Genomic DNA, 144,179 nt, shown 5'->3' with positions numbered 1-144,179 from the left:
AAAGGCTTCAATGGATGATTGTGGATTTTTGGTGTGGATAGATGGCTTTAGTATGGATTTGGCTCTCAAAATAGCATTATAACTTTACTTCATGGATTGTGTTATTTTGCAAAGGGGAAGGATCCAATTTATAGGCAAGAGGCTTGAGGGATTGAGGGCTAAGATGCAAGGATGGGAAAAAGCTTATGGAGGGCTTAGATTGCATGAGAGGAGAGCACATGGATTGTGCTTCCTTACAACCAATCAAGGAGTGACACATGTCACATGGTGAGAGGATGGAGAAAAGGGGAAGGATGAGTCAACAAAGGAGGCTCAAGGGATAAAATCTTCATAAAGACCCTCATAATGACTTGTAAGAGCAATAAAAGGGCTTGTAAGAGTCATTTATGACCTAGTGGACTTCATAAAGTTTTATGGTTGAGATATTTTGAGGGTGATGAGAGCAAATTCGACTTGGACTTGATTAAGAATTTTTTAAGCTTTCTTAGGCTTGTGCAAATGATTAGAGGATGGATTAGTATGGTTTAGGATTAGCTTAGGGATAGGCAAGTGGATGGCATTTAATGAGGGTGGGTGAAGGAGGAGATATTTGTTAACTTTGGCTTGGGTTAGAAAGTTTTAACTCATGTTTAGGGAAGGTGACAAGGTTAGGAGGGGATTAGGATTAGGTTTAAAGACATCTTCTAGAAGAGTCTAGACTTTGGATGAGGATAAAGACTTTCTAGAATAGTCTAGAATTTCCTAGGATGAGGATGAAGACTTTCTAGAAGAGTCTAGAACTTCTTAGGATGAGGATAAATTAGATTTTTAGGAAATAAATAAAGTTTTATTTATTTCAAGGGTTTGGGTTGAGGAGATATTTATTAAAACTTTTTAAATAAACATGAGGATTAATATTTAATCTTAATTAAATATTTTGAGTTGGGATTAGGGGTAGGAAATGATGGGATTAGCCTTTAATCGAAATTAAAGAAGGATTAGAAGATTTTGGAAGAGGTTATTGGTCATAAGAAAATTGGCCAACTTTTGGAAAAAAAATAAAAATTTTATTTATTTTAGGATTTTTGGTCAATTTATTAATTAAATAATTAATAAATAAGGAAATAATGTTTAAATAAGATTTAAACATTTTTGGGAGGGATTCCTTAATTAAATATTTTTAATTAAGATAAAAGGATTTAATGGCATAAAAATTAATTAATTAATTAATTAAATAATTAATTAATTAATTAATGATGATGTCATCAGGAATTTTTCAGAAAATAAAAATACTTTATTTTCTAAAGGTTTTTAGGTGTCTACAGTCCTCACTAAAAAGGGTGAACTGAATAGGAGGCCTCTTAATGTACTTATTGACCAAGATGTCTCTCCATTCCCCAGTGCTATTGAAGATACGCCATAATTGCTTTGCCAAAAGAGCCTTATTAAGATGAGTAAGCTTCCTTATGCCAAGACCTCCATAATTCTTTCGGAGACAGACTTTGTCCTAGGCAACTAGTGGGTATCTTTTTTTCCCTTCAACTCCTATCCATAAGAAATCCCTCTAAATTTTCTCCATCCTCTCTGCAAATTTAATTGGAATTACAAAGAGGCTTATAGTATACAGTGGCAAATTCTGAAGGGTGGATTTAGCTAGCTGACATTTGCCAGCTTGACTAAGAATAGCTCCTTTCTAGCTAACAAGCTTTTTGCTGAACCTGTCCATAATACCGTTCCAGAAGGAGTCAGGAGGAATCAGACCCAAAGGAAGCCCAAGGTAGGTAGAGGGAAACTTTCCAACATTACAACCTAGAATCCTAGAAATGTTCCTCTATCTGTCCTCTAGGGTGTTATGTTTGCTAGTTAGAAATTGTATTAGACATTTTTTTTTGTCTAGATTGAACTTGAATTTACTAAATAAGCTAAGAAAGTGGAGACGTATACATCGAGTTTAACATGCATGATAAACAAGGATGCATCTTCCACTACCTTAGTAAGGTCCTTGATTATCATCTCTAGCTAACCTTCATATCATTTTCACTAATTTTATTACAACTAACAAAAAAATATCAAAATATTTAAAGCATTATAAATTACTTTTATAAATAAAAACATGGATGAAATACTGTTTGGAGCATAAGTTTGTAAAAGAAAAGAAACACAAATCGTAACAACATTTTTTAAAAATGATTAAACAACATGGAAATACAAATATAAAGTTTAAAATAAAGAACAAATTCTATACAAAAATTCTAGGCATGTTAGATATGTTTGTCCATAAACATATATAAGAAAAACAATCTCTTAAAGAGTAATTTAGGTTTATAATTTACATTATAAATAAACATTCAAGTCACCCAAATAATCAAGTTGGATAAATAAAAGAAAGAGTAAAACAATATTTTAAATTAACTTTAAAATAATATTGCACTTTGTAATGGGAATTATGATGAAGAGTGATTATTGATAGGGTTGAAAATTCAATTGTAAAATTGACATTTTTTATTATGTTTGTTATTAGTAGTTGCTCTAGACTAAGTACTGTTGTATTATTTTTTGAATTCCTTCACTTAACTAGTGATTAAAATCATAGCTCTAAACCAATTAGAAATTATCTTTTTAATTATTTATTACACACATTTTTATAATATAATGAAAATGACATTTTTTTAATTTTATAATATTTCAAAATTATTTATTAACAATTTGATTCACTCAACTATTTGAAACCTTATACATGATAATTGCAGATATCAACATAATTATTGCATGTATAAACAAATATTTGGTGCACTATAACCATTTTGTATTAATAAACAAATGATGGATTAATATTGTATAGTTTTTTGCAAAGCCTTGATTAATTATTATTTATTTATTATTTTGTATTGAGATTAACTATTATTTGGCCATCATCTCCTAATGGGATTCATTAAGAATGATCCCACCAACAATTGTTAATTTCTTCTAACCAAGCACAAGCCTTGACACCTCTTTGGGAATCTCCCGTGTGTTACATTCATGAACTTTGTTGGGAGTGTTTTTGTGTTTGCACTTCCTCTCCTTTGTCATCCTCCACTGCTTAGCTTCCTAGTGATTCACAAAGATCAACAACTCCATTTGTGTCGTGTGAAAAACACCAACATGCTACACAATTGGAGTCAAAGTGTTGAAAACCATGAAAGGATGAAAGCCTTCTCAAGATCCTTCCACACATTGCCACCACCCTTTTGCAGTGTGAAACCTAATGCAACGCCAAGGTATCTCAAGGAGAAAACCTCAAGCTACCCTTGCTAAGAGTTACACACAGAAGCTTAATCAAATACATAACATGGAGCAAGAGGCCATAAGAAACAATTCACTAGGTGTAATTATTTAACTTCACAAATAACAACAACAACATACCTCACTATAAGGCATTTTGGGTTGCGGCCCTATACACAATAAGAATTACAATTCAGAGTCCAATCTCACATCTTTTATCATCCACTCCTACTATTCTTTCATTCCTACATCTAACCAAGCTTTGTTATATAGCCAGTCAAGCCATAAGTTGGCTAGTCAAACATTTAATTACATTATAGGTCCAAACTTGGAAGAGTAAACCAAAAGAAAAACAAATGACAATATAAGACCATGTGCTCTTAAGGATAGGTCGACATAGTAGTCAGGAGTCAGCTCCCAATTACACAAGAGACCATGTAATCATTGGAAACTGCATGAATAGAAACAACATGTCTCACAGGATGAATATTATAGGAAATAGAGACTGTAAAGAATGACATAGAACTTGATGAATATGAAACATCAAAAAGTGTGCACTTAGGACAAGGGTCTAGGATGGGTCATCAACAAGATGTAACTTGTGCTCAACCTGAAACTAAATGCATCAATGACTACTTTGTGAACAACACATTGGTATAGAAAATAATAAATATTTTTTGTTAATGCAATATTGTTTGATAACCCAAGATGCTCCTACATTAGACACTTGGGGTAAGAAGAGAAGGGGTGTCCACATGTAGGTGCACTTTCAGTACACCATTTTTAAACTTAAAAATTTGCTTCCCATGAAAAGACATTCCGTCAAGTTGTTCTCTAGTTTTACTAATGTGTTCTCAAGAAGTTGAATTGACTTGATGATCACAAAATAATGACTGGGGATATGCATTCAAATTTCACTTATAACAGAGAAAGCAAAAAATGAACTCTGAAGGTAAAATTCTGCCAGCGGAGAAGTAAAAGTCCAAATTCCCACTGGGGTCTTTCATTGAAAAATAATATAGACTTCAAAACATAATCTCAATTCAAATTCAGGTTTGGTTCTTTTCAAGATATAATTATCATTGGAGTTCACAATTCAAGTTGTGCAAATCCAAGAGTATAGTTTCCAAAACAAGTATGGATATATAGTTAAAGAGGGAATGATGTTTCTGAAGTGAAAAGTATCTCTTAATGAGTTGTTCTCCAGAATTAAATGGTCTCTCTTCTCAATATCAAAGATTTAGATAAGCCATGTTATACTCATTGGTGAAAGTGTCCATGTTTATTTTAATCAAAGGCATCAGACACATTATGAAGATGTCGAGCACATTTTTTGGAATATTTTGACAAAATTACTATTTGTGCAAAATATATAATTAGATTTTCGCAAGTGGCATTCCATCATGGAGATGATGCTTGGCCTCTACATAAGTATAATTAGTATTGGCAAGTCCCAATTCAATAATGTGTCCTTGAAAATTATATCAAAGGCAATTGATATAAGCATTGTGTTCCTCAGCCAAAGAGGAGTACATGCTTGAGCCTATATGAGAAGAATGCTTATGAAGTCCTCAATTGGAGGCAAATAAATGGAGAGATTAAAGAGAGTTCTTACATAATAAAGGTTTCAACCTTGTGCATAAATGACCCGAACACAAAGAAGTTGCTCTGGTGGAAAAAGCCCTCCTTAATTCATTTTCCATTGGAGAAGCCAAATTCTCATTTTTTGAAAAAGAGAAGACCCTATGGAAATGTCCAGAGGATACGAGAATAAAATGTCAGGTGCATCAATAGTTGATATGGGTAACATCTATCTTCACTTCAAGGGTGATGAGTTGCAGAATGAAGACATAGATGAATCGAAAAAGAAAAAATCTCATCGAATCTCGTTTGGAGGTGAAACTCGATGGATTCCATGGCATGAGTTGTAGGTGTGAAATTTCAATATTAAAGCCCGAAGTATAGTTGTCTCGAAGCCTTTTTTACATATGGACAAAAGTTAATATCTGCTTTTAGTATTACAGCCGACCAGAGCACGAAGAGTTCACTTTGGCAGAAAATGCCCTCACATGTTCGTTTTCCGCAACAAGAAGCTATTTGTATGTTTTTTGCAACAAGAAGTTGTTTGGTCATTTTCTGCTAAAGAGAAGGCCGAGAAATTTTAAAATATATATATTAGTTGAAGTTACTATGGCATCAGCTAATGAGGTAGCACAAGGAACACTATCATTAGCAAGAATTGTTCGAACATTTGGCACATAAAAGCAGGAATGAGAGAGATATTCAAAGTGGTTTTTTTTTTTTAAAGTTGGTTGATATAAATTTGCACCAGAGTTTCGCTTATGAATTATGCACATGGAGCCACATTTTTTCAGTATGGACATTTCTTTTAATCATAGTGAGATTAGATGGGTAGCCAAAAAAGCTCACGCACAAGAGTTTATACTTTCCTTACCAGAAGGTTACAAAACTCTCATTAACAATGCTCATCTTAGTGGGAGACAAAAACAATGTATATCTATTGCTAGAGCTATTCTAAGAAAACTAGCAGTTTTAGTACTCAACAAAGCAACGAATGCTTTAGATGTTGAAAGTGAGAATTATATGAAGAAAGCAATTGAAAGAATTATGCATAATGATGGAGCAAGTCCTATAGTTAGTAATGTTAGGTGTAAAGATTTGGAAATAATGTTGCATTCCTTTGAAGCTCGATGTCATAATAAATTTCTTGCATAAGTGGGGTTCTCTGATAACACATCTCATCATTTTATAGCAGCAACAAACATTCTACTGACGTCATCAAGATTTGAAGCTTGTGGACTAAACCAATTGTATGTGATGCAATTTGGTGCCATTCTTGTTGTTCATGCTGCTAGTGGGCTGAGAGATATTGTTAAACCTTATGATCCATTTGCGAATTCTAGCACTAGATGGAGATTTTTATTATTACAGGCTCATTCCAGAATAAAACTATTAAGATATGGAAATAGGCATATCTGTATGGAAAATTTCTTTAGAATCTATTTTGTTGGACATGAAGATTGGGTATATTCTATAAGTTGGCAACCTCCTTCGAAGAGTTGTATTTATAACAATAATGCTTGCTAGATACAACCTCAGAGTATTTTATCAGCACCAATGGACAGGATAATGATGATATGGTGAACTCAGAGGAAGATAGGAATCTGGATCAATGATGTTACAGTTAGATCTATGGGGGTCTATGGAATACAATTAGAGATATTGTTTTGGCTCACGGATATGGTGGATCTTTTCATCTTTAGAAAAATATTAGTCTTTCAATTGAAGATTGGCAACCTTAGCTAGTTCATCAGGGTATTCTACAATAGTAATAGATCTAGGATGGGATAGATCTAGTCAATTTATATTGTCAGTCAGTCATGATCAGACAATTTGAATTTTAACTCCTTGAGAAAGGCATAAGGATGATAAACTAGAAATATCCTGGCATGAAATTGCCCATCCACAAGCCCATGGTCATGATATAAACTATATGGAAATTTTAAAAAGAGAAGGAAATTGTCATTATGTTTTAAAAAGAAATCTCATTTAAATGATATTTCTTTTAGAATTTGAAAGGTTCCAATTGGTGCTAAATAAAATGTAAAGTTTTGGAAATATTTGAAATAGATTTAAATATGAAAGAGAAAATCGAAAGATGTGAAGACATAAATATGAAAAGTCACAAGTTAGAAGCTCAAAGGATAGTTTTGGTTACTAATAAGTCACCAACAAAGAAACTGAACAGTTGCTACAAGGACAATATTTATGGAAAATTTTGAGATGGATTGGGGGTTCTTCTTTTTTGACATATAGTTAGAGAGCTGGAGTAGAGGGGAGAGCATTTAATTTCTGCATTTTTATTCATGCATTAGAGATGGATATTTTGGTTCTTTGTAATAGATTTGGTTGTAGATTGTAAGCAAATGTAATTAGAGTATTATGTTTGTTGTGTTTAAAACAAGAAAGGTTTTGTTATTAATCAGAGCATTTAGGCATCACTTTTCTAATTACTTTCAATCAGAGTATTGTTATGGTCAGTTTTCAGTGCTTTCTTGCATTCTTAGTCAAATGGTGAATGGGTGATAGATTAGAGTACTTTCATCTATTCCAGTTGCAAATATCCAAATGTTTAATCTTCATTTTAATTTCATGTCACTGCATTTACATAACTTACAACATTCTTGCATTATCAATCTTAGGGAATCATAGGATGTGTGAGTTCCTGAAGTTAGCTAGGCTTAACATCTAAATCCTACCTGAGTTAGTCCTACCTAGGGTTAACTTGGTTTCTCCTCTTCCATTCTCAAGTTAAGAACGCACCCAGTTAGTTTAGGAAATAAAAAAATTCATTCCATACCATTCTATAAGGGAGCTATACCTTTCAATTCAAAGGAAATCTATCAACCCTGTTATAGATTATCCAACAATTGGCATCTAATTGTTCTTTCAGATTTGGGCATTTTAGGGGTTTATTCAAAAGAACAATCTGTTTACCAACACCACATTAGGAATTAAGAGTATTTTGACTTGAATCATAAAGATCTAGTTTAGTCTTTGATATCCATGAACTATCTTCAACCGGTTTTCCTTTCCACTGAACAAGGTATTATATGTAATCCTATCCTTTGGGGCTTCTAGTTATTCCAGTGTTCTAGATTTGTTCAATACCCTCCTCTTTCTTCTTTGGATAATTTGGATTATCAACAAACTCACTATCAGGCTCATGGTACTCAAAGATATCAGAAATGTTGAATATGGCAAAAATGTCCATATCTTTTAGCAACTCAACTTCAAAAGCATTTCCACTGTCAAACTTTCTCAAAATTTTACAAGGCATAAACTACTCCATCTTCAATTTTTTGTATGTTCCAAATAGGAATCTATTTTTCTTCAAATGAACCATTACTTGATCACCTTCATTGAAAGATTTATGTCTTCTCTTATGATTAGCTCATTGTTTATATTCCTTAGTATTGTTCTACAAAGTATCTCTTACATCATCATGCAAATCCTTTACGAAACTCACAAAATCTTCAACATCAACACTACTATTTTCTTCCTCACTCAAGTTTCTCATCTTTGTAGTTCCTCTAGGGTGTGATCCATTTATGATCTCGAAAGTTGTCTTCTTAGTACTTCTATCCACATAGTTGTTGTATGTGAATTCAACTTGTGTCAAGACCAAGTCCCAATTTGTAGGCTACTTCCAACCAAGCATCTCAATAAATTACCTAAACATCTATTCAAAACATTAGTTTGTCCATTAGCTTGAGGGTGAAATGTACAACTAAACTTACTCTTAGTATTCAATTTCCTCTAAAGTGTCTTCCAGAAGTATCAAGTGAACTTAGTATCTCTATCTGAAATAATTGTCTTTGGCAATCCATGCAACCTCACTATCTCTTTGAAAAATGGTTTTTCTATATGCATTGCATTAGATGTTTTCTTGTAAGGTATGAAATGTGTCATTCTAGAAAAATTTTCACTATGGCAAAGATAGAATCAAAACCTCTCTAAGTTCTAAGAAATCCAACTACAAAATCCATGCTTATATCTTCCCAAGGTCTACTAGGAATAGGCAAAGGTGAATACAATCCCAAATTTTGACTAGTTTCTTTTGCTACTTGACAAACTCCACAACTTCTCACACATTTCTAAACATCCTTATAAATTTGTAGCTAATGGTATCTTAAAGCAATCAACTTCAATGACTTATCAATTCCAAAATGTCCAACAATTCCACCACTGCACTTCTTTTTAATGATGTTACTTCTCATAGATCCTATTGGTATGCAAAGTTGAACAAAATTTCATCATGGATGATATAGTCAATCCACTTATCTTGTTCAACTATCAAATTATACTTGCAATCTTTCCAAGGTTCTTCAAAATCAAGGTCAATTCATACAGAGTCTTCAAATCATCAAAACCAAACATTTCAACCTTCATTTCTGATAGCAAACTCCTTCTTCTACTCAAAGAATCAATGACTCATTTGATTGTCCACTTCTATGTTTCAACACAAAGGTAAAATTCTATAAATATTCTACCCACTTCATATGTCTTTGATTCATTTTGTTACAACTTTCAATATAATGCAAGGCTTTACAATCTGTAAACAAGACAAATTCCTTAGGCATCAAATAATATCTCTATTTTTTCAAAGCTTGAATAATAGCATAAAATTCCTAATCATAAGTTGAGTATCTTCTTCGAGCATCATTCAATTTCTTACTAAAGAAAGCTACAGGTCTTCCTTCTTGACTCAAAACAACTCTAATTGCATTCCCACTGGCATCAGAATCTACTTGAAAAACCCTAGTGAAAGTAGGCAAAGCAAGTGTAGGTAACGTTGCAACCTTTTATTTTAATATTGTTTCAAAAATATTATTGCTTCTTATGTCCACTTGAAATCCCTTTTATCTCCTCTCATAGTCTCTCTCATAGCACTACATACTAAACTAAAATTTCTAATCAACTTTCTGTAAAAACTTACCAACCCATGAAATGATCTAACTTCTCCAACAGTCATAGGTGTAGGCCATTCCAATAAAGATTTTACCTTCTCAGTATCCATCTTCAAACCTTTAGCTGAAATCATGAAACCTAGATAAAATAGCCCCTCTTTCATAAAAGAACATTTCTTCAAGTTAATCAATAACTTATCTTCTTTCAACCTTTGTAACACTTGTATGATATGCTCAAGATGTTCTTCTTTGGTCATACTAAAAATCAATATGTCATCAAGGTATACAATTACAAATTTTCCCAAAATTTTCTTCAAAACTTCATTCATCAATCTCATGAAATGATGTAGAAGCATCCTAGGTTGCATTGCTATCCTGCATATTTTCATGTTTCTTTGTTGCTGTTGAGTTTGTTGTGTTGACAAAGTTGTAGTGCCAAGCATTTTTCGAGTTCCTAGTATGTGTCGAGTTCCTGTTGGTACCGAGTTCTTGTTGGTGCCAAGTCCTAGTATATGTCGAGCATTGCCAAGTGACAGTATTTTGTCTTGGTCCTTCTTTGATCGAGTTGTCCATGTTTGGTTTTAGTTTGGGCCTACTTTGCACGTATTTAATTTTGGTTTTTGTATTTAATAATTGTTGCTAGCCAACTTGTGGCTATACATGCATTTAATGTAGGACTTAATTTATGTGATAGGGTGACCTATGGCCGCACAAGTATTTAAGGAGGTTTAGGATAGAGTTTTAGGGAGTCAATGAGTTAGAGGGATGAAATAGATAGTCTTTTTCTAGAAGAGTTAGAATGTGAAGATCATCATTGAAGATCAAAGTTTGAATTGTATTGTTGGCCGTAAACTTGAAGGCCTAATAGTTAGGCATGTATGTTGATATTTTGATAAATCAATAAGTATTTTTCTCTTCTATTTCCTTTGGTTGTTGTTCTTTGTGTTGTGTTTCCGTTGTGTTGACTCTTGCAGGTGGCTTTGGTAAGTGGGTAGGCCTTTGGCCCTAGTTTCCATTAGCCTCCCTATGTCAGGTGGTATCAGAGCTTGAGGTTCATCCTTGTGGAGATTGGATCATGTAGAACCCTAAGTTGACTTGGTTGTAAGGTAGCAAATCTAAGGATTTGACCTATAACTTGTAGAGGGTTACAACCTTGCAAGGACCTAATTATAAAAATGGTTCGAGGTAGAGGAAATGCTGACAATGTCATATTGGATACATTGAGACAAATTGTAGGTAGATTGATATTGTGGACACAACCTAGATGAGAGGATCACATCTTGATGATGTGAGTGATGATGAAGCAATAGCACCAAACCCTAACCCAGAACCTCAATAAGATCAAGATGAGGAAAGACTATTTAGAGTATTGTCTAGGGTACATTCAAAGCATGTTGTAGAAGTTGTTCCTTATGATGGAAAATTTGACACCAATGTTGTGTTGGATTAGATCTTTGATATGGAGAAGTTATTTGAGTTTGAAAACACTTCTAATAATAGGAAGGTGAAAATTTTAGTTACTAGGTTAAAGGGTCATGCCTCACTGTGGTGGGGACATTTGCAAACTGTAGATAAAGGAGAGGAAAGGAGAAGATTAGGAATTGGATGAAAATGGTGAACAAGGTAAAGACAAAGTTCATTCTCATTGATTACCAAGTTATCTTGTTGAGGAAAATGCAAAATTTGAAACAAAGGGACATGACTATGAAGGATTATACTGAGGAATTCTATAGATTGGACATCAAATTTGAACATGTGGATGATGATGTTGAGAAAGTTGCAAGGTACCTAAATGGATTGAGGTTTGGGATTCAAGATGAAATAAGTTTTGTGAAATTGTAAAGTGTGGAGGAAGCATATCAATATGCCTTGAAAGCTAAGGAGATCTTGACAAAGAAGCATGAACAAAGACAAAGAGGTAGAGGTGGTAGATTCTAAAGAGGTGGAGGTAGATCTTATGGAGAACATGGCATAGATGACAACACTATGCAAGATATGGGAAAATATGAATGAAATAATGATGACAAAGGCAAGACTGAATGGAAAGGTGGTAATTCTTATCAAGGATGTACTAATTCTTACTGAGGAAGAGGAAATTCTTATTATAGAGGTGATTTTCATCGTAATTGTTTTAGATGTGGAAAAGAAGGGCATAGATCCTTTAAGTGTAGATCCTCTGAGAATGAACAAGATAACATAAATGAAATGGTTCAAGGAGACATTGAGGGTTCACCGAGTGGACCTAAGGCTAGAGAAAATATGATGGTGAGAAGAAATTTGTGCAATAAAGGAATTGACAAGGAACTTGTTTTAAGAAGAAGTCATTTCAAGACTAGATGTAAGATGGCTAGAAAATTCTATAAGGTGATCATTGATAGTGGAAGTTCAACAATTTTGGTGGTAGAAGAGTTGGCTACAAAGTTGTAGTTGTAGAGGCTGAAGCAACCTAATTCATATCATGTTTCATGGATCAAAGATGAGCATAAGATATTGGTAAGTGAACAATGTGTCATGAAGTTCAAGATTGCACATTATTTTGATGAAGTTATGTGCAATATTATGCCTATAAAATGTTGTCATATTTTGTTGAGTAGACCTTGGCAATATGACAGATATAAGTATTGTTGCCTTTGATTGAAAGTTCAGATGAGGTTGATTGTACTATTGTGAGAAATTTCATGGTCAATGGGAAATAATTTGAAAAATAAATGAAAAGGAACCAAGTTTATTTTTCTATAATTCCTACAGGATCGAGTTTTGGTAGTAACAACTGAGTGACAGTAGAAACTGGTAGAAGTCTAGTACCAACAACAATTGAAAACTTGTTGAATGAGTACCAGTAAGAAGTGTAAGTCATTGTATGGACCTCATTCCTGGAGCTAGTTTTTAGAATAAAGCACCATATAGATTGACACCTACAAAGAATGAAGAACTTAATAGGTAAGTGCATCGGTCATTGTAGAAAGGTTTGATCAGAGAAAGCTTGATTCCATGTGATGTAATTATTGTATTAGCACCTAAGAAGAATGGGGAATGGGGAATGTATACTAATTCCTATGCTGAGGATGGATCACATAATGGGTTGTTTGAGTGGAGCAAAGTATTTTACCAAGATTGATTTGAAGAGTGGTTATCATTAGATTAGAATCAAAGAAGGTGATTAATGGAAGACTACTTTCAAATCAAAAGATGGTTTGTATGAATGGTTGGTAATGCCTTTTGGTTTGACTAATGCACCTAGTACTTTCATGAGATTCACGAATGAAGTTCTCAAGAGATCTTTGGGTAAGTTTGTGATTGTTTATTTGGATGATATTTTGATATTCAGTAAGACTAAGGAAGAACATATTGAGCATGTTAGACAAGTATTGCAGCGATTGAAAGAGGAAAAGTTGACGATTAATTTGAAAAAATGTTCCTTTATGCAAGAGGAGATTGTGTATTTGAGATTTTTAATTTCAGTTGATGGTTTGAGAGTGGATCATGAGAAGGTTAAAGCAATTTTGGAATGGCCTACATCTAAGATTGAGGCTGAGGTAAGATCATTTCGTGGTTTGACTAGTTTCTACGGGAAGTTTATAAAGAATATCAGTTTTGTTTGCAATGTTATGAATGAGACAATGAGATGAGATAAAATGGAATTCAAGTGGACACGTGGAGTTGATAAGAGTTTTGAGACTTTGAAACAAAAGGTTGTTGAATTACCTATATTGGCTTTGCCTGATTTCAATAAGGTATTTCAAGTTGAATGTGATGCAAGTGGTAGTGAAATAGGAGTTGTGTTGAGTCAAGAAGGTAAACATGTTTCTTTTTTTAGTGAGAAGTTGAATGATGCTAAAAGGGAGTATTTTGTGTATGATCAAGAGTTTTATGCTATTGTTCAAGCCTTGAAGAAATGGAGAAATTATTTGATTCCTAAGGAGTTTGTGTTGTATACTGATCATAAAGCTTTACAATATTTGGGAAGTCAACATAAATTGAATCTGAGATATATGAAGTGGGTTGAATACTTGTAGAGCTTCACATTAGTGATTAAGCATAAAAGTGGAGTCACTGATCGAGTTGCAGATGCATTGAGCAGAAGATGTTCTATGTTGACCGAGATGAAGGTTGAAGTTCTTAGTTTTGATGAAATGAAGGAATTATATGATACTGACCCTAATTTTTCTTAGGTGTGGAGAGAGTGTAGAGTACCAAATCTATTAGATCACATGAGTAAGTATGATGATTATTTCATTGAAGAAGGTATATTGTTCAAAGGAATTCAGTTGTGTATACCAAGAAGTTTTATGAGAGTTAATTTGATTAAGGAAAAATATTGTGGTGGATTGGCTAGACATTTTGGAATTGATAAGACATTGAGTTTGCTAAAGGACAAATATTATTGGCCACAAATGTATAAGGATATTCAAAAATTTATAAGGAGTTGTGGAGTTTGTCAAGTTGTAAAAGGAGTAAGTCATAATACTGGTTTGTATACACCTATTTTTGTTCCTGAGAAACCTTGGAGTGACATCAGTATGGATTTTGTTCTTGGATTACCTAAGACAATAAAAGGGCATGATTCCATATTTATTGTTGTGGATAGATTTTGTAAGATCGCTCATTTCATAGCATGTAAGAAGACATCAGATGTTGAGAATATTGCTAAAATTTTCTTCAAAGAGATGGTTAGATTGTATGGATTACCGATAAGTATTATTTCTAATAGAGGCAATAAGTTTGTTGGTTACTTTTGAAGGACTTTGTAGAAGAAGATAGGTACTAAGTTAAAGTTTAGTTCTACATTCCACCCATAGATAGATGGACATATAGAGATTGTGAATAGAAGCTTGGGTAATTTGATGAGATGTTTAGTTGGAGATAAACCATATAATTGGGAGCTAATGTTGGCACAAAGTGAATTTTCATATAATAATTCTATAAATAGGAGTATAGGGACAACACCTTTTGAGATTGTTATTGGAATGTAGCCTAGAGGAATATTAGATTTGAGGGATGTTGTTGGTGAAGAAAAGAGAGTTGCTATAGGGGAAGAATTTGTTGATTTTATGGATTCTTTGCATAAGGAAGTGAAGTTGAGGTTGGATCAAAGTAATTAGAAGTATAAGTGTTAGGATTAAACCATGGACATAAATAACAATTACATGCAAATATAACCACTATCAGAAAATAATAGATCACATAGAAAAGAACACAAGACACCAAGATTTAACGTGGTTCACCCAATCCCTGGGCTACATCCACCAAACAACAAGTCTAATATTATTAAGATGATTACAACCTGATTACAATCTGTAATCCCTTACAACTCAATACCATTGCAAGAATCAATTTTTGCATCACCACTATGAAACAATCCCTAACCTTAGCTCTTTTATATAAGTATTTTTACCACTTTAGGGTTATAATTAATAATTACATGTCGGCCCAAAATCTCAATAAAATTGGGCCCAAATTATTATTTTTCGGGGTGATGCCTCAAGCCCCAAAGAATTTATGAAGTATGTACAATACTTTCCTGATCAATCACCACAATCTAATAATCTCCCACCTAGGGATTGATCAGGCTCTAGACTAAACAACAATCTCCCACTTGGAGACTGATCCTGTAGCTATGCCACTACTCCATGAGGCTCCCACTGGATCAAACCACCCTGGACTTTGTTGTTCTTTTATTCATTTTCAGTCTAGAAGACCAACCGAAGTTGAAGAGGAGTTCAACTTCGCCCTTGTTAGTACCTTTGTAAACATATCTGTTGGATTGTCATATGTATCTATCTTGTCCAGCTTTAACTGTCCATCCTCCAAAATTGACCAAATGAAATGGTACCACAACTTTATGTATTTGGTCTTTGAATGCAGAGCTGAATTCTTTGTAAGATGAATAACACTATATATATATATATATATATATATATATATATATATATATATATATATATATATATATATATATATATATATATATATATATATATATATATATATATATATATATATATATATATATATATATATATATATATATATATATATATATATATATATATATATATATATATATATATATATATATATATATATATATATATATATATATATCCTTCTGAGGGTGTCCCAATTCTTCCAAGAAGAACTGAAGCCATATCATCTCCTTGGTTGCCTCTGTAGCACCTCTATAGTGGATAAAGCATTAACTTTTTGTAACCTAGAAACCCAGCTCATGGCTGCCCCACCAATAGTAAAGACATAACTTGTAGTACTCCACCTAGTATCAATATCCCCTACTAAATCTGAGTCAACATAGCCCTGTAAATTAGTAGTAGAGCCCCCAAAGTGTAAATACTTATTGGATGTTCCTATCAAATATCTAAGAATCCATTTGACCACATTCCAATGCTCAATTCTTGGATGACTTATATACCTGCTAACGACTCCCACTATATGTGCAATATCTGGCCTTGTACATACCATAGCATATATCAAGCTTCCTACAACTGAAGCATAGGGTACCTTGGACATCTTACCCTTGTCTACTTGTGTCTTGGGACACATCTCCTTAGTCAACTTTAAATGACCAAATAAAGGTGTGCTGACAGCTTTAGCATTATCCATAAAGAAACATTGCAACACCTTCTCAACATAATCAACCTGAGATAGCATCAACTTTATGTTCTTCCTATCTCTACAAATCTTCATACCAAGGATTTGTTTTGCTGCCCCCAAATCCTTCATAGAAAATGCATGTGCTAACTAGTGTTTCAACCTTGTAATATGATCCATGTTAGACCCAGCTACAAGCATATCATCAACTAATAAACATAAAATAATGTAGATGTCATCATCCAACCTCTTAAAATAAATACACTGATATGAATGACACTTATTGTATCCATGCTCATGCATAAAACTATCAAATTTTAGATAACATTGTCGAGGTGCTTGCTTCAAGCCTTATAAACTTTTCTTCAATTTGCACACTAAGTTCTCCTTACCTTTGACCTCAAATCCCCGTGGCTAAGCCATATATATCTCTTCATCCAAATGACCATGAAGGAAAGCCATTTTAACATCAAGCTACTCTAAATGCAAATCTTCAGTAGCCACAATACTTAAAACAGTACAGATAGAAGTCATCTTAACAATAGGATAAAATATCACATCAAAATCAATACCCTTTTCCCATGCAAATCCTTTTACAACTAACCTAGCTTTGAATCTTTTCTTACCTCCATCCTCTTCGTTTAACCTGTAAACTCACTTATTCTATAAAGCTCTTTTACCTGTAGGCAACTTGCATAAATCTCATGTCTTGTTCTTCAGCAAAGAGTCCATTTTGTCTTTCATTGTAGACTCCCATTGATTCTTAGTATCCACCTACATAGCTTCATCATAACATGTAATATCCCCATTTTGGAGGAGTTAATTATTTATAAAGTTATCAAATAAATAAATATTAAAAGGTAACTTTATATTTAATTAATTTAATAAAGTGACTTGAATTATAAAATATTTTATAAAGTCACTTAATAAAATAATGTTCTAGAGGTTGCTAGAAGAAGTGGAAAAACAATTAATAAAATAATATTCCTTCTAGAAGGTGACTTAAGAAAAGTTCGAGAATGAAGCTGACCTATTGAAGAAAAAGAATAAATAGGCATCGAGGGCTCATTATTTATCATCGAGATTTATTGTTGATATTTGTTGATGTGCATTGTGGAGCCTAGGGTTTCTGCAGTAGTCACAATTGGCCATTGAGAATGAAAACTCTTAGTTGGTACACAATTTTGAGGGTGTGAAAGATCACTTGAATTATTGTAGTTGGGAGGAAGATACTTCAGTCTTCTATTTGTGCTACATTGAGAAAAAATATTCGAGTACAATAGCTGATGTATTATTGTACTTATCTAAATAAAGGATTGCTTCTTCATCTATTCACAAGGGAGCTTCAAGCCATCCAGGTTTAGATGCCAAGAGTGTATTTTCATACTAGCATATCATATATTTGAATTTCTTGTTAATGCCAAGAGTCTTGTCTTATGGATGAGCATTGTATTGGATCATTGTGTTGAAATAAGAGACACTGATTTGTTGATCATTTGTAGTTGTCATTGAGCAATTCTTTATCATCATTTTAAGATCAAATTTGAGCAAGTTCACTACAGTGGTATCAGAGCGATTTCCTGCCAGCCTGATAGGGTTTATGCAACAACCATTCAATTTAGTTTACAAAATTAAAAAAACAAAAGGGATCTATTTACACAAGGAACCAACACAACTGAGAACATGGCTAAGAGATGCTCTCAAAGCCCATCCAGAATGATACGAGATGATGAGGCTTTATAGCATTAGGATAGGCTTCCATAGTCAATAGAGGCAAGTACACATGCAATGATGGTTATGATGCAACATTTGATTGGGGAAAATAGGAGAAATAATCATAACAATGACCAGGATGGAAGGAGCATAGTAGGATCACAACATAGGACATAGTTTGGAACAGCTGATAAACCCACATGACCTACATTTAGGGAAGAAACTCCAGCACTCACACCTGATGCTATGGTAATAGATATTGTAGATGAACTCTGACAAGCGAGGAATGAGTGGGATTCATTACTAGCATATGTACAGGATGGATGGACATTTGATAGGTACCTGAACTACATAGCTACCAGGTAGAAGCAGGCAGATAACCATAGTGAGTTGCAACAGGTCACCAACAAGTTGGCATTACCCACATTTGATGGCAGTGGGAAAATGACTGCTCGTTCTTGGATTCATAAGCTGGATACTTTCCTATCTCTGAAGACTATGACAGAATTTCAAGCACTCGAGTATGCCACTTTACACTTAGATGAGGCAGCTCATGACTAGTGGACGCAAGGCATGATCACATTGCAACACGATTAGGTAAACACTTATCAGGAGTTTGTGGATAGATTGATAGAAAGGTTTGATAAAAAAATCCTGAAGTTTATTTATGGGAGTTAGCTCAATTGAGATAGTCAAGAGGTTTAGAACAATTCATTAATGACTTCTAGAAGCTTGCAGTGATGGTGCCTGACATTTCAGAATGGAGGCTAGTCATTTTATTCATAGAGGGATTAACTAAACCACTCAAGGGGTGGGTAGAGGCCTTTGATCCTCCTACATTATAAGAAGCCATGAAGAAAGCCCGTAGTATGGAACTTGAAACTCCAACAAATTGATTTAGTTTGAAGGGTTCTTCATCATTTAGAGATAACAAAGGGGAATTCAGCAAGGGTAAAGGGAAGGTTAGTGACTCAAAAGGCAAGTCAGCTACACCTTTGGATAAGGAAACGCTTAATGACCTGCGTAAGAAGAGGCTATGCTTCTATTGCAAAGGTCCCTATGAGTTTGATCATGATTGTCCTATGAGGCCTAAGGGGAAGGCTAACCAGTGATGTGGGCTTATTACAAGGGTTCAGATTCAGATAGCTCAGAGCACCATGATGAGGATCATGATGAGGTAGAGGGTAAACAGGAGGTAGATAGTGCTGAGAAAAAAGAGGCTCTAGAGCTACATTTACAAGAGGCGCATCCGTCTAGTATTCAAAGAGAGGGATCTTTCAAACTTCAGGGAGTCTTAGCGGGAAAAAAGGTTATTACTATATTGGATATAAGTGCAATGCATAATTTCATTGATGCATGATTTGTGGAGAGGCGTGGATTCATTACTGAGGAGTTCAAGGGATTGAGAGTCAAGGTAGTTGATGGATATACTCTTTGTTGTGACAGGATGGTGCGAGATTTACCTTTGCACCTAAACAACTATGAGTTCAAGGTGGAATATCATGTGGTCAATATGGGTGACATGGACATAGTACTTAGGATGCAGTGGCTACATTCTTTGAAGGAGGTAACCCTGAGATTGTAGGATATGGAGATACGATTCAAGGTCGATGGCAAGACTCATGTGCTAAAGGCTATCCATAATGGTGATGTCAGGACTATCTCATTTAGGTGGTTAAAGAGATTAGCTAGGCATAATAATATAGAGTGGGTGGCAACATGCGATTTGATGCCTACCCAGGAGGAGCAACATAAGGCTGAATATCATACAGATATTTAGAAATTAAGAATCAAGTATGAGAAGGTATTCAACGAGACTCCACCAGGTAGGCCACCAAACAGAGGCATTGAGCACAGTATCGAGCTAGAGGAAGGTGTTAAGCCTGTCATGATCACACCATAGCGGTACCCAAAACAACTCAAAGATGAGATCAAGGGGACTGTCAAAGAGTTGCTCGTAATGGGACACATTCGACCAAGTAAGTCACCTTTTGCGTATTTTGTTGTTTTGGTAAAAAAGAAGGATGATACTCTAAGAATGTGTACTAATTACAGGGTGTTGAATAAGAGAACTATAAAGAATAGATATCCCATCCCACGCATTGATGAGTTGATAGATGAATTGCATGGGGTTTGTTATTTCACAAAAAAAATTTGAGATTAGGCTATCACCGGATCAAAGTTCGAGAGCAGGATATTGAGAAAACTGCTTTCAGATGTCATTGTGAGCACTTTGAGTTTGTAGTCATGCCTTTTGGTTTGACTAATGTACCTACCACCTTTCAATCCACTATGAACAAGATCTTCCACCATCAGTTGAGGAAATTTGTGCTGGTGTTCTTTGATGATTTTTTGATATATAGCAGGACATGGTAGGAACATTTAGAGCACTTAGAGACAATATTGAGCATTTTACAAAGGGAGTCCTTGTATGCCAAGGAGTCCAAATGTGATTTAGGGATGACAGAGTTGTTGTATCTTGGACACATCATTAGTGTGGAGGGAGTGCAGATGGATCCTGAAAAGATTCACGCTATTGTTGATTGGCCACCACCAGAGAACCTTACACAGTTGAGGGGGTTCCTTGGTCTATGTGGATTCTATCATAGGTTTCTTAGTGGCTGCTCATGGCACACAACACCCATGACAAATTTGTTGAAGAAAGGGGCATTTGTGTTGACTCGGGAGGCAGAGGACTGTTTTATGCGGTTCAAGGAAATAATGACTACATGCCTAGTATTAGCATTTCCTAATTTTATGAATCCATTTGAGCTTCAATGTGATGCTTCTGGAGAGGGAGTTGTTGTTGTACTTATGCAGGACAAGCATCCTATAGCTTATGAGAGTAGGAAACTTAGAGGGCTCAAGAGATCATTCAACATATATGATAAGGAGATGTTGGCCATCATGCATGCCTTGGCCAAATTTAGACAGTATCTTGTGGGCATCAAATTTTGTATCAAAACTGATCATAACAATTTGAGGCATTTTTTGGGACAGCGGGACCTGAATGATCGTCAACAGAAGTGGGTGAGTAAGTTACAGGCCTATGATTTTGATATCACATATGTTAAGGGGACACAAAATGTTGTTGCAGATGTTTTATCCCACAGGCCACACCTCACTTCTATGATTCAAATATTAGAGGATTGGTGACACTTGATTGTAGCAAAATATGCCAAAGACACATGGGCCTCTGGTAGAGTGGAGGGAACATTGATTGACACTAAGTACACTCTTGTAGATGATTTGATCATTTACAAGAACAAGATTTACTTAGTCCCAGGATTAAAAGTGAAGCAGTTGATTTTGAGAGCACTCCATTATTCACCTACAATAGGCCATCCTGGGTATTTCAAGACTTATAGGTTAGTATGAGATTAATTTACATGGAAGGGGCTTAAGTCTAATGTTTTGTAGTATGTGCATGAGTGTCTTGTTTGCCAATAGAACAAACAAGAGCACACTTATCCAGTAGGGCTCCTACAACCACTTCCTATTCCTGATAGGAAGTGGGAGTGCATCTCCATGGATTTTATCACGAGCTTGCCCAAGGCGCAAGGGCACTATTATATCTATGTGGTGGTGGATAGGTTGACAAAATATGCTCACTTCTTCCCTATCGCTACTACATACTTAGCAGCTCAGGTGGCAGAGGTCTTCTTTAGGGAGGTTTTTAGATTACATGGTTTACCTCAGAACATCGTGAGTGACAGGGACAATCGCTTCATGAGTCACTTCTGGCAGGAGCTATTCCAGTTGTGTGCCACAGAGCTTACACCTAGCACCAGTTATCACCCACAGACTGATGGTCAGACGAAGAATGTCAACAAATGGGTGGAAGGGTATTTGAGGAATTATGTGGAAGATCAGTAGTGAGCTTGGATCAGATGGATATATCTATGTGAGTATTGCTACAATACTACATACCATATGACTATACAAATGGCACCCTTCATGGCACTTTACAGTTATGAGGCACCTAGTTTCTTAGATTTATTGTTGGGAGACAGTCAATTTCTTCGTGTAGGTGAACTATTACAGGAGAATAAGGATATATTTTCTACTCTGAGGGACAACATTGCTAAAGCTCAGAACCAACAAAAGCAGTATGCAGACAAGAAGAGGACTGAGCGTAGTTTTGAGGTAGATGATATGGTTTACCTCATGTTGCAACCATATAGGCAGTCCACTCTAAAGAAGAGTGGTGCAGAGAAACTCAAGCCACACTATTATGGACTATTCAAGATCCTCAAGGGAGTTGGTGAGGTGGATTATGAGTTGGAGCTTCCTGCAGATAGTAGAGTGCACAATTTGTTTCATGTATCACACCTCAAAAAGGCAGTGGGTTAGAATGTGGTGCCTTCTGCAGTATTACCTCCCTTGGATGATGAGGGGAAATTAATCTTAGTGCCAGAATCCATTCTGGATAACAGAGAGAAGTAGCTTCGAAGGAGAGTACTCAGAGAGCATCTAGTTAAGTGGAAAGATTTACCTATTAAAGATGCTACTTGGAAGGGAGAAGCAATTTTGTAGCATCCAGCATTGAGATTGTTTGAGGCCAAGCAATTTTAGGAGGGGCGGACTGTAATGTCCCCATTTTGGAGGAGTTAATTATTTATAAAGTTATCAAATAAATAAATATTAAAAGGTAACTTTATATTTAATTAATTTAATAAAGTGACTTGAATTATAAAATATTTTATAAAGTCAATTAATAAAATAATGTTCTAGAGGTTGCTAGAAGAAGCGGAGAAACAATTAATAAAATAATATTCCTTCTAGAAGGTGACTTAAGAAAAGTTCAAGGAGGAGGCCAACCTATTGAGGAAAAAGAATAAATAGGCATTGAGGGCTCATTATCTATCATTAAGATTTATTGTTGATATTTGTTGATGTGCGTTGTGGAGCCTAGGGTTTTTGCAGTAGTCACAATTGGCCATTGAGAATGAAAACTCTCAATTGGTACACAATTTTGAGGGTGTGAAAGATCACTTGAATTATTGCAACTGGGAGGAAGATACTTCATTCTTCTATTTGTGCTACATTGAGAAAAAATATTTGAGTACAATGGTTGATGTATTATTGTACTTATCTAAATAAAGGATTGCTTCTTCGTCTATTCACAAGGGAGCTTCAAGCCATCCAAGTTTCATTGCATATAGTCCATCATTTCATAACTTTTAGTTACATTTGTAGGAGTGCATTTTCATACCAACATATTATATATTTGAATTTCTTGTTAATGCCAAGAGTCTTGTCTTATGGATGAGCATTGTATTGGATCATTGTGTTGAAATAAGAGACACTGATTTGTTGATCATTTGTAGTTGTCATTGAGCAATTCTTTATCATCATTTTAAGATCAGATTTGAGCAAGTTCACTACATAACATTCAAGTTCACCAGCATCAGTAAGTAAAATTGAATACAAAGAGGGAGAAAATCTTTCTGGAGGTCTAATTTGCCTTGTTGACCGTCTAACATGCACTGGTGTGTGTGGTATTTGTTTTCATTGTTGTTGCACATCATGAGGAATGGTTGGAACATCATCTAGCACTACATAATCATCTTCTTTCTTCTTATGTTGTTGCAATAGATCTTTGTGCAACACTTTCTAATTGAATATGACATCCTTGTTTCTTACAATTTTATGATTTTCAAAATCCCAAAGCCTATAACCAAATTCATTAATGCCATATCCAACACATACACATTTCTTTGACTTAGCTTCCATCTTGGTTCTAGTTTCAGAATCTATGTGAGCAAATACTTCACAACCAAAAGTTTTGAGAAAATAATAACTCACCTTCTTACCATTCCATGCATCCTCTGGAATACCACTACTCAAAGAAGTAGACGGACCTCTATTAATCAAATATACATCAATATCGATAGCCTTAACCCACATGTGTAAGGGCAACCCAACATGCAACCTCATGCTCCTTGCACACTCCATTATAGTTGTGTTCATGCGTTCAACCACTTGATTTTCCTGTGGAGTCCATGGAACAACTTTTTGTCTACGAATACCATTAGTGGAGAAATAATCTTCAAATTCATGACTATAATCCTCACCAACATTATTAGATCTAAGACATTTTAATTTCTTACCAATCTCATTTTCAGCCAAGCATTTCCATTTCTTAAAAGTTTGAAATACATCAGATTTCTGTCTAAGGAAATAAATCCATACTTTTCTAGTTGCATCATCAATAAAGGTAACATAATAATGAGAGCCACCAAGGGAAGATACCTGAGCTAGTCCCCATACATCAGTATGTACAAGCTTTAATTTCTCCTTTTTTATTTTCCTTCCCAGTCTTCACAAAACTCACTATCTTTTGTTTTCCATACACACAACTTTCACAGAAATCCATATTGACACATTTTAAACCTGGTAAAACTTTATTTGAATGAAGTACTTTCATACCTTTCTCACTCATGTGCCCAATTCTATTGTGCCACAATGTTGTATTAGAATTTACAGTAGCTATTTGTTCTCCCTACTCAATTATGGCAACTGTTCCTGAACATTCATTTTTCTTTGAAACAATTAAAGTAAAAGGAACAATACAATAAGTACAAAGATATAAGGTGCCTACTTTCACACCTCTTGCTACTACAAGGGAACCTTTTGAAACCTTCTAATTTTTATCATTAAAAGTAACTACACAACCCTCATCATCGAGTTGCCTTGCTGAAATTAATTTCCTACTCAGCCTTAGAACATGTCTTACTTCATGTAGTAGCCAATGATTCCCATTCTGCAACTTAATCTTAACTTTTCCATTTCCAAAAATTTGACAAGGTTCATTATCCCCCAAATAAACAAGCCCAAAATCCCCTTGGACATAATCAGTGAAATAACCTCTATGAGGTGTGGTATGAAATGAAGCACCAGAATCTAAAACCCATGAATCATCAACACTTTGTAAAGACAGAGGTAAAGCATCCTCTTCGGATTTGTCACTTACCACATTTGCCTCCTTGTCTCCATCCGATTTATCTCCTTCATTTTTCTTTCTATTCCAACAATCTTTCTTTTTATGCTTTGGTTTCCCACAATACCAACAGTCGTTTGGTCCTCTTGATTGAGACCTCCTCCCCTTTGACTTTCCTCTTGATTTTTCACAATTTCCAAAATTGCTTCCTCTCTCAGTCGTTCTACCTCGACTTTGTGCATTCAAAGCACTTCTTAATGTAGATCCACCTAAAGTTTTCCTATGAGTTTCCTCACTCAAAATAACACTGATCACATCATCATATTTTAGGGTACTGGATCTAGGAATAGAATTACTCACAACCATTACCAAGCCATTCCAGCTTTCAGGAAAAGAACACAAAATCAAGAGAGCCCTAATTTCTTTATCAAAATTGATACCCACAGAAGATAACTGACTAGTAATAGTATTAAACTCATTTAAATGATCTACAACAAATCCACCTTCTATCATTTTCATATTAAATAAATGCTTCATGAGAAATACCTTGTTTGAATCGAAGGGCTTTTCATACAATTTCGCTAGGGTTTGCATCAACTCTTCTGTTGTCTTTGATTTTGTAATATTAAATGCCACTGATGGTGCCAGGCATAATTAAATGCTTCCAAGTGCCTTTCTATCCAAAAGATCCCAGTTGTCATTTGACATAGATCTTTGATTCTTGGTTTTTCCTTGCAACGGCTTCCATAAATCCTTTTGATAAAGATAGTCTTCCATTTGCATCTTCTATAACTGAAAGTTCTACCCATTAAACCTATCAACCCTCATCTTATCCTTATCTGCCATCGCTCCCACTCAACCATAAGACTTTCCTACAGAGAATAACTAAAAAAAAACCTCACTCTGATACCACTTGTTAGGATTAAACCACAAACATAAATAACAATTACATGCAAATATAATCACTATCATAAAATAATAGATCACACAAAAAAGAACACAAGACACCAAGATTTAATGTGGTTCACCCAATCCCTGGGCTACATCCACCAAACAACAAGTTTGATATTATTAAGATCTAGTGATTACAACTTGATTCCAATTCATAATCCCTTACAGCTCAATACCGCCACAAGAACCAATTTCCACATCACCGCTATTAAACAATTTCTAACCCTAAGCTCTTTTATACAAATATTTTTACCACTTTAGGGTTATGATTAATAATTATATGTGGGCCCAAAGAATTTATGAAGTATGTACAGTACTTTCTTGATCAATCACCAAAATCTAACAATAAAGAGAATGTTGATAATAGAAAACATCATGATTTTGAAGTTGGTGATGAGGTGATGGTTCATTTGAAGAAATGTAGATTTCTTATTGGAACATACAGTAAGCTGAAGATGAAGAAGTTTGGACCTTGTAAGACCTTGAGGAAGTTTAACATTGGAAATGCTTATGAAGTTGACTTGCCTAATGACATGGATATATCTCCTATATTCAATGTTGTTGATTTGTATAAATATCATGAGTCAAATGATGAAGTTTTTGTAGCAGATGCTTATCCTAAGAAGCATATTGAAGAGGTTGAGCAGGCATTGGATTAGAGAGTTTGTAAAAGCACAAGAGGAAAAGATTACTATGAGTATTTGATGAAGTGGAAGAATAGACCAGTTGAAGATGCTACATGGAATTCCCAATCGGAGTTGGATTCAACACATGTTGTGCTAGTTCCATGATTCAGGAGAATCATTTCTTTCAACCCTAGTTGTCTAATGCAGGAGCATCCTGGGTTGCATTTCTATCCTACATGTTTTCATGTTTCTTTGTTGTTGTCAAATTCATAGTGTTGATTGAGTTATAGTACCAAGCATTGTCGAGCTCCTAGCATGTGTCGAGCTCCTGTTGGTGTCGAGTTCCTATTGGTACTAATTTTATGTATGTGATGATCATTGTCGAGTGACAATATTTTGTTTTCTTCCTTCTTTGACCGAGTTGTCTGTGTCTGGTTCCAGTTTGGGCTAACTTTGTGTGTATTTAATTTTGGTTTTTGTATTTAATAATTGCTGCTAGCCTAGTTGTGGTTGTGCATGCATTTAATGTAGGACTTAATTTCTATGATAGGCCAACCTATGGCCACACAAGTATTTAAGGAGGTTTAGGATTGAGTTTTAGGGAGTCAAGGAGTTAGAGGGATGAAACATATAGTCTTTGTCTAGAAGAGTTAGAATGCAAAGATCGTCATTAAATATCAAAGTTTGAATTGTATTGTTAGTCGTAACCCAAAAGACCTCACAATTGGGCATGTATGTTGATAATTTGATGAATCAATAAGTATTTCACTCTTCTATCTCCTTTGGTTGTTCTTCTTTGTGTTGTGTTTCCACTGTTTTTACTCTTGTAGGTGGCTTTGGTAGTCGAGGGCCCTAGTTTCCATCAGCCTCCCTGTGTCAAGTGGTATCAGAGCTTGAGGTTCATCCTTGTGGAGATTGGATCATGTAGAGCCCTGAGTTGATTTGGCTATAGGGTAGCAAATCTAAGGATTTGACCTATAACTTACAAAGGGTTATGATCTTACAGGAACTTGATTATAAAAATGGTTTGAGGTAGATGAAATGTTGACAATGCCATATTGGATACATTGAGATAAATTGCAGTCAGATTAGATGCCGTGGAGACAACCCAGAGGAGAGGAGCACATCTTGATGATGTGAGTAATGATGAAGCAATAGCACCAAACCCTAATCCAAAACTTAAAGACGATCAAGATGAGGCAAGATTGTTGAGAGTATTGTCTAAGGCACATTTAAAGCCTAATGTAGAAGTTGTTCCTTATGATGGAAATTGGAGACCGATGTTGTGATGGATTGGATCTCTGATATGGAGAAGTTTTTTGAGTTTGAAAACACTCCTGATAATAAGAAGGTGAAAATTGTACTTACTAGGTTAAAGGGTCATGCCTCACTGTAGTGGGAGCATTTGCAAATTGATAGAAAAAGGAGAGGAAAGGAGAAGATCAGGGCTTGGTTGAAAATGGTGAACAAGGTAAAGATGAAGTTCCTTTCTGCTGATTACCAAGTTAGTTTGTTGAGGAAAATGCAAAATTTGAAACAAAGGGACATGACTATGAAGGAGTATATTGAGGAATTCTATAGATTGGACATGAGACTTAGACATGTGGATGATGATGTTGAGAAAGTTGCAAGGTACCTAAATGGATTGAGGTTTGGAATTCAAGATGAAATAAGTTTTGTGAAATTGGAAGGTGTGGAGGAAGCATATCAATATGCCTTGAAAGTTGAGGAGATCTTGATAGAGAAGCATGACCAAAGACAAAGAGGTAGAGGAGGTAGATTCTAGAGACGCAGACATAGATCTTATGGAAAAGGTGGCAGATCTAACAATACTATGCAAGATAAGGGCAAATTTGAATGGAAGTATGATGCTAGAGGCAAGACCGAATGGAAAGGCGATAATTCTTACCGAGGAGGTACTAGTTCTTACCGAGGAAGAGGTAATTCTTATAATAGAGGTGGTTTTCATGGTAATTCTTCTAATTTTGTGCCGACTTCTAATGCAACTTCTGGAGCCTTCTATTTGGTTGGTGGATGCCAACTAGCACTTTCTAGAATGTATTCCTAATATTTAACCCTTTGGGGTCTATTTAAGGACATTTTTGGCATTGTAAAAGGCAGTTCGGAGTGGAGTTTGAGAGAAGGTACTGGGAGAAGAATTTATCTCCAGATTTATGCTATTGTAAGCCCATAGGGCATGTTTTGGAGTTCGTTTCTCTGTACTAAGTGTACTAGCATATTTTTATAGTTAATAAAATTTTCCCTTTCCTATTGTGTCCATTCTGTGCTTGGGTCATGTCCCCATCAAGTGGTATCAGAGCTGGTTTTCCTGAGTGTGTAGACAGAGCGCCGACTATGGGGCAGTTTGCACCAGGACTGTGTGGTTGTGGATTTGAGTTAAAAAGATGCCTCCATGAAGAGAGCGTGGTGGAAGGGCCAGAGATATTAATCCTGAGGAGGTTAGAGCCCTCCAAAGGCAGGTACAAGCGTTACAGGAGGAGCTCCGTAGAGGAACAAATGTTACTACAGGTGACGAAAGTGAGGACGACAATGAAGAAGAAGGAATTGGACCAGAAGGGGAATTTGACGGGGAAGTTCTGAATTAGGCAAAGGAGAGGCTTTTTAGGGCACTAAGTTTGGGAAAAGACCTACAATTCATGTGGGTGTATTTTTAGGGAACTTGAAACCAAATGAGTTGATCGACTGGATCAATGAACTGGAAGAGTACTTTGAGTATGAGGATATTAGGGATCCAAATAGGTTTAAGTTTGCAAAGGTCAAACTGAAAGGCCATGCCAAAATCTGGTGGCAAGAGGTTCAATTGGAAAGAAATAGAAGAGGAAAGGAGAAGATCACAAGATGGGATCGCATGGTGGACAAATTAAAGAAGCAGTTCATTCGTGTTGACTATGAGCTTGATTTGTTTAAGAAGATGCATGGGTTAAAGCAAGCAGAAAAATTAGTCCAGAAATATACAGAGGAGTTTTACCGAGTTCTGATTAGAGAAGGGCATGCAGAAGCAAATAAGGAGAAGGTTGCTCGTTATATCAGTGGGTTGCGACTTAGCATCCAGGAGGAATTAAGTCTGGTAAGAATGACCAGTGTTGAAGAGGCATACCAGTTTTCCCTACAAGTCGAAGAGAAGACGAATAAAAGGTTTGAAGGGAGACAAAGAGGGCATGGTCAAGGAGGAAGGGGTAGTGGTAGGTCATCTGGAGGCTGAAATGAAACCCAAAAGAAAAATGAAGATGTGGGTACTGGTAGGAACCAGAGGAACGAGGGTTTCAACCGCTCCTGTGATCAAGACTTTGGAAATCAGAGAGGAATAGGTAGAGGACGTGGACAAGGAAGAGGAGGCTTCCGTGGTACCTGTTTCCATTGCAATGAAGAAGGTCATCATGCCTTTGAATGCCCTCAACGACAAGGAAGGACAGATAGGAGAGTTGAGGGTCAAGCTAGGGTTGCTCATGTGGATGAGGATGCACAATCATCACATTCAGAGGATGCAGAAAGAGGAGAGACTTTAGTAAATGAAAGAATCCTACTAAGTGGTGAGATTGAACTAGGACAAAGGAGGAGTTTATTCTGTACCAGGTGCAAGTGTGAGGATAAATGTTGTGATGTGATCATTGATGGTGGTAGCACTGATAACTTGGTATCAGAGGAGATGGTCTCTAAGCTGAATCTCAAGAAGGAGAAACACCCCCAGCCCTATCAGATTGCTTGGGTGAAAGATGATCATAAGGTCCTGGTAAGTGAACAATGTTTAGTGAAGTTCAAAATTGGGAGTTACCATGATGAAGTTCTCTGTGATGTTATTCCAATGGATGTTTGCCATCTATTGTTGGGTAGACCGTGGCAGTTTGATAGGCATGCAGTACATGATAGTCATGGAAACACATGCTCTCTAACAAAGGATGGAGTTCACCAAAAACTGAAGTCCATGAAAAAGGAAGGCGAAAAGGTATGTAGCAGTGCTAAGATTTGTCTTGTTGATGGAAGGAAGTTTTTAGATGGCATGAAACATCAGCATATGTGCTATGCTTTGATTCCTAAGAAAGATAAAGAAGGCAGTAGTGAAATACCACTTGAAGTTTCATATTTACTAAGTGAGTTTGGAGATGTCATCTCTGATAATGTTCTAGAAGGATTGCCACCGATAAGGCAAATCAGTCATCAGATAGATTTGATCCCAGGAGCTAGTTTGCTTAACAAGGCTGCTCACAGGATGACTCCTACTGAAATTGAGGAGCTAAATAGATAGGTTCAGGAGCTATTGAGGAAGGGTTTGATTAGAGAGAGCCTGAGTCCATGTGCAGTACCTACAGTACTAGCACCAAAGAAGGATGGAGAGTGGAGGATGTGTACAAACTCTCGAGCTATAAATAGGATAACCATCAAGTATCGATTTCTTTTGCCAAGAATAGATGATCTTATGGACTGCTTGAGTGGAGCTCAGTACTTCACAAAGATAGACCTCAAGAGTGGCTATCACCAGATACAGATACGAGAAGGAGATGAGTGGAAAACTACCTTCAAGACCAAGGAGGGTCTTTATGAGTGGTTATTCATGCCCTTTGGATTGACAAACGCCCCAAGCACCTTCATGCAGCTAATGAATGAGGTACTTAAGAAGTTCTTGGAAAAATTTGTTATTGTCTATTTGGATGATATTTTAATTTTCAGCAAGACTTTGGAAGAACATTTATTGCATATTTGTAGTGTCCTTGAAAGGTTAAGGAAAGAGAAACTGTTAATTAATCTGAAGAAGTGTATCTTTGCAAAAAGGGAGTTAGTCTACTTGGGGTTTTTTATATCACCTGAAGGTCTCAAAATGGATCCAGAGAAGGTAGAAGCCATCTTGGAATGGCCTACTCCAAGGTCTGCTACTAAGGTAAGATCATTTCATGCTCTGGTTAGTTTTTACATGAAGTTCATTAAGAATTTTAGTGGCATATGTGCACCCCTGATTGACACAATAAGAGGGGATAGAAAAGAGTTTAAATGGACTGCGGCAGCTGCGAGAAGTTTTGAAATGCTGAAGAAGAAGGTAACAGAACAACCTGTGCTAGCACTTCCAGATTTTAGAAAGGTGTTCCAGGTGGATTGTGATGCTAGTGGCAATGTTATTAGAGCTATATTAAGCCAAGAAGGTAAGCCTATTGCATATTTTAGTGAAAAATTGAATGATGCGAATTTTTTTTATCTATTTATGATCAAGAGTTTTATGCAATAGTTCAGGCCTTAAAGAAATGGAGGCATTATTTATTGCCAAAGGAATTTGTTTTATATACTGATCACCAGGCATTACAGTACCTAAATAGCCAAGGTAAATTGAATCAGAGGCATATGAAGTGGGTAGAGTTCTTGCAGAGCCATACATTTGTGTTAAAGCATAGAAGTGGAAAATCTAATAGGGTTGCAGATGTACTGAGTAGGAGACAGTTGATGCTTACAGTAATGTAGGTTAAAGTAGTTGGGTTTGATGAACTCAAGAATCTGTACCCTAAGGATCCTGATTTTGTTGAAGCATGGAAAGCTTGTAAAGAACCTGTTGCTGTAGACAAAACTAAATGGTTAGACTATCTGATTCAGGGTGGTATGTTATTCAAGGGTAGTCAATTATGCATTCCAAGGAGTTCCATGAGGGAAAATCTAATTAAGGAGAAACATAGTGGAGGGATGACAAGACATTTTGGTCTAGATAAGACCATTGCCATTCTAAAAGAACATTATTTTTGGCCTCAAATGTCACAGGATGTGAAGAAGTTTGTATAGAATTGCCAGGTTTGTCAAGTGGCCAAGGGATTTAGTCACAATGCTGGACTATATCAGCCATTTCCTGTTCCATCAAAGCCATGGGAGGACATAAGTATGGATTTTGTTCTTGGATTGCCAAGGATACAAAGGGGTAATGACTCAGTATTTGTGATGGTTGATAGGTTCTCCAAAATGGCACATTTCATTCCATGCCACAAAACTCATGATGTTGTCCATATTGCAAACTTGTTTTTCGGAGAGGTGGTAAGACTACATGGTCTTCCAAGGAGTATAGTTTCTGACAGAGATACTAAATTTGTGGGGTATTTCTAGAGAACATTGTGGAAGAAGTTGAGAACAGACTTGAAATTTGGTTCCACACATCACCCGTAGACTGACGACCAAATAGAAGTGGTAAATAGAAGTCTGGGCAATTTGCTGAGATGTTTAGTTGGGGATAAGCCCAAGGGTTGGGATTTGATTCTACCACAAGCAGAGTTTTCTTACAATAACTCTATAAATAGGAGTACTGGTAAATCACCATTCCAAATTGTATATGGAAGTAGCCCAAGGACTGCGCCAGAATTAAGGAAGATGGAGCAAGGGGAGAGGACAAGTGCTGAAGCTGAAGAATTTGCTGAACATATCAAGTGTCTACATGAGGAGGTCCAAGAACACATTACCAAGATGAACCAATAGTATAAAGCTAGGGCTGATCAAAGGAGAAGACATAAGGAGTTCCAAGTAGGGGATCTAGTCATGGTACACTTAAGAAAAGAAAGATTTCCAGCCGATACTTACAACAAGTTGAAGATGAAGAAATTTGCCCCCTGCAAAATTTTGAAGAAACATGACTCAAGAAATGCATATGAAGTAGAGTTGCTAGATGGGTTTCACATTTCTCCTATTTTCAACATTGCAGACTTAACAGAGTGTCATGATGATGGTGTAGATGAGGAGTTGATGTTAGAGCCATGTCCAATTCCTACTTCTAAGAAGAAAGAGATAGAGGAGATTCTGGATAGTCGTGTGGGTAGGAGTACCAGAAATAGGGAGTATGAAGAGTATCTGGTCAAGTGGAAAGGACGGTTGATAGAGGACTCAACTTGGATATCAACAACTGAGGTTTCCCATTTGGGATTTCCTCTACTATCTATAAAGTGATAGGATCACTTTTCAATCTACCCTGGGTGTCTGATGCAGGAGCATCCAGAGGTATAAGGGCAATCCCGTGTCACCCAAAAAAATGTACTTAGACTTAGTTTTTGTTTCATGTGTTTTTATTTCTGGATACCCATTTGGGTCAAATAAAGGTTCCAACTCTCACAGTTCTACTATCACTGTTCTAGGTTAGAGTATTTGAACACCTTGGGATACCTGTAAATGCAAAAAAAAAGGAGTATGTAATTGAGCCATCATTTTGGTGAACTAGAAGGTGTAAATTGGCTGGATGAATGTAATTGTAATTTAGAGCATTCCAGAAAAAGAATCAGGTGAAAAGGCCCCACAGTTTGAAAGTTATCACAGTTTTTTGGTTTCTGGAGACCTCCTAAGAATGCTTCAAACTCAGGTTAGGGGCATTAAATGACCTCGAACAGGGCCAAAAAATGGGGGACAAGCAAAACTGGTCCATAAGGCTCTAGAGCACTTCGAGAGCTTTTCGAAAATGTAAACGGTTCGTCAATCGGAGCTACGGTTCAAAAGTTATGCCTCCCGAAAGTTCGGTTACCATTTCTAGATTCTTCTAATTTTGTGCCAACTTCTAATGTGACTTCTGGAGCCTTCTATTTGGTCGGTGGATGTCAACTAGCACTTTCTAGAATGTATTCCTAATCCTTAACCCTTTGGGGTCTATTTAAGGACATTTTTGGCATTGTAAAAGGCAGTTCTGAGTGGAGTTTGAGAGAAGGTACTAGTAGAAGTATTTATCTCCAGATTTATGCTATTGTAAACCCATAGGGCATGTTTTGGAGTCTGTTTCTCTGTACTAAGTGTACTAGCATATTTTTACAGTTAATAAATTTTTCCCTTTCCTATTGTGTCCATTCTGTGCTTGGGTCGTGTCCCCATCAGAATGTGTAACAATTCTAGAGCTATTAACAAGATTACAGTGAAATATAGTTTTCCTATGCCGAGGATGGATGACATAATGGATTGTTTGAGTGGAGAAAAGTATTTTACCATGATTGATTTGAAGAGTGGTTATCATTAGATCATAACTAGAGAAGGTGATGAATGGAAGACTACTTTCAAAACAAAAGATGGTTTGTATGAATGGTTGGTAAGGCCTTTTGGTTTGACTAATGTACCTAGCACTTTCACATGGTTGATGAATGATCACTTTGCAACATTTTCCATCAATTTTACATTTGGTTTTGAACACACTTCTCCTTAAAACAGGTTCTTCATCAGATTTTTCATTCCACAAGACCCTTCCTATCATAAAATTCTCACCATTCTTAGGTTCACTAGGTATTTCAACAACTTCTTCACAAGACAAAATATTTTTGCCACTTCCTCCAACCTTTTTACTACAATTAGTACATTCAAAAACCCTATGCCCTTCTTCACCACATTTTATAACAAGTACCTTTAAACCAAGATCTTTCATCCCTATTACTGTTATTACCATTCCTAGAGTAACTAGTATAGCTACCTCTAGTGTAGTCACATTTCTTATTGCCGTCTTTCCAATAAAAATTTCATTTCTCTTGTACTTCAGATCTACTAGTTTCTCCAAAGGTTTTGCCTTTGTTACTTTGAAATCTGCCACGTCTACCTCTCTATCTCTGGTCACGTTTCTTCACCAATCTTTCTTCAGCCTTCAGAGCATATTGATATGCCTCTTCTACATTATCCATCTTAACTAATCTCATCTTGAGTTGATGTCCGCAAACTATTCATGTATCTAGCCACTTTCTCAACTTCATCATCCACACATCTAGATCTAATATCCAACTTGTAGAATTCCTCAGTATATTCCTTTAGACTCGTGTCTTTTTGTCTCAAATTATACATTTTTCTCAATAAGTTAACTTGGTAATCTATTGTGATAAATTTCTTCTTAATCTTTCCAATCATTTTTGCCAATGTCTTGATCTTTTCTTTTCCTCTCTTCTATCTTTCAATCTGCAAATGATCCCACCAAAGTGAAGCATGACCCTTCAACTTTGAGATTGCTATTTTGACCTTCTTGTTATCAAGAGTACCTTCATACCTAAAGTACTTATCCATCTCATTGATCCAATCCAATACAACATTAGTTTTAAGTCTTCCATCATAGCAAGCAAGTTTAACAATATGTCTAGCATTTGCAATAGACAAAACTCTCAAAAGCCTTTCTTCGTCTTGTTCAATGCCAAGTTCAATATTAGGATTAGGTGTTGCTTCTTCATCATCACTAACTGATGACGATACACTCTAATACCACTGACGAAGGGCCACACCACCCTTACCAACTCACAACCAAGAATGCAACAATATGAAGACAATTTTATTATACTTGAAAACCCAATAGTAATTACAATAACATTTTTGCAAGATCTCTCAAGATCCAATCCAAACCCAAGCTAGTCCAGATCCACACTCTGGTAGAAACCTCCAAGATCTCAACTTGTGCTCGCAAGCCACCAAGCAACCTTCTTGTTTCTAAACCGCAGTCACTAGCTCCTCTCCAACCTTATCCAAGATCCAAGTGTAAACTGCCTCACATTCAGCGCTCTATCTACACACTCACAAGTTCATCACAATCCTGCTGTAAACTGCCTCACATTCGGCGCTCTGTCCACAGACTCAGGAAAACTCACTCTTCACTTCCTCCTTCTCTTCACACCTTGAAGCCTTCCAAGCTTTCCAAGCTTCACCTTCCACAACTTTCACCTTTCCAAGCTTCACCTTCCATAGCTTCTACTTCCCAAGCTACTCCTTCTCAAGCTTCTACTCCTTGAGCTTGATTTAGAAATGCTCATATGCCTTGCTTAAATAGGCACTTACCACCCCATGCATGACTTATCCACAACCTTCTAGAATTCCTCCACAACCTTCTACAACTTCCATAACCTTCTACAATATCCACAACTTTCTACAATATTCATAACTTTCTAGAATTCTTCCCACACACCTTGATAAATGGAATGACAACCATTTATTTTTTTATTTTTTCTATTATGCCACCTATGCACCTCGAAAATAGAAATTCCCTTTTCCCTTTCTTTCCTCTTTTTTTTATTTTTTATTATTTCTCTTCTAATTTTCGTCACTTTCTCTCTCCTCCACAAATTTTTTTTTTTCAATTTTTTTTTCCAATAATTTTCCCATGCAAGATGCTCCTGCATCACTAACATATTTAAGTCTCGTTATAATCTGCCTCAACATGTCCATAATAGCATTATCAACATTTCCTCTACCATGAACCATCTTCATAAATAGCTCTTGCAAGATCATAATCTTCTGTAAGTTATAGGTCAAATTTCAAATTTGCCACCCTACAACCAAATTCAACAAGGTTCTCCACAATCCAAGCCTCAAGAAAGAATTATGCTCTGATACCACTTGACGCAAGACTGAGGTACCTCAAGGAGAAAAACCCAAGCTACCCTTGCTAAGAGTTACACATGAAAGCTTAATCAAACACACAATAGGGAGCAAGAGGCCATACACAACAATTCACTAGGTGTAATTATTTAACTTCACATATAAAGACAACAACATGCCTGACTACAAGGCCTTTTGGGTTGCGGCTCTATGCAAAATAAGAATTACAATTCAGAGTCCAAGCTCACATCTTCTATCTTCCACTCCTATTATTCTTTCTTTCCTACATCTAACCAAACTTTCTTATATAGCTAGTTAAGCCACAAGTTGGCTAGTCAAGCATTTAATTATATAATAGGTCCAAACTTGGAAGAGTAAACCAAAATCCAAGAAAAGGACAACATTAGACCACATTCTCTTAAGGATAGGTCCACATGGAAGTTAGGGGTCGACTCCTAACCGCACAAGGCACCACGTCATCACTGGAAATTGCACAAATAGAAACAACATGCCTCATTGGATGAAAACTGCAAAAATAAAGATTGCAAAGAATGACACAAAGCTCGATGAATATGAAACATTAGAAAGCACACACTTAGGAAAATGATCTAGGATAGGTCCTCAACAAGATGTAAACTATGCTCAACTTGAAACCAAAGGCAACAACAACTACTTTGTGAACAACAAAACGGTATAGAAAACAAGAAATATTTTTGGATGATGTAAGATTGTTCGATAACCCAAGATGCTCTTGCATCAAAATCTAACTCAAATTTATGCCATGTTCAACCATTTCCCGATGCCCAACTACATCTTCATCTCAATGCATACTTCCACCATATGTAGGGCTTCATCTTTATCCTAGGACAACAGAAAATCCCACACATAGAATATGAAGAAATATCCACATTTGTGTGTAGGTGGAAGTCTCCTTCAATGAACTCCTTGCCCAACAATTTAGTTAGCAAATGAACAAACTTGTTCTCTCTTATCTTGGACACCTCCCCAACCTTGTGCGGCGTTATCTCTATACAAAAACTAGGTGTTTGCTTCTTCTTTGGAGTTTCCCAATAAAAAACTGCTTCCATCTTTCACACCTCTACAATGACCTCACCTAGTTGTGCCAAATATTGCTAGAATTGCTTCCTTTAAAGCATCCCCTACATCTAGAGTTTTCTCTAGGCACTCCACCTGAAGTCATGAGTGCTTGGTACTCCATTCTTTGTCATACATTTTTGGCCAAGTGACTCACATGCCCCACTGCAACTATTCACCGTTAAATGGTATGCACTGTACTCAACATCATGACAAGTTCATCTCAAAAATTGAAGGATTGCAAGGGTACTTGGGAGAAGTCATCCATCATTTCTAAATTTCCCACTAATCTTACCCCCACATTTGCCAACTTATCCACCAATCGGTTCCCTATACGTAGTGTGTGTGATATAACAAACTCATCAAAGCTTTTCAAAAGCTTCTTGATGCCTCTAACACGTTTATCCAAAAACCATGTATTCATTTTCCTTTTGCAATTCCATTTATGACAATTTGCGAATCACCTTGCAAATGAATTTTTTTGTAGCCTTTACACATTACCACACAAAGTGCAAAAACGGTAGAAGAGCATTCAACTACATTATTGGTGCCATTTGAGAGAGATTTTGCACCAATTGATAGAATATTATTGTCTGGGTCTAGAATAACACATCTTGCTCCACTCTTACCCAAGTTGCCTTTAGATGCTTTATCGAACTAAACTTTAACCCATCCATCTCCTAGCTTGCCTTCAACATTGCACAACTTTGCATCCCCATTAGAAGGATAAACCCTTGGAAACTCCTGAACGAGGCATAATAAAAAAATCTTTATAACTACAAATGTCATTATAAAATCTATACTTGTATAATTATTTATTTATTAATTAAGATGTTTTATATACTATAATGATTTTATTAAATAAAAACTAGATTTATATTAAAAACTAAAGACACACACTAAGTTAAGGGTTTCCCTTGTGGTGTAGTGGTGTTGTGGTTGCACTGTTAATGGTGCAACCAAGGTTCAAATCCTTGCTTGACCCAAAACATTGTTAATGTTGGTTGGGCCCACCTTGGTTGTCATGCGTGGTGGTGGACAACTGTACGTGTAAGGCAAACTAATGGAGATTATAGTGTTTAGGCCAATTGCCGATGGAGATGGAGATAACGACGGTCAACTCTCAAAATTGTCGTTGGACTAGGAGTGCTCGCGGACCTTATGTTGGACCCACATTGGGACTGTTGGTTGTGCCCCTCAGGCTTGGCGTCCTTGTTGGGCTTCGACACTCCCAAGTCTTGGGTGTTGGATTAGGGGATGAGGTCCCCCACATTAGTGGCCTCAACTAGTTCATAGCTCTAGTCAAAAGTGAAATATTACCGATAAAAAAATAAGACAAGTACTAAGCCACTATGAGTGTTAATGCTGATTGGGCTCACCTTGGTCATTGTACGTAGTGGTGGATAAGCGCACGTGTAAGGCAAACTAATGAAGATTCTAGTGTTTGGGCCAATCGCTAATGGAGATGGAGATAACGATGGTCAACTCTCAAGATCGTCATTGGGCTAGGAGTGCTCGTAGACCCGTGTTAGACCCACGTTGAGTGTGTTCGTTGTGCCCCTCATGCATGGCATCTTTATTGGGTTTTTGCATTTGCAAGTCTTCAATGTTGGATTCAAGGACGAGGTCCCCTAGATTTGTGGCCTCACTTATTCGTAACTCAAGTCAAAAGCGAAATATTACCTTTAAAAAAAGACAAAGTACTAAGCCACTCTATGCCATTTGTTAAAATGACATTAAACAAATATTAATTGACCATGTACAATGCTCTAATTGCAAATTTTTATTCACATCACAATTTATTTATTTTTAAAAGATTGATCTAATCTTTTAATCTTTTTTAACGAAGATAGGATATATCCGTTTTTATCCTCATTTACATCCGGGTTCGAATCCTGGCGAAGTTTTCATAAAGAATTCTGCAATATGAACAGGAACACACCTCGCATTTGTATTGCAATTTAGGAACCAATCCACATTTATTTCTTCTGTAAACCAAGCAATTTGCAAATGCCCGGAGTCCAGCATTCCCGTAGCCAGTAAAGGATGGCCGCCTTTATTCAATCTCAGGCATTTGCAAAGGCATCTTGTCTATCCCATTCCGTTCTTAAAAAATCCTCAAGTGCAAATGCCTCAAAACTGCATACTTACCCGTTCGTTTTAAATCCCAATCTGTGGCTACGCCGGTTGCCTCAAAGTTTTTGCCCTTCAGCCTATCTCAAGGCTTCTTCCTCTTCTTCCAAGTGGACTTTTGAAAAAATGATTTCGCAGAAGAGAAATTTACCGAATAGGAAGGTGGCATTTGCTGTAGAATCTGCAGCAGGAAAAGCAGAAGAAGAGGGCGAGTCGAAGCAGGCGGAATTCGATTTCTCTCGTCCTTTCAAAGCTGTGGAGGTCCCTGACAAACCATTCGATTATCGCCCTTGGATTGCAGGCATGCTTTTTTCCCCATAAAAATCACTGTATTATGATATTTTATATTCGGCAGGGTTTACGCTTTTAAAAGTTCACTAGGGTTTTACCTTTTGTTAATTGTAAAACCCCATTTCAATACTTTGTCATGATGAGTGAGATTTTAATCACTACAATGACGACCTCTAACATCTTTTAAAACAAACTGGTCTACAGAACCTTTCAAACTTTATGTACAAATTTATTGGACTAACTTTCCTCCTTAAATCAATCTAGAACTCCGCTATGGAAGCCTATAGTTTTACCGCGCGAGCTCATTCTATTTCACATATATTCTCATATCTTATTATCAACGAGCTCTAGATTTTGATTCTGAAAAAGCTGTGAAATTCAAATAAACTGATAACAAATACAATGTCGAAAGTTTTCCCTAATCAGTTTCCTTTTTTCCAGAAGGTTCTTGATTTTATTTTCAGTTGGGTTTAACCCTTCTTAAATATTCACTATGGTTTAACGGATGATCATTTTGAAAGTACACCATAGTTATCCTTTTTTATTTCCAAATTGATGGAACAGAGATTAAGCACATGCACAACGCGAAATTTTTAGCTTCAGCCTGGATATAGAGGTAATTTCAATTTGGAATGAAATTGTCCGGACATGTTAGCGCTTGAAGGAACTTGTCCTCAAAATGTACGTGTTCAGCTAAGTTATTGATCTTGTTACTGGTTTGGGTTCGGAGGTTCTGTTCACGGTTTTGGTTCAGAAAAAACAGGAAGAAGACGACTAAATTGAGGTTGGGATATTTACAACCTATCAAATTAATAACAAAGATATACACATTTTTAATTTTTAATGTACATGTAACATGGATATAATATTTGTAAACCATATACAATATGAAAACCATTAATATATAGTTATTAATATAGTAATAAATTATAAGTAAAATCTATATTATTATAAATTGACTCAATTAGTTCACCATTTAGCATCATAATTTACCAAACTACATAAATAAATAAAGTTCAAATAACTAAATAATATTTCAATAACCAGGACCATGCTGTTCACCGCTTGGACCGGCACTCATTATTCATTGAAATGGAGCCAACAGGCTTATTAAACTACAGGCTCACCATTTCATCTTTTCATTTTGTCCATATCTGCATTGAAACTCATCTTTTCCTTATTGTGAACTCTACCTTGCAGGCCTCTTTTGCCATGGTCTATTGAATAAATCTTTTGATCAGATGTGTGAGCTGGAGGGTGTGATGTTATCTACTAGAAGGCCGTCAATCTCCAATGTTTAACATACATTAGTATGCATTTAAATTAAATTAATTTAAGAAAACTGTAAAAATTCATAATGCATTTGACAGTTAAACATAATTAAGCCACTTTCTTACTTCTCTCCTAAACCATCAATGCCTATCAAGCAGAAGAAGGCTAGAACAAGAAGATCATATAGCGAGGCTGGTGCAGGTCAGAGAAAGCATCAATGCCTATCAGGAGTTTCTCCATGGAAGAAACAAAGAGTAAGAATCATCACTGAGGAAAGTCTTTGCACTACTTTAAAACGAGAGCTGATGGAAACAGAGGTTCTTGTGGCACAATCAGAAATTCCTGCAGTAGAGGCATAAATTCCTGTTGCAGAGGTAGTGACTTCTGAGGCAATGTCAGAAGTCCTGTAGCCAAGGAAGCGATTGATGTAAGGGCAGTACAAAGGCAAGATCAGTTGTCAGTCGGGAATGAAAAGGGCGCTGCTGTCCTAGATTGGTCAAGGAAAAGGCTGCAGAGAAGTTAGGAGATAGAGGTTGACCCAGCATTTGGGTTGCAGGAAATTCTGAACTGGGTTAACCGATCAGAGGAGAAAGGAAAGGCTGAGAAATTTGCAAAAGTCACCAGAGGAGAATCCGGATCTAGAACTCTACAGTTTGCAGTGCTTACGGTGAATAAAACAAAGGATCAGATTACTGCGGATGAGTACAATGTAACAAAGTTTGATCTAGGAGAACAAGTTATTGAAGAGTTTGAGGACTCTGCACAACGATGAAAGAGAAAATGAGGAAACTAGAAGAGAAATATTAGAAATTGAAAAGTGAGAACAAGGGCTTGTGCCGATATCTAAACAATCTACCTCATCTAGTGAAAGAAAAAGGTCAAGCCCTTGTTTATCCTATAGTCCTTCTGGAAGAACCAGAGGAGGGCATTGAAAAAATCAGGCAGATTTCTCAAAGTGCAGAAGCTTGAGTAGAAGGCATCCAAAATGAAGCATATAGGCATGCTGAGGATTTGGTCCAAATTCATGACAGGGTATTGGCCATCCTTTCCAGGTTACATTGCATGGATGAGTCATGGGAAGATGAATGTATTTATCAAAAGGAGGTGATCTCGCACTTGCAAGATTTAATGAAGACTCCCAAATAGATGTTGACAAAGGAGTGGTCAAGGAAAGAGACGCATATGACTTCGCCTGGTGGTATAGTGCAGCGATCATGGTTAAGGAAATGTTTGAGCATTTCAGTAAAGAGTGCACTTGATTGAAGAGTGTAGTCGTGAATATTCGGCAAGGGATCTCCAACACAGTTACATCATTATTATTGGAGAGATTGGTTTAGAATGAAATAATGACGGACAACCTAAGAGGTAGATTGGAAGAGTTCTTTTAGATGAATTACTTCAGGAAGCACGACTTTGAAAACTCCATTTTCTCAATTGTTATGCAGACAACCGAAGATTTTCTACCAGATTGGGAGATCAACATGTGCAAATTTGAACGAGAGATGATAGTCCTAGAATTCAAATGGGTATTGGATGAGTTGGAGGCTGTTTTGATGTGATGTCCCCAGTCATCATTATTATTGGAGAGATTGGTTTAGACTGAAATAATGACGGACAACCTAAGAGGTAGATTGGAAGAGTTCTTTTAGATGAATTACTTCAGGAAGCACGACTTTGAAAACTCCATTTTCTCAATTGTTATGCACACAACCCAAGATTTTCTACCAGATTGGGAGATCAACATGTGCAAATTTGAACGAGAGATGATAGTCCTAGAATTCAAATGGGTATTGGATGAGTTGGAGGCTGTTTTGATGTGATGTCCCCAGTCTAGACCATGATTTAATCATAAAATATAATAATAAAACAAAAATAAATAGAAGAACCAATAAGATTAATAGAATATATAAGTATAATAATATACTATTTGTATAAATATATTATATAATAATAAAAAATAAAATAAAATAAATAATAGATATTATAAATAACTAATTGTATGAAAGATTACTAAAGATGTAAAACAATGATTTAATACTTAGTTGTTTGACCAAGGGCGAACAGAGTAATTGTTATGTGGTAACAATTGTTAAGACTTAATACACTCATTCAGAATCGACCACTTCAGAATATTGACCAGTCTTGAATTGTATCATACAAGATTAAGATTCAGTATAATAATAGTTAGATCAATTCAACATATATTAAACCGACACAATGATATCAACTAATCAATAGCATTACTAAATGATGCATGTAGTGTGCCAACATAAGTTAAGAGAGAAGCAACTTTTCAAGACAAAGGGGTGCAACCATTCGATGGTTCTATGTCTATATTCAAAGATTAAAATCATGGGGAAAACATTCAATATCTACTAATACAAAAGGATACAAATATGATCATTAGATCATAGGTGGACAAAAGACTGCAGTATGGCAAACATATGCTGATGTTTGTGAACATCTGCATGGATTCATGTCAAAACCCTTACAAAACATTGGTCGGTCCACACAGGAATGCCATCATAAAGCCATCAAACATAGAAGAGAGGACTAACATTGCTTGTAATCTCTCACATTGGAGATAGATAGCATTTGAATTTCTACCACATCTAAACATACAGTCAGCAAATAACACATATACCCAGTGTCGATATAAAGGGGAGGAGAACACTTACAGTCTAGTAATCGATCAAGCAAAGAGAAGTCATAGATACCATATTGAACACACACTCAAGTGACATCAGCCATTAATAAGGAGAATCTTTAATAACAATCTTGGATCCTTGGCAGTAAATATTATTGGGGCTTCCTATTAGCTTCTTTTATATCAGACCAGGCGAATGTAATCAGGAAATAATCAAATAAGATATACAATTTCAGTAGATGTATTGGGAGTAGCTTGTAAGGAGAGAAGAAACAGTTTAAATAAGAAGAAATCATTATCCAAGAAGGGACAAACAACTGTAAAGAGGACAAACTAATAGCTGGAATTTGTCACATTAGTTACAAATGCCCCATCACCATTTCATGAGATAAAATATGATAATCAACATGTTAAACAATTAGAAGAACAATATTTATAGATACATCAACATAATAATAAGGGTTATATTTGACACATCAAAATAACATTCTTATATCATTGATATATATGCCAAGTAAATATTTGTTGCCATATCAAGATAAACCATCAATTGTATGTTGCAAGACCATACCCTCATAAAGAGGATCCATTTTCTGTATCATTAATTTATTAAAAGTACATCCCAAAGACATCTCAAACCTAGAAGTCAAAACTTTAATAAATAAAGTTGATCACCTCAGTGGGCATAACATCAAGTTTTCTATTATAAGTGCGGTCTTTAATAAAAAGAAGTCTACTACAGTTGACATTATAAGAATTTTGTCCCATAGTGCTGGGCAACTTGCCAAGGGGACATTATAGTGGTATCAGAGCATAATCTTGCCATCCTATAAGTAGAAGTTCATGAAAACTTGCGAGAGAAGAATGGAATAGACTACCCTGAACGAAATAGTTAATGCGTTAAGAGCTTTTATGGAACAAACAAATCAGATTACCATGAGTCAAAATGAAAGACTAGAAAGGTCTAATCAGGTTCTTGTACAAACCTACAAAATATGGGAAAATCAATTGACAGCCTTAGAAACAATTCCTCTGATAAGAGAGATATAAACTCTAACCATTCAGAGAATAACGAGTCATCAAGTGTGCCCACACCCCTTTTCCTACCTAGGGAAGAAATATCGATGGATGAGGATGAAAGAGATCAACCAATGACGAGAACTGAAAACATTGGAAGAGCATATGTAGAGCTGGAACCTTACATTGGAGAGGTTGTATCATTTATATAGTTTTGAGAAGATAAAAGACAAGAGGCACCCAGAAGATACGAAACCAAGGAACTTAAGCACAAAGTGAACAAAGTAATACTTCCAAATTTTGATGGATTAGGGAAAATCACAGCACACTCATGATTGCGGAAATTAAACAGTTTCTTCACTTTGTCCCATGACAGAGGAAGACACCATCTAGTTTGCAATACATTTGGAAGGTGTGACACATAAATAGTGGCATCATGTGCTTATTTCCCTAGGCCACAAAAATATAAACACCTGTGAATTTTTTTCCCAAAAGCTTAATAATAGATTTGATGAAAAAGACCCCAAATGGTATTTCCAAGAACTCACCCAGCTTAAGAAAACAAGAACTGTGGAAGAATTTACTCACAAATTCCAAAAGTTGTTTGTAATGGTCCTGAGTTTTTCCCAAAAGAGGCTCACTTACATGTTTATAGAAGGACTTAAAGAATCTACCAAAAATTTTGTTAAGCCATATGAACCCCGAAACTTGGAGGAAGCCATTAGAAAGGCATGGATGGTTGAATCAAATTCGTCATGGGAAAGACTTGAGAATTTTTCAAGCAAGACAAAACATAAGTATAGAAACTCAAAGAAGGATAATAGAGGAAATAAATGTTTTGTATGTAATGAAAAATGGAGCACTAAACATCAATGCTAAGCAAGAGATGGATTAATGAAGAAGAGTTTACGTTTCAAATGTAAAGAACCATGGAGACATAATCATTAGTGCAAAAGAGGACAAATAAGTAAGTCAAAAGAAGTAGATAATAAGAGACACCCGCAAGAGATCAAGGCATTCTTAGTGAGTATTGTGAACCACGACATTCTTAGTAAATGTCAAATCAGATCAAGTCATTCTTAGTGAATGCCAAGAATCAGAGACATTCTTAGTGAGTCTCAAACTAGATCAAGATGTTCTTAGTGAATGCGGAGATCATGGGTGTTCTTAGTGAGTGTCAAATTGGATCAAGACATTTTTAGTAAGTGTCAAAGGTTCAGGGTGCTCTTAGTGAATACCAAGAATGCGAGATATTCTAGGTGAGTACCAAACCAGATCAAGACGTTCTCAATGAGTGTCAAGATTAGTGGTGTTCTTAGTAAGTGCCGAGGACATTCTTAGTCTGTGTCAGGGATTCAATGCATTTTTAGTGAGTGCCAAGAGACAGGGACATTGTCAATGTGTGTCAATATTGAAGGCATTGTGAGCTCATTCATCAAGGAGTAAGAAGAATGTCATAATTAGAGGGTGGCATAGCTTGAGGATTGTTCTAGAATGACCGTATAAGGAAAACTAAAACCCTAGAAGGTCCTTCCAAGAAAGCTTGGAACTTGATTACAAACACTTCCTAAGGGATATGAATAATTATCAAAAAAACCATCAAGGATGGAGACAAGACTTATCAGAGGAGAAGAAAGTACTACTATAAATAAAGATAAGTTTACCCTTTTGAATTGATTTTAAATTGAATAGTATTATTAAATATTTTCAAGTGGATAAGTTAATGAATGTATCACAATTCTAACCTGTTATTTGAAATAATGATTTTAGGGTCATTGGATTGGATATGAAATTGCACAATAGACGCAACTCACTTAAAGATTTGAATTGCTTGATGACAAACAATTTGGGGAAGGACAGACTGCGATGTCTCTAGTCTAGACTATGATTGAATCTTAAAAGATAATAATAAAATAAAAATAAATAGATGAACCAATAAGATTAATATAATATGTAAGTATAGTAAAATAAAAATAGAAATATATAATTATAATAATATACTGTTAATATAAATATATATAATAGCAAAATTATATAATAAATAAATAATAGATATTATAATTAAATATACTAATCGATGAAAGATTACGAAAGATGGAAAACAACACTTTAATACTTGAGTAATAGTTGTGATCAAGGGTGAATAAAGTAATTTTCACAGGGGAACAATTATTAAGACTTAAAATACATTCATTGAGAATCAACCCCTTCAGAATATTGGCTAGTCTTGAATTGTACCATAAAAGATTATGATTCGACATGATAATAGTTAGATCAATTCAACATATATCAAACCAACACAATGATATCAACTAATCAATAGCACTACTGAATGATGCGTGTAGTATGTCAACATGAGTTAAGAGAGAAGCGATTGTTCAAGTCTCAAGACAAAGGGGTGCAACCATTTTGTAATTCTCTCTCTCAAAGATTAAAATCACGGGGAAAAGATTCAACATCGACCAGAAGAAAAGGATACAAATATGATCATTAAATCATAGGTGGACAAAAGATTGTAGTGCGACAAACATATTCTGATTTTTGTGAACGTCCGCATGGATTCATGTGAAAACCTTACAAAACAACATCGGTCCACACAATAACGTCATAATAAAGCCATCAAACATCAAAGAGAGGACTAGCATTGCTTATTATCTTTCTCACATCGGAGATAGGTAGTTTTGAATTTCTACCACACCTAAACATACAGTCAGTAAATAAGACACGTGCCCAACATCGATATAAAGGGGAAGAGAGCACCTACAGTCTAGTCACCGAACAAGCAAAGAGAAGCCATAGGTTCCATTTTGAACAGACACTGAAGCAACATCAGCAATTTAAAAGAAGAATCTTCAACAGCAATATTGGATCCTTGGCAGTAAATAATATCGGGGCTTCCTATTAGCTTCTTTTATATCAGACCCTGGCAAATGTTATTATAAAACACCCAAATAAGATATACAATTTGGAGTGGATGTAGTGGGAGTGGTTTCTAAGGAGAGAAGAAATAGTTTAAACAAGAAGAAAACATTATCTAAGAAGGGACTGACAATTGTAAAGAGGACAAACTAATAGTTGGAATTCGTCATGCCAGTTACAAATGCCTTATCACCATTTCATGAGATAAAATCTGATAATAAATATGTTAAACAATTAGAACAGTATTTATCACATTAGCATAATAATTAGGGTTATATACTAAACATCAAAATATCATTCTTATGTTATTGATATATATGTGGAGCAAATAATTGATTGCCGTATCAAGATAAACCCTCAATTCTATATTGCAAGACCATTTGTTGATGAATTGTAGCTTCAGTCAGATGACTGATTAATAAGCAATTCATTCTTTTATATATATATATATATATATATATATATATATATATATATATATATATATAGAAGAATGATTATATTAACAAGTGCCTTCATATAAATTAGAATGATTTAATTGTATTTTTGCTGAAGAAAGTTAATATGCATTTATAGTTAATGAGATTGTCTAATTATATAGACACACACACACACAAACTATTATTATAAAGCATATTAAATGGAGTCGATTATGAACCAACTGATTGTAAATCATATCAAATTATTTAATTATGTTGTGCGGCGTAATGACTTCGGGGCAGGGGAGGGGGGGCATTAGTGAAACTTTTTGAAGGGCTGACTAATGACAGCCCTGGAGCCATGTCCACGTGGAGACATGACTCCACTTGAAGTCATGTCCATGAAGGATGTGACTTCATGGGGAGTCATGTCTCCCCATTGGTATGCCCCACAGCATGTATATAATTGTCTTCGCAGTTCGAAATAGACACGACCAACGCAAAATCATTTCAAGTCTTCAATGTGTATTATCTCCCGCGATCAATGACAGATAAATTGAACAATACAGTCTGACTTACTTATTCAAATTATTAAATACTACATTGATAAAGAGCATCAATAATAGATAAACAGAAACAAAATATACCTTGCTAAATCTGATCATTAATTTAAACATGGTATCAGAGCAGGTGCGAGGAAAAGATCAGATCAGACTCTTTTAAAAAAGATTGTTAAGATTTGATAATCAGATTGAATATAGATTTATGTTATTTCTCTATATATATTGTTGGTACACTTTTATCAATATTGAATAGAATGCTACTAATCAATACGTCTGATTACAGACTGTAATACCTATTATATATATTTCAGACTGTGAAAGGATATATTTTATACTGTGTTAGATATGCCTGCAGATCGGAATACCCTTCAAAGACTGTTTTGATGTTGTGTTCGGTGGTGTATCTCCACGCAGTTTCTCATTGATATAAGTACATATATGAGGAGTCACTTCCATGATGGATTGTGACTCCATCATGGAGTTGCGATTCATTGTGGCTGTGACTCCACGATGATACCAAAGAAAGTACCGCCGATAAGACAGTAGAAATTATCAACCAAGGTAAATAGTTGGTTGACTATTAATGAAATCGGTCAACTTTATTATGTAGATGATTAGGATAATGACAATTACGATTATTTATATATATGTGTGTACATAATATCTCTTGGAAAGTTTTATATATATATATGTGTGTGTGTGTGTTGTATGAGTTAAGTATATATATATATATATATATACTTATATATATATTAATATGTTGTATGAGTTAAGTATATATATATATATATATCTTCAATAGTTTTGTCTCATAATATTTATCTGACTGAAGCTACAATAACATTAACACTCCCTCTTAGTCAGGGAGGATAAACACAGGATTAGATATTACCTCAACGTAATATCAAGAATGACATGTTTAAGAATATCCATGATCAGAAGATACCTACCATTCATATATCATCTCATGATATGAGGAGTAATAGCCTCATAATATCAAGTCACATGATATACTTCGAATAATGGCCTCCAAATATCAAGTTGCATGATATTCACCAAATACTCAAAGTCAAAATGTCTATAAGGTATGTGCATATGTATCACTCTATGATACTTACCATAGGAACATCATATTCATGGTTTTGAGGATGTTAATCCACCATGACATATCTATAAAATACAAATCATAGATATCTATGTGACAATACCTATCTCTTAGTTGACTGATGTACAAGATATAATCTATCATGATCTGCTTAGACATCATAAGATATCCATCATAATAAAAGATTAAGTTATTTTAAGATCATCACCTTTCAATAACTTCTACAAACACAAGTGATAATTATTTGGAAGTCATCACTTCCTCATGACGTACACAGGGCCCAAATAGTCATGAAATAACACTCATCATTAAAAATAGTTTCATTTGTACAATAATCAAATATGTTGAGACTCATTCTCAGTAATTGCAACCATACCAAGTTTACTTTGGAAGCATTCCACCCTCATTTTTGCAAGAGGTTTGGTCATGATGTTTGCTATCTAGTTATCTGTATTGATATTCTTCAGCTCAACTACATTCTTCTCAACCATGTCTTGGATGTAGTGATATGGTATCTCAATGTGTTTTGAGTTGTTATGAAACACTGGATTCAAGGAGAGTTTGTTGCAGCTCGGGTTGTCACAATGAATAATGGTAGGTTCTATTGGTTTTCCAAATAGTCCAGCTAGAAGTTTTCTTAACCATACTACTTCTCATGCTCCCATAGATGTTGCAAAATACTTTGTTTCAGTGGAGCTCTGTGCTACTAATGATTGTTTTCTACTGAATCAAGATATGGAGTGCTTTTTCAATCCATTGAATTTCCCGCCCAATCAGAATAAATGTACCCATGTAGACTAAGCTCTACATCTTTATATCTTAAGCCATATTCAATTGTGCCACAAATATACCTTAAGATGTGTTTGGCCATTGCTAGGTGCACTTGCTTAGGTTCACACATGAACTAGCTTGGTGCATTCATTGCATAATAGATGTCAGGTTTGGTTTTCACTAAGTACGTTAGGGAACGGTAGAGGTTTGGGTTAGCATTTCCTAAGTCTATAGTTGCCTCTTGTAGCTTGTGTAAATTTGTTTCCATAGGACTCGACATAGGCTTGCAATCCATCATTTCAAATCTTTTTAGGATGTTTGTAGTATACTTCCCTTGATTTAGAATAATTTCATTTGTATGTTGCTATACTTCTAAACCTAGGAAGTAGTGAAGTATTCCCAAATCTTTCATATCAAATTTGGATGCAAGATCTTGTTTACGCTTGGCTATGAGGTGAACTTCTCGTGTAATCAACGATTCATCAACAGAAAGCACCAAAGTCAACATATCTCCTTTTTGTATTTTGAAGTATAAGTTCGATTTGCATCATTTTTGGAGAAGCCAAGTTTAGAAAGATGATAATCTATCCATTCGTATGAAGCTTAGGGAGCTTGTTTGAGACCATATAGAGCTTTCTTCAATCTGCATACACGAGATTGCTTTTCATGCACTACAAATCTTTCAGGCTGCTCTAGGTAAATGTCTTCTTCTATTACTCCAATCAAGAAGGTAGTCTTTGCATCCATTTGGTGAATTTTCCAACCCTTAGATGAAGGAATAACAATTACTGTTTTGACAGAGGTATATGTGGCAACAATTGCAAAAGTTTTTTCATAGTTGATGCCTTCCTTTTGAGAGAATCCCCTTGTGACAAATTTGGCCTTGTGTTTTTCTATGCTTCCATTTGTTACACGTTTAATTTTAAACAACCATTTAGAAGATACAATTGACTTGTCTTTAGGTCTTGGAATAATATTGTAGACATCATTCTTGAGATTAGAATTTTATTCGTTTGTCATAGCATCTTTCCAAGTTTGATGTTTAAGGGCTGCTTTTGCATTTGAGGGTTCTGAATTTGAAAGTTCACTCATGGATGCAATATAACTAGAGAATATGTTCGACCTTTGTCTTTCTCTGAGGATCCTAGAGGAGCTGTCTATTTTTCAGATTCTTCTATCACCTTTCTGGCCCATAAAGGTCGTTTCTTATTTTCTCTAGGCACATCTGTTGTATCCATAGGTTGTATGAAATTATTGTCTTCTATTTGATTCTCCCTTTGAATCTCAGGAGAGGAATCCCTTTGAATATCTTCATTGTTTGATTCAATTTCGTCCTTCGCTCTTTTGAATGCAGTATCTTCATCAAATATTACATCTCTGCTTAGTTCAATGTGTCATTGTCCAGAAATGTAGATTCAATAGGCTTTAGATGTTTCATTGTACCCAACAAGGATTCCTCTTTTCCCAAAAGGTTCTAGCTTAGTTCTCTTTTCTTTGGGTATAGGAGTATAAATAGGGCACCCAATTATCCTCAAGTGATTGATGTTAGTTTTTTTTCTGAGAGAATGCCTCTTCAAGAGTTTTTTTTAAAGATGAGATCGAGGGCACCTATCTTGAATGTATACAACAACACTAGAGGCTTCAACCCAAAGGTGAGTTTCTAGGTTTTGATCATGTATCATTGCTTTTGCAACTTCAACAATAGTTTTGTTCTTTCTTTCTGCAACACCATTTTGTTGTGGGTTGTAAGGAATAGATAACTCCCTCTTATTCCTAACATTTTTACAAAATTTTTGAAAAATTTCTGATGTATATTTCCTCCCATTATCTGTTCTTAGGGTTTTGATCTTCCTTCCTGATATGTTTTCTACAAGTGCTTTAAATTCCTTAAACTTTGCAAGAATTTCTTCAGATTCTTTACATGCTAGAAAATACATCCATGTCTTCCTAGAGTAGTCATCAACAAATGTCTTCCTAGATTAGTCATCAACAAAGATAATGTAATACAAGAATCCTCTTAAGGAGGGAACAAACATTGGTCTACATAAATAAGAATGAACAAGTTCTAATGCATTTTTAGATTGTTTTCACTATTGTGAAAGGTGTTTTTGGTATTCTTCCCTAGTGCACAACCTTTGCATGTCCCTTCATGATTAGGTTTGAGTTTAGGTAATCTTGTTACCATCTTCTCTAAAGAAGGTAATTTAAAAAAATGGAAATGTCCTAATCTCTTGTGCTATATTTCATTTTTTTAGTAGATTCATGAATTAATGTGTTTTTTAGAGGTATCCATGCCTTGTTTTGATTGTATAGGCATTTTTTATATGCTAGAACTTTTCCATCCATCAAAGCTTAGTTACCGGTTCAACTTCGATTGGAATTTCAAATTTGAAGAATTGTTTCGCTAGTATGACAAAATTTTGGAAAGGGTTTTGGGTTCATTCATACAAAAATATGTAAATTTAAAAAAAAATTATGCACACACACACACACACACACACACTTACACATATATATGAAGCCTAGAAGCATAAGTTAAAATTAGAATGTCACATAGTATCATAAAATTATATGATTTAATCATTTAAACTACAAAAACACCATAGGCATAAACTATAAACTTGTAATCATAGCATCATGAATCGTGATCATAAATGTGAAAGGTGTTTTTTGTATTCTTCCCTAGTGCACAACCTTTGCATGTCCCTTTCATGATTAGGTTTGAGTTTAGGTAATCTTGTTACCATCTTCTCTAAAGAAGGTAATTTAAAAAAATGGAAATGTCCTAATCTCTTGTGCTATATTTCAATTTTTAGTAGATTCATGAATTAATGTTGAAGGTGGAGAAGTGCATAGTTTTTTAGAGGTATCCATGCCTTTTTCTGATTGTATAGGCATTTTATATATGCTAGAACATTTCCATCCATCAAAGCTTAGTTACCGGTTCAAGTTTGATTGGAATTTCAAATTTGAAGAATTGTTTCGCTAGTATGACAAAATTTTGGAAAGGGTTTTGGGTTCGTTCGTACAAAAATATGTAATTTTTTTAAAAAATTACACACACACACACATATGAAGCCTAGAAGCATAAGTTAAAATTAGAATGTCACATAGTATCATAAAATTATATGATATAATCATTTAAACTACAAAAACACCACAGGCATAAACTATAAACTTGTAATCATAGCATCATGAATCATGATCATACTATCATATATTTCAAGTTCAACATCAAAGATTCAAAACATTAAAATTAACCATAATTCATAACAACAAGTTCAAGTATCATTGTTTCAATTCAACTAATGGCTTAAAATTTTATCAATATTCATTTTCTTCTTCTTCTCCCAGTTCTTCGACATTCGTTGACTCAACAATTGAGCTAAGGCCAATAGGATCAACAGTAACAATAATAGTATGGGCATCAAAATCTTCAAAATCTTCAATTGTAAACCAAGAAGCAAAAGCATCCAAGTCCGTCAACTTTGCATTTACATCCCACCTCTTTGTCTCCCCTTATTGGTATTCTTTAATCTTGTGCAAGAGGAGACACAAGTTGTAATGCACAAATACCTAGTTCTTTGCTCTTTTTGATTGCAGCCTATTGTGCTTCACTAAGTGGATGAAAGAATATGTGCTCCAATTTATTTATGAAGCATATGAACTAGCAACCTACGAAGGCATGACCAAGTAAACAATCGAAATAAAATTTAAACTATGTATCTTGAATCTTAGAATTTCTAGCAATATATGAAGACAAAGTATACTAATAGGAATTCTTTTTAAATTAAGCTTACTTGTGATATCACTTTTTTTGCAAGGGGTTACAATGTTTGGAATCTTTGGCCATGGAGGTACCAAAACTATGAGCATCCTTCCTAAACCGATGACGAAGAGCATCATTGCTTGGATATTTTGCATCCACAAATCGTATGAACTCATTTGTAATCAAATCTTGCATATCATCATTAGGAAAGAGTCTTTCAAATGCTGCCTTGTATCCATTAGACACTTATATATCTCTATAGGGTGGTAGCCTTCTCGACAAATCAGTATATTGGGTGCTTTAGTACTTGGGCGTCAATGCATAGGCAAGCAAATGTAGATGAGTGGTCATGTTGTTCTATTGTACAACAATTCCTTGCAATTGTTTGAAGGTCTCTTGAGGATCTTGCTCCTTTTCATTTATAATTTGCTTGATCTTCTCAAGGATTGAGTCTATGCCATCATAGATCTCTCCAAGGCAAGGCCTATCCATGTTTGCATGCCTAAGCATGATCATAGTGGGCTTGGTGAGCTTAATGAGATATTCCACATGGTCCCACCATAAGTCATCCAATATCCTAAGCTTTATTTTAGATGCCCTCTCATTGTTGCTTTGCCTCCATATAGTCCAATTGTTGCTGATTACCATATTTGAAAGTGCCTCTTTCACTTCCATAAGTCGTCTCAAGATGATTACATTTGATGCAAAACATGTCTCAACAACTTGCAACATAAAATAGAGGAAAAAATTACAACTATTAGATACATAAAAAAAGAATACACATTACGCAATGAAAAAAACAGAAATCGTAAGATACTATTTTTAAAAAATTAGATAACTAGCTTGAGTTCAAGTTCACTTACCATCAGCAACTACAAATCCCTTAGGGTCATTCGGTGGTTTGTGACAAACATCTAAATGTCCCCAGCTTCTGTATACACCTGATCCACTTAATACTCTTCCCAATATTTTGTAGCATAAGATTGAGTGAATGAATTGCACAAGGTGTTTAAAAAATGACGAGTATCTCTCTTCAATGAACAAACCAACAACTCTACAATTCTTTGCATTGTTCGTTACAACTTGGACAACTTTTCTAGCACCCACTTCTTCAATGGCAGGATGAGAATATTAGCAAGAAATTTCCCATCTTTTACTTGCCTCTCACAATCCATTGCTTTAAAAAACATTGCCCCTTTAGGAGACACCGTCAAAACATTGATCAATGGACGATTCTAAGCATCTTTCCACCCTTCTGAAACAATTGTTATCCATGTCTCAATTCTTGAATCCTTGATGGGCTTTAGTTACTCATCAATCAACTTGACCTCTTGATCCAACAAGGTGGTTTGTACTTTCTAAAAACTGGGATCTAAATACCCTGCAAGTGCTGCATTAGCACTTCTCAACATCCACTTGAAAAATGGAAAGCAAACAATATTAAAAGACAACCCATTTGCAGACAAGCATCTTGCTGCATTAATGTCAACAATTTCCCTACTCTGATTTTGAAATGTAGTTTCTAGTGGTCCCTTTCTTTTGTGCGGAAGGGGTGCTTGATTTTGAGAATCAGGGACAGTTGAGGTAGTGTAGAAGGGCTGATCTTCTATCACAACATCTGGGGTGGATTTCATTCCCTGTGCTCTTTTTTTAGTTTTACTTTTATTGCCATTAATGGTATTTTGCCTAAGTTCATCTCTCTCTTCTGCTTCCTTATGCTTTTGAATATATTTTAATACCTAATGAATTTGGCACAGGTTCATTTCTGTGTTCCCTTGAGTTTTTGGGATGGGGATGACTAGGGACAGCGGGACAGGTTTTTGGGACGGCAATTTTGGGTACTGGGCAGGGGGACGACAAATGGGACAGTTATATATATTATATATATATAGGGAAATTTTAAAATATACACTGAAAATTGCACATATACATGTCATTCATATGAAACTAAGCACAAAGCATATCATTTAAACATTATAGAACTTAACATACACCATTTGAATGCCATCTAGGAAATAATAACCGATTTTAGTACTAAATTGTCAATATGCATATCAATATGTGAACAAAAATATTTAAACATAAGTTTAGCAGCGAACAATATCATAAAAATCTAGAAATCTAAATATGCCCAAAGGCTAGAGGGCTGCCATAAAGTTTCTTCATCATGTTCAAGTTCAACATAGAAAACAAAATATAGAAAAATAAAGTAGACTGCTGCTCCTATTTTGCCGTTGACACCATGGCATCAAAATTAGAGTCCTCGCTATCATGCTCCATAGGAAGCGTAGTCTCATCTAATGGAATCCCAATCAATCTTGGTGTTGTCTCATCCTCATCTATTTGGGTCACATCCTCAGGTTCAACATCTTACCGCAAAGGTGGAGTTTGGCTATACTCTAGAGTTTGACGATCCGTAAGTCGAAGAGCATAATGCGCTGCCACTAGCTTCTCCGCTCGTTTAGAGGTAAGTTTGTTCCTCCCGATTGAGTGGATAAATGAATATGTGGGCTAATTCCTTTGTGCAGCCGAGGAACTAACAACCTATGCAAGGAAGCGATTGGTAAGTGCTTTTAACTCAGGTGTATCTCTCCCATGCTAGGTCCACTATCCAATAGGATCTCTATGTGCCAAAACCGCTCTATCCAACCTCGCTTGTGGCTTACCGAAGTTTGGGCCACAAAGGTTGGTGAAGTCAAGGAACTGCGCACGAAGAGTAGAGGCCTCTTGAGCTGAATACATCATATCAATGGCTCTTGTGAAGCCATCCAATACCTCAGGATCATTTATGGGAGGCCCATTCCACCCAACTCTGCATACCATTTGGGATTTAGAGCAAATGCTGCCATATGGAGTAGGGTATTCATTTTGTTCCACCTTTGCATCACAATAGGCCTAACATGCTCCTCACAGAACTCCAATGTAGGATCCTTTGTTGCAACAATTCTCTTCATCTTCCTTAACATGTTGTCAAAAGTCTCATATATCTCTCCTAGACTAGGAGTGTCAGTATCAACATATCTAATGACATCTGCAATGGGTGCTATGACATAGCAATTATATCTGCAAGATGCAAACAAAAAATTAAAACCAGAATAAAAAATTTAAATTTTTTAAGTTAGTATGAAAATCAACAAGCAAAAGATTAACATTTAATTTAAAAATCAGCAACTTACCTCATTTTGGACCACCAACTCTCTTCAAGGATCCTTTGCTTCACCTCTTTATTTTTATAAGATTTAGAATTGGACTATCGTCTCCACTCTAGATTCACCACCATCAATTGGAGGGCCTCATACACCTCAATCATCCTTTCCATCAAGATGAAGTATGTGCAATATCTATAGAGATAATTATAAATTAAAATAAAGTTAAAACATTAATGATTAAACACATTACATGTAAGTTTGTAACAATTATAAATAAAAATAAACTTAAAACAAACTAAAAGTAAACTATAATTAAAATTGACATACCTTGTTTTGGCTAGTTTGAGGAACTCCTCAGAGGAGGACTTGAATAGAGCAAGTGAAGTGTGGTGGTTGGATATAAACATTTGCACTTCTCTAGCTTCTAACACCGCCTATTTCACCCATTCAATCTTTCCTATGTCCTTCAATGCATCGTTCAATGCATGAACACGACAAGGGGTCCAAAAGATGTGCCTATAAGCACCCTCTACCATCAAACTGGCTGATTTGTATACACGTGTAGAATCTGTGATAACTTGTACTATACTAGCTGACCCAACCTCCTCAATGACATATCTCAAAATGGTGATTGGAATTCTGCATCCTTCTTCTTTCCTGAGTAATCTATGACTTTCAAAAAATAAGAGCTATAAGGGGATGTGACAATGATATTGACAAGTAGCTGATATCTAACATCAGTCCACCCATCCATCACAATAGAGCAACCTGTTCTAACCCAAGTACGTTTCATATTCTCAAACAACAAAGTAACCCTAGAGTACTCTTCATCTAGGATGGTGATTCGTAGCTTATGCTCACCAGTGGGTACAAATGAGGGATTCATACTCAATATCTTTTACAATTTGTTCAAAATAAGTGGAATGAGTTGCATGATATGGATACCATTAGCAACAAAGAATCTACCAATGGATGCCTCACACTTTTCCTTTGCCTGTGCATTATACAAACTTTCCACCGATCCCTTTTCACCACTACTAATCTTCCTCTTCCCTTTAGACTCAGTAGGGCTGCCACTAAGACCAATGGCGGATGACATATGCCTGGATGATCGTGACTGAATAGATGGTGAAGTCACTATCAAATTTTGCGTCCCCCCCATATTTTAGCCTCTAAGTGCAATCTTTGGCATTATAATCTCTGTTCATCAATCAAGTTAGGACAAACTTTGACTGCATGGCATGCAACACCTAAAAAGTGTTACTTCTTCTTTGTATAGCTGCCCCTCAAATCATGAAGACAAATATGGAAATCCCACACCCTAGTCCCTCCTGTATTCTTTTTGTCTTTTGGTCTAGGTGTGACAAAATGGAGATGTTTTTTCCTATTGAAAGGACCTTTTGCAAAATCCTTCATGATGGTGGAAGGACATTTAAACAAATCTGTTTTTAGGATCAACTCCTTTCTTACTCCCACTACTAGCGATATCACCCCCAATCACATGTTCCTCCTCATCACCACTACTACTTGTACTTCCACTATTGCTCATTGTGCTTTGTTTTGAGATTAAAATATGCAATGAAAATATGAGCTGAAACAATGAAAAAAAATTGGACTTTTCAAGTTACAAATCTATTTAAAAAATGGAAAATGTAAGCATAAAGAGTTTCATACTTGGTGCACAATAGAGGAAGCTCAAACCCCTGCTCAAGCTCTTGAGCAAAAAAATGACCTCCTCTTCTTGCAAAATGAAAACCCCAGCTAGCTGCAACACACTCCAACTTCACAGGCAAAACCAAACAAATGACAAAACAACCATAATGTTGTCTTTTTTGACCTTCTAGGGCATTTGGAGGGGCGGGCCCACCTAGGGGACCAAGTTAGGATTACAAACTTTATGTTTTTTCTGTTTTTACTTTGTAAAAAAGGGGGATGGCCGGCCCTCCCCAGTACAGTCGGGGGATGTCGAGAAGTCCCCTTTCTGTACTCGTACTAGGGACGACTGACCATCCCCTTTTTATTTCCCAGATGTCCCCAAGTACTGGGGACGTCTCTTGCAGATTTTGTCAAGTTAGCGATGGCGGGGGAACGTCCCATTCCCGTCCCCCTGCCCTAGAGACGTCCCCGTCTTGGAAACTTGGGCTTTTCAGGCAGGGACGTGTCCCGGGGGTATGTAGGTGCATTTTTTCCAAGACATTTCTTGACTCCTCTTCCAAGGTATCCACACAAATTGCACACCACACAATAATATGAACTATTTCTTTCTACATCGCAACCCTGACATTTCCAACGAAAACCACCAACTCCTAGAAGAGGATGCTTGTACGATACTCACATATTTCCACAGAGGAGAATCAAATTGGGGTTCTATTCTTTGTTGAGTATTGACATTACCTACTAAGGAAGAGGTAGATCCCATTAAAGTTTCTTTTCCTATGGCAAAAAATTGTATACATATTGAGAATAAAATTTTAGTGAAAACAATGGCTAGATCTTTTTGGCAATGAAAGATAATTGAAAAAAATAAAAAGCTTAATCAAAACAAAAAGAAAATAGAGCAAGAACTTGCCTCTTGCTGCCATTGTAAGTTTGCAAAGGTGTTGGAATGAGACACAAGCACTTAAAGATAGCTCACAAACCAATCTTCCAACTCCTTGCACAAACTCTTACTTAACCACTTATTTGCTCTTGCTCAAGACAAACTAACCTATTTGCACACCACAAATGAGTGGTAGAAGCCAACACAAGCCATTTACATTCACTTTTTAGGGTTTAGGAACTAAAAAAATTTAAAAATATGCCTAAAAAAATGACTTAAATGCTGTTCATGGGGCCCGATTTGACGTGGTTTGCTGGAAATTCAACCTGTGAAATTTGCTTAGGTTTATTTTTGGTTGGGACTAGTTCAAACCATGTTGCAAGAAATCAAACCCTAGGCATATTTTGGATGAATGGGTTCTGAATTTGATACTAGTTTGAACTACGACCTGGTTTGGAGGCCAAATCGGCAAACGAGGGTAATTAAGCTTCTCACCTTCCTAAATCGCATTCTGATCTCAACCTAAATTTCCATTTTGATGTTGAATTTTGTTTTTCATTTTGAATCCTTGATTATGAAGTGTTATGATTCTGTGCTAGATCTCATTTGAAGTAATGAACTTGAGCTTATAGCATCATCTCTATCTTCCACCTTCCAAGCCCTTTTGTCTTTGAACTTAACCTCACAAAAAAAAGAGGGAAAAGCATCAAGTTTACAAAACAATAAGTAAAAAAGCTTAATATTTTCATGAAATAAAGTTTCTTCTAGAGTCCGCTTTCTTTCTACCACAATTAATCCTCAACTAGACATTAGGGTGCACAATATTGATTAATATCTCAAGGGTTAGAATGTAAATTAATAAGCTTAGGATTTATTAAATTTCAAAAAAATGTTTTGTTTTAGTGCCCTAGTAAATACCTCATTGCCCAAGTTTTGAAAAGAACTTAAAGTCTTCCTCTATTTAAAGAAGATTAAAAAAATTCCAATGTTGAATTTATATAAATTGGGCGTAATTCACTTCTTTTATTCAATCAAAATTTACTAGCTTTAGATATGAATTGAAATATTCTTTAATTTTTTTTAATATCTAATTTAATGATCCCCCTATCCACATTTAAGGATATAGAAGGAATGAAATAAGAGTTTTAGGTCTTAATTTTCTCCTCAATGATGTTTCAATTACTCATTTAAGAACACCAAAAGTAAAGTGAAGCCATTTTAATTACATTCGGGTAGACTTGTCTCTTCCATTAAATGAAAACGTATTAACTTTATTAGTTTGTTCCCATCAATTCCAAATTTAATTTGGAGCATCTTACATTGAAAATTGAAGGATTGACTCCCCATAGTTGAAATTTATATTGCAGCTAAAGTGGAAAAAGATTAAATTTGAAAAAACAAACAAATGTGATTGCACTATACTAACCCAGATTTAACTCTCCCATTACATCCAATTCACCACTTTCTCCAGTGATCTCCACTCCCTCAAAATGAACACTTCTAGGCTTTATAAAGTTGCCGCTTAATATATTACGAAGTAATTGAAAAATATTTGTTTGTTATTAACAGAGACCGAGAGTTCTATGTATATAAACGAAGGGAACAATGTTTCCTTAAGAAACAATTCTAAAGAATAGAAACATTCTATTCTAGAAACAAAAAACTAAATATTAGAAACATTCTAATATTTACAGAAACATTACAATAGATAACCATTAGATACTAAACAGAGATAATAGAAATTGTCTATTATCGTAATATAATATAGATGAGTCTCACCACTTGTTAACACAAAAACAATGTTTTGATTTGGTTTCCATATAGAACAAGGTGACCCCTTTCATATACAAACTCGAATGGCGTATTTGTGTGTTGACCAAAGTGGGCCGACTTGGCAATTAATAATCATTGAGATTGCAATTAAATCAATTGTATTTTTCTAATCATATAGGCTGACTATAATTTTGGAGGATGCCCATTTTGTTTGGAGAGACAAATTTGGGTAGGATTCCCTTTAAGTGGCGGAATTCTGATCATAATTAACACACTCAAACCTTTCTCTTCAAAATTGGCTCCAACACAGAGATAACTTATCTATTTCATCCCTTTTGAGTATCAATTTTGACTCCCCTAACCTTGGGCTGTATATCTTTCATCGGATTTTAGTGCTTATGCTGGGAGGAGTTTCATTGATGTGAGGAATTCCAAGGCAGGACTCCTCATGTGAGAGGAATCTTGACTAGAATCTATATGGTCATCATCTTTGTTCAACTCGAAAAAACTCACTAGTTTGTCAATTTATTTCACAATGTTAGTCCTTGTTAGTTACTTGGGCATTCCAGTTGCCATGAAATCAAGTACATCCTCGGGTGTAAACTCCTACGATAGAGGAAAAAGAAGGCACGATTCCTTAGGTGAGGCAAATTTCACCATGGTTTCTCACTTACAAATTTTTCTCAATAGATCCCTTCTAGCTACATGATTTTATAGACTTACTCTTCAATTTCACTACGCTACCTAGTCATCTTAACTCTAGTCATGTTTTTGTTTGTAAGGGGGTAAAATTGTTTAAGGTAGATGAATTTCTTCGAGGAATTCTGCCACATTTCACATGCAAATTAGACTTCAAAATGCTCTTAACTCCACTCTGCTATCAGCTTGGTTCTTGGTTTCTACTTCTCCACTCAGTCATTCTAATTTTGGACTCAAAATCCGAGACTTTGGTGAAGCAAGACTCTGGGAGATATGAGATTTCATGGTTGAAAGTCCTGTTATTGAAGGAATCCCCTACGAAAACTCATAATGCTCATAATTCTCGTCAAGCTCCAATTCACTCAAAACTCTTCAATTCTACCCTCTCTTCCCGAGAATTAAGCCTTAGCCATTTTGTACTTCCAATCCTTGCTCATTGCTCCAACTTACCCAAATAGAGCCTTAGTATTTAAGTTGAAAATAGGGGGTATCCATTTCCAATGGGGTGATGGTCTGAAAAAGATTTACACAATGTCTAGCACCCACCCAAAGAAACGTTCTGAACATTTCAAGGATAAAACTCATTTGGAGCCAAGAATCTTCGATCAACTCCATTTTCACCTATCAAACAATTAGGAATTGCACTCAAAATGTAAGAAATCACAAGTTGAGATAAGAGGCTTATTTCTCGATTACTCGTGTGTACAATTGATTCATTCCCTGCTAGACAAGAACCTAGAATACCTCTTAGATTCATTGGACTTAGCTATTTTAGTATCCTTACTCCAAAAGCATCCTGTATAGAGCCTCATTGCTAGATAGGCATCCATAGCCCTGACGAGGTTATTGTTGTGGTCAACCAAGAACATTGCTCTACCTTTAGTGATTTTTATTTTGTAGCACCAATTGAGATATTCACACACCCAAAACCAATTTGCTCTAGTTTTTTTATCATTTTCATTTTCCTTTTCTCATTTTTTTCTTCTTTTCTCATTTGATACTTATTTTCTTTTTCAGCCTTTTGTTTTGGCATACAAGCAGTGAAGTTTGTAGAGGGTTTGGAAAACCATAGTGGCGTTGAAGCAAGTGTATGATTTTCACTAATCCTAACTTCACTTTGAAAACTCCTGAGGAACTAACTTCACTTTGAAAACTCTTGGAGAACTTGAGACAATTAAATGTGAGTAAAATGTTGTGATCGAAAGACACAGTTACTTGAAACACAACCATGATCAAATCCAAATTTAGGAAAAATCATGTTTGCTGGATAATGTGATTGTGAATTCAATCTTTGGTTCATGAGAACCCCACAAAGAGATATCCAAGAAATAAGCCAAGCAAATTCACTAGGAGAATACCAGAGTGTTGTCTGACACCTCATCTCACCTTTCTCACAAAGTTGAATTCCTCTAATGAAACTGCTAAACAAGCTTCTTGAAACTAAAGCAAACTAAGCAACTAAATCAAACAACCACTTGGGTCAAATGAACCAAGGGAAACCTACAAACTGACTCTCTAAAGAAAACTAAGCTAAAGCACTAGAGTGAGCCACTTAAACAAATCTTGAATTAGCTGACGCAAGAAAAATTACTCTTTTGGCTCCTAAGCAAATCAAACCAACCAACAAAAAGGAAACCAACTCTAATCTTCTTGAACCAAGTGGTTCAAGACAAACCTACTCTAACTTTGTACACGACTTCAAAAGGGTTGAGACCCAAAAGATTGACTTGTACCCTTGATGTAATGTTATTTCTCAAAATGTTCAAGAGCAACACAGCATGTTTGGAAGTTCTGAATTTTGCACATGTATTGTTGTACTTTGAGAGAATTGTTGTCACCGCAAGCTCAAATTTGAGTTACTTATCATGCAAGATCAATAGTTGAATGGACTATGGTCAATGCAAATTCAAGTCGTCCTTTCTAAATTTCCATAATCAAAATAATAGCTTTCAAAAATTTCAACATTAGAAGTAGGGAAAGAATTAACTTGATGTACTTCAAAAGGTAAGTCATGCTTGTATCCTTGTTGATCATCCACAACTTCAAGAGATCACAGTTGATGATTGATCACCTCACTAGCATCAACATCAAACTCTTGGTTGGTCAAGGTAGGATCGATCTTAAAATGAAGCCCTTGGAATACTGTTTTAGGAGGTTGTCCTTGTATAGCATGGTGTACACATCCTTGTGAGTCTCCTCAAGTGCATCCTCAAAAATCAAAGATTCTTTGATGAGTTCTCCCTCAAATATCTCCCCCAGCTGATCAAATGCAATATCCAACTTCCTATGGGGTTGCATGTAATTTTTTCCTTAGGAACATCTTGCAATTCTACATGTAGAATCTCATTGAACACAATGTCCTCATGACTGATAGGAAGATCATCCAACATCTTTATGAGCTCATCAAATTCAATCTCAAGTGGTAAGATCTTTTGAGGTTGAAGTTGGTGGTGAACCATGCCACTTGCAGTAACTTTATTTCAAGAAATACCTTTGGTAATGAATCAACTTCCTTCATGATATCCTTTAGCACCATCCCAAAGAATATGGTGGTAATGGTGTCATGTTGTGCCTTATCAATTTGCTTTTCATATTTAGTTTCATATGTGATATCTTGAAGCTTTTCAATCAACCTATCCACCTGATTGCCCTCCTCTTGAAGGATATTGGTAATTCCTCACAACTCATCCTCAAGATTTTGACTTTGTGTTATAAGTGAAAGTTCTTTAAGGATTTCCTTTTCTTCAAACTCGTGATGATCCCTTTGACGTTCTTCAAGATGTTGATCCTTGCCTTCTATGCTTCCCCTTCCTTGGATAAAATCCATTGCTTCCTTGATTTTCTTATTAACTTCTTCTCCTTGTGATGTAATTCATGAAAGTTGATCCTCAAGTTGATTATCTTTGTTGCTACACTCAAATACTACTACCTCGATGGAACTGATTTCCTTCTTCAATCTGTGGTTCCCAACTTGAGTGATAGGGGCCGTCTTCATCTTTTGGCGTCTAGCTCAAGTGGTGAATGATTTTTTCATTTGATAACTAACTCAAAAGCTGAAAGAAATCTTTGCTATCCCCTGCTGATATTTCTTCATATCAACCCTTTTGGAATTTGATTAAGTCAGTGCTGTCTTGACAAAATTGGCAAGTAGATTCCAAATGTGAAAGGCTATGCACACTACAGCAAGTATTATCTCTATATGCATTTCTTGGTTTCCTATTGATATCTTCTTTGAACTTAAGGGACTCTGATTCTGAACTGACTAGTCCACGACCGCATACACTATTGAAAAATTAATTCTCCCTTGTAATGCCAAGTCCACCCTCAAAAGCAACACCAAACAAAGCATTTCATTATGCTATGTGGTACCATGTATCTTACACTGCCATGCTGCTGCAAGTTCAGATAACCCATATGGATGTTACCTCTTGTTCAAATCAAACTGAATTGGAAGAACATCTACCTGCATGTCCATTGAGAAATCCTTCCTGTTTTTATAATTTAATATTTTTGTTTTTTTGGGGTTTTTTTCAACCTTTTAACTTTTCTTCAGACCTTTTTTTTATAAAGAGATCTCATATCGTGAATATATTTGAAAGCTCACTCTGAATGATATTCTCATGCCCTCCTAGTGCCAATTTCTGCTGGTAAGTTTAATTCCACTCCAGTATGCATAATCAAATACTCAATGTTTCAGAGTGAAACACCAATTATTCAATCCTCTTTTGATATCAGGCTAAGCTTTGCAAAGTAAGATCATGAAATGACTTCAAGGTTCTTTCTATTGTGGATACTTGCTCACTGAAATAATATGATTTGCTGGTAATCACTTAGGGGACTTACACTTTTTATTCAATGGATATCAATCCTTCTCACTTCTAAACGTTTTGCTACACAATGTGCAAAAAAAAATATAGTTCTAATCTACAAACTTTTTCTGTTCAACTTAAACTTAAACTTGCTAACTTCAACTGCTTTTACTCCTAACTAGGAATGCAAGAAATCATGGATGAACTTGAACTCTACTAGATGCAGCTTAATCAACAGCTCCATCCACCTAGTGCAAGCTTCTAAGGATACTTATGGTTTTCACATAAATATCTCCTCTCTAATCCTATCAATTGAATGCAAAGTAAAGATTGAATATCAGTTGAAGTTAAGCGGTTGGAATCATCAACTTACCACACAAGATACTCTTACCATCAACAAGAGGCTAGTGGCCCAGATTTGTTGTGTCAATCAAGTAAACATACACAACTACTTCCACTTAACTAAACTACTTCAATAGGAAAAGAAATCCACTCCAAGTGAAATATTGAGGAAACAATGCAGCACTTAAAGCAATGCTAATTAATTCATCATGAAGAACCAACAATGAATTATCAATTACTTTGATAAGAATCATGGCAACAATGTGATCAAATTCTCTCCCTTAGTTAGCCTACTCTACTTCTAGCTCTCTAATGCTTCTTCTCTAATCTAATGAGTCACTTGAATCTAACTTTATATAAATGAGAAGGCCTTGACCTTTTATAGATGTTTTGTTACAATGAAGGGCCAAGGTCAATCCAAGAACAAGGTCCAGGATTAATCCCCATAAACTGTAATTAGGGTTGCCAAATTTACCATCAACTGCATGAGGGCACCAACTCATGGGTCAATAAGAAAATTTGAGTGGTAGTCCAACTGATTAGAAAAATAGGACACTTGATATGATTTGATTTCTTGTGCTTGGAAATGGAATTTTCTGATTGGAGAAGACAACCAACAGCCACATTATCATCCTTATCCCATTATCGTTAGGAGGTATCGTTTTGATGAAGAAAATGTTAGTATTTTTCCTTGATGATAACTGAAGCCATTCTGATATAGTAGACGATACAGAAGTTAGTATCTTTGTATTTGCAGCAGATCGATGTGTGTGAAGGCATGCAGCCTCCTAAGTACCTGAATATTAAAAAAAAGATGATGTGTAGGTTGGTTCGTGGCATAAAAAAGAGTAAATATTGTGATTGTAACTCACTGTAGAATACAGAGAAGTGTTTAAAGACAGTCAGAAAGCTGAAAAAGTTTAGATGTTTATGGAGATAAAGTCTATTGTGGAACTGGTGAATGATAAGAAATAAGATCCAGATTGCTGCAAAATTAAGAAGAGATAAAGTGTTCACAGTTAGTGGTGTATGAAGTGGGTTTTGTTTCAGGTAAAAGAGGACAAATGTGTGTTACTTAACAAAACATTCTGTGAATATCTTGTCAGCAGCTAGGTAAGGTTCAAAGTCACTGGGTAGAGGCTTAAGTGGTTGACGTGGTTGTAATCTTTGTTCAAGCTGATACTGTAGCAGTTCAGAGGTGCCAAATATGTGTAAGCTACAGGTCTAATATTTGATTGTGTTTATCTATTGAAAGTCTTGTTTGTTGGAGCCACAGAAGTGCATGAGTCACAGCTCATGTGATTGAGGTTGGAGCCTCAGTTTTTGTATCTGCTGTAACAAGAGTTGTAGCTCTTTTGTACTGAGTTGGAGCCTGTTATTGATTTTGTTAGTGGACTGTGGTTTTTACCCAAAAGGGTTTCCACGTGATAAATTTTTGTGGGTCACTGTCTCAATTTTTTGTGAATCTGTCCCATCAGTCATTTAAAGTTCTAAATTTAAAATACTGATTCACCCCCTCCCCCTCTCAGTATTTTCTGTGTTTTTCAGAAAAATAACTTGATGCTCAACCTTTCTAACTTCAATTAACTCTTCTGAAACTATTGATATCTTGAGGATGATTCTGATGGTTTATATTCCTAAATTATTTCATTTTCCAAATCTTTCTTTATCTTCTTAGATTTCTCATGGCTTGACTTGAATTTGCACTTTTAACTATACATTTGATCTATGTTGAGCTTCTCGATGATGCCTTTATGAAGTTGGATCCTTCTGGCCTTCTTGAATCTCATTTTGATCTCAACCTAAATTTGCATTTTGATGTTAAATTTTCCTTCTCACTTTGAATCCTCGAGTATGAAGTCTTGTGATTCCTGAGCTATATCTCGTCTGATGTCCCAGATTCGAGCTTGTAGTACCATCTCCATCTTTTTCCTCCCTAGCCCTTTTTTCTTCAAAATTGACCTTGCAAAACACAGAGGGAAAAGCATCAAGTTTGCAAAATGATGAGAAGAAAACTTAATATTTTCATGAAATAAAATTTCTTCTAGACTCCACTACCTTAATGCCACAATAAATCTTCAATTAGACATTAGGGTATAAAATTTTGATTAATATCTCAAGGGTTAGACTTGAATTCAAATTAATAAGCATAGGATTTATGAAATTTATAAAATTGTTTTCTCTTAATGCCTTAATGAATACCTCATCACCCAAGTTTTGAAAAGAACTAAACAATTTCCTCTAATAAAAGAAACTTAAGAAAGCTCCAAAAATGAATTTGTATCAATTGGGCGTAATTCACTTCTTTTATTCAATTAAAATTGACTAGCTTCAAATAAGAATCAACATAAAAAATTAAATATTTTTACCTAATTTAATGAACCCCCTAGCCACATTTAAGGATTTTTAAAGAATGAAATAGGAGGGAGCTCATGTATGGGAAGGGCAAGATCACCAATGTATGTGGAGCCTAGGGATAAATTCACTGTTTATTACATTTGCTCATGTTACTATGTAATCAAACAAGTACATTTATGTTTAGGAAATTGCTCTTCTGAACAATGTTGTGATCATTGAACAAATAATTATGTGCTTCTGATGAGGAGACCCTATTACAAGAGATTTAACTCTAATGCATCCCGTCGTAGAATTGGTTGTCCAAAACAAAAGAGTTGTTGCAGAAGGAATTGAGAGAAGGCGCTTAGTTCTTGACACAATTTTGAACAAAATAAGTAGACTTGAGTCTAGTAGTTCGAGTAAGAATCTGTATGATGAATCAAATAAATTAATCTGGAATAAAGTCAAGAAGGAAAGTCTTATACTTCATTAGCAGCAACAGAGTAGGTTGATTCGTCGGTCATTGGAGTAATGGGAAACAATTCAGACTTGATTGCATTCTTGGAGCAAGATATCTTCCATGTTTGGGACAGTAGGAGCAGGGTATGCTTCCATAACAAAAGGAGAAGCTATAGGATCTTCTTTAGTTGACATCCAAGAATCTCAGTCATATTGGTTTAGAGGGAGTGGACCATGTCGAGATGGTTTCTACAGTGATCAGGTTTACTTCCATTTGGACCATGACTTCTCTAGTTCCGTCATGAGATGGAAGTTGCATTGGTGAGATATGTTGATTGATTTCATATTTGGGAAATTGTAGTAGTTAGAGCACTGTGATTCATGGGTTGGAGTCCCATGTATGTAGGCTGAAAGGCCTTTATGCGAACACCTAGGTCGTGATTTTCTTGGATAGATGGATACTTGGTGAGCTTGGAATTCACCAAGAATGATGTAGATTCCAACCTTGTATCTCATGACATGTCAAAGCATGTGGAGATCAAATATAACTATATTAGAAATATGGTGCAAAGGAATGCTATTTAGTTGAGGTACATTAGCATTGAAGAAAAGATGATCGATATCCTCACCAAGCCTCTTGCCAAATTGATGTTTGTGCATTTGTGAGACAAGCTTGGAGTTGTGGGGAATGAAGCCCTTGCTAAGGGGGAGTTTTAACATGTCCAAATCATTAAAAACAATGTCAAACATTTCATGGTATTAGGTGTTTTAGTTGAGCAAAGATATGAACATATTTTGTGGAAGCAATTGGCACTCAAATAGACTGGGTGAAAGCTATATACGAAGAGGGTGTGGAGATCGAGTTGTTTCTAAAAAACGGCCATATGTTACATGACATTTTCAAGAATTTCTCAAATTTGAAATTGTTAAGTTATATTTAATTATTTTATTTATATAATGTCTAATTTGGCATTTTTAATGTGTTATTTACATACTTTTTACATGATCCTAGGTTCTAAGTTCTTATTCACATCACACAATCATTTTTAGATGACTTGTGAAGGTGCGAGAGGCATTGGGTGCTATGGTTAATAGCAAACTATGGAGCATTTAGAAGCAATCGAATAAAAAGAGGGCTCAGAAAGTCAAGTAGTTGATCTTAGATGACGATCGATGGGCTTGTATGGAATGTCTTCAATTTCATGAAGTCTATCATGAGTATGATCAAGCTTGCTAATACATATCAAAATCTATGATGGCATTGATCCCATGATAAAAACAATAGAGTTCATGAGAGCACAAAAGAGAATGACCTCGAAGAAATGTTTTTCCAATAATTAAGAAAAATTATTTATCATTGTGTTGACCTGGAATTAAGCTCGACCAAAATTTTAAATTTTTGCTCATGTTAAGGTCACATGTGGAGTCGTTGCCTCTATGCGATTGCTTGTATTCTCCATGGTCTGTGTGGGTCAAATTTCCAAAATTTCATCATTTTAAGTCAAAAGTGAGCAAAAGAACATCGAATTCAAGCTTTAAAATGGTTGATCTTTTATCAATTTTTTGATGGTTTTAATAGTTTTAAAGCCTCTGGCATGTCGCCAACTCTGTCTAGTACTTTGAATTTTCAAAATCCAATTCTTGAGTCAAAAGTCATGCTTGGTTAACAAAGCTCCAAAGTACATATTTTAACTGATTCATTAACCACAAAATACAAAGAGGTTAATGAACTCACCAAAAACACACATTTTCTGCTGATTCATTAACCTCTATCAAAAAGGAGGTTAAGCAATCCACTAAAAACACGTATTTTTGGGAGATGCATTAGCCTACAAAAACAAAAGAGGTCAAGCAATCATCTCAAAATACATGTTTTTTAGGGATTCATGAACCTTCAAGAATATATAACTACTTTATGAAACCACATTGAAAGCGAAAGAAAGATAATATTCTGGACAAAGTAACAGATTGCTAGAGAAGTGAAAAATGCAAAGAACCGTGGAAGATAATAGCTACTGACAGATTTTGAGATTTTGTAATAAATATAGTTGGATTTGACATCTGCATTTGAAAATGATCCTCCAATCAACAAGAGGCTCATCAAATATTTAGCAACTTTCTTTAAGGAATACCATTTCAGAGAACCAGTGAATACACAAACAATGTATGCCATCTGTGGAATTATAAAGTAATGGATTGTTTGACAAAATGCATCATTAGACATATCTCACAATGCAATAATTCGAGGAAATAGATAAACTAGATAATCGTAACTAATTAACATATTTGCATACACGAGACAAAAAACCACAGAAAAAAACCCATGAATAGGTTATGAACACTCTTCAAAGCATATAAGCGATGGGAGCATACAAACATTGAGCTATGGTGCCGCGAGTTATATTCTAGTCTCTCAATCTTCTACCGCTGGAGCTTTGACAATTACCATAACACTCTCTATGTTCCCTCTATAACACATGATTGCGAGTGTTCTAAAATGATATAAGTGATGTCGTTCTATTGAAAGAGCTACATGTATAGATAAAACATTCAAACTATTTAATTTAATGTTGCTTATTAAAATACAGTATCTCAAATGAAGCAAACTCAAAATGGTGTCTTGGCATGGAACACAAAGTAGTAAAGTGGTGGACAACGCAAGTATGAACGTCTCATGATGTAACATCCACATTTTCAAAGTCTTAAATTAACAACTAACATACTCGAAATACAATTATTACTTCATTTTCATAGGAAGACAATTAAATCAGTTTTGTCCATATGAAAGAGATTGATGGTTAAAATTAGTTAGTCAAAATTTCTTAACTAAGAACTTAAAACACCATCAAGGAATTTACTATAAAAATTTAAATCCACATACCAGGGAATTGGAATCGAGAAACCATTGTAGGGATGTTTCTGCAATCACCCAGATTAGTCCACAAATACTATTATAGTAATATCATATAACGACTTCCATCCAATACGGCTATATCAAAATCAAATGACAAATACTATTAAATACCACTATATAAAATTAGGGCATCACATACCACTGTATCAATTAGGGCATCGATTACCATTGGATCTTTTAGGGCTTCAGATACCACTGTAACACTTAGGGCTTTAGTTACCATTGGATCATTTAGGGCATTAGATACCACTGTATCAATTTGGGCTTTAGATACCATTGAATCAATTAGGGCTCTAGATACCATTGTAACATTTAGGGCTTCAGATACCATTGTATCACTTAGGGCTTTAGATACCACTGATTTAATTAGGGTTTCAGATACCACTGTATCATTCCTTTCCTTGTGGCAATAACATAAGATTAGAAGATATGCTTATATTTATTATTCATATAAATGAAAGATTGATATAACATTCCATCAGATAAATTTTTCTCTCTCAACTAAATGTAAAATAACTGTAATGATGAGAAAACTCAATTTATCTTACCTTAGTCTTGCATATATATCATAAAAGTAAAATACCTGTTTTCGGTAACCAATTGAATTTATAACTTATCTTTGTCTGTTGTACGTCTGACAACTTGGGGAGAGGTGAAACATTGTTAGGGGCTTACCTACCCAACTCGGACCTTAACTTATTCTCCACACAATCTCTAATGAGAAAGACTCTCCCTACCCGGAGTTGGACTTGGAACATCTATCATCTACTGAGCATCCTGGTATCTAACCACACCACTAGATTTGACAACAAGAGTTACAATAACAGGATCATGCATGAGCTATTAAATGATATTATTCTAGATTTAATGTATCATATCTAACTTTTATTTTCTAAGTCATTGCAGACTCCATCTCACCTCTTCACCTTTTTCCATGGCTATACAGTCGGCTAGGTGTTCGGATCTCAGAGCAATCGACTCTGTCTGTTGATTCCCAACAAATTCATGAATAACATATATGTTCTAGCTTATCACAATTCGTGATTTGAAAAGGATATTCTTGAAAATTGCATAATTTATTGTTACATTAATTAATTTAATCATATTTGATTTCTCTTATGCGTTCTTGCAGATTCATTCCACCTCTTCACCATTTCATGGCTTCTTTGCCGGTGAATCCTAGGTGTGTGAAAGATTATGATCATTCTGTTTTATTTACATCTCTTTACCATTTCATGGCTTCATTGCTGGTGAATCCTAGTGTTAGAGAATTTAAGAGCATTCTGTTCTTTATGTCATGGATTAAGACTGCATGGTTAATGCCATTGATATTCGAAATAATGGTGATGGTTTATATAATCATTACAATACTCTACAGCTATCATTTCGACTTCTTACTGCTGGCTGTAGCATTCAGTAAGTAAAGATCAGCAGAACTATATGGAAATCATGAGAGCCATCAGCAAGTTTTCATATTATAATCTTAGTTCTATTGTTAGTCTTTCTTAACCTAGCTGACTACAATTAGAATCATAAATCAAAAAAGATGGGAGTATAATACATGACAGGAGAATAACAGTAACTTGTTATGTATGCGATTGAGATTTTGATTGGAGCTTGGCTTCCTGTCGTCCTCCAACCAATATTCTTGCTCGGCTTAGTGCACCACCCGCTCGTGATTATAATGTGATCCGGATATTTGCAGGGTCCGGCGAAAGTGAGGAATAATGGTGATGATTGGGTGTAGCAGACCGAATATGTAGTAAACGTAGAAGAAGCATGGTGAGTCAGCCTGAAACAATCCGGCTCTTATCACGACTTGGAAAGTATGAACTCGTCTTGGAATGTAAAATAAGATACGCAATAGGAAAAATGAGGATGATATCTGAGGTCTTGGTATGGCTTCTCTTAAAGAGCTAGCCGTGGCTTTTCGGCTTCTATCGATTTAAAAAGATTATAGCCGATTCAAATTCCAAATGTTTTAATTCAAATACCAAGTATTAAATCGATTTATCATGCCAAGTGTTAATCGGTAAAAAGCAAGAATATTAAAAAGAAAAAAATAGAGTTGGAAGATTATAATTCGAATATTATAATAATTCGAATGTTATTATATCTGGAATATTATTATAATCTTATATTTATATATGTACATGTAAATATTAATGGGGTGACATCACTTTATTAAATTATTATAATATAATGGTGCTTTCTCATTTTTATATTTATACGTATGTATATAGATATATCTATTATAATAATAAGGTGAAAGGTCATATTAAATCCTTTGAGGCACGTTTTATATTTTTACTTAATTATTTATGTTTCTCAATATATCTATTTAAATAGCTCATGCGGGTCCCACAGATGTATCCTAATTCAAGTCGTTAGGTCCTCATCCCATCTGCCCACTGATGGTGATGCTCCTGTGCCTAATTCTTTTCTGACAATGCTTCCACCCCTTCGATGTGTTTTCTGCAAGGAAATTCTCAGTAGTTAAATTATATTATCGTAATAAATTATTTAATCATAAATAATCATAACGGTTAACCATTTTCTCAATTCCATGAATTCATGATAAATGATCAACGAGCTTCTTATCTTCACTTGAAATTATAACGACTAACCATCTTGCCATTTCGCAAGATTATAACAAATTAAACTACCAATTGACTTCATGTGAACCGCAATGGCTATATTTTAAATTAGGTCAAAAATTGGGATGTAACACATGACATTTGACATTTAAATGCTCTTACAGATATGTATGCTAAATATCAGGGTATAATATAGTGGCGAATTTTCGTATTTTGGTGAATTTGACGTTTTGCCAATGTTATTTTTGGCGATTTCTGAGCCCTTCCATGGTTTCTTGGTCGCCAAACTTTGTTGGGTTTACCTGGTTGCCTAGCATTGTAATCGCCAAGGCAAATGTTACGTTTGAGTTTTTCCCTGGCGGTATCGCCTTTCACGCAGCCGACCAGGTAACGCTTATCGTGGAATGTTCGCCGGGTTTCAAGTTTTCCTTTCATGCCGTATGGGAGAATTCGCCATCCCAGTTTCATTTTACCGTGGAGGAGTCGGCTCGTTTCACGTTATGGGAAGTCGAGGAGTCGGCTCATTTCGCCAACACTCTTTCATTTTGTCGTGGAGGAGTCGGCTCGTTTGGCGTGGTAAATTGGTAATTGTATTGATTTGTAATGTGTATAAATCCAAATTCGCCCAAGCAATGAGACATTCACTAAATACCGCTGGCACTCCATCAAATTTTTGGCAGCGCAGGACACATCGCGGGCACGACTCAGACTCCAGAGATAGCTTCCACAAGTGGTGGTACACTGGTATGTGCAGCTGTGCTGTAAAATACTCTCCTTGAGCTTATGTAGTTTAATTTAATCAGAAGCTTATCTACAGTTTCCTTTCTTATCTCATTTTCATTAGAAATTTTTCAAAAAGTGGACGCAATGCTGAAAATTGCTGGCGATGTTAATGGTTTTTAAAGCTTGCATGCATGGATTCGTGAAAATGTGAAGTCTATTTCCTACCAACTTTCTACTGAGATTTGTGAAAGATTCCCTCGAAGTCATTTCCCTTTAACCTCTGTGAACATGCGAAATCCTTGCCATCGCGGTCTCGCGGCTGCTGGAAGTCTTTACCCTTTAACCGCTACGAACATGCGAAATCCTTGCCATCGTGGTCTCGCGGCTGCTGGAAGTCTTTCTTTTAAACTGCTGCGAACATGCGAAATCCTTGCCATCGCGGTATCGCGGCTTCTGGAATCTTCCCTTTAACCGCTACGAACATGCGAAATCTTTGCCATCGCGGTCTCGCGGCTGCTGGAAGTCTTTTCCCTTTAACCGCTGCGAACATGCGAAATCATTGCCATCGCGGTCTCGCGACTTCTGGAAGTCTTTTCCCTTTAACTGCTGCGAAGTGCTAACATCCGATGGTGTGATCTCCCTTTTTCATGACTTCGCGACATAAAAGTTCACCATCATTTAAACCGGCGATGATGCGATCTCTACCCTCCTCGCGGTTTCGCAACACAATCTCCTTTATCTTTTCAACTGGCGATGATGCGATCTCTGCCCTCCTCGCGGTTTCGCAACACAAAACTATTAACTTTCACTTTGACAGCGACATTGCGATAGACCTGTTAAAGCCTTTCTCACGGTTTCGCAACTGCCAAGTTGCCAACTTCAAACTGATAAAACTATCATACCACTCCTTTGTACCAATTCCCTAGCCCTTCCATGGTATGTTTTTTTTAACCTTGAATACAATAAAATTATTCGCCCAAAATAATTAAAATTTTACTATGATTATTATTTTTTTGTTCGCCAATGTATAAATATTTTGTGGTTTTAAACGGATACTGAAGGTAATACTGCTTATTCTCAGGGAAGTAAAGTTTAAACGGATTATCAGTGGATTGAGATGTCAGGGGAGGGTGAGTCTGTAACTAATATTGCTCGGTCTCAGGGAAGTGACAAGGGAAAGACCCCCAAGGGCAGTGAAGGGATTAATCTTACATCAAAATGCCGAAAACTTAGAGATACTACCATAAAGGCTTTCTTTGGAATTGACAATGTTTCTGGTCCACCAACTTTGGCAAGTACAAGTGCAGAAGGAAATCACAATACCTCACCACCACTAGAAGAGCAGGTTGTTATTCAATTAAATCAAAATGCATCAAATGAGGATAACAATGTTCGAACAACAGAAGATGTTGTAACAGAAGATAATATTGATGTTGGTAGGAAGAAAAGAAAAAGGAATGTAAAAATGGGGCGGGAGTGGGAAATGAAAAGGACTTTCTAGGTTGATTGGGTAGCAAAGTACTGGTTTATTGATCCAGTCACAAACAATGATGAACCACCAACAGAATGCAAGTGTACGATTTGTACCTGGAAAACTAAAAGAGAGAAAAAGTTGTAGTTAAAGCTCGACACTATAGAAAAACATATTGGTAAGGTTTATGAAAAACAAATCATAGATGGAAAGGAAGTAGCGGCAGTGAGATGGAAATCAAAGGAAGAATGCCTTCATGTTAAGTATGCCATAGAATATGAAGAGCATTTCAAGAAAATAGCGGTAATTGGTAGTGGCAGTAGTGGCAATCCAATCAAGGATGGGCTTCAACATGCAGCCAATGATGCAAACTTGGCAAAGACCGTTCAGATGAGTGTTATTTTTCATATTCTATCTAGAGGGCGTCCTATGAGAGACTTTTCAGAATATGGTAATTTATTATCTTTTTTGAGAGTTCCTCACTATCCTATGTCACATTGGTCAATATATGCTGGATGGGAAATGGCAAGCTGTCTTGCTGAGGTGGAAAAGCAAAATGTACAGGAGAGAGTAAAAGAATCCAAGTTCATTTCATTATCCTTAGATGAAGTCACTGCGGTAGATAACACTGCTTGGGTCTGTATGCATGTATATACTGTAAAAGATCATGTCCGTCAAGCTAATCTACTTTGTGTTCGTAAAATGAGGGCCAATTCAACTACAGAAAATTTATATTTAGAAGTTAAGAAAGCTTTGAATGAAATTGCTGGTATGGATGACTTGACAATTGCAAAGAAGTTAGTGTGTGTCGGAGCTGATGGAGCTGTAGTAATGCAAGGGCAAAGGACTGGTCTTTGTGCAAGATTACAAACTAGTATTGCACCTTATATGCTTGGCATACACTGCATGGCCCACCGAATGAATTTAGCATATAAGATTGTAAGTACTTTTCCTACAGTGTCAAAAGTTGAAGATCTAATCCGTGAGCTCCACTCGTACTTTTGCAGAAGTCCTAAACGCTTTGCAGAATTTAAGATTTTTTCTGAGGGAGTAACAGCAGGAAATAAGATTCTCAAGGATGTTGAGACTAGATGGATATCTTTGCATGGACCAGCAGAACGAGTTCTAGCAGAATATCAATCCTTGATTGGAGTTCTATATGAGCAACGCCTTACAGTGGACAGAGCTCCTGATTTGTTAAATAAGTTAAGTGATATAGAGAACCTATTAACTTTAGCCAGTCTTCTCCCCATGCTGGATTTAATGAACAAACTTGTTAAGAAAGCCCAAGATAGAACTATGTATATTCATGAGTATTCTGATTTACGTAAAATGACATGCATGGCTCTGGATTCTTTGTATTCAGATCTCTCAGGTCATAGCCCAATTTTTTCAAGGTGGGAGATAATTACAGATTTGAATCATGCTGAGAATTTTTTACAATTCAATGGGAAAAATGAGCTATGTGTGTTTGTGAAAGGATTTCAAATACCAATGCACCAATCTAAAACAACCAAGAGAGGCAGAGTACTACCAGTTAGAAAGGATGATTTTGACAAGATTGTTAAATCTGTTAGTGAAAATGTGAAGTCTATTTCCTACCAACTTTCAAGTGAGATTCGTGAAAGATTCCCTCGAGAAGAAATTCTTGAAGCCATGAGTTGTGTGTTTCCTCAATTTTGGAAACACTTTGGACATAATCCAACTGATGCAAAGTTGTTTTATAATAAACTTGACGAATTGATAACACAGTTTTCAAAGCATACAGATTGCAATGGACAACTAATACAAGGAATCTTAGATTCAAATAATCTTAAAAATCAATGTAAACTTTTTGCATTGTGTATGAAAAACCAGATGGAAAACTTTGAGAATCCATTCGATCCTGGTGCAATAACAAGGCTCTGGAAAAGGATAAGTCAGAGTGTAGTATTACGTACTTCAATATCAGAATATTTCAAACTTGCTGATTTATGTCAAACAATGATATTAGGGTCGGTGGAAGATGAGAGAGTTTTCAGTGCATTGGGGTTTTTGAAATCAAATGTCAGAAACAAACTAGACAAAAATTTGGAAACTTGTTTGAGGTTGTTTGTTACTCAATACAATGTTAGAGATTTTCCTTATGATAGGTCATTGGCCATTTGGAATTCCACACGTGAAAGACGAGGCCTTTGCAACACTTTAAAAGATGGTGGTTCTACTTCTACTGCTGACTCCAACATAAATGATGAATTTAGGTCTCAAAGTCAAAATGAAGATGAAGATTTTACGGATTTTGAATACCCGATTCAGAATGAAGAGGAACCTATTAGTACTAGTCAGACTTCAGTTTCATATTTGAGACTGAGTCAATGAAGTGAATTGTGATTTAGTAATGTAGCATTCAGTTCTAAGGAATTTATAGGTCTACTTCAGTTCTTCCATATTCATTATTCAGTCATATTGCAATTACAATTTACAAAAATTGACTTCAAGATTTTTGTTACTCTATTGTTGACATAATGTTATTTTTGTACCTTTCTCTTGATTTGAGTTCAAGATTTTTGTTACTTGTTACTCTATTCATATTGTTGACACAATGTTATTTTTGTATCTTTCTCTTGATTTAGTTGTTTGATAATAAAAAAAGAGATAATAGAGACGTGTGCAAAGCCCATAACATCACAGAGAACTACTGACTACAAAACATAATGGAAAATTGAAATACATAGAGTTGGAAGTGGAACAATATCTGCTCAATTATACTTCAGTCTTAATCTGAAAAATAACAACAGATCGGACCATTTGTAAGCCTTGGGAACTCATATTTATATCACTTGAGTTGCAACATGCTTCAGGCTTACAAAGGTTACATAATGATTCATTACAAAAGACAAAAGATAACAACAATTAAGATAATCATTACAATTTGTTGAAACCTTTTGTGACATATTTTAACAGAAAAAGGGGAAACAATTACAAAATGTGACAAGTGGCAAGTGATCATTAAGCCTGTCTTCTAGTTCTAACTGCAGCATTACCCACAGCGGATGCACCGCAAAGGTAAGGTAATCTGTTATGATGAACAGCTTCTCTTTGATATTCTACTGCAACACTTGTCCTCCAATTGATTCCCCGGGGCCACCATCTTTTGTGCTAATCATCTTCTACTGAAGGGATTGCTTTGATATCTGCTATAATGTTGAAACCTTTTGTGACATTTTTTAACAGAAAAAGGGGAAACAATTACAAAATGTGACAAGTGGCAAGTGATCATTAAGCTTGTCTTCCAGTTCTAACTGCAGCATTACCCACAGCGGATGTACCGCAAAGGTAAGGTAATCTGTTATGATGAACAGCTTCTCTTTGATATTCTTCTGCAACACTTGTCCTCCAATTGATTCCCCGGGGCCACCATCTTTTGTGCTAATCATCTTCTACTGAAGGGATTGCTTTTATATCTGCTATAACCTCCCAGATGGCAATATCTGTATCCACAACAGGCCATGCTGTATTTCTAACTGCCTCTAATTCACTGATGTTTTTAGTCCATTTTGCATCTGTGATGGCTTTACCCTCTCCACTAATTTTGTTCATATCTGCTTCAATTTTGTATGTCATATCAATCATATCATATACAACTTGATCACTTGATTCACCTCTTGAAAATGCTATAAATCTTGGATGGTCTAATATTAGATCAAAAGATTCAGACCACTCTTGCCAAGATTTGACATACCCTTCATTGTTCAAAATTGTTGGAATGAAATCTGGGGTACCCAATGCTATGCTTTTCAATTTTCCCCTTACTGCTTCGATCTTACCAATGAAGAATGAATTCAATTCTTTAACTTGATGTATCATTTTCCTTATAGGAACAATGATCTCCTTAGGTAGTTCCTTTTTCTGTGTGAGTAAAGGAACTAACCTATCAAAGAATTGAATGTATGGCCCCCACTGGGCATACAATGGAGATAATAGTGATAAAGCCTCAGAGCATTGGTATTCATTACTCTGCAGAGTAATGTACATACTATGTACATTTACAGAGGCTCTCTTTAAAGCAGTGATTCTATGAATCAAAAACTGTTTCATTGTCCTGATCTTTGCATCATTGCTAATCTCAAACTCATCCACATCCATATGTGTTACTGGATGTGGTTCTTCTGCTATTTGGTCAGTTTGAATATTCTGGTCTTGTACCTCCCTTACTCTTAGTGACCTTTCTTCTCTTTTCAAATCTTCATTCTCCTTTTTTGATTCCTCCAAAGCGTGTTGCAGAACATATGTTTTTCTCATTTCCTCTTCATACTTCTTCCTGGCGTCAAGGTACTTTTCATATGTCTGCACCAGTTGTTCTTGAAGAATATCAATCTTGTTCTTGCCTAGCATAGCAGCAGTGTTTTGGAGGTTATAAATTTGATCTGAAGAAGTTGAATGTGCATTCCAGAAAATTGCATTACCTGCCGGTGTCTCTTTAATTTCCATCAGGGTAGGCTTCTGTGATTCTGGAGCTACACTCCAAATAGCCATTGTCTTAGTATCTATATTAAATCCTGCCCCCTGCAATTCACCAAATGGATTAATCTCCTCATAAGAGATTGATTTTTCTTGTCTCCTCATTTGATCAAGCAGAAATGATGAACTAATATCCCATCCTGGGAAAACTATCATACCACTCCTTTGTACCAATTCCCTAGCCTCCTCTACAGTGAGGCTTTCACTGTTAGGATCATAGGCTTGGAGCTTCTGCACCATTTCAGTCACTTTTTCATCTGTGTCTCCAGGTTTTACATGCAAAGAAAGTTCATTCTGTTTGAGTTTATACAGAAAACTTTTGAATTCTTCACTCTTGATAAAATCATCATCCTTCATGAATTCTTGAGCCTGTATAATTCTGTCATCTAGCATCATGGACTGCAGTTCTAAACTACTGGGTCTCATCTCCTCTTCAGTAGCTTGATCAATTAAGAACTTTTTTCTGGCATCATCAAAATACCTAGTTCCTTTTGGAAGCACTTGTAAGGCTTTCTCTCTAGCCTTTTCCGGAACCTCAATCAATTTTTGTTTCTTCTTGCCCCCTTTATCCCAGTCTGAAGGGCCAGGCTGATCTTCTTCGTCACTAATTTCCAATACAACATCTGCCTCTGGAGAAGAAGGGTTTACCCTATCTCTAGCATTTAGAGGAACTTGAGCCATAATGTTATCAAACTCCTCAATACACTTATCAATTTGTTTAAAATAGGGTAAATCAGAATAGAAGCCCTGGAAATTAGGATCTACTTTCTTCATTTCTTCCTCTACTGAGAGGATTTCACTCCACTTCCGCATCCTATCAGCACAGACATCTTATGACATCCTCTTCCCAAATTTTCCTTCCAATGACGACATTATAACCCCTCATTTGTTTAAGAGCACTTGTAACAATGTTATATGGGTCATAAACCCTAGTGGGGGCAGTGGGGAAATTTAACTCTCTTAGGAAGGCATCAACTTCCTCAATGGCCTCTTTACCAATTTCAAAATCCCCTACTTTGAAATTTCTACACACAAAAGACCCCTTTTTAATGGTTGGCCCTAGATATTCTCTATTCATGGATAACAACTGCCAGAAAATTTCCACTACACCCACCCTCTTTGGTACATATCTTGGCAAGAAATGAGGGGGTTGGGAACAACCAAAAATTCTAATCACTGTACAGTTTGCTAACAAAAAGGCACTGCCCCAATCATGATCAATTGGTCCCTCATCATCAAAACACAAAGTTGGTCTAACAATCTTCCTGATTAACCTAGGTAATCTTTCCAATTTTGAACCTAACATCCTATGAATAGTTGCAACAAAATCATTATAAAAAGAGAGGGAATTAGAAAAAGAGTAGAACCTCTGCCATAATCTTGTCCATCTTTGAACAGGCAATGCCTCTCCGAAATTGTCCAAACCTTCAATGAAACTGGAATCCACATGGCCCATGTTGTAGAAGAGGATGAGATGCATAAGCACCGAGTAATGTAGAAATTTGAAATTGTCAAGATCACCTTGCTGAGCTGTCACCATCTGCTGATGAATACTATCAGCAATGAATGTTCCAAAATCATACCCCACATTAGTATGTGGGTCCTAAATGTCTAGAGCTATCACATACAATGCTGGGGAGGCATCCATGGATCCATCTACTCCTAATAGTTTGTTCAATCCGAAAACTGTTTTCTGAAAGTATGCACAGAAATATGACAAGGGTATAAAATCAATAACCATTTTCGGGAATTCTCCTTTCATCTTGTTTTGATTTTCCCGCGGGATATGTCGCAACATTGCATGTGTTGTATAGAAATCTCTCTGTTTCTCAAATGCTGCTGCCAATTTTTCCAGGTTAATAGGAACTGACATGGGACCCTGCAAATCAAATGCTTCAATAAAAGCATCCTTACTTAACGTACAGAGAACGCTCATATCCTTTCTATGAAAGGACCGAGTGGTTGGATTATATGCATTTACCAGTGCCTTGATAAGGTCAACATCCAAGTATACCTCCGACATTATCAACTTTCCCAGGTTCCTCGTCCATGGATTTGAGACGGGAACCTTCTGCACCCTATTCTTGTAAAAGTACAAGAACAATTCAGTTCCATTGGTGTACGGTACTTGAGCATCTCTACAGAAGCTGTAAGCGTCTCTAAACGCGTGGAAATTAGCACTTTGAGCATTGGAAGATTTAGGGAGAATCTTCAACCATTCTTCTGCAAATTTGGCAGACAATGAAACCTTGCTGCCCTCTCCAGTGCCCTTCTTTACTGATGATTCTGCTTGTGCCATTCTGATCTTACCGCAAATTCTTGAATCTTTTTGCTCTGTTAGCTGTAGATACCTGAGAATTCTAGTTTTCTGCAACTTCCTGATGGGCCACGACGTTAAATTGTTAAATTTTAATGGCTTTAAAGTTTGAAAGCTTGCACGTGCATGGATATCTATTATCGATCACTACCAGTAGTAACTACTGCCTTTATTATCGATCAACTCATCAGCTGTCCGAAATCAAATAATAGATTTGAAAACCTGATCTTTTGTACCTTCAAAATTTCAAGCTTCAAAAATACATTATCATTGACAATTGTACAATCTTATGAGTTGCGAAACCCTTCGTTCTACGCTCTGTCGCAATCGGTTCAACTTAACCTCGAAATCTTTTCGCGAAACTGCGAAACCCTTCTTTTTCTTTTCTCGGGCTATCGCAACAGTTAAATCAAATATTCACTTTATCCTTGCGACCTTGCGATTAGCCTTATATCCTCTTCTAATGAGATTCCCCTTTTGTCGCAGCTTCAGAACTTAACACGTTTCACATCGCGTTGTCGCAGTTGTGAAAACCCATTTCCTTCTAACCGGTGCGAAGTGGCGAACATTGCTTCATCTTAACCTTTCGCGACTTTGCAGGATGACATATCTTTCCCCTTTCACCGCTGCGAACATGAGAAAACTACCTGAATTAACATTTCGCGGTCTCGCAACCAACAGACTAACTGCCTGCATAAAACCTCCGACCTTGCGATCTCCCTTTTCGCGACTGGCGGAAGTCCTTGCCCTTTAACCGCTGCGAACATGCGAAAACTGCTTGAATTAACATTTCGCGGTCTCGCAACCAACAGACTAACTGCCTGAATAAAACTTCTGATGATGCGATTTCCTTTTCGCGACTTCGTAACATAAAAGTTCAAACTGATGAAACCCTTTGCGAACCTCCGATGCCATCGACTTCGCATATGTTTTTAACCTTGAATACAATGAATTGATTCGCCCAAAAACTTAAAATTTTAGTGTGATTATTATTTTTTGTTCGCCAATGTATAATTTTTTTGTGGTTTTAAAATAACACAATTCGCCCAGATTTTACACATTGTTTGAGAGACTATGAATGATTTGCCAATGGAGATTATTATTTTTTCTTTGTAAACTATTTTTTTCGCCACAAAAAATAAATTTTTTTGTCAGGTGTTTTACACCTTTCGCCAATTTTTTACACCTTTTCTAAAGGAGGGGTTTCTTAAAGTATACCCTGCTAAATATGAATCCATAGGCAATGTACATAAGCTGTGGTATTGTAATGGTCGTTACTCTTCTTAGCACATACGTAAAATACGGAGAGAAAGAAACACATACAAATTGTTTAACAAAATTCCTCAAAGAAATTGCCTCTGAGAAATATGGAAGATAGGCTTAATATGCAGGGTATGCTGTCATGCATTGTTTGATTGAATTTTGAAGTAAGGTATTGTTTCATGAATGTATTATTAGATTGTAGAAATGTGTGTAAAATACATTTTGCAAGATGCTTTAGATGAATACGACATCAAGGGAACAAAATGTAATAATTGCACAATGTTAAAGCATATACAACTTCGATCAGACAAATACTTTGAATAAATGTATATATATATATATATATATTTGACTTACATATTGATATGTATATATACATATCTGTCCATTCATATGTTTGATGATATTCTGAAATTGGAATCTGAATATATCTGAAGCATTCATATATATATATATAATTTCACTTGAGACAAGTTCACATATATCGGCATGATTGCTGATGCTGATCCTTGGGTAATTATCGGCCTGTTTGTATAAATGCCGATACTGAATTAGCATGATCGATTATACAAGTTCCATGTGCGAGTAATGAATATTAATGAATTGGTGATCATATATATCTATCACCATTAGCATTTTTACTATGGTAATTAACATATGATTAGGTACAATGGTGAATGGTCATGTCTCTAATTAGAGACATGCTCATTCACCCCCACATACCTACTGATGTGTTATTGATGCAGGAGCATCCTTGGTTGGCTAGCAATCCTGCATGATGACATGGTTTGACCTTGGAGTTGGAGGACTCGGTCAAAGAATGAGGTGATACTCGGTCATTACTGGGTAGTTGGTTTGGTTGCTGTGTTAACTAAGTGACTCGGTTAATGAAGACGTTCGGTTATGTTTATGGTACTCAGCGTACACTAGGAGCTTGGTGCATACTATAGGGCTCGGTTATGCTTGGTTGTTGTATTGACCGAGTAGCTCAGTCAATGAAGGGGTTCGGTTGCTTCTGAAGGACTCGGTACATACTGTTGCTTGGTTAGTGAAGGAACTTAGTTAGGTCTGGTGGAATGCTGGCACTCAGCCTAGTTTTCTCTGACAATTAGTTTGGTCTTGGTTCCCATGGTGCCAAGTTGTCAATGAGCCGACTTTTGACATTTAATTTGTGTATGGGTATTTAATCTATGTTGCTACTGACTTGTGGTTTATGCAAACATTTAATGTAAGGGTTTGTTTTAATTTGTAATGGGCTAGGCCAACTTGTGGCTTAGTTGGGTATAAGTAGGGGTGTTTTATGGAGTTTGAAGGCAGATTGTAGATCATCTAGCTTGGAGAAAGTGACGAAGTGTAGGAGCAAACTATGAGAAGGGCTAGTAGCTGAGGCTTGCTAAACTAGAAGACTACTCGGTAGGCTTGTGAGTACAAGTTGAGATTTCCTTGAGGTTTTCTGTCAGAGTTTGGATCTGGACTAGTTAGGATGGAGTTGGATCTCGAGCTATCTTGCAGAACTGTTTTTGTTGTAATTGCTATTGTATTTGGCCGCAACCCGAAAGGCCTTATAGCCGGGCACATTGCATGTAAATAGTTATATTTTATGAACAAAGAGTTGCATTTGGTATTTTTGTGTATCTTGTGTTGTGTTTCCCCTGTGTGGTTACTTGTAAGGATCCGGATTACCTCCAATAGGGGTATCCTCGGATTCTTGCTGCATCAGTTATATATATTCAAAGGAACTTATTCTTGTTGACATAGAAATCAATTAATATCAAACAACATCTGAATATCAACACAGTTCAGCGATTAGAAGCATTTCATCATTTCTAAAGTTTCTGTACATGCATATGTAAAAGTTCTGCCATATATTACATTGATCAACATTGAAGATTGAATCTACAACATATCAATATTGAAAATAGTATGATTTTGAGAAACTAAAATTCATTCTATAAGTCTGATATAAACTTACTAAAACTTTACATGTCGTTCTATAGATAGAGCTACATGTATAGATAAAGCATTCAAACTATTTAATTTAATGCTTATTAAAATACAGTATCTCAAATGAAGCAAACTCAAAATGGTGTCTCAACATGGAACTCAAAGCTGTGAAGTGGTGGACAATGTTGATGTTTGATAGCTTTTGTTGGATAAATATATATATATAATTATATGAGATATAATTGAGAGATAAATATATGAGAAAAATTAATAATATATGATTAAATACATTATTATATTAATTATCTAGTTAACGAATAGACATGTCCCATGAAGGGACATGTCTATTCATGGCTTATACTCAATATAAATATAAGTGATTGTTGCATTTGGAAAACACATACCAAACATAATGGCAGTGCTTAGTACATTTGCAACGATCCTCATAAAATTAACATGGTATTAGAGCCGGGTTGCAAATGTAAGAAGCATTGAGATTTATTACTATCTGCATTGAAGTTAATATATGTTTGCAAATAAATTAACATGGAATAAGGTTATTTCTGAATATGATGAAGTATGATCTCGGGGTATTCGAGTTGAAGAGTTTATATTGCGAATTAAAAAAGAAAAAATCAAATCATATTTTGAAATATCATGTCAATTTGGATACTAGTTTTGGGAGCCAATATTTTGCTACAAACAATGTAACAATCTTTTGATATATTCTTAGTAAATATCTTTTTTCGTCATGAGAATTGTGGAACGAAGATCTTGAATGAAGAGTCAGGTTTGACTATTGTGATGTGTATATGTGCTGGTGCTAAAGTTTTTTATTCCTTGCTTAAACCCCTAGAGATTAATGACTGAAGTGAAGTGCACTTGTTGCAAAGTACAAACATAAGGCCATCCCTGCAGGTGATGGGCTATAAGAAAGTCCACGCAAGAAATAACACATCAAATAGGAGAAGGAATAAGTAAACAGGTTGCAGAAGATACAACATCATTGATCAAACTAGTACACGTTGTGGACTCATACCATTTGACGATTTTTTTGAAGAACTTGTCGAGTTTATTTACCAAATGTCATCAATATTATAATGGTGTCATTTGTGGCTTTAGGACACTCCATCTCCTGTCTTCCATTCATTTATTTTTCTTCTTTTGTACAATTCTTTTGTATTGGTGAATGTAATGCAAATTGATGTTCTAGAGGCCATTACATAGAGTAGTTGGTGAATATCATGCAACTTGATGTTCAAAAGACTCCCACTCACAGTACCTAGTGAATATCTTGCATCTCAACATTCTGAAGGCTATTACTCAAAGAGTTCTTGTGATTATCATATATTGTTATTCTAGAGACCAATACTCAAATGTGATATCAAAATGGTGAATATCATATGTTGATATTCTGGAGACCATTGTCTTATTGAGTATATGGTGAATATCAAGTGTTGATATTCTGGAGACCATTACTCAAGAGTTTTGGTGAATATCATATGTTGATATTCTGAAGGCCAATACTCTTGATATCATATGTGATATTAAAATGATGAATATCTTATGATCAAAGATATCCTTAATCTTGTTAACTTGAAATACCTCGAGGTAATACGTGTGTTTATCCTCCCTAGCTAAGAGGGAGTGTTGATGTTTGATAGCTTCTGTTGAATAAACATATATATAGTTATATAAGAGAAATAAATATATGAATTAAATATAATAGACATGTCCCATGAAGGGACATGTCTATTCATGACTTATACGATATAAATGTAAGTGATTGTTGCATTTGGAAAACACATACCAAACATAATGGTAGTGCTTACTACATTTGCAACGATCCTCATAAAACTAACAGACACCACAAGTATGAAGGTCTCATGACATTTGACATTTAAATGCTCTTACATATATGTATCCTAAATATGGATCCATAGACAATGTAATAAGTTGTGGTACTGTAATGGTCGGTGCTCTTGTTAGCACATATGTAAAGTATGAAGAGAAAAAAACACATTCAAATTGTTTAACAGAATTCCTCAAAGAAATTACCTCTGTGAAATATGGCAGGGGCTTTATATGTAGGGTGTCATGCATTGTTTGTTTGAGTTTTGCAGTAAGCTATTGTTTCATGAATGTATTATTAGATTGTGGAAATGTGTGTAAAATACATTTTGCAAGATGCTTAAGATGAATATGACATCAAGGGAACAAAATGAAATAATTGCAGAATGTGCATGAATTAGATTTTCCAAGAAAGATCTCATGATGTTTGAAATAAATGAAGCCCCCCTTGAAGATATATTTGCTAAGTTGAATCATGGAGAATTCAACATCAATTGTTTGTAACAATACATTAACAGGGAGCTTTCAGTTGAATATTATTGCTGGAATGAGCAGGGAAATGTGCATTTAAAGTTGACAAGCATACAAAATGCTTGATGAAATGTCAAGTGTGAATGCGCCGATAGCATGATAATAGATTTGTTTGACCAATGCCTGAACCGTGTCATCACCTTTGTAGAACAAATGCATACACAAAGCAAGCTGTCTAACCGAATGCCATAAGAGTATGTCTTGTCAGAATGCGATGGGAGTGCGTGTGCACTAGACAAGTATTGTGGAGACCTTATAGAATTTAAAGAAAATGTGATACACAAAATATATTTTCTGAGTGTTCTTTAAAACATTTAAAAAGAAAATGCAATTTTCAGATGTACATCAGTGCTTCACAATTCCTCACATTCAACCTGTATATGTAAAAGGTGGTGAACCAATTTGTCAAAGTGCCTTTGAGATATATCATCTCAACCAAAGGAAGAACACGATTGGAAAATAGCGAGGAAAAAAAGTAGAGTTGTCGATTCAACTCACAAAAAGTCTCGAATAGATGTGCTCAGCAGGTATAAAACTAGACGTTACAATGATTGCTGACAATGCATACAAAAAGGCCGGACAACCAATATAATGTTCAATAATATTGGTGGATATTGGAATGCATAAGAACCTAAGTTTTAAGGCATGTGAGCTGTGTGTCACAATGCCTTCAACGATGTCTCAAGCCTTTCTAATAAATGATTACCTCTATTGAGAGCAGTTACAAATACAAAGACAATATGGTTAGCTACACATGTAAGACTGCCTATCACTATCTATCTTGGTTTGCGTGGTGAACAATAGGTGCAGGAGCACCTGACGAACCAAGGAGGGACTTCAAGGCAACTATGAAGACAAGTGATGTACTAGGGTCCTTAGGGATCAGTTATGATGTATTAAGGCCTATAATGGCCATTGGATGTAATAATCAAATTGTAAAGGTTAAATGTCCTAATGGTTCTGATAAGGACTGTAGTACCAAAACTGTGAAATGGCACTAAGAAGGCCAAATGGGTTCAAAGGGGATGTTAGAAGTCTTATACCATGTAATAAGGTCATAGTAAGACCAAGTTCCAATTTGTAGGTGTTGAACTCGTAGCTTCAGTTGGATTGATTTGATCTGGTATACAATTTTGTTATTGGTAAATCATCATTTCCTATATGTACTTATCCATGTTAAATAATATATATTATTGTATATAATATGTATATGTGTGTGTGTGTGTGTGTGTGTGTGTGTGTGTGTATATATTGTTATACATATTATTATTTATGTTAATATAATATTAAGTGATGATTACACCATAGAGACATGTCTCCTCTTCTATTTATATGAGATCCAAATCTGCATTTGGAACATATCAATTAAAATGGCCATGTTAGTACATTTGCAGAAAATATCCATGTTACTCAACATGGTATCAAAGCAGGCTGTAAATGCATGTGAACAAACGAATAGAAGTAATATGCATTAATGACGAATTTTCCTCTAAGAAATTTTAATAGTGCAATACTCCCATACATATATCTATAATTGCAGCGACTGCATAGTTTGCTATCGTAACAATAAATGAACAGTTCTCCAACACAATAACACATGTAGTCAACAATAGCCAATTACACCATTATTTGGGCGTTGAGATTGTTCTTGATCAAGACTACAACATAGCTGCGGTAATCAATATGTACTGTGCTTGGAGCTAGCACAACGAGAGTGACCATCTTCATAATAAGTTTTCAAGGTGCTCAACAATATCATTACAGTTCATCCATAGAGTTGCCTAATATTCAGGCCACTATCAAAGATATCACTAGCGAATCATTTGTTCATTTTATGCAAATGTTTGAACTGATCAAACTTGTAATAGAAATGTGTGACGGGATGTGAGTCAAATATCTACATTGATTTGATTATTTGAAGATATGTCAATAATGAGACACATATTTGAAGAGGTTTGTCAGTATTCATATGCACAAGGAATTCAGAGACAGAATATATCTTGTAAAGTAGCAAAACAAAGGTTACGTCCTCAGTTGGAACGTATGTCATCCAATGCATCAGAGCCTAGTTATGATATTTGTCTGCATTTGTAATGGCCAATGATGAAGGATATAAGTCAAGGCAAATCTAAGTATTTAAAAGCCTTCATCTGCTTATTGCTTTGGATGATATTGACCATGTGAATCAACTGAAAGCTCCGCTGCAAGAGGGGGCAATAGTTTATGATAAGCTTTAGAAAACTGGCTTATATACCCACGTGCATAATAGATGTTTGTGTCGCACCATTGAGAAAACATAATGAGGAATAAGAGATGTTTGTAGTCAAAGATGGTACACAAATCTTGACCCCTGCCTCTCTATCCAGGATAGTGATCTGGAGAGTCAGGCAAAGAGTTTGCTGAGAGTTCATTAAATTGCAGATATTAGGTGAAGATTCACATCTTCTCCGTGGAGAGAAAGCATGCGGAAGCTCCCCTTTGGAAGGGAATGACACCTTCAAAAGGCTCAAAGGAATGGAAACCTCTGTTAAAACATTGAAATCAGAAAGGACTGAAACCCAATTGAGTGGTTATGTTGCTCTCGTAACCCACTGGGAAATAGACACATTCAACCATTGAATTGGAAGGGACCGAATTTATCTCTTACAACCTTGGTAACAATCATCCCAAACAAGACTATGGAAGGACAAAAAATATAGTTTGTAGGAGTCATACCAGTGTCAGAGAATGAAGTAAACCACCAATCCATATATCAGCATCCATGTAGCGTTTATCAGGAGAATATACTTGTAGATAACCATTCATAAATTATCAGGCTCATGATATACAATTAGTATTGAATGAATAAAGAAGGCAATTACAATATCTTATGAAGGATATCATAATATCATGAGTTTCATTTTGGATAGCGAAATAAAACATACAAAATCGCCGCAAAAGGGTACTTGGACAATGTGACTATTCAAATGCATTTCAATGTCACCGGACCTTGTGAAAAAGGATTGAGGATTGAGTCCAAAATAGAAAAGACATCCCAGCAAGAGCATATTCAACAAAAGGAGACCTGGTCAAAGCATTTTAAGAAAGAAATGACATGGAAGGACCTGCAAATTACAGATATTATAAATGATTGAGAAATATAGATGACAAGTTTGGAACTATGAGAATTTGTCAGCGATAACACATAAGAGAAGACCGCGAATAATCATCCCACTCATCACTTGCTACCAAATACAAATAGTTCGAAGACATTCTTCTTGCCTTTAAGGAAATGATGAAGTTTAGTCTATTCAGATACAACTTTGACCATGTATATTATTATAGGCAGCATTTATATTGAAGGGAAACAAATTTTTTATACTTTGATCGACAAAAAGAAAACATAGAAGGAGAGGCGTTGAATGTCAATTTGCATACATGGAAATGGAGTGTTGATTAAAAGTAATAAGACATGGTGCGAGGGTCTCACCACATGCTAAGCAGGAAACTGATGCAAACCGAAAGCAATACAACTTTGGTCACAAAAGAATAAGTTAGACCGTTGGGAAAGTTATGAGTCATGTAAGCATGTGGCTACCAAAGAAAGTCGGGTGTGATATACCCAGAAAATATAAGAAACACCAAACCATAATAAAGGGATAATAATCGATATTAATAGAAGTGACAAGACTACATAAGGTACGACTGATATCAAGGACCATGTATGCAGCTGGAAGTAAACAAAACAAAACAAATATAAAGGTACATTTTAGAAATGTTAATTTATATGGTCTTTCAAGTTATATTTACATTTATATAATATTTGATGTTATATTTTTAGAGAATCTAATGAAATCCATATAAATCTTATAAAGGAGATGGATTTATATTTTGATAGTATTAGTATGAGAGAATAAAATCTTCATCTAACTAACATGACCATATAATCTCTACTAATGGAATAATTAATGTAATAAATAATCATTTTTTATTAGAATAAAGTCTAATGGAATGAAAGATTAAATAAATTGATAGACAAGTATTTATTATCCTTGTTTATTTACTTATCTAATCATTGTAGTCTCTCTCTCCCTCTCTCTCTCTCTATCATTCATTTGTATTTTTATATTTACTATACGAGCTATTTGCTTTGATCTTCTTTGAGAATGTTATTGTAGAAAAAGGAGGGAGATTGAGAGGGAGACTAACATGTTATTAGAGGCAACCTTGAAAAGGAGGGAGAAGACTGAGTATGTTATCCAGTTAACCTTCAGTGATCTCGGTCTTATTGATTGAGAGGGAGTAATTGATAGCATAATTTTAGTGATATGGAAGGAAGTATGAAATGAGATTGTCGATTCAATTAATAAGAATGTACATGTATTGTCAAAATAAGATATTCATATAACTACCACCTTAAACAAAACGAGAGCAAAAAGTTTATTTCATTTAACACAAAAGGTGCTAGGCACCGTGGGCCCACCTTTTGAGAGAAAACTAAGGAGAGGGGTCATGACATTGGTAGCTGAGATAGGAAATATGCAATTCAGCTGAACAATGTTTTGTCAATAGGGTGCATATACATTGATATCACAAATAGATTACAAGCTTACTCCTAAAGCAAGTTGGTAGAAATTCTCTAACTCCATAAAATGGAATGAGTGGAAATTATACACTGTAGGGGGAATAGTAATAATCAATGTTTCATTCCCACTTAAACTATCTTTAAAAAGGGTAGATGTCAGGGAAGGGGCATCATCAAAGTTTCAAATCTGAATCATCATTTGATTTGATGCATATGGGCTTCCATTAAAGTAGCTTGTATCAAGGATGTGTAGATAAGTATTCTTCTCTTTTACATTCATTTACTTATTGTAATCTCTCTCCTAATTGTAGTTCTATACATATTAAAAGAGTTATTTGCTTTGATTTTTTTTTCGCTTTCTTTTTTTGAGCATGTTCTTGCAGGAAAAGAAGGGTAGTACTTGACACATGCTAGCAAAATATTGTGTAGACTCAATCTTATGATAGTAGCTTGAAAGAAGTTGTGCTCTAAAATTCATTAGTCATCTGATGAACAGATTGGATAAAGTAAGACTCTTAAAGCGAATATTCTTGATGATGATTAAGAGGGAGTCTGACACTTATTTAAAGGTAATATAAGAGTTCAGAAGGTAGATATTCAAAGGGAGTCTAAAAATACATGGTGTGACTGCATGATTTTAAAATGGGCTTGCCAATGTATACATAATGAGAAACTAACAATTTATCACCAAAAAGTCAGAAGGTTGATATCAGATTCAGAGGGAGTTTGACAGGTATCCTTAGGTGAAGAGAGCTCTAAGGGAGTAACTAGAGGACCTGACTTCCCAGGATCATTATTCAGAGGGAGAATTTTGAGGTGCAATCCTTTGTAAATGATATCTTCTCTATGAGGAGAAGTTCTAAGTGAAATTCCTTGTAATGCATTCTTCTTTATAAGAGAGAATTGAGGTGAAAGCCTTTGTACCACCCTCTAACTTGGTTCGTGGTGGTTGCTGTTTTGCATATGATATGTAATGAGAGGTGACGATCTTTCATTGACATATATAAACAAAAGGTAACCATTGTAAGGTGACGATCTTATAAATGGTAGACCTGTTATCATGATCAGACAAAAGGTAACCATTGTAAGGTGGCAATCTTTATAAATGGTAGACTTGTTATCATGATCAGACACAAGGTAACCATTGTAAGGTGACAATCTTATAAATGGTAGACCTGTTATCATGACAAACTTCATTAAGTTGTTGTCCGAGAGTGTTGGAAGTCATGATGACGCATTATCATGATTAGACTTCATTAAGTTGTCCGAGAGTGCCGGAGATCATGAAACTTCTCATGATAGCGACCATGACATTGTGATTTCTTGTTAAGTTGTTCTGGAGTGCTGGAAATTAGATAATTCATATCCTTCTAGGCTATGCCATATTCGTTTGGTAGGCATCAAGGATTTGATGCCTGTGCACATACCAAAAGAATATACGTATGTTGAATATCATATGAGTGATATTTCTTGTTGAATCATACTTCTGATTGTATTAAAAGATAACATATAAGTTGATGGGTTTATGTTGATATCCTTAAATATGCCATTCCTAGAATATCATAATGAGATGATATCTCTTCATATACTTGAGAGCATAATGTGTTCTACAAATCCTCTCTAGCTAAGAGGGAGTGTTAAAGTTGTAGCTTCAATTGGATTGATTCGATCTGATATACATTATTGTTATTGGTAAATCATCATTTACTATATATACTTATCTATGTTACATAATATATATTATTGTATATAATATGTATACATATATATATTTTATTGTATATAATATATATATTATATTGTTATACATATTATTATTTATGTTAATATAATATTATTAAGTAATGATTACCCCATAGAGACATGTCTCATCTCCTCTTCTATTTATATGAGATCCTGCATTTGGAACATATCAATCAAAATGGCCATGTTAGTACATTTGCAAAAAAGATCCATGTTACTCAATAGTAGGGGTTTAGCAAATCATTAAGTTTCAAAACATGAAATTTCAAATTGTAATGATCGGTTAGTTATTGGTGGGCATCAAGAGTTTAATTGTTTTACCAAATGTAATGACATCAAATAGTTTGGAATCGGTTGGAAATGGTTACAAAGGCCTATGTAAGCCTTGATAGGCATGAATGAAGGCGAAGTTGCTGCATTTAATAAAGATCACTGATTTTCCTCATTTTTCCTTACTTACAGTCCATTTAGTTGTGTTTCCTTTAGAGCTTGGGCATTTGATCATTGGCAAATGTATTAGGATCGTGCATAAACATTGTTCACACATGCTTCAAGCCAACTGAAGCAATAAAAGGTATCTTTGAATAAGTTTTGAGTGACTGTAATTACTGTTTGTGCTGAAGGAACACTATTTTGAGGGTTTTTAAATGTGAGGAGGACAAATCTACTTTACGTTCCACCTCTGTAACTTGTAGACTGGGTCCTATGGAATGTATTTATATGTTCTACTAACAAATCATATGCAGAACTGAAGGATTGAGGGGTGTACACCAAGAAGAACTTGTGGATTACTTGTTAAGAAGCATGAAAATAGTGGCATATTTATCACAGTAGTTGTTCTACCTGAACAAGGGGGCCTTGTTATGGATGAATATGTTTGGACATGTCCAACTAATGGTGAATCAACTCTTAGTTGAGACTTGACGCAAGATTATACAAGGTTTTTACAAAGACCTAGTTTTTAGGCATAAATAGTGAGGGTTTGATACTTGGGGCACTTAGGAGTTGTGGCTGGGTCTGAGAGTTCCTTAATCTTTGATTTGGCATTAAAATAAGATTCTGTGCAAGATTTGGAAGTTTGGGTCAAAGTTTAGAGCAAAGTTGCTTTAGAAAAGTGGCCTAATTAGGCCTGAAACAGTGCTAATTTGCTCAGTTCTGTAGCATTGGTCCAAAGGAAGGGCATTTGAATTTTTGGTATGTTGTAATATTCCCAGATTGGTATATAGAACAAACTTTTATTTGTCTAGTGTTTTGGAATTATTTAATGAAAATTGCAGAAAACAGTTGAAAGAGATCTAATAGGACATTGGGCCTAGTTAAGTGCTTAATGTGGGTTCGCATATAAGACCAGTCCATAAGGTTTGGAAAACCTATCAAATCATGTAGTATTGAGTTAGTCAAGCCAATAGGAACAAGCGACCAAAGTCGAATACATGTTTTGAGCCTTCGAGGGCATTATAGGGCATTTGGAAATGCAGTCACTTGGGTGTTCCCCAAACTTGGTGGATCTGACTTGGGTTGTGGCTTGATATCCAACTGGCTTCCCATCATATTGGTATTGAAGCAACAAGTAGGTCCTTAGGGGAAGGTAAGAGGAAGGCAAGTGTTGGATAGAAGCAAGATGACACCTAAGAATCAAATGGCACGAAAAATTGAAGAATTGGAAGAAGCCTTTGAAAGGGAGAAGAGGGAAAAGAGAGAGTTACAGGCTGCAAGAGACGGAGAGGAAAGGCAGAGCAGAAAGAAAGACTACAACTTTTGGCAAGGATTGTGGTCCTAGAGAAGGAAAGAGAACGACCTAGGGTTGAAGAGCATAATGAAGAGATATGAGCACATATGAGGAGTAAGTACTATGAACAAAGGGAAGAAGTGGACCATGAACAAAGAAGGTTTGTGAGAACGATAAAAGCAGTAAAAGGCAATTGTGGAAGAGGCAATGCAGACCTACCTATGTACTAGCATAGGATGGATAGTGAGGAAGTGCTAGGGTGGATAGAAGCGCTAGAAAATCACTATGAATTAGAGGACATATATGAAGAAAATAAAATGAAATTGGCAAAAGCAAGGCTAAGAGGGATGACATTCACATGGTGGAGTAGCATGCAGGTTAAAGAGGTTGGCTAGGGGACTGAATAAGATCACAAATTGGGAGAGAATGAAAGCAATGGTGAAGTCAGTTTTTATCATCTGATTTTGCAATTCAAACAAAGAGAACGAGTGAAAACTTAAAAATATAGTAATGAGAATCACGGCGATTCACGTGATTCAGCAACTCGAGTCAAGCGAAACGAATTTTTGTGAATCGGTGAATCGAATCAGCGATAAAGGGTTTATGAAATAAGTTACTCACTAAATTTTAAGGGTTTTTTAAATTTGCCGATTCGTGGCCAATTCACTTCTGATTCATGGCCGATTCGATTCCGATTCATGCCGGATTCGTGATTTGATTCAGCCATGGCCGATTCGCGATTTGATTCAGCCTTGCTGATTCGAATTCTCGTTACTTTGCTTAAAATAAAGGGATATGGATGTGATGAGTTATACTGAGCAGTTCCATAAGTTGAGCATTAGAGTGGGAGTTGAGGATGAAGATGTAAAGGTGTCTAGGTATCTAAATGGTCTTAGATGCAACCTACAAGATGAGATTGTTTTAAGCATCCCACAAACACTAGGAGAATGTTTTCAGCTTACTATAAGGGCCGAAGAGAGATTGAAACAGAAACAAGAAAGACAAGGAGGGAATAACAGGGGTGGAGGATCTATGAGAGTAAGAGGAGGCAGGGCAAATCAGGAATCACAGGGAAGTAATTACAGAGGAAAGGACAAAGAAACTAGTTCAGATCAAAGAGGAGGTTATAGAGGAGGAATTAAGTTTGGACGAGGAAGGGGAACATTCACAGGTAGTTGCTATCATTGCAATGAGGTGGGACACCCTTCATCTAAATGTCCTAAGTGGGAACAACCAAAAAAGGGCAAGAACAATGGGAGGAGGGTAGAAAAGGAGGGAAAAAACATGGTGGAATGTACCAGTGAAGTTAGGGAGTACTTGATGTTTAGGAAGGGACCATCACAACAAGAAGCAAGCCAAGAGTATCCATTTTCAAACTAGTTGGAAGAGCCAAGGTAAGGTTTGCTAGTTGATTATAGATGAAGGGTCACATGATAACATTGTTTCATATGAAATGGTCGATAAATTGAATTTGTAAAGATTTCCTCATGAGCATCCATATAGGGCCACATGGGTTAGTAGTGAGCAAAACATTCTAATCCAAGAGCAAGCCTATGTAGATTTTTCCATTGTGAGTTATAATGATAGGGTTCTTTGTGATATTGCTCCCATGACATGTTGTCACATCATCCTAGGCAGGCCTTGACAGTATTAGAGGGAGACATTACATGATGGATTTACGAACGTCTATGTTGTGCATACGGGCAATCAGAAGTTTGTGCTTGCCCCTTTGTAGGATGACGAGGGCAGTGGCTCCAACATTATATGCTTTGGAGGTAAGAAGAATGTGTACTTGCAACAAGGAACAACATGTATTGATCAAAGAAATGAAGTGAATAAAGTGGAGGGTAGAGAATGGTCAGTTAGTGGGTCTAATCACATTGAAAAGACAATCAATAGTAATCCATTTTGTGTGTATATAGGGACCATTGCATGTCCAAACAATGCACAGGGTGAAAGTGTTGATTAACCTCTAAGTTTATTAGGTTGGAAGGGTCAGTTGATTCACAAATAAGTCACGATAATGAAGCAATCACAGTCGAGAAAATATTGTCCAAATTAGGGCATTCAAAATATGCTTCATTTTCTAATGCGTGTTATGAATTTGGTGTAGGTTCAAAGGAAAGATCCAACTCTTTAGATAAGTTGATATCACACAGGTCTTGTGAGAGAAGATGCATGGCAGATGACCATCAAGAAGAATGGGAGGCATGGAGAACAAACCCCTTTACACTTGGGACAAGAGTTCTTTTATGGGGTGGAGTATGGTGCAGGAGCACCTAATGAACCAAGAAGGACCTTCAAGGAAACCATGAAGACAAGTGATGTACTAGGGTCCTTTGGGATCAATTATGATGTATTTGATGCAGGAGTATCCTAGGGTAGTTAGCAATCCTACATGTTGGAGGGATTTTGGTTTTGGAGTTGAGGACTCGATCGCCAAAGGAGTGGTGCTCGGTCGCTATGTTGCTTGGCACTCATTGTAGTGCTTGACATGTGTTGGTTGTTTGGCACTTGAGGAACTCAACAGTATTTGTGAGAGCTTGGCGGTGCTTGGTGGTTTTGTTGACGCTCGACAATGCTTGGCTGGTGGTTGTTGACGCTCGACAGTTTGGGTTTGCCGAACGAAGTTCTTGCGGATTTAATCAATCATCTTGGAGCATTTAATGCATGAAGCACGTGATCGTGAAATGAAGTGAATGTGGGAGTTTGTGTGGACCTATTTGGGTCTTGGTTATTGTCCTAGGTGTATTTAATGAGTGTTGTAAGCCTTCTAAGGCATTTGGTAATTAATCTTTGTTGTAGGCCGACTTGTGGCTTAGTTGGGTATAAGTCAAGGGTCTTGTGGAGTCTTGAGTCATTGTCATTCAACATGGAGAAGGAGCAACAACTGAGAGGAGTGAAGTGTAGGAGAGCTAGTAGCTAAGTGTGGGCTTGGAAAACAAGAAGGTTGCTTGGTGGCTTGTGAGCACAAGTTTAGATTCTTTTTGAAGTTTTTATTACATTATGATTTTGGACTAGCTAGGAGTTGGATCTTGCGAGATTTTGCAGAATTACTATTGTAATTGCTTATGTATTTGGCTTTAACCCAGAAGACCTTACAATCGGGCATGTTAGATGTAAATCTTATGATTCTATTATGAGAATTGGCATTGTTGTGGATCTAAATACTTGTGTTATTGTTTATATTCCATTGTGTGGTTAATTGCTATGAAGTAGGACATCTCCTTTGGGGTATCTCTTGCCTTGCACTGCATAAAAGGGTATCAAAGCATAAGTTGTCTAAAGAAAAGGTGGCAAGATATATTAATGGCTTGAGATCCAATATTCATGATGAGATTGGTATGTTGAATATTGCTTCTGTTGAGGATGCTTATCAATATGCTTTGAGGGTAGAAGATAAGTTGAAGAGAAGAAATCAAGATAGTTCCTGTGGAAAAGAGAAACAAGATCACTCGGCAAAGGATAAACCGAGTGCAGAAGATGAACTGAAACCTGTTGAGCCGAGGAAGAGGATTGGTAAGGTTGCCTTTAAAGGTAATTGTTTTCGCTGTGGTGAAGGTCATAGAGCTTTTGAGTGTTCACAGAAGGCTGGTGATAGGAGAGCTACTGTTGTGAATGAGGTAGAAGATCGTATCATTGAACTTGAGCAGGAAGAGAGTTTGTTGGTTTTGTGAGTATTGTTTGGTAAGAAGGCATTGGAACTTTGTCAAAGGAATAATTTGTTCAGGACTCATTGTAAGTCTGGTGGTAAAATTTGCAATGTGATTGTGGATGGTGGTAGTACAGATAACCTTGTTGCTGAGGAGATGGTTCAAAAGCTTGGTTTGAAGAGAATGGGACATCCTTGTCCTTACAGTATTGGTTGGTTGCAAATTGAACATGCTTTGGAAGTGAGGGAGCAATGTCTAGTTGATTTTCAGATTGGGCAGTATAAGGATCAAGTGTTGTGTGATATTGTGGACATGAGCAATTCTCATGTATTGCTTGGTAGAACTTGGCAGTATGATTGTAGGGCTATGCATGATTGTGTCAAGAATGTGATTACTATTGAGAAAGGTGGCATGAAGCATTCCTTGATTCCTTTGCAGAACGAAGAACTCGGTAGGAGGAACTTGAGTATTTGGCGCTGAGTTGAGTTGAAGGATTTTGAGAGGGTTAGAGATCAAACTTGTGGCACACCAAGGATGGATGTGAAGAAGCAGAGCAAACAATTGTCTGTTGTTGGAAAGAATTGGCGGAAGTGGAACAAGGGGAAGAGGGTGCAAGTTGAAGACTTGGAGGATATGTATATGAAGAACCAGTTTGGGATTTATGTGCTGAATCCCAGAAGATGTTCTAGCCACTGAGAACATGTTTTCGCACTTGGGGTGTTTGATGCAGGAGCATCCTAGGGTAGTTAGCAATCCTGCCTGTTGGAGGGATTTTGATTTTGGAGTTGAGGACTCAGTCACCAAAGGAGTGGTGCTCAATCATTATTGGGTAGTTCTAGATGTAGTATTGACCGAGGTGCTCGGTTGCTGAAGGAGCTCGGTCATTATGTTGCTTGGCACTCATTGTAGTGCTCGGCATGTGTTGGTTGTTTGACACTTCAGGAACTCGGCAATGCTGGTGGGAGCTCGACAGTGCTTGATGGTTTTGCTAACGCTCGACAATGCTTGGTTGGTGGTTGCTAACACTCTGCAATTCGGGTTTGTTGAACAAAGTTCTTGCAGATTTAATAAATCATCTTGGAGCATTTAATGCACGAAGCATGTGATCATGACATGGAGCGATTGTGGGAGTTTGTGTGGACTTATTTGGGTCTTGGTTATTTGTCCTAGATGTATTTAATGAGTGTTGTAAGCCTTCTAAGGCATTTGGTATTTAATATCTATTGTTGGCTGACTTGTGGCTTAAATAGGTATTTAATATAAGGGTTTATTTAATTTGTAATTTGCTAGGACGACTTGTGGCTTAGTTGGGTATAAGTAGAGGGTCTTGTGGAGTCTTGAGTCATTGTCATTCAACATGTAGAAGGAGGAGCTGAGAGGAGCGAAGTGTAGGAGAGCTATTCGCTAAGTGTGGGCTTGGGAAACAAGAAGTTTACTTGGTGGCTTGCGAGCACAAGTTTAGATTCTTCTTGAAGTTTCTATTAGATTGTGGATCTGGACTAGTTAGGAGTTGGATCTTGCAAGATCTTGCAGAATTACTATTGTAATTGCTTATGTATTTTTCCATAGCCCAGAAGGCCTTACAACTGAGCATGTTTGATGTAAATCTTATGATTCTATTATGAGAATTGGCATTGTTGAGGATTTAAATCTTTGTGTTATTGTTTATATTCCGCTGTGTGGTTACTTGTTGGGGGCTAGGACATTTTCTTTGGGGATTCTCCTACCTTGCACTGCATCAGTATTAAGGCCTATAATGGTCATTGGTTGTAATAATCAAATTGTAAAGGTCAAATGTCCTAATGGTCTTGATAAGGACCATAGGAACAAAACTGTGAAATATCATTAAGAAGGCCAAATGTGTTCAAAGGAGATGTTAGAAGTCTTAAACCATGTAATAAGGTTATAATAAGACCAAGTTCCAATTTGTAGGGGTCTAGCAAATCATTTACCGAAGTTTCAAAACTTCAAATTTCAAATTGTGACCTTTAGTTAGGTATTAGTGGGCATCAAGAATTTAGTGTGTTTTACCAAATGTAATGACATAAAATAGTTTGGAATCGGTTAGAAATGGTTACAAAGGCCTATACAATCCTTGAGAGGCGTGAATGAAGGCAGACTTATATAAAGAAGTTGCTACATTTAATAAAGATCATTGATTTTCCTCACCTTTCCTTGTTTACAGTCCATTTGGTTGTGTTTCCTTTGGAGTTTGGGCGTTTGATCATTGGCAAATGTTTTAGGATCTTTCATAAACATTGTTCACAAATTTCCCAAGCCGACTGAAGCAATAAAAGGTATATTTGAATAAGTTTTGGGTAAGTATACTTACTATTTGTGTTGAAGGAACACTATTTTGGGGGTTTAAATGTGAGAAGGACCATTCTACTTTATGTTCCACCTCTGTAACTTGTAGAATGGGTCCTATGTAATGTATTTATATGTTCTGCTGACAAATCATATGCAGAATTGAAGGATTGAGGGGTGTACACTAGAACTTGTGGATTCGCTATTAAGAAGCATGGAAATAGTGGCATAGGTATTGTAGTAGGAGTTCTACTTGAACAAGGGGGTCTTTTTATGGATGAATATGTTTGTACATGTCCAAGTAAGGGTGGGTCAACTCTCAGTTTAGTCTTGAGGCAAGATTATACAAGGTTTTTATAAAGCCCCAAATTTTAGGCATAAATAGTGAGGGTTTGATACTTGGGGCATTTAAGGAGTTGTGGTTGGGTTTGAACATGCGTAAATCTTTGATTTGGCCTTAAAATAAGATTATGTGCAAGATTTGGAAGTTCGGTCAAAGTTTAGAGCAAGGTTGCTTTGGAAAAGTGCCCCAACTAGGCTAATATAACTCTAATTTGCCCAGTTTCGTACCATTGGTCCAAAGGAAGGGCATTTGAATTTTTGGTATGTTGTAATACTCCCAAAGGGTTATCTAGAATAACCTTTAACTTGTCTAGTGTTTTGGAATAATTTGGTGAAAATTGCAAAAAACAGTGAAATGAGACCTAATAGGACATTAGGCCTAGTTAAGGGCTTAAAGTGGATTTTCTTATAAGACCAGTCCATAAGCTTTTGAAACCTATCAAATCATGTTGTATTGAGTTAGTCAAGACATCTTGAGTAGTATGGAACAAGTGTGACCAAAGTCGAATACTTGTTTTGAGCCTTTGAGGTCATTATAGGGCATTTGGAAACACTTAGTCACTTGAATGTTCTCCAAACTTGGTGGATCCAACCTGGGTTGTGGGGTGATATCCAATTGGCTCCCCATCAATAATAGAGATCCATCAAAGTGGAATGGATACCAAAAGAAAATAAATGTGGAAGTGTTAGATAAATGACTTGAAAAACTTACCGCTAGCCTACATGTTCACGAGCGTAATAAACTTGATAAAGTAGTCTTGACAGGGTACACGTGGAATAACAAATGCAATTTCCTTAATCTTAGCCACAACTTGCCCGATCCAAGACAGGAGCTTAGGAAGAAGGTGAGCTATGGACAAGTATCTATAAAGACAGTTCCCTGAAAGCTTGGCAATGGGAGGCTGTCAAGACTCTTTCTCTTACTCTAGCTGTCAAGACTCTCTCTCTTACTCTAATAGAGAGGGACATGACTGTTATGTTAGTGGAAAGGTTTTAGAATAATGAAGGCATCGAAAGAGGCTGATATGTTACCATTGCCAATATCAATGATATAAGTATCGCCTTTAGAATCCGCAGATAACATGGCTATGATGTATCTTCATATGTTATGAGTAGTTTTCAAAATGAGAAAGGAGAATTTTGTAGTTTTATGAACAAAAGACGTAAACATGATGAAGATATATTATGTCTCTACAAATACCCCCAAATAGCTTTTCCAAAAGTAACAATAATTAAAGAGACCAAAGCCTTCAAATGGATGTCATCAAAATTCACCTAGACTAGAGGCAAGATCTTACATAGAAATGCCTCGAGGTTGCAGATGTTTCTTGGTTACCGAAGACCTTCTATAGAATGCTTTATATAAACAATTTCAAGTATACCGAGCTAGCTGAATTGGACTTCATTATACTCTAGTCCATATATCAAAAAGAGCGTCAACAAGTCCATAGTAAGTGGATAAATTCTGGTTTCAGAAAGTTGACATCTGCTCAAAAGAGAATTTGCCTTTATAAAAGTTATATTCTTGTTGTTTTGGTCAACCTATATGATAAGTATAGCTCTATTGAGGAGATTCAACTTTTAGTGAATTGGTTAACAAGTGGGAGTTTGATATATTAAAGCACATAAAAATATGTTTCCTTGGATTATATTATACAGAACCAATGAATTGGTAGAGAAAGCTAGTAGAGTACAGGGTATCCAAATCATTTGGCATGCCACCTAAATGAAATGTGGACTCATAGGATGCCATAATCATTGGAAACACACCATCCTCCAAGAATGTCATAGTTGGTGGTGAAGATGGATACACAAGAATAGATGATGACTTATACAAGAGTCCATGTTATTTGTGAATGCTCCTTTGTTTGTGGGAGAAGTGCATAAAATGAGTATATGTTGATATGCTCATATAAAAACCATTGATGAGTTTTAACTTTTATTCAAATAAGGCTATATGGCTACAAATGGTACCAAGACAAAAATATTTAAATATGAAGAATGGCACATTGATGGATTTTAAAGATTGGTCAAAGCTATTTGCAGTGAGATGGTGTCACCCTTCAAATTCACATGTTTAAGCATTGTGCCCAGTTGCTATGCAATGAAGAACACTAGAAATTATTAATGCTAGGGTCAACTTCAAAAGTTATCATAATGAAGCAGACAAGATGAAAAGCTACCTTAGAAAAGTTGGTAATTCGGTTTAGTTTCAAGGTTACGTATCCCAAGTTATAATTTTGTAAATAGTGACTTTGGTCACATTTGGTTAATTTTGTAAAGGTTAATTAACCTACTCTTTTTGTGTGAAATCTTGAGGTTAATTAACCTCTCCAAAATGCGCAAAAACAAGTTAGTGACCCAAAAAGGAGTTGGTTATGTAAAGAAGTGTAAAAATACAAGGCACTTTGTAATGTAAAAGGGGGAGAACTTTTTGTAAAGGGCAAATAATGGAGAAATTTTAAGGGAACTTTTGGTTTGATATGTTGTACTTAAAGCTTTTTGAACTCGTATATTTTCAGAAAGATAATGAATAGTGCATTCTGTTCATATGTCAAGATGTGTTACTGAGTTTTTATTGCTAATTTGTTGTATGTCAAGTTAGTGGTATCTTTGTACAGGCATAGAATCCTCTAGTTTTTGATCCTAATGACATATGTAACTGATGGAATACAATCATGCCCTAGTACCTTGACTTGAATGTGATAGTAACTTGTCTCCTCGTATGTTGAGATTTGTTACCTTTATTTCATTGTTGCGTAATCAGACTTATTATGTGCTGAAACCCCATTGAAATTGTTAGCCTTTAGGAATCTCATATGCTATTTGTATGTCTAGTGTTAGGGTTTCTTTCATCCATTTCCTTTAGTTTTGCTTTGTACCCTTTTGTGCTTTTAGGTGAAAAGTACACAAAAATCCTAAAGACCTACATTTGTACGAGGGAGCCGTCTGTCTAAACGCCGAGGATGGTTGTAATTTGATAGTGATCAGATTGCAATCTCACCAACTGTTGGCATGGTTGTCATTGCCCACAGGGAAAACAGGTTCAATTGTGCGAACAATCTTGCAGTGACAAATCTATTTACCAACACATCATTTGTACAAGATAATCACACCATTCCATCTCCTTGCATATGCATTATCTCCCAAATATTATAGCTAATAGAGACTTGCTTTGTTGGGGAGAACTTCACCATATAAAGATAGTGAAGTTGCTAATGGGTGCAAGATGGCATTCAAAAGACTCTTCTCAAATCCAAAGTGGGGGAAATTGTCAGGAAAGAGCTTGATTTATTCATCTAAGGACACGATTATAGTATTTGTGCTCTTCAATACAAATACAATCTTGCGATGTTCATACGTGGTGGTAACTCTATGGGCACAATTATCTGTTCTTCTAACCTCTTGCAATCAAGAGTCTATCACAAGTCAGTGTTATTTGCATTTTTTATTTGTAAGTCATGTTGGCTTTCACTCTAATGTCAACACGTTCCATTTTCTTCTTGCTAAATGAAAGTACATACTCCTTTATCCACTCGTTGGAGCGTAATGGTTTGGCTGCAAAAAAAATCACAAGACTTGGTTTATGTACATTTCAATTTGCCTCTTCTACAACATAAGCAAGAGCAGTATAAGAAAGGATCAACAAAGCATTGACACATAGCACCTGAGTGTATCAACTGAGATGTATTTAATGATAATCAAAGAGCTTCTACAGTTACCATAGATGATGATGATGGTGAGACACTTGCGCATGATGTACCTAGTGGGAGTGGCATTGCATTTACTTGTTCAAATGATGTTGAAGTAAACAATGATAATCATCAATCGTCTAGATCCTTTTGATGATTGATGAAGATTGAAGACAATTATGTTCTTATTTGTTTCTATTTCAATTTTTAAAATTAGTAATTGTTGCGATTTTCATTTTCTTTTGAAATTATTGACTATTCAATGCTGAAATAATTGATATATGGGACATATATGGTCTATATAATTTCATATGACATAATATTGAAATTCTAAACTATTAATTGACATTAAATGTTTATTTTTATCACTACCATTTGGGCATTTGGGATTGATCAATTAAGAAGTATCATACTGCCAAATGTATATATAGTCTATACACATGCCCGCCCACCCACCCCCATCCTGTACCCAAGGAAAAAATTGGTGGCTGACATACCCATATAATGTTCCCATACCTGTTCCATATCAGAACCAGCAATTTAGCTCCATTAATTTAGAAATGCTTGACCTACTAACTAATGGAATCTCTGCAAATTGCATTCTGCAACTACTTTCACAACGTTTTCATGGTCAATGCCAACATTTTGTTTGATTACATTGGCCAGTCCTAGGCACAAACAAGCTATTTCTCATAAAGAACTGATAATTTTAAATGCATAATTTATATGCGTACCCAATAATATGAAAGGGGGCCCAAGCTGTTCCAACGGAAGAGCTTAATTTAGTTACTTCTTTATTACAAAACTTGTTTCCAATCTCAGTTTTGTTCTTGGAGGTAAGATACTGTTAGATGATGAATTTGGTAATGGAATGCAAGAGACAGGATTTCAGAATTCAAAATTTTTCTTAGAAGAAACAATGTTTATGGGTGGCTTCAAGAGCTATTCGTTAGTTACCTTTTTAAGTATTTACTTTGTTAGAATTGGAAGCATTTGGTTTAACCACATGTTATAGGTACTGTCAAAAAAAAGGAAAGCTTCAAAAGTCATTCATATTTTATCTTCTCAAGTAATGAGCCTTATAGAAAGCATTTGCATGCATAGTGCCCTTTGTAGATCTTGTTTAGATGTTACTCTTGGGTATAATAACTGAATGAACACTTGGCGTACATGATGATTTGGATTCCTTCACTGACTTCCATTGTTTTTGAATGCTGCAGGCTTTGCCATATTATGCTTAATATTTAGTGATATTATAGTTCGTGAACTGTTTAACTGGTTGAAATTTGTTGTTCCTGGATTGGATATCTTGCTTGACAAGGTGATTGTGGTGCTGTATACTTTGCTGAAGCCTCTTGTACCAGTAGCTGCAGTAGCTACAACAGGAACAGCATGGGCTATTGTTATTTGTAAGAGAGCTTATGAGTCTGTATTCAACATGACATCTGTCCAAGCATTCACTGAAGCAATTGTTATTTCATCAGCTGTTCTTGGTATTGGAGAGGCTACAAAGGCAAATGCTGTCAGTAGCCAGCCATACACAATTGGATTGGCTAGTTGCTTAGGATTGGGGGCTGTTTTGAGGTTTTTGCCTGCAAACACTTTTCTTGCTCTTCTCTTCGCTTTAGTCTCATTCTCATTGTTGGTGAAAAAGAAGGATATGGTCTCTTCAATTATGCCAGTTGCTGCAGTGTTAGCTGCTGTTGCAGAGCCATGGGTAAGGGCTTTTGCCATGACTTCCTTCCTTGCACTTGCAATACATCAGAATTGGAAGTCACCTGAGAAGGAAGAAGTGCCTCTAGACAACAATGCTTATAGGTACAAAGTACAACCAATAATAATACTGCGTGTCTTGTCCCTTATGGTAGGAATTGTTGTTGCAGCAGACTGGTTGTATTTCCGTCACTTAATATGGCTTGCAAAATGATACTCACAGGTATCCTCAGTTCTTTATATATTTCTTACACAATGGTTGGGTTTTTCAGGCAAATAGATCATACTTTATTCTTTTTCTTCAATGAATGATGCATGGTAATGCCCCCCATCTTGAATATGGAAATGCTCATCTTGTAGGATTTTTGTGTAAAGTGAGTCGGAACTTTGTATGGATTTTATGACTGGCCTTGGAGGTTATTGACCATTTTAAGTCATATGGTTGATTGCAATTGGTTATGAGGCAGCTCCAAGTTGTAAGGAGGATCTTTGAGATTGTTTGTGGTAGTTAATAAGCAATTTTTTGATTTATTGTCTCTGAGCTGTATTCTAACGAAACAGCATGTTGGTGACGATTCTTTTTCATTAACACATGAAAATCTACTTCTAAAATTTGGGATCGGGGTAGAATGAAATTGAGAACTGAAGTTAGGTTTTCTTCTAGAGTCTGTAAGATAACATGCAAGATGACAGGATTAAAGTTGCTGGCCCTCTAGTGTATTCTAGTTTTTGATAATTTGAACTGAGATATGTTGTTTAGTTTATGCATTTATATTGGAGATGGCACCTGTCCAAGCATTCATAGAAGCAATCACTTTTTGGTCACCTGTTCTTGGTATTTTGGAGGTTACAAAGGCAAATACTTTCAGCAGCCAACTTGTACATGATTGATTTGATTGATTCCTTAGGACTGGGGCTCTTTGGAGGCTCCTTTATCTATATTTGTTGCTTTTCTCTCTGCTTGAGTTTTATTTTGTTGTTCTTCCATCAGGTGTTCTTGGTATTTGGGAGGTTACAAAGGTTAATACCGTTTTGTCAAATTGGATATTAAATTTCTTGAGATGTTTTGTTATCAATTTGAAAGCAACATTTTCTAGTGCAAAATTAAACATATCATGTTTTTGTGCAAATGTAATGGAAATTCGAGGAAAATATGTCATCTCAAAACTCCATAGAAAATGGACTCTTGCTCTTGTTATTGTTGTTTTATCTGTTGATAAAAAAGATATTGGAAGATTATTCAGATAAAATAGGCTGTTTGGAGAGCTTTCAGCCAAGAAAACCAAATTAGAGACATCTATTGTGGAATTTTCTTATTTTTGCCTATTGAAGTTCGATTAGATTTATGCTTTCTACTTGAGATGATATGATATGTCTCTGCTGTAACTTGTAATAACACTTATTTAACTTCTACGTATTTCAAGTTTACTTTTTCAATGAATATGTATATGATATGAAGAGGCATGTCCCCCCATAGAGACATGTCTCTTCTTAACTTACATTAGTTATCACAGATGATATTTGTTCAAATTTATGATCACTGATAATACTTTATATATATATATATATATATATATCTTTGTGTGTGTGCGTGTGCGCGCGCACACGCACCTATGTATAATATGTCTCATATATATAAGGTATCTACTTAATAATTATAATAATAATGGTTTGTGATAATAATAGAGAAATAGACATGAAATGATTAAGACTGATAGGCCATTCAAACATTTGATATCCTCTATTGGAATCATCTGATCAAAGCTATAATCATTAACACTCCCTCATAGCTAGGGAGGATGATTTCTATTAAATTAAACAACGTAATGTACTACTATTACCTTATAGTAAGAAGTATGGTATGCCCAAGCATATCAACCACATGATATTCACCATACTTCTTTGGTATGTGCACTAACATCAAATCTCATGAAGACTACCAAGGAGAATGCTTGCACATAGTGTCTCCAATACTATGTCAAATATTATACACCATGCCATATCTCAATAATGTAACCTCAAAGGTTACATAAGAGACACGTACTATCATGATCTCTAGGGATAACCAAATGATATCAGGTTAGACTATTGTTAAGATGATCACCTTACAATAGTAACAATAAGTAAACTTATTGAAATATCGTAAACTCTAAAGAAGTAACTTATTGAAATATCGTAAAATATTAAGAAGTTTTCACAAGATCATGTAGCCACTCATATGACATCCACCATGAATCATATCCGAGGGTGGGTCTACCATGAATTTTATTAGAGGGTGAACAAGGGTTTTCACCTCAAACTTCTCCCTTAGAGAGAAGGATGCATAAGGTACATCTTAGGAAATCATTGATGTTGAGTCTCCCTTTCAATAAGGGCTTTGATCCATAACTCCAAGCTTGCCTTCAATAATGTATAGACTTCACTTTGGTTGAAGGCTTTGGGGAAAATATTAGTTGTCAGATCTTTAGTGATAACATACTCTGAATGAATACCATTCCAGGTATTCATCTATGGTTTAGGCATTCACATAAAGGCCTTTTTGTGTACATATGGAACTTTGTCTCATGAATCATAGTTTTTTGACAACTGCAATTTCTTGATCATTAGAGAATGTATCTTGATTTGGTCTACTCCCTCTGAATCAATATGATTAAGAGCCTCAAAAGTCAATTGAAGCATATCCTCTATTTTCTCCCTCTGTCATGAAAGCATACCTTTATTCATAGTAACATGGGTGAATGTATTAAACCATGAATTTATCCTCAGGCTCGACATCATGAGATAATAAGATAATGTTGTTCTATTATAAAGCGTCAAGTACATACATTAACCTCTTAACGTCTTCGTCCAAGGTTGCCTCTAATGAAATGTTAGGCTCCCTCTTCATATAGAAGGATACTCATAATCTCAATCATCAAGGATATCTTACTTCAAGAGTGTCTTATTATGATTCATACGTGGCTGAAGGTGTTAGATCCAAGACCACTTTAGAGTTACTATCATTAGTTCAAGTCCTAGAGCAAACAATCATATGTCCATCTTGATATTTGCACAAAATCCCTTAGCAATATGCTCCCTCTTATTGGAAGAGCCTCTTGTTTTGATTTTATTTCATAATCTCAAATGTTATGACTTGCAAAAAATGCTTGAGCAACATTCTTAATGCACTATTCTTCTCTTCCTAGAAGAAAGTCCTTGGAGACCAAGGAAAGGAACAAGAGTATGTCAGGGTAAATGGCTCTTATTGTTCACACATATAAGTCAAAGACTACAATAAACAAATAAATGTCATACTTAAAGATAATATATAGTTATCTTCACATCAACATTGTCGATACAAGTTTCTCCAATACCTCAAATCTGAAAATGCCTCCGTATAAGTATTTGTCAAACAATTTGAGTAAGTCATCCGTGCTCCCATCTGTCATTATGAAGGTGTCTAAAAGACTTTATTTGTGAAGTAAACACACTCTCAGATTGTTTGAGAGACATCTCCCCTTTAAGGATGCTTTAGATTGAAACTCTGATAGTGTCTCTTATCTAACATCTCCTCTCTAAGGATGGTTCAAATGGGAATGGAATATTGGTTATTATTCCTCCACCAACCCCCTCCCACCCCCCTCACTCCCCCCAATGATGTAAAATTCTCACTCATTCCATTGTTTATAGAGTTTCTAGTCACTATCAAGTCTAATGAGAGACAAAAGAATTTGTCATCTTTTGATCTTTTAAATAGTCTCTCTTAATAACGAAAATATCATGAACATCCTTCGTATGAATTATCAATTAGTGTCTTATAATCATCGCCTTAATATGTCTTTTAATTATTTGTAATCAATTAATATATGAATAAGCATATATCAGGCCTTTCAAATGATTAATCCTTTGATTAACTCAAATTGATCCTTCAAACCTCCAATACTCATGATTGTCTTGTCTTTTGCATTGATTCTTTAAACCTCCAATACTCATGATTGTCTTGTCTTTTGCGTTGATCTTGAATTAGGGTAATTATAAACATAACTTATACGTATCAGTCATTGAATATAAGGTCATGCAATGCAAGGGCTCTTCCTACAATTTCTCTTGAATAGTTGTGCCCTACCATAAATAATCTCACAGGGATCACTGAATGCTAAAATTGCACACCTAGCGAATTGTCAATGCTAAAAGGATATTCCGAAAGGAGAATCTCAAGCTTGATAGGTATCTTTCACATGCTCATTCTAGAAGTAGCGATCGGACCAACCAATTCTATATTGTGCCATTAAATAAGGACAATTTGGATGCACATAACCCTTGTAATATTCACCGAACATCAATACCTTGCATATAGACAAAATAGATCAATAAGGCTCAATAATTTCATCGAATATAAATCTCCATTGATTTTGTATACATTACAAATTTCACCATTACTTGGAGAAACCTTTACAACCTCTGATATTATATTCTATTCCTAAATATCAAACCTTCTACCGGTGATTTAAATAAAGCAATAAGTGTGCACCCAAACCAACTTTTCAGCAATATTTGCAGCATAAAAAAAAAGAAAGAAAGATGGTAACAAGCACTAACTTCCATTCTCAATATGAAATCAAGAACAAGAGCTTTCATTTGTTGAAAATCCATCTATATAAAAGGTAGCATCTCCAACTCAATCACAATTAATAGTTTGGCTCAATATTCACAACATTAATATTTAGCCTTAAAATATTACTCTAGTAGCTAATATTTATCTTCTTTGAAATGTATTCCTCACAACAATCTCAAGCAAGAGTTAGAGATTCAACACCTTTATCTTCCAACCATCGAAAATTCTATAAAACTCGCTGAAAACATTGAAACATAGATAAAACTATATGCTCAAGCAAAAATATAAACTAACATTTAAAAGCGACATAATTTTTCATTGACACTTAAATACTAACATTAACCCTTAACACAAAAACTTATAAAGAAAATCTAACTAACGCCAATTTACCACTAACACATCCTAACACTAAACACTTACAAACTTTACTAATCCAAATATATTATTAACAACTTAATCCTAACCAATCATCTAACCATTTAACTATTAGCTACTAACCCTCTACACCTAACCATGGCCACTTGACCCACTTGCCTTCCACTATCCTATACTTCCTGGTGCACTTTACCAAACGAGGGCACGGGTTCAAGGGTGGACGCAGCCAAGCTGCCACCAAGCACGTGGAGGTCCAAAGTCAAGGAAAGGGGTTGTTTAATGCCAAGTATTAATGGCAAGAGAAATGGGTGGTATTGAAGATATGGTTGGCCATTTAAATTTTTACTTTTGTTGACTTGTCCTTTGAACAGACCTGCGCCAATCTAGAGGTACAAAGGAATGTGTATGCATGACATGGGGTTGGGGTAATTCCAACGCATGGGCACAAGTAAAATGATGCCTGTGGCTATACAGCCACGGAAATGCACTTCCTTTACATTGCTTTTTCTAACTTTTAAAAAAATTAACTAAGTCCTCTCCTTCGTATGGAAGTGCATTTTCGTGGCTGTATAGACGTTGCCATAAAATGATGGTGGTTGCGAAAAGGTAAGTTGGGGTATGAGTATGCTTTGCCATTTAATGCCATATTTGACCTCTCCCTTGTTTATTTATAGACCTGCGTGGATCTCATGGGAGGAGATGAGGTGGGTGGTGTGTGGTCCCACCTCTTACGTGGGTCACAGCCACACATCCCACTAGCCCTTTCTTTTATATATATACATACAAGGTCTTTTATTGAGGTCATCCTTATATCTATCTATATTATATAACCATTTTGTTTTCAAGATGGGAATCTTTAGGAAGAATATTCTTTGTTGCAAGGAAAAATTTGAGGATGAATTAATTGTTTGCCATTCATTTTCCAAAGAGCTATTATGCTCTTATGGAAAAGTATGGATTTTCACAATTCTTGATTTCTTAGATTACTATCAATTATCAATGTAATATTTATTAAAGTTTCCTCTAAGATGGGTCATGTATTGAAATACTAATTAAGATAATGCTATCACCTCGGAAACTATGTTCCTAATGTTTTATATGGGTTTACTAAACTAATGGTATATCCATTACATCTATTAAAACAATAAGGTTGAATACTATGTAATTTATCATATCCAAATGTACGTTAATCCAAGGACTATGTTCCCGATTTGATTTGCACTTGATCTCATATTGAAAATTCACACAAAACATACTTAAGACACAAATCCTTTCATTCCTTCATCATTTATACAAGTTACAAGGGAATAATTTTTTCACTATAATGTAAATCAACATTTAAACAACCATGTCCTTAAAAAAAAAACAATAGTAGGCTAGCCACTATATATATTTTAATTAAAAACTTGATTCAAAGACTCAATCGAGAAAGAATCAAAGAAGAAAATCTGATAACATTGTCGCTACATATATAGAGTTAGAAATGAATTGTGAAACACTATATTTTGACAGTCTTCCTATACCAATCAATTTCAAGGGATTTAACATGAAATCCGTTTAACATGCACTCATCTTTTACTATCAAATTTTATACATTAGGATCATATTTCCCCCTTATTACAATAACAACTACATTAGGAAGATTAAAATCCAATATATCCAATAGACATCCAACTTTTTTTATATAGCATATAACAAGATTCAATGGAATCACCACAAGGAGAAGTCTCCACAACAACGAATTCAAAAACACCATGATGATTTTGAATCCAATATTGCTCCATATCAAGGTACTATTCAAGCAATCTGCAAATTTACATAAAGATAACCATGGAGAGCTCACTTCCCAACCAAGGCCTCGATGTGAGGCCCCACCCCGAGCTTAGGAGAATTGAAATCAATCGAGTGACAACCAAATACAATCACATTGACACACTCAACAAAAAAATCCCATCTAAGGTTTGCACATCAGGTTCCATATTGAACAAAGACTAGGGAGAAGGTGGAATTTTTCAGGTAGGAGATGTCAATCACAAACACAAATCATATGCCTCTTCCAAGGCCAACAAATCACAATGAACTTTCGTTCTTTCTTTCCTTATTTCCCAAACACAAAGTCGGTTTGTATTGAAAAGTAAGGGCCCATAACACCTTACTTTCTCCCTCTCCTCATCATGAGAAGAGACTTTGCATTGTCCTGGAGTCCAAATAAGCCCTTCTCCCGAACATGACCACTTCTGCCCTATCCAAGGGCGAGTAATGCCAACACACCCTTAACAATTTTTCCAACAAATTGAAAAGGAAAACATGAAAGGAAAGCAAATAGAAAACCTACAAATACCTATCACTCATATGTTACAACACAAACACGAAATACACACATGTAAAAGATCTACATAAGCAAGCAATGCACAATGCATGAAGAACATGGCTATGAAGAATCCTACCTTCACGAAGGTTATGACAATGAAGTTTTGAGATGAGATAAATCCTTCTTCCTCTCAATTCCAAGCTTGACTCTCTCTAAACATAGAGAATGGGTGAACAACCTTCAACTCTCAAAATGACCACTAAATAGGTTTCTAGACTCACCCACCTAAAATGACAATAACTCCAGACTTGACTTAAGCCTTCTAGGGTCTTCCCACTTGTTCTTACCATCAAGACAACTTTTCAGGAGAAGTGTAAACTTGACTAACCTCATGGAAATGATCAATTTTCGCACTAAAGGAAAAATGAGATATTTAAGGGGTCATAAAAGTCAACAGAAGGATCTAGAAGGGTGGAAAAGGTTCCCAACCCATACACATACCCCTTGGGCACTTGAATTACATTAAATTTGGCCTCTAGGATCATTTTAGGACCTATATAATTCACTTGAAATATTTGATCTTTTAAAACCCTATAAATGTAACCTTTCCACTAAACTTTAATTAGGGTAATTAATCTAGGTTAATAACTAATTAGTCTCAGATTAACGGGTTAATCTACTAACCCTAAATTGACATGTCGACACACATATGCATATAATGGGTGTCAAGTGACACCATAAGATTTACTTTAACAGACATTCGACATGTCACAATTTACAAAATGATACACATTATCATATTATGATACAAATAAAACACTTGACAATGAGGTTCAAATCACTTTATTAGATTCAACCTTAGTCTTATAATTTTTACATAGGGTCAATTATTGATTCTCCAATAAATTCCATGGGTAATTATCCTTCACACTCGATTCAAATATCAGTAATTTGACAACATCACATTCATATGTTTAAACCAAATTTGCATAACTTCATTTTGATCAAAATATTAGAACTTTCATTTAAATAACTTTTCTCATTTTTGCACACATATTAAATCTTCACTAATCTCATAATTCAATCATCATAACATATTCATAAGTTTGAATTAAAATACTAAAATAATCATCATAATGTATAAGTATACATAAAACATCATAACCATCGTCAGTAGGACATACTGAATTATTTGAATGCATATAACCTAATCATCAAGGCACCCAAGTCAACATTATCATCGTAAGGTGAAAACACCTCATATTATCATTAGTACAAATCAATGTTTAAACAGTCAAATCAATGTGACTAGGTCTCGAATCAACATATCAACTGATTTTAATTTCCTTTAGGATACCTAAACCATTAAACATTAATTCATATTCAACGTCATAATCATTATATGTGAGATAGTCAGTTTATCTTGATGTCCTCTACATGTATTCTATCAGGAATAACAACGTTTCTCTAGACCATTGCCTTGTCGTGCTCATATATTCATTCAAATCTCCTATAAAGGATTTAACAGAGAAAATTCATATTTAAATAAGTACTTACAAGGAGGGGTCCTACAGAACCCACTCTGATATCATGTTAAAGTTTGATTAGATTTATGCTTTCTACTTGAGATGATATGATATCTCTTAGTCGTAACTTGCAATAGCACTTATTTAATTTATGTGCATTTCAAGTTACTTGTTCAATAAATATGTATATGATATGAAGAGGCATGTCTCCTGTAGAGACATGTCTCTTCTGACTCGTATTAGTTATCACAAATGATATTTGCTCAATGTATTATCATAATGATTACACACACACACAATAATTTATTATTAATAATAGTAATGCTCCATGATAATAATAGAGAAAGATATATTTCAAATGTTTAAGGTTGATAGGCTATTAGATTTCAAATGTTTGAGGCCGATAGGCCATTCAAACATTTGATTTTGTCGATGGAATCATTCGATCTAAGATACGATCATTAACGTTGCTTATCATCCATTGAAAAGAATTATTCATATTCCAAAAATAAAATGGACATTGATCAATGCATAAAAGATTTTGAAACAAACAAAGAACTTGAAAAACCTTTTATGTGGTATGGAATTCCTCAAATACCTTGAAAAGACAATTTATTTTGTAAGTGTTCCCAATATTTGCCATAGTTTTTGAAAGGAACTAAAAAAGGTTAGAACTTGTTCAAGGCAACTATAGTCCTAGAGTTAATCTAGGAAATCCCAAATTTTCGATAAGTGAAAAAAGAGTGGTGAAAATAAGGAAGGTCTTTAGGGTGATATCAAGTAGTATTAGGTAGTTTGAATTTTGAATGTAGTGCAAAGGGGAAGACTAAGAAACTTGTTATAAATCCCTATTAGGGTGAAATCAAATGGTATTAGGTAGTTTGAATTCTAAATGTAATGTAAAAGGGAAGACAATTTTTTTTGTTATAATTCTCCATTCTTTGTAGAGTCAAACAAAGGAATGAGACCCACACATATAACAATAATGTTGAAGTTGGCATGTGAGAGGTTTAGATAATAAATAACAGTAAAGGTATTGGTAGAATGTTTTGTATAGTAGATAAGATAAGATAAGATAAATCTATTAATGTCCAACAAAAGATCACCAAGGGTCTAAGGGACTGAGAGCATACAACCAAAGAAGTAGCGGAGAACAAGACACCAAACAGTGTCTGGGAAAGAGAAAGCTAGAAACAAAATAAATAAGGCACCAAAGGAGCCAACAAAGAGGCAAGAATTAGGGATCCTTCTTCTGCTGAAATAAATCCTACACTGAATGAGATGGTTCTGGGTAGGAAGGAACTTTGGTCCATCGCTGCAAGTTGCAAGAGTGGTGCCACTAAAGAGTAAGAGTAGACTTGGTGCGGGGTATCACTGATCGAGAGTGGCCAGTAATGGGGGTACTGGAGGCACTGGAGGTCCACTTCACCACTCTCATTAGAGACAAGGGGGAGAAGAAGGTGTTGGTGAGGAGCTGATCTGAGGCCTTCTAGGGGGTCAAGTGCTGTAAATTGTGGTCTCGAAACTACATCGCCTCCTTGCGATAGAGTGCTAGACACCTCTGATCTGTATACACAAAGAAAGCTGCAAGGGAACTACACTCTCTGAATAGATAATAAAATCTCCCTCTAATCTCATAGTAGGACGGGCATCAGAAGATGAAATGGGTCTCAATCTCAGCCTCAGCCAAGGAGCACAAGCAACAGATCCAACGTGTCTGTCCATATGATGATTAGTTTGTATTTGTAACCGGTGGGAGCCGACTTTGAAAGATCCAAGGGAGATGTGTAAGGCATGACACCAACACTGTGACAAGTAGCTAGGTCATGCAATAATCCCATTAGTGATAACCAAGAAATGCTTAGTGTAAAAGGCCATCTTTGGACGTAACCCCCCAACCGGGTTACTTCAGGTTGTGGTGATATACTATCTATAAACGTCCACCCTGACATGCCCATTCAACTCTTGTTGTGATGAGAGGAGATGAGCGGGAGCATTTAGTGAAAACTAGAAGGGAGGGAGGTGGTCAATATCAATCCCTATTGAGCTCAACAAAGAGGTCTCCTAAGCGTAACAACATCGACCTTTAGGGGAGGGATCCAAGGTAGCAATGACAATAGAGGAACAATAGGCCAATTAAGCATATTTGTAACGACCATCCGCATAATTTGCAAAGCCATGAAGTTGGTGAAGAAACCAAACTAGATAAAAAATGACACCCAGTCTGAAAGGATGAGCCCCAAATTCTTCCATAATAATGTCATGGGGGTGAATCAATGACATCTGATAATGCTTCAGAGAAGATGACTCTAAACATGATCAATAGAGGCCCAATCTGAGTCAAGAAGAGACAATCCCCATACCACTAAACCATAAAGCACTGTCGATCTGACCAAGGAGTCTAGAAGGGACAACTTGGACATCGTGTCCTGGAAGTGGTGTCTGAAGCATTGTCTCTTGAGCATAACAAGGGAGCACATCCCCTTGTTAACTTTGGGCTGGATGGTCGGCCTCATATGGAAGCGATGTCTTGAGAACTTGACACCGAGGTATGTGTAAGAAGAGGCGATCTCAATCTCCTATCCTTGAAAGTAAAAGTGTAGATCATATCTCTTCAGTCGGTTGAATACCATAACTTGATTTTGCTCTTGAATGTACTTTAAATGTCTCTAGAGTGGGACTTTAAGTTTGTAACCAACAATAAGGGGAAATAAGGGGCTTGATCTATGTGATTGATAATAGGCAATTTCCTTGGAGCAAACTTGTGCGTTATTGTTGAAAATTAAGGTTTCGATTTTAGGTGCAAAAAAGTGTTTTTTTGGTAAGATGCACTAATCCGCTCAAAGTTGAGCACTCTGTAAATGGAGCCACAATTGTTATGTGTGCCTACCAAAGTTTTGATGTTACTTCATCTTGCATTTCATAGTGGAATATTTGTATTAATGCTTAACAAATTTTCATTCCAATAATATTGGAATATCTAAGGACGTGGTGGGCCAAAGACATTGAAGATGCCTTTGGACTTTGAATTTGCAAGAACAAGTTAATATAATTATGACATTTTGTACGTGTATTGTCCTAGAGAAGTTAGATGAGGGTGTATAATTTTTAATTTTTTTCCCACATATAAATTAAGTATTATTTGAACCTTGTATTCCCCAAAGCTTGACGGCTATAACCCCGTTCTCTTTGTTTGTCATTGCATATAAGCCCTTACCAATTTATCGAGAAATGATTTATTTCATATCATTTTTTATAGAGATTGGTCATCGTAATGACTCTAAATTAATGTTACGTAAACTAATGAAACTTATTTACTTTCATTAAGGACAACTTCTACATATTTAAAAGATTAAAATTGTATTGTTTGGCTTCACAATTAAATCCTTACTAATGCAAATAATATAATTATGCATTGGTTTGATACCCCTTAGTTTCACAAAATTTTTTGGGATTGGGTGGCCTTGATAAAATGACAAGACATTTGAGGATACCTTTTTCTATTTCCGATTGACTTTATGAGACGTTGATATGAGTATAAGAATGAAAATAAACTATTTAAATGGCAAGGATACCTCTATGTTAGTAGGTTTCAAATTTGTGTATTCTCTTATTTAAATCCACATTTATGCTTTTGCATGGGTTTTCTATAAGTCAACAATCGCAAGAGATTTTTTCTAGTAAGATGAAAATACTAGTTTAAAAAGACACATTTTCTACTAGAATTGATATGTTGATATTGTTCTCAGAGAAATTGTTGACTTGGGAGGGAAACTCAAATTTTTGTGTTGGATATTTAGGTGCAAGATAGATCTTCATAATGAAAGAAACTATTTCTTGAAAGTCCTTAATAATTATACATGTGATTCGTGTAGGTCCTACATAATAATAATTATTAAGTCGATAGGCTTATATGTGGGAGCTTTGCTCCCGGATTTTACAATTTTCCACCGGAAAATTGTCAACATTTATTGGATTTCATATTTTCTGACAATAGATCTTTCCTTTAGCAATTTCTATTTTTGACTCCTAAAAACTATCACTTTTATTTCTAATTTAGTCTCTAATTTCTATTTTCTATTCAACTCTTCATTTAATATATTTTGTTTAACATTTGTTTATAAAAAAAAACTTCTCAATCAAAATAGAATAGTTGAATTTTGTGTGTGAAGGTTTTTCTATGGTGTGAGAAGGGTTTCACCTATTTTCAAATGTTTGGATTTATAGGTGCAATAATGTTCAAAAATCCTTATAGCCTCATTTATTAGTTTAATAGTACTGATTTTTCTTGGTTTTTTAATACATTTTTGAGTTTTCTATTGTGACAAATTTTGTGAATCAGTTAATCATTTTCTTTACACCATGTTTTTAAAAATATGTAGGACAAAAAAATCAGTGAATCATTGAATCATTGGTGCTAGAAAGAACGTAAAAGAATGCCCAAGGACTGTATATTATTTTTGTGATAGATTATTCATTTTGAATTAGGCAAGAATCTTTTTTATATTAATTGTTTAAATCAAATGAGTTATATTTCCACACTCTATTCTATTTGGATACCATTATTTGATTCAAGTCTATTGAGAATCTACTTTTATTGATTATTTGTGATTATATATATATATATATATATATATATATATATATAACAATAATTAAAATTGGGGTGTGTTACTTATATATGCAAGCAATAAGATTTAACAATAAGAGCTTTAATGAAATACATATTACATAGATTTGATATTGAAGACCTTGAATAGGAAAAATCATTTAAGCATCTTAACAAGAGAGAAAAGTTGAAAAATAAAATGATAAATATGGAAAATAAGAAAAATATAAATTTTTAAAAAATAAAGAATGACTTGAATTAAAATAGAAGAAAATATAGAAAGTATTTATCCATCTAAATTTTACTTTAGTATTTCTTGAAATTAAAACTTAATTTAATTTTTGAATATACAATGATTTGCATGACGTTTATATTGACATTTTAGAAATAATTTAATTTAGATTAACTTTCTAATATGAAGTGATTTAAAGTTAAAAAGATAAATAAAATAGAAAGATTGCTATATTGTTCATATATCTATATATTAATTTCTATTTTATTTTAAAATTATAATTCAAATATATTTATAAATATAATATAGTTTATTTCTATTAGATACCAATTATAATTAAATTAATAATTTAACATTACATAATAAATATTTTTCAAATTTAAAATGCTAAAGCTGGGTAAGCATAAACAATTAATATTCCTCGGATGGACTACATGGATGGATATTCCTCCTAATGTTCTCTACTAGTGCTTCTTGTCTTATCTTTTGTAATTATGTTTATATTTGGTTACATATGTTTATATTTTGATCTATAATTATGCTACTTTGAACTCGGTTTGAGGTGTGCCTCTCGGTGAACTCCATGTTTATGGTTATTTTTTTTGATATCTCTATAGTTAATAGAATTTTTTTTAAAAAGCTTGATTTTAATTTAATGAGGTTTCACTTTAGTTCAATTAGAAATAGATAAAATGACCAACTATGAAAATTTATAATTAAACAAATAAAAATTTATACAAATTATATTTTGAAATATTTTTAATTATACTTTAGTAAAAATAAATATATAGAAATGTTTAGTTGTATAAAAATAAAATATGCTCCACATATGTCTAGATATTATTAATAAAAAAAATTAGTTAAAAAAATTAGATTAAAAGTGTAGATTTATTTTTTTAAATGTGCAAATTTTTCATTTGATTTTTATATGAATATTTAAAAATTGTCCTTTCTTTTTGTTTCTCAAATCTTTATTAAACCAAAATCTTAACTTAGATTATTTCTATTAATACTTCTTAATAAATCTTAAGCTACATTATTTCTATATGATGGTTAGATATTTTAAATATCTTGTATAATAGATTCTTTCTATTTTCTCTAAGTTTCTTAGATTAATACAAATAACATTTTTTCAAGTTTTTTTTTTTTGAATAAAAGCTTTTGTGGGTTTGTTGAGTTAAAATCTATTTCCAAACTATGAAATTAAATTTATAAAATAAATTTTCAAAATTTGTACAAATATTATGTTTCTTGTACACACATGGTTTCCCTCATGGACTTAATTGACTTTGTAGTTTCCATTTTCATAACTAATTTCAATACAACTTTTTGAAATTTGAGTATGGATGTTAGGAAAATAGTCATAAATAGATGATGTTAATTGAAATGAGGTTTACATAGTGTTTTTATTGTCATAACAAATAATAATTTATATGCAGAGATTTATATTACATTTTTAACAAAGCTAGATTGTTAGTAGGCAAAACAAATATAGGCAAGGTAAACTATGAAATGGTTAGATATAAGTTAACCAAGTCTTTCAAAAAAAAGTTGTACTTTAATTTAATGATACAAGATATTTATAACATTTATTTCATTGTATTTAGATGGAATTATTGATAAAAAATTAATTACTTATATATTTTTTATTTAGTACATTTTAGATTTTATCTAATTAATTGTAAAAATGATATATTTTCTATTGGCGCATTGTTGCATGTACAAAAGCATGCAACTGCTAGTATTTGTAATTTGGGAATCATTTTGTGAATCTTATAAGGTTAGTCATTTTCCATAGTATGTGTAGGGCATGGGAAAAAGTCATAATGCTTTTGTGAATATAGTAATTATTATGTAGGAGGGATAGAAGTATACAAAGATAGGTGAAGATGATATATCTAATCACCTCAATTGTATAGATGACGTATTCACCGCATGAGTTTTCTTGAGAAATTAATTGTTTGGATTAAACTAGAGTTAGTTTAATAATTGTTTATCAAAAAAGTTTAAACATACTGACAATCTATGGTAAAAGAAGTGCATTTTTGAAGCATGATGTGGTGAATTGATTCTTGACCTTGAGAGGTTGAACACTTTAGAAGGGATCACTCTACCAATTTTTCTCAAAATCAAATTTTTAGTTTCTTGCATGTAATTCTAACATATACTCACATAAAAACTAGATTCATTCACTCTAATTACTATTATTGAAAATAAAATTGGTATTGCATTTATTTTTAGAGTATTCTCATATTTTTATTGAGGCAAGATTCTAATTGAACTTAAATTGTTCACACACATCTTAATGTGTTAGTAGCTCTTAGTAATTAGATATCAAATTAGATGCTATATATATATATAATATCATGCAAAATAATATTTACATTAATATATATACTTGAATTTCAAGAAATACAGTGATGCGTTCTTTTTATAGTAATTTTTCTTCGTAGGTATAGACATTGGAGATTATAAGTAAGATAAAGTTGTCTTTTGATTCTTAAAAAAATGTATGATGAATGTAATGATTTGAGAAGCATTCCAATCTCTCGTGAATCACCCACACCTTCAGAACTTATAGAATAATAAATAAGTATTAATTTATGTCTATGCTGTCATCCCCTGGGTGGTTTGCGACCTAAGATGGCCTTCTATGCTGAGCATTTTCTTGTTATTCAGGATGGTATTTTTGTTTGCCCTACCTATCTTTACCGTCATTGGAATCATGCATTACGGTTCTCTTTGGGCTCTTTTAGGGTTGGTTCTCATCGTCTCAGGGCTCGGACTGATCACCATATGGATCAGGCTGATCAATTATGCCAGTTATGCACTCTGATGGAGACTGAGACTGAGACTCACTTCATATTTCATTGTCCTCATTACTATGAGATCAGAGGGAGATTCTATTGCCTTTTCAGAGACTGTTCTTCTCTCTCGATGTTCTTCAGTTATATTGATCAACGATGTTTAACACTTTATCTGCAGGAGGCCACCCATCTTCGAGAGAATACCCTACAATCCTTTCATCAAAGACGAACTTCTGATCAGCTCATTACCACCTTTTTCTCTCCCTTGTCTCCTCCGCATGGTTTGAAAAGGCCTTCCACTACTTCACATTCCAGATCTGTCAGACATTGTACTAGTCTCTACAGGCATCATCAGTCCTATAGGGGTTCTTCATGACATCCGAAGACTATGGATTGTCCACAGATGTACCTATCTATTATGGATTTCTTTGTGACAATGAAGGACCCTTAGTCCTTACCTTGTCTTTCTTTCTTCTTATTGCTTTGTTCTTTTTCAGTCACCGTTTGGTGCCTTTGCTTGGCTGGCTCTTCTATTTGTATGCTCAGTCCCATAAACCGTTTTGGTTTGTCATGGACATTAATAATTTTATCTTATCTTATCTTATCTTATACCTTTAGATATATATTCTTGTTTAATATTGGATTTTCTATGGGTATGCATTTTTTATTTTATTTTATCTCGGTAAAAGATAAATTTATTAATATAATACTATGAGATACAATCAAAATACCCATAGTACCAATTTCTACATAATGACTTACATATTTCAACTCAACTCAAGTACCTCAACTCATCGGATTTCAGTTGTACTTACATATTTCATGGGTTTATTCAACCAAAACTCTATAATATTCATAGACAACTAGACTTTATCGTAACAAAATTGCATTATCAATAATGATGATCGTTCTTATGAAATACCATACTAGCATTTGATTGTACACCTATTAGAAAAAAATCCTAGTTGGATGATGAACCATCCTCCCTTATAGTTACAATCATTGACAAAAAACCCTACCATCTATATGTACTATGGATGCACATAGAAAATTTTTGCAACTACATAGACAATAACCCAAACTTTAACCAAAAAATAACTTTGCATAAAAAAACATAAGTCATCCAAAACCAATGAACCCACCTAGACATGGAAATAATAGGGAACTAGACAAATCTTAAACTAAGACTTAAATCTTATTAAGGGGAAAATGGAGTTTTGAACTATCAAGCAACTTCTAGACCTAACAAGCTTCCTCCTTTCTTTTCAAACTATTGCATAGGAAACAATTCAAAAGAAAAGGGTGAATTGAAGATGGTAAACCCAAAAACTTGACAACATAAACCAATCACCCTTCAAAGCAAAAAATCCTCACTAAGCACTACAAACTTTAGAATATCATCCAATCCCACTCTCCATGTCAGTTTGACACAACACTCCACAATGTGCTTCACCTCCTCTTGGGAAGTCAAATGTAGACCCCAAGCATAGAAGAGAGTAGCAATGTTTGAATTCATGCACCATTTGAGGTATGACTGTATATTGCACACGAAAGAGGGTCTAAATGATGTTGATGAAAAATAGATGCACACATGTGAAAACATGCTTTACAACACTCTTTAGTTACTGAACCTTCGAGATACATCAATTGTTCCTTAGAGTCAATTGAAATTTGCCTCGATTGGCACAACTCTCAACTTCCTACATTACAAACTTGTGAAGACTCTAAGCTCAAATGTACATTTGGAGTGTGATTGAGGAATGCATAGAAGGATGTCAATGATTACATTAGTTATACATGCATGATGACAACCCAAATAAAATTTCATTCCACCAACTTTCCCAAATTGGACATTTGATTGTCCTTTTCAATCCTCCAAGATTATTGCCACTTAACACCAATCAAAACAATTGTTAGATTTTTTCCTTGCCATGACCACCTTCCATTGATTACTTGGATGCCATATCACATACTAAAAATATCTAGTTGTCATCTTACCACCTATGTCACCAATGACATGTTGATTGCCAGCTTGGATAGTGAGTCAACCGACACATTTCCTTCCTTGTATATATGCCAAATTTTGAAATAGCTCTAGTTTCTTCTTGATCATTGCGATTTCTTTTTTAGGTACACAATGTAAATTATATTGTTGATGTAATCACATTAACTATGCTATGTGAATCACCCTTCAAGTGAGGACTCTACATTTGAAGTTTTTGTACTATTTCCACTTTTAATAATGCTTCCTATGGTTCTCCCTCTTTATTCGTTCCTACCATTACCATTTGAAGGCTTTCACGTGTCACCACAATTAAATTTTCATTTGAATCTCTTTCCACATAGCTAGTTCTAAAGGCCCTAGATTCCATCTTGTAGCCCCATCATAATTGAGTTTCATCCAATCTTATTTTGATGCAACCTACCGAACTTCCTCTCTCTTCTACTTTGGAGGATGACCCCTAGAAGACCCATTAAGAGGTAGGAATGCATTATTATTATTATTGTGTATATGAATTCTTACATTTTCAATCTCCTAAATAAATACATCAATAAAAATAGTACCCAACCTTTGTTTTTTGTTTAGCATAAGAAATTTAACTTTGTAATAAGTGTTTTTGCAACATAAACATTTTTTTTGTTTTGGGGCTCAATGTTAAATCTTTTTTATCTATTGTAAGGGGTTTTAGATCCCCTAAAAACTTGTTTTTACATATTAATAGAAAACATAAACATTTTCTATTATGTAAACTTGTGTAATTCAACACAAAATTCTTAGATTTAGTAGTGCAACTTAGTCCTTATATTTGTGCAATTACATTTAATAAAGTAGAGTAAGACCACTAATGAATAATAATAAACTAAAATTTTGCATATAGCCTTTGGACATGTCTTAGATTGAGACAATAACCATATAAAGTGTGAGATACAATGACAATCTGACACTAGGATTGTAATGCCTCACCCAAAAATCCTGGAAACAAGGAAAAACACAGACTAACACATTTAAAAAATAAATTAAAGCATGAATAGAAGCATAGAGCAATCAAAATATCACAATAGAAGACTTAACTAACCAACCAACTGAAGATCCCCAAGCATTCACCACTTACAAATGCATACACTTACGACTACATGCATAAGCATATGAGATTCATATTAATATCTAAATTTAAGTTCCTAGATGATTAAACCATACAAGTTCATTTCACCATCTAAAACATACCCACAGTGGAACGACAAACACTTGGACCCGAAACCATCCAATATGAAAAGTGTTAAGCTGTAGGAAGATGCAAAACCCAAAAAGGGTACCCACAAATATAATTTGCACCTTATCTAAGTCTATAAAAACTTCTACTATTTTCCATACGAAAAAATGGGCTTATTGATCATATGAGCTAGAATTGTCTTCCATACAACCATTATCCATGAACGAGGTGACACACTTTCCAGGCTCATACAAGATAGCAAACCCTAGTATGAGACTTTGTCATTCCATATGATAGATTTACTCTATCACATGAGAGATTGCATTTTCGTACAAGAAATTTCTCTCCCATATGACAACAAGAGGACAACACAAAAATTCTTAACAAGAGATATAAATAAGGAAGAACCTCAACACTACAGATTAACAAAACCAGGTTAATCGATGAGCGAATGATCAAGAGCATCAAGTAAAGATTAATGAGCCTAACATGCTAAATCATAAGCATATTCCTACTCTAAGCCAATATATACATCATCAAGACCAAGTGAAAGGCACTAAGTACAACATGTGCATCAAAAGTGCCTAAATCCCTACTAATCCATACACATCAAGCAATATAATCAAGGACATCTAACATGCTAGTCTACCAACACATCCCTAGTCCATAGCAATGATTATACAACATCCAGATAAAGTAATTGCATAAGAAGGAGAGTAGAACTACTCATCTAATACATATACAACATCACAATGAAGGAAGCAAAATATCAAAGCATCATAACCATAAGATACATCATATAAGCATGGTATCAAAGCATCAAATCTATAACATAAATCACAAGAAAACATATACCAGAAAGAAAAAGAATCCAAGTGAACATTAAGCTCCAATCTAAAGATGGAAACAAGCTGTCTTTGTACACTGGTCCCCAATAGTGGTATAGGTAGCTACACCTCCCAACCAAGTGTTACCCTTAGGTTCACACCCACCATGTTGATGGAGATAGTGACCCAACTACAATCACATAAAATAATAAGTCATGACTTACACACATGCCAATCGAAGTATGATACCAACATCTATATGTTCATGAAGATAATGCAATACATCAGGTCACTGGTCAGAAAAACTATAGGATAACTATGTAGGGACTATAGTGGAGTGTAATTTACTTGGCATCAAGAAGCCCAAGCTATATGGAATGGTAACTCAACTCCCTCGAGAGGCCACATTCCCGGTGTGGTACATAAACTCTAAAAAGAGGTCACATATTAAGCCCTTATATGATATGGTAACTCAACTCCCTCGAGAGGCCACTTATTGTACATGTGTTGTCTTATCCTATCATTAAGTTTTATTAACTATTTATTGATTTTGGATTATCACTCATTTAAACCTCTTCATATTACCTTGTTGGCTATTTTCAAGTTGGGGTACATGAAAGAAGACACTCCACATGTCTACCCTACATATCCATGCTCATCAAACGATGAGTGCCTATATGCAATGCAAATTCCCAACCCAACCCCCAAATGAACAATCACTCTACCAACCAATATTTGAAAATTTTGGTCTCACAAGATCCCATCATATGAACACACATGTGCTCATGTGTGGGCACAACCATCTTTATGAATATAATCAATAGAACCAATACAAGGGTTGGATATGAGGATGCAATAAACAATACAAGTAAAATGAATTCATTCAACTAGGCATCATGACAAGAGTACAAACTCATCATAAATCCCAGTACGACAAGTCCCCAAGTATCACAAGCTCACTCAACCTACCTAAATTCAGGAGTATGGATTCAGCATGACTCCCAATGTCCATGAATTAAAAGAATAACATGAAAGGAAACATGAAATGAAATCCATTTCCACAAGAAAAACCAAATGTCTCTAAAATTAATACAAGAGCATCTTCAGTCAATGAGTAATCTTACTTCACACTAAAAAAACATTTCTTGTTTTCTATACCCATTTGTTGTTTGTGGTGTAGCCATTTCTACTTTGAGTTTTGTACTATACATAGTTAGCATATTGTTAAGGACCTACTTTTAGTCCTTACTCTAAGAGTGCAACTATTGATGCATTATATTTCTCGTGGTATGTGCCACTATTCTGGTCTTCATTTCCTATTGTTTGCATCCTATGAGGTGTGTTGTTTCTTTTGGCTTAGTTTCCTATGATGACTTGGTGTCTTGTGCAGTTGGGAGCTGACTCCTAACTTGTGTTTGGACCTATTCTTAGAACACATGAACAATTGATGCCCATTGCTTAGGTTATGGTTTACATCTCCAAGACTAGACCTATATTGTAATTAAATGCTTGACCATCTAACTTGTAATCTAGCTGACTATATAAAAAATTGGATTTAATGTAGGAAAACAAAGTATAATAGTAGCATGATTAGTAGAAGACAATTAAAGAGTACACATTTGGAATTTGATGTTGTAATTCTTTGTCTAAGGCCACAATCCCGAAGGTCTGACAACTAGACATGCTGGTTGCTATTTATCTTGTGTAATCAATTAGTAATTCTATGAATTCTATGTTCTCTTTGGTGGAATTAAATGTTTGTCTTCTATGTGTACTCTAAGCAGGGTGTAGTATGAGTTTATTCCACTTAGACATCCTACAATCCTTTGCATCAGGGGGTATCAGATCTTGAGTTCTTTCTTGTGAATTGGATCATGGTGAACCTTAATTGGAGTGGTTGTAGGGTGGCAGATCTAAAATATGACCTATAAATTGTAGAAGGTTACAATATTGTAGGAACTATAGTCAAAATGGTTCGAGGTAGAGGAAATGTAGGCAATTCTATAATGGACATGTTAAGGAAGATTGGAGTGAGACTTGAAGCTATTGAGTCAACCCAAAGAAGAGGTGTACATCTTGATGATGTTAGTAATGATGAATAAGTAACAACTAATCCTAACCTTAAACCTAATGTGGAACAAGATTAGGAAAAACTTCTTAGAGTTTTGTCTAGGGAAAATTCTAGACCTATTATTGAAGTTGCTTTCAATGATGGAAGACATGAGACTAATGTAGTATTGGATTGGATCTTTGAGATGGATAAGTACAACGAGTATGAAAACACTCCTAATAAAAAGAAGGTGAAGATAACAATCAAAAAATTGAAAGGTCATACTTTACTTTGGTGGGATCACTTGCAAACTGAAAGACAAACAAGAGGAAAGATCAAGACATGGGCAAAGATGATTTGAAAAATGAAGAAATTCCTTCTTGTAGATTACCAAGTTAACTTGTTGACAAGAATATATAATCTAATACAAAATGACATAAGAGTGTAAAGGAATATACTGAGGAATTCTACAAATTAGATATCAGATCTGAACATGTGGATGATGAAGTTGAAAAGGTAGCTAGATAGATAAATTATTTGAGGAGATCAATTCAAGATGAGACCAATTATGTTAAGATGGATAGTGTGGAAGAAGCATAGCAATACTCCTTGAAAGCTGAAGAAAAGTTGGCGAAGAAACACAATTAAAGACAAAGAGGTAGAGGTGGTAGATTTCAAACAAGCAGAGGAAGAACCTATGGAGAAGGTAGAAAATTTGACAATGCAATGCAAGATAAGGGAAGGACATAATGGAAAGAAGAATCTACTAGAAAAATAGGTAATTGCACTAGAGGTAGCTATATTGGTTACTCTATTGACAACATTGGAGTAAGCAACTCTAATTTGGCACATGGTGTCTACAACACTAGAGTTTGCATAATTAATTAAGTTGTCATGCAAACAACATAATTTTGCATGCTACATCTTTGTAGGCTTATCCTCTCATCATCACACTTACTCCTGTGCTTAATGGAGGATAACCCATATCTGGTGGACATGTGCTTGGTTGTATGACTTATCATGCTGCTAATTCCTATGTATTCTAGAAGCATTCCAGAGGCATTTTATATACATGCACTCCTAGTGTACTTACACCTACATTGAATCAAACACATATTGTTATTCTGATCATACTCTTCAACAAATACTACCAAAATCATCAATCCATCATCAATTTATTTCTAGTATAGATTAATGTCTATCATATCTTTGCTAAATTTAAGTTTTGTTAAATGCTTGTCCAACCCTGCATACCAAGTTTTAGGTGCTTTCTTTAAGCCATACAATGCTTTCTTCAATCTACATACTATGTCATTATTATCTATTACAGGAAAACCTTCAAGTTTTTCTATGTATACCTCTTCTTCAAGTTCTCCATTCAAAAATGCTGACTTCACATCCATATGATACACTTTGAATTTCTTATATGCTGCATATGCTAAGAATAACCTTATTGCTTCTATTCTTGTCATAGGAGCATAGGTTTCGTCATAGTCTATTCCTTCTTGTTGTGAGTAACATTTACATACCAATCTTGCTTTGTTCCTTACAACTTAACCTTGTTCATTCATCTTCTTCCTGTATACCCATTTTGTTCGAATCACATTCTTGTCTGCTAGTCTGGGGACCAATTCCCATGTCTCATTCTTCACTATCTGATCCAATTCTTCTTTTGTAGCTTGCTTGCAATAGTCATCTACCTTTGCAATCAAACATATCATTTCAGTGGGATTGAGTTGAAATGTATTGCCTCTAGATCTGGTTCCTATTCCAATTACCTTTCCATATTTGTCTCTGATCATGCATGTCTTCTTTATAAACTATAACTAATAACCTTTATCCACTTGTTGTGCAACACTTAGACGATTGTGTTTCAAACCATCAACAAAATATACATCCTTAGTGTTAGTCTTACCATCAAGAGCTATAGATCTAATACCTTTAACATGGCACACTGCATTATTTCCAACTCTGACAATGCCTCTATCATGACTTTTGAAGTCAACAAACTTGTTCATATCACTAGTCATATCATGTGAACAACCACTGTCAATTATCTAATTAGATTTATTTTCAACCTATAATACCAAAGCCATTTTCTCTGGACTTTCTTCTTTAATAGCTACAAATCTTATTTCATCATCACTAGCACTTACTGCTTGTTCATCAGAATCATCTTCTTCATTTGCATATAAACACTCTCTTTCTCTTCTAGGTTTGAAATTTCTTCTATACTTTTTCTCTCTTTTACGACACTTAGATGCATAATAACCAAACTTATTACAAGTCCAACATTTAAAGATTTTCTTACCATCCTTTTCTCTTCTTACCAAAAGGGCTGCTCCTTCTATCCTTTTGTCCTTATCAAATCTGCTATTTCTAGAAAAGTCTCCTTTAGCACTTGTGCTCCTCGATAAACTAGGCGAAATATTTAGGGCACTGAAAGCTATTTCAGTTATGATAAATTCTCCACACTGTCTAAGCTCATTCTCAACTGCTTCAAGTCTCCCAAGCAATGTTTCCTTTGTGAAATCTTTGGTACAAGAGATCAACAACTGTATCATTTGAACTACTTGCTTAAATGGTGGCATTAAGCTCTTCAATATCTTCCAGATCACTTCATCATCTTTCTCGGTTCCTCCTTGAGATCTAATATAAGCAATGATTTTTGATATCCTACCTATATATGTTCTTATAGATTTATCTTCCATCATTTTAGCATCTTCAAATGCACAAATCCAACTTTATAGCCTCAATTTCTTATAATGTTTATCACCTTCAAAACTATTTTCCAAAGCTTTCCAAATGATATGAGAAGTATTAAGTGGTTTTACCTGATTGTACTCAATTTGAAGAAGTGCAGATAACAGTGCTTCTCTAGTCATCATGTCACACATGAAAATTTCTCTCTCTTCCTTGGTACAAGTTTCCAAAGCACTTTTAGCAACAATTATCTTTTCTAATTTTGTTAAGATCAAATATCCTGGATGCATACAGAACAAATGTGTCTTCATCTTTTCCTTCCAGCTGTCATAATTTGTTACACCAAACGTTAGACTATCCTTTCTGAATATGTTTTCCATAGATCTCCCAAAGTTGTTAAACTTTATCTTCAAGGACCTAATGCTCTAATACCAATTGTTAGAAACAACAGTCGACTAATATAACTGGGGGGGAGGGGGTGAATCAATTATCCAATAATTATTGACCTTAAATAATCTTAACCATTTAATCAAAGTAAATAGCAACCATACCAAAATGCACATACACAATTACACTAGATATATTAACTAGGGAAACCCTTGATTAGAGGGAAAACCCTAGTCAGAATGATGCCCACAAGATGATGTACTAATATAAATATTCCTTGTTAGAGTATGGACCCTATTATGAGTCTATTACAACATTTAGTACATATGAGTCCCTGTTAGGAGACTTTAAATCCTTGTTAGAAGATTCCAACCCTTTTAGGAGTTGTACCAACCCTATTAGGAGTTGTAGAAGGTAGAAGGACCCACTGTCCAAACAACTTTTAGGGCAAGACCACTCAACTCAATGTCCAACTGCTCTCTCAACTATTCCTTGAGGAATAATTGTTTGTACTATTCTTTAACTCCTTTCCTCTATTCTGTCAAATAGACCAATTACTGTTAAACCTTGTAGACCAAGTCACAAACCTTGGATCCAAATATCAAACTTCGGATCTCATAATAAAACTTTGGCAATGAAGTTTCCTTCACCTTCACTCTGCTCTGCTTATCTTTGCATTCCACTCTTTGTACTTCTCAAAATCATTAATACATTCCATATATGATAAAGGAAAATGTCCTTCCTTTATACTGAATCCATAAAATAATTCCTTGAGTCGGTTATTACATCTTCTTAATTAATTTTTATAGGACCTCATTAAGAACACATTACACTTAGCGATAACATTAATCATTCACCTTGTAACTTGAATAAATTTCAAAATGTGTAACATTATGATGAGAGAGCTTAGCTACATCATCTCCAGAATGTCTTCTTCATTTAACTTTGGCTTCTTAGAATAACAGATCTACTAAGAGATATAACAAGTTTACCATAACATGCTTCTATAAACTCTATCTCAGAACAGTCTTCACTGAAACTTGCATGAATTCTTTTAGAATTAATATCTTATGCTTCCAAACTTAGCTGCATATTCTAAACACTTAGTATTATCTTCCTTTAATTTTTCTTCGTGAAAATGCTCAACTTTCTATTTGTACCAACTTGTTCTTTATCGTTGTTCTTTTGTTAGATACTACAAAAAAATGCTATGTTGACATCAATGACAAACATAGTCATGAATGTAACATATCATCATGATAATGATCTAATAATGTTTCTACAATACTCCCCCATAGAAGTATCATCAACATTCATGCTTCCAACATATCTTAACTCCAAAACACTCAAGACAAGCAACCAAGTAAAAACTAAAAAAAGGCACAATTACACATAGCTTAATTGATCATTATTAAAAGAACATAAATTCTTATGGAATCCATAAATTATCTTGTTAGAACATGAGTAAGACACAAAATGTCCAAAAGTAACCAAATACCTAAATGCTGGCAAAATTTTACAAAGGGTAAAAATTAGCATTTAAACATTGAAGGAATAATTTTGGATCAATATATAAAATAATTAACATGTCCTTTGTGTCATTCTAACCCCATGAGCCTACTCCTTGTATAAAGTACTATAAGATCCATATTTTAATCAAGCCAAAATATGGCACATATAGATTATAGGTGGCACACAAAATGATGCAACAAACAAAAAGCTCAAAAATCAAACATCAAATTAATTGACAAAATTAAAACTCATTAGTCTAAATCCACCCAATATCACACTTTTCCAATGAAAAATCATATTTGGACACTTTACAAACATTCAATGGCATAACAACATAAAAATATTCAAACCCCACATTGGCAAACAACAAAAAATCATACACATCCAATTGGATGGAAGAAAGTAATAAAATTGTGAGAACACTAGTTCTCAGCCAAGGATAACTTTAAGAAACCCTCCGTTGGAAAAATATATAAAATCATGGTGAATCCAACATTATTTTAGGGGAAAAAATAATTTGTATTTGCTTTTTTTTTTTCAAAATAGGAAAAATTAATTTCATTGGCGATTTTTTTTGTCGCATGAAAATTTGGTAAAACCCTGGCGAATCTTTAATTATTTCAAAAAATCCTAACCAAATGTATAAATACCTAGAAGCCATAATTTATTATTATAAAAAATACAATAGCCATTTTTAATAACTATTAGATGATCCTAAATCAACAGTATAAATCCTATTTCGAGCTAAAATGTTAAAGAACAAAAAGTTTCAGTCAAAGATTCTGGAATAATGACACTTGTCCACAACAAAATCTATTTTGGATCAAATATTGAAAGGATAAAAAGTTCCTTGAAAAATCTCTAGAATAGAGACACTTGTCAAGTATATGTACTTTACATATAACCTAACTTAAATGTTATCATAGATTGGTGAATGTGACCATCGAATAAGACATGCCTCAAAAATTGTAGGCAAAAATATTTAATTTATCACGTTGAAAGATTAAATTACATTGGTGAAGTCATCACCAAAATAAAAATAGTTATGTATCATTATTGGCGATTGGCCTAAGCTTGGGACCCAATTTCCATAAAATGTGGGAGACATGACCACCCTGAAAGTACAATTTTTTTGCCAAATTTAAGGTCCTCGATGAGTGAAATTCACCATTTGGTTAATATTCACCACTAAAATTATCCATGTTCTCAGCCCACAAACTAATGGATATTTATTAAAATTGGAAAGATCAAAAAAATCAAAAGATCCAAAGAGCCATACCTCACACAATTGGTAAAATCCAAGAAAAGGAATAAAAAAGGTCCACCAAATCATATAAAACCTTTGGAGAACTAGAGCAATTTTTCTATGAACCCTAAATTTTACCCAACAAGATAAAGATTGATTTGCTCCAAGAGGGTTTAGAGAAAAATCACCAAATTCTCATAGCATAAAAATGAGAAGTGAGAATAAAAATCACTTTTTGACATTATAAGCACTTTTTTCCAAAAATGAACTAAAAATAAATTATGTAAATAATTAAATAATATATTTGAGCTTTTCGTAATTCAAATAAATCACTTTTAGTTAAATGGAATCCAACTATGGAAAATTAGTTAGCAATTAAAATTAAACCATTAAAATCCCCAAAATACATTAAATCAACATTTTAATAAAATTCTTTTGTGATAATTGTCAGAACTCTAATGCATAGATATTCACTAGTCTATCAAAAATGAAATATTAATCTAGATTTATCAATATTGTACCAGAGGGATAATATATAATAATCAAATGCATCGCTTATGGATGATATTGGCTCATTATTCTAGGCCAAAGGTACTATCTCATAGTGCCACTATCAAGGATATATATATACACACTCAATTCTTACAATTTAGGGTGAATGTGTCGAAAATAATTCTTCAATTGTATGTTGTCATTGATGTTAGACAAACGTCTGTATTAATTTAGTGATGAAGAGTTTACAGTATTAACCTTGCATGTTTCAGTTTTGATCATGTAGTCAGGTAAAGAAGAACTTTTGGTATCAACCAAGTAGTTGGTTAATGAAGGGTTTCTTGCTCGCATTATTAACCAAGTGGTTGGGCATCAAAAGACTCGCAGTATTAATCAAGCATCTAACCTCAATATTGATCGAGTGACAACAAAATGCATTTGTCTAATATTTAATTGATTGAGGCTGATTATTTGGATTTTTATTGATTATTTGGAAGGGTCTTCAAGTTGACTTGTCTTAGCTTCTGATATATAAGAAAGGTCAATTTGTAAGGATAAGATGTAAAATTGGAATATGAAAAAGATGGGTATGTGAGAGAAGGAAAAGACAAAGCAAGAAAGTGTGAAAGATAAGTTGCAAAGAATATCTAATCAGTAATGATCTAGAAGTCAAGCCAGAAAAAAGACATGAATATGCAAAAATAGTTGCTTCATAAATCAGGTCAAATTTTTGTTACCTTCTAACCACTGTAGCAGTAAAAAAAATCTCTTAATTGAGTTGACTTAATAGTCATACTGTAAATCCTCTAACAAGGTAACATTTCAAGATTGAAATGTTTGAAGACCTCTAACAAGTCCACTCCTAATAGGGTGATCTAAATCCTCAACAAGGTCATACTAAACAGTATATTTTGTAACATTTAACTAGGTTGGATCCTAATAGGGCTCACTGTTGGAATACAAACACCACTAAGAGAGGGTGAGGGGTGAATCAGTGGTTCAAAATACTTTTAAAAACTTGAAACAATTACAAGTGATAAAAATTTAACACATGAGAAAGATAGTTAATGAATAACAAAGTGACACAATATTTTAATGTGGAAAACCCATTAGGGTAAAAAGCCACTTTAAATCTAAAACTTTATTGGCCTCTTGGGAAAATCTTTTAGAGTTGCAACTTTGGGAAGCATGAACACCCTGTGTTAGAAACACCAATTTCAAGGAACACCAATCCCTTACACCTGAAGCACCAACTTCATGAATACATGAACCACCAACTTCAAAAATGAACAAGTGAGGTATAAAATAAAAGGATCATCTATGTTACAACACAAATCATGAATCACTAGTTTCAATTTCTTGTTGAAAACACAATGCAGGATATACTTCTATTCTCATCAAAACATCCAATATCCAAATATATTTTCTTTTCCCATTAAAAGATCTAATTAAATACTGATATGAATGAATGAAGAAGCAATATATAACCCTTCTTCTACCTCTAATAAACTTCTATGATAAAAATAAAATCACAAATATGAAATAAGAAACATAAAGCATTACCCTCTTCTTTGTTGTTAAAAATCTGCTTGTAAATTGTTTAGTCTACAAGGAATTCCACACCAATTCTGCAACTTCTATCAAAACCACTTGTTGAATGTTTTAGAGGAATGTATCCTCTACTTATAAAACAAGAAATTTGAAATTTTGGAGGCAGTTACATACCCCAAACTTCTATTAGACCAATACTTCTCAAAACTGCCAAAACTATCATAACAATTTGGTACCTATTTTTGATAAATAGATCTTTTCTCTTTCTATACACGTGTTATGCAAAAACTAACAAAGACCCATTTTAGCTAACTCCAAGACCTTTTCAAAAAGGTATGATAATTGGGGTCTATCTGATAAAAATTTTTGTCAACTTTCAAACAGGCAAAAACTATTTTTTTTTAATCTGTTTTCAAAAACAATGTGAACATCAAGTGTTAATTGTATAACACTTAAGTATTTGTCTTGACTATCTTTTGAACAATATTGAAGGACATCAAATAAGATAATTACACAATGTTAGCCATACCATATGCTCATTATTGACATCAATGACAACAATCAAAGACCAAATACCAAGGGTTCAACATACTCCCCCTTTGGCATTGATGTCAATACCAACTTTTATTTGTATATTCATGTGTATTTGTACCTGTATATCCATCATGTAGACATCTTCTTAATTTTTCTCCCCCTTTGACATGAATGACAAAGGAGCTATACCAAGGTTTCAATGTAACAAAAAGATAAGCAAAATTTGCTCCCCCTGAAACCTATCACTCATTTATGAACTTATGCAAGAGAAGATAGGGATAAAACCCCCAATCTTGTTCTTAACCCTTCAAATGTGGCTCTTGAGAGAGGTTTTGTAAATATGCTAGCAAGCTGATCTGAAGAAGGAACAAATTCTAATTCAACATTACCATTCAAGACATGTTCCCCTTATGAAATTATAACAAATGTCAGTGTGCTTGGTGCATGAATGCATAACTGGATTCTTAGAAATACTGATTGCACTCTGATTATCACAATAGATAGGTATTGGTTTAGACACTATTACTTTTATATATGATAAAGTTTGAACCATCCAAAGAACCTATTGACAACAAGAACATGTGGTTATATATTCAACCTCTATAGTAGAAAGTGTAGTAGATTCTTGCTTCTTACCATACCAACACACTAGCCTGTTACCCAAGAAAAATGTTTCTCTTGAAATGCTTTTTTTCTTCGTCTAGACAACCTGCCCAATCTGAGTTAGTATAAGCAACAAATCTAAAATCATGATGTTTAGGATACCATATCCCATAATCCAAAGTACCTTGAATATATCTAAAAATTCTTTTAACTGCCATAACATGAGATTCTTTAGGTGAAGATTGAAATCTTGCAACCAAACATACATCATGCATGATATTAGGCCTTGAAGTTGTGAGATATAGTAAACTACCAATCATATGTCTATAAGTAGTTTGATCAACATTAGGAGAATCATCATTTTTAGTAAGTTTACATCCTGTTATCGTTGGTGTTCCCATAGGTTTACAATCTTCCATATGAAATTTCTTTAACATTTCTTTTGCATACTTAGTTTGGGATAAGAATATAACATTTTCCAACTGAGAAATTTGCAACCCAAGAAAATAGGATAGTTCTCCATGCATGGACATTTCAAATTCAGATTGCATAAGCTTTGAAAAACCTTGACTTAAAGCATCATCATTGGATCCAAATACTATATCATCAACATAAACAAGAACAATGAGAACATCATCACATGTACCATATATGTAAAAATTGCTATCAACACCACCTCTTCTGAAGCCATTTTTGATAAGATACTGATCTAACATAGAATACCAAGCCCTCAGAGCTTGTTTCAAACCATAAAGAGCCTTTTTTAACCTATAGAAATTATTAGGATAGTCTTTGTTTTCAAATCCTTCAGGTTGATCCATATAAACCTCTTCAACAAGTTAACCATTAAGAAATGTCATTTTAACATCCATTTGGTACATTTTAAAGCCCTTGAAAGCTAAATATGCAAGAAAGATTCTTATTGCTTCAATTCTAGCCACCAGTGCAAAAGTTTCATCAAAGTCCACACCTTCTATTTGTGCATAACCCTTACAAACCAATCTAGCCTTATTCCTTGATATCTTTCCATTTTCATCAAGTTTATTTCTAAAGACCCATTTAGCACCTATTACATTTTTATCTTTAGGTCTAGGCACTAATTCCATTTAAAAAAAAAAAAAAATTGACTTAGTACCTCTTTCATAGAATTAACCCAAAAATCATCCATACTAGCTTTTTTATATGATTTAGGTTCAATTTGAGATAAGAAACAGAGATTAGCACATTCACTAGATGTAGTTCTTGTTCTTGTTTGAATACCTACATGTTTATCCCCTATAATCTATTCTTGAGGATAATACTTCTTCAATCTTGTTCCTGTAGCCTTTGTACCTGTGGGTTCAGGTGTTTCTATTTGACCTTTTATCTCATCTTCAACTTTAGCAACTTTATTATCTGCTTCTTTCAAGTCTTTATCACTGTCTTCTAGGAAAGTATTATCCATTCTTATTTCCTTTTTATCCTGCATTTCATTTTTATCTTGCACAACTTTGTCCACTTTCACATGTATAGTTTCAACAAGTTAATTCAACCTTTTATCAAAAAATTTGTAAGATTTACTTTAAGAAGAATATCCTAAAAAATTCCTTCATCACATCTTGAATCAAAGCTTCCTATTTTATCATTAGAATTCTTAATGAAGCATCTACTTCCAAAAATTCTAAAATGCTTAACAGATGCAAGATGTCCATACCATAACTCATAAGGAGTGTACTTAGTTTTTACCCTTAGCTGTGCCCTATTTAAAATATATACTATTGTTTGACCTGCTTCTTTCCAATACCTATTTGGTACTTTAGATTCATCTAACATAGTCCTTGCCATTTACTGTTCGGTTCTTTCTCTCAACAACTCCATTTTGTTGAGGTGTCCTGGATGTTGCATATTGTCTTTTGATGCCATGTTTTTCACAATAATCAACAAATTCATCCGAAGTAAACTCACCACCTTTATCTAATCCTAAACATTTAATCTTCATGTCTGACTCATGTTCAACCATTTTCCTAAAAATCTTAAACTTGTTAAATGCCTTTGATTTATCTTTTAAGAATGTTACCCATGTCATTCTTGTATAATGATCTATAAAAAGCATGAAATACTTTTCAACATTTAACAACATTGTCCTTGTAGGACCACATAAATCAGTATGTACTAATTGCAATGGTTTAGAAGCAAAATATTCTTTTGAAGGAAAAGATGCCTTTGTTTGTTTACCATGTTGACACCCTTCACAAGTAACATTCTCTAGTTTACTTATACATGGCATACCTCTTACTTTTTGATGCTTACTAACTTTTACCAAGTTGTCAAAATTCAAGTTCCTAAGCCTTTTGTGCCATAACCAACTTTCATTCACCTATCCCATAAGACAAACATCTTCATGATTGTTAGTATTTGTGATATCTTTTAAATCGTATACATTCCCTTTAGATGTTTTACCTGATGCAACCAACTGTCCAGATTTTAATTTGATTTGGCAACCATGGTCATCAAAAACAACTTCACATCCATGATCACAAATTTGACTAACACTTAGAAGATTGTACTACATAATACACATCATGAATGGACATTTTGTCACTAAGCATCAAAGAACCCAAACCTTTAATTTCCCTTGAAGAATCATCAACAAAACTAACATTGCCACCTTTGTAGTTAATTAATTTGTCAAACTTTGTTCTATCTCCTGTCATGTATCTAGAGCAACCACTATCAATTATCCAAAAGTCCTTTTGTTTAGAATGTAGAGCCATTTGAACAAACACAAACTTATTAATCGT

At 35.1% G+C, this 144,179-nt stretch overlaps 1 protein-coding gene across 1 annotated transcript; it reads left to right on the top strand.

Annotated features, from left to right (window-relative positions):
- Positions 1-39,847: 39,847 nt before the first annotated feature.
- Positions 39,848-110,364, top strand: EMB1923 (embryo defective 1923). Its single transcript, XM_089788471.1, has 2 exons — positions 39,848-40,395; positions 109,336-110,364. Exons 1-2 carry the CDS (start codon positions 40,008-40,010, stop codon positions 110,040-110,042), a joined length of 1,095 nt encoding a protein of 364 aa, XP_089644597.1. The 5' UTR covers positions 39,848-40,007; the 3' UTR covers positions 110,043-110,364.
- The last annotated feature ends 33,815 nt before the right edge of the window (positions 110,365-144,179 follow it).

Source organism: Cupressus sempervirens, chromosome 6 (assembly GCF_028749045.1).
Source record: "Cupressus sempervirens isolate cs-2001-9-10 chromosome 6, ASM2874904v1, whole genome shotgun sequence".
Lineage (NCBI taxonomy): Eukaryota > Viridiplantae > Streptophyta > Pinopsida > Cupressales > Cupressaceae > Cupressus > Cupressus sempervirens.
Note: the sequence above shows the minus strand (reverse complement) of the source record. Positions and strands in the feature narration are given on the sequence as shown.

Bases quoted from the DNA above. Each gene is read 5' to 3' on its own strand.
- EMB1923 (XM_089788471.1), top strand. From the start codon at position 40,008: ATGGCCGCCTTTATTCAATCTCAGGCATTTGCAAAGGCATCTTGTCTA. The intron at 40,396-109,335 runs GCATGCTTTTTT...TGAATGCTGCAG, and splicing joins TTATCGCCCTTGGATTGCAG to GCTTTGCCATATTATGCTTA.